We start from the raw sequence: 144,179 nt of genomic DNA, 5'->3' as shown, positions 1-144,179 counted from the left end.
CTTAAGGAATCAGGATATTTGGATTTTGTCCCAGGTTTCCAGAATCAATATAAAGGGATCAGTATTGATTCTCAGATTAATAAAGTAACAAATAAATAAAACTCTTTTAAAGTATTTTTAATAACTGATAGAAGAACAACTTAGTATAAAGATATATATTTTTCTATTTTTTAAGAATTGTTGCAACATCTGAAATAAACTGGTCAGACTTTTCATCTTAAAAAATACGTCCAAATCCAAAAAATAGATCAGTGTTTACCTTTACTTTTATTTAAAGTTAAAGGTCATAACACTTGAATTTCAGTGGTATTAGAGCCACTGAAAATATCCACATATTCTATCTATTCTATTCCAGGTATTCTATCTCAGAAATTAGAATACCAAAGACTTTATAGGCAACTTAATTATTTCATGATCAGAATAAGTTCATGTAGCTTATAGAAGAAACACAGGCTCCTGTTATTGAAAACTACTAGATTTGGCTGGTAAAATTATTAAGGAGTTGCTCCCTGTTAATTAAACTGTTAATGAAGACCATATCATATTATTAATATAAAGATCATATTATTAATATAAAGAATAAATTATTGAAATACAGTATCTTTTACATTACAAATATTATTGCTTCTTTTAATAACATATTAACATTAATAAAATACAAAAAAGGAACACAAGACTTGGAGTCTGACTGGTGTTTTTTCCAGCTTCTGAATTTCTGCACATTTTATAATTGTATCAAGGTCATCAGCTCTCAGATAATGTAGCTAAAATTGATTTCTGAATAGTCTCCTGCTGTGCTTAAAGTCATTTTTTGTCCTTACAAAAGACAAAAAACTCCAGGAAGAAGGTAAAAATTCTTGTTTTTCACAAGATATTTTCTTTTTATGTCCTATTGTTGCCGTTCATTTACTTGCAGATTTGTTTATCTGATGATCAACCCAGAAGAGAAGTTAACTATTCCTGAGTTTAATGTTCCTTTCTAGAAACCTTACATAAATATATCTGACAATGCCTTTTTGAATTAATGATTGTGTGTACTGAGCAAGAAAATTTTCACAACATTTTTAAGTCTTTATTTTTTTCATTTTATTGTGCTGTTTTTTTTTTTTTAAACTATCTATTAATGGTTTGATTTTTTCATAAGCCAAAAATTCATTGTGGCAAAAGGAGCTGATACCCAAATGAATCAGCATTCTGAATTTTATTTAGTCAGGAAGCCAAAAAGCAATGCATAAAGTAAGTAATTTTAAAAGAAATTTAATTATATTTTTAAAAATAGTAATTCAAAAGCTCATACAGACATTACCCTTCTTTTTTCCTCTTCCTTCTGCAAGAAATGCAAATTGACTTCAGTTCTTTCATTACATTTATTGTTGTAGCACCTTGCTACCAATAAACTTCCACCTACTTTCCTGCAGGGAGATGGAAACACTTGCAAAGTCAAAACACACAACAAGCCCAGTTTAAGGCAACATCTGGAAAATGTTCATTTCACAAGTTATTTCTGCTGCTAATTGAACAAGTTAACCTAAAAAACAGAAGCTTCCAGAATATTAGGAGTGGGCTAATGAGTCCTGGGGAACAACAACAACACCACAATTGTGACATGAAGTAAAAGATAATAAGGGATTGGCAAGAGAACTAAAGCTGCAAAAAGAAGGCATGAAAGAGTCTTTAAAGTTATACCAGGAAGCCATAGAAGAGAAGAAAGAACCAATCTGAATTTTGGAAGAAAATGAAAGAGAAGGCCAATGACTGCTTGAAGATAAAGGAGTATGAGAAATTGTTAGGAGTGAGGTTCAGGCAAACACATTTAGCAGGTGAATTTTATTTGTGCAATTAAAATTTCCCTGCCTCTGATTCTAAAGTTAAGGACAATGAGTGTAATAAAAACATTAATAGAAAGTATTCCTCAAAGCAGCTCTGACAAAGTTATGTCAAAACTATTAGTATCAGTTTTCAGAGGGGTATTTGGTTTGAAAAATGTCAACCCTATGCATATGATGCTAAAAGCTTCTGGGAACCAGTTGTGATTCTCATAACTGATGTAAAAAAAATGGAGTAACAAGGCAAAGAAATTTCAGTACAAACCTAAGATGAGACATCAGAAACAACAGAAGGGATCTGTTTTTTTTTTCATATCTCTATCCTCTATCTGTTTACTTGTATGAAACACCATTACATCAACAGAATCTCATTCTCCTAGGAAAATTTAAATGTTTATTGTCATAGTAATTTGGGGAAAGTAATAAAAAACAATCATCTAATTTAAATCTATGATAGAACAAGTCACTTTTTCTTTGTAATCAATATAGGAAATATTTTTAAACTTGGAGGTGAGCAAGTGCCCAAACAACACATCTGGATTAAGTTGGAATCATCATATACAAAATCTGTTAAATTTTAGACAGATAATAGAAACATGTCAGAGCATCTTATTGATTTTCTTTTTCACTAAAGAAAGTTATAGGTATTTTTTATCATTATTTTTTTATTAATTCAAGAAAATTTTGCTCTTCTACTTCTTTCTGCAAAGGTTTAGTTGTGTGTGAACTGCATTTATTTCACTTAAATTTTGATTTCATAGTTCTGAAAATAATGTATTAAAAACACCAGCATAATTCAACTCTTTTATGAGTTACATTTTATACATTTTATAAGCTGAATTTAGAAGATAACAAAAAAGCCTCTCCTGTGCTTTTCCACAGCAGACTTAAATAGACTGACATCTCAGGAGAAGAGCAGTCTGTCTCCATGACACCTTGAAATATCCAGTTACCATAGTATCCACAATTTTAAAAGGTTGGTCATTCCAAACCATTTAGTAGGTGCATGAAGGAACTAATCCAGAGTGTGTTTAAATGCCTCAGTGCCCTATTGTTCCACATAATAGCAAGTTTTACAAGATAACTAGGGCTTTGTTTAAATTGGTCTGTTACTGTTTCCATTGTAGCATTTTGCATGAAAAAAAAATATTTCTACAAGGTGGAAAAACAGGCAATAAGTTCTTCTTGAGGCTATTTATAAGGACAATTTTTAAAGCACATGAGCCCAGAAAACTAAAATTATTTTTCTTTGTTTTTCTGTTCAATTCAGCCAAAATATTTCAAAGGTTCTGTCTGAGTAATCTTTTACAGATAGCTCTAAGCAAACTGAGTGCATGTCTCAGACAATTAGGGGCTATATATATTTTCAAAGCTTTCTTTCCTATTTGGAGAGATTAATTTTCAAATCCAATAAGAAGTATTTACCTAACTCATTCACTAGATTAATATCTTGTAAAAGGACAAACCATTTGATGCAGAAGATTATGGGATATCCTTCAGAGAGGTGATTATAAGTAGAGAACTGGATGACTTCACAAAGTAGGATCCTGCAGACTTGCAGAAAAAGGGAAATTAATAGGAAGAAAGATTCAATAAAATATTCTGAATGGTTGAAAATGTTACTGGAAGTACTGAAGAAGTTGCTTAGCATCCATACTTTAGAAGCATGATGAAAGATTAAAGTCAGTGGAGAAAATGTACTGGTGGCATACTGGCTTAAAGAATATCTTTACAGTAAAAGCTATAAAAAGCTTGAATGTTTACATTATCAAAGAGAAAGTAAAATAAAGTCTCATATGTTTTAACTTAGTAACTTCATAGATATCTCAACAATGGCTAAAGAAATTTAAGAGATGCTAGTTGGAGGAAATTAAGCTGAGTTGGTAGAAACTAAACTGAGATAGATTCAAATTTTATGACAAGACACATATTTTTGATCATGCAGGCTGGTAATTGTTGCAACATTTGCCAAGGGAAATTTCAAATTCCTTACCTTTTGGCAGCTTCAAGTTAATGGGGATGTAATTTGTCAGTGTTGTATTTTGCCTGACGGAAGTACCTGGGCTCTGTTTCTATACCATCTGAGGAATGACATTGTAAAGGTGCTACTGGACTTTCAATTTCTTTTAAAAATTAAAGGCCTTGAGTTAGATTGTGAAGTCCTCTCTTATACATGGACATTATTACTGCCCTCGGTCTTACAAAAGCTTACACAATTTCTTTATTTTATACATTTTGTAATTAATTAATGCACTGAACATGTAGCAGAAATTAAGAGCTATTGAGAAAATATCCCAAGTAATGGTTATATTAACTGATCACCAATTTATTTTTTTTTAATTTTGTGATAGGAAAGTAAGGCTGGAGTTTTCAACCTAGTGATCTCTGGAAAGAGGAAAGAGCTGGGGCTGCACCGCAAGGTCAGTTGCAAATATTTGTTGAATTAAGCTGGTAAGAGTGAAATTAAGAGAGTTTAGATGAGTGCTCACCTCTAGGTACCGCAGAATATCAAAGATATCTGACCCCATCTCAGTTAACATGCACAGGAAAAGTGAATGCCAACATTTTTTCCTGATGTTGCCTTGCACAAAACCTGCAAGCCCTATTTTTATTTTTTTTAATTCTGCCAAAAATCTACCAAGTTAGGAAAAAACTTTGCTCCAAAAGTGAAAATTTCACTTAAGTGTTTAACTCCACTGTTTCAGTCTAATTTAACCTATGGATATATCAATAATTTGTGTTTAAAAGACATGAAAATATTCAATTCCACAACAGAGAGCAGGAAAGGGCCATTTTTTACCATGGACTGTTGGCTTAATCATGATAGAGATGGTCAAGGGCTTTCTCACTAGAGGCTGGGATGCAAAGCTCTGCAACTAGGTCTTCAACTTCTGCTTGGATAGACTGAAGGGCACATTAACAAAGACAATTTGTACTGTGAAGTGTAAGTATATAAGCTCATAGTATTTATACTATCCATGCATAAAAATTAGAGAACTAGTTATGTGGAAAGTTCAATTCCTATTTTAGGGCTCTTGGACTGTCTAACTTAAACTGTGATTATTGCATGCAGCACAGTCCTGATCAAGCACGTAAAAATGTATTGGTATGCCTCTTATACAGAAGAAATATGAAATGTGTGCTTTTTGCTGTAAACTATTCAAAACCTAATTCAAATATTACACAGGAAATAAAAGAGACTTTATCTTTTGCAATTGCTGGATATGAAAAGTAGAGATAAGTGACCACAAAATTATTTCAGTTGACCTCAAGTTGTCAAAATCATAAATACAATTGAAATAGAAAATCCTGCTCTGTAATCAAGGCACACATTCTGAATTTCAGAGTACCTGGCAGGTGAAACAAGTCTGCATCTGGCTTTTGGGACAAATGAAATAAACCTATGGGGAACAATAGCTCCTTAAGGGATGTTCTCTGAAACTGGAATTTCAGCAACACAGGAACTCTTAAACACACAAATTGACTCCTTACAAAAACTCATACTGAGCTGTTCTTACTGGCTAAGTCAAGTTGTCAGGTGTGTACTGCTGACCTGTGAGGATTTCCTCATACATTGGGAGTAGCTAGTTGTCTGTTCTGGGAAGCAAATATAACACACATGCATAGCAAGAGTCAGGAACTCCAGTCTGTTCTTTACATTACAAGCATCTAATATGTTCAAGTGCCTTGAAATTATAGCAATCTTAGAACCCCTTTTTCCTCATACTATGAAACACAAAAAACCCTGACCCTTGTTCCAGAAGCCTAAATGTAATAGATTCCAGTTATTTTGATGAGGGGTTTTCAAACCTCATAATTTCACAAACATCAGCAAGTTTGACTGATGGCTACCTGAAAAAGGAGTGAGTGACTAGTGGTATAAACTGGATGGCAATTAGAGAGGGCTGGCAGATGGCAGCTGAGCACAGGACTGGCAGTGAAAAACCGCAGAGCAGACAGCAGTGCTTACAGTGATGATAGATTGTCTGACTGGAAAAAAAGCTTCTATTCTCTTGTATTGTTTTCCTCAGTGTTTTAGTGGTCGACCCAGAAGTTGAAATTTAGCTTTACATCCATCTTTTGGAAATATAATCTAAATCGAACATTAAACATACAGTATCTTTATATATCCTTTTCTGTCATCATGAAGCAGCCCCTTTCTCCTATGACTGTGATTATTAACAGAAATATACAATATCTCAAGGAGTATAAGTCCACTGTGGTACTTCTAAAAATATTAAGCCAATTAAAATACATAAAAGAAAGTAGCACATAAACTTGCATATTTTCTAAAAGTGTAATTCATGAAAAATTACTTTTTTTTTCACCAACAGACCTCATTTCACTGCTTAATCCAGATAACCTTAAATCAGACCTGGACTCCATCCTCCCCAGTTCTTTGAAATGTAAATTTATCTCTAGGGTCACTTGTATAGACTGAAGAAAGACACTCCAAACCTTCTCATAGTTATGTCACCTTTGTCCAGTGGACTTTATTAGCATTACCATACTTTTTGGTGCTCCCATTTGAACAGAAAAATGCTATTTGCACTGTTAACCATCCTTCTATTTCTTTTAAAATAAATCAATTAATGGTCTCTTTAATCTTATGCATTCTTGTGTGATGACAGTCTCAAAATGACCTTTGCTGTTTCCAAAATCAAGTGCAAAATAGTAGCAGCTAGGATAGTTCAATGAATATTGGACTAAGAGTCTGACACTGACATCACATTTGATTTGCCTTTATCAGAATTCAGGGGCTCTCAGGAAGTCTTTAGCACTCCTCTCATAAAATATTTTTGCATTCCATATTCAGGTCCATTTTCACTCTCCAAAATCTTGCATGTTAAATCTCTTATCTTATTGTTGTTTTTTAGTTCTCCATTCTATTGAATAGCTAATTTACAAAATTTTTTAATATTCTTGTCAAACCTGTAGATAGTACAAGTCATGATTACTGTTTTAACTTAATATTCTCTCTCCTTCCTATAATGTATTATTTTCCCAGTGATGCTGTTAGGTTTTGTATCACTTTGATGCTAAAGATCCTTGAATTAGAATACAAATGTGTCATTTGTTTCTCTTTGACTTTCTTAAACACTTTGCCAGCTGGAAACAGATTTTCACTAATTATATTGCCCTAGTAGATGCTACTGCCATCAATATTGCAAACCTTTGCTGTCCATTCTGCTCATTTATGCCACTTTATCCAATGCTATATCTTTCCTAAAAAGACATACCCTTTCCAATAAAATAAAATAAAATAAAATGTGAAAACAAGAAAAAAAGAGTATTTTTAAATTTCTTATTGATAGCTACTGCATTAATGAATTTATAAATTATATTTATGGTTCATTAGATGCATTTATAATGCTTATAATTTAGCACATGGTTTGTGGCATGCTTATATTTTTAATTAAATTGAGCTAAATCAAATAAAATTTCTTTAAAGAGATAGCTTAGGAATTTGAAATCTCATTTCTGTTAAGAGTTTATGATTCATGTTCATGGTTCAAAATTTCCATCATATTGAACTGTGCAAAACTGTTTTAGATGAAAATAAGGAAGAAAATGTTCAAAGTTTCAAGAAAGAAAAAGTTGAAATTATTTCTATAGTACTCTCCAGACTGGAAATTAAAAGCAACCCTGAAATACCTTAGCAATGTATTTTGCTAGGCAAAAAGCCTCTATTCATAAAATTACTTATTATGAGCAAATGCTGATTCTCTGTTGTAGAATAACCGCAGAAGTACAAGCTCTCAATTACTTTGGTCTGAATTTTTATCAGTATCTTACATTTGAACAGCAAGCTACATAAGCAACACTCATTCCAGGCCTACTTGTATTCTTGCATCTAAGTGCATGCCAGAAGGTTTTGTATGCACACAAATTGATCTGGTATGTCTATAAAATCTGTAGGCATCTAGTATTTCCTGTAGATGTGGCCTTTCATCTTCATTTTCTGTCTGCTAAAAATCTTCCCTTTAAGGAAAGTCTTTAAAACATTCAAACAATTTATGACTGAATGAAAAAATATACTGAAGTCAATGTTTACTCGAAGACCACATCATGTCTTTGACAGATCTTATCCCTGAAAAATAAATAATTAGGTTGACAAATAATTTTCTTAGTGTAAAAACACAAAACATTGTACAGGTGGGGAATTTCTCTACCTCAGATTTCCCTTGGATCTTGTCCCAGAAAAAAAGACATTATACATCTTGCAGCCATATGCATAAAACGAAATGCTTCACCTTCACTAAAAACACAAAAGAACAGAATGACAAAGCACAACCCTAACATCATTATAACTTGTGTTACAGGACTGTATATCTTGTATATTGTATACATTTTTACTCTGAATTTTACTAAAAGTCTGCTCACGACCTTTACAAGAACACATGGATTAACTAGGAAGGAAATTTACCTTCAGGGCGATGAGTAGAGGTACCCAGTGCAGAAAGATCTACTTGTTGACTCTAGCAAGAAAGACACAACCTTCCTCAGCCCCAGTTTGGGTTGTTTTAAGCCCTTTTCTCTCCACACCAGCTTTTCTGTAGCTTTTTTTTCCCAGGTAATTTAAACTTAAACTATTAATTGTAACCTATTGTGGAATTTCATATAAATGTGCCAGTCTGATTCTTCAGCTCTGTGAAGGAGATAAAAACTGGTACATTTAATTTTCATTAGATGACATACTGAACTTTTAGGAGGCTTGTTGTCTTCCTATCCTTCATTTTTACACTTTAGTATTATTTTTTTCCACACTACTTCAAGTTTTCTCTTGGTGGACAATGTGACTGTGTTATTTTTAAGAATCTTTTTTCTACTTTTTAATCCCTTGCTGGGCAATGTTTGACTTTTGGGAAATAAAGAGGCACAGGAGCATCAAATCTTAATAAAAGTTACAGATTAACAGTACCAAAATAACAATATAATATTAACAAATTGATAAAGCACACAGAAGTTATACTCCTATTGTGTGTTCCTCTTCCTAGTGCAATTTTTTGCTCTTGTTTTCTTTTCCCAAGATACTGACACATAATGTTTCCCTCCATTCATTCTGCTGCATTCATTTCCAGTTCCTAAATTAAAGATGCAGCCGTGTGGTGTAACTTGCACCCAGAGGGTTTTATATGGCCATCTTCATTCCACTGAAGATTGGCAGGAGATGATAGGGAAGTCTGGGGAAATGCTGTAATTTTTGTTTGCCCTGCTACTGCTATGCTTTAAAAAGCCCGTATCTGAGCAGGGGCTGCTTGAACAGATAAACTTTGTGTTCATCTAGGCTCTTTGTGAGTTCCTATGTTTTGTCCTGAAATATGCCTCCCACCCAAAAGTACACTCCAACATTGCCCTACATTTCCGTATTGTGGAGAGACAAAACTTATGCTGACAGGTTATCTTTCATATGGAAAAATGTACAAATAGGTTTTCAAAATATTTAAATAGAGTGAGCTATTTTAGATATCCCTTCCTTTCTTATTTGTAAACCTGGAACCACAGTTCCTTTGAGCTTCTGTACCTTGTTTCAATTTCAAAAAAAAAAGGGTAACAAATTTTTATCCCTTTCGATAAGCTGTGAAATCTTCTGGAAGGTTGTTGGATTTATAGGTACTTTTTAAGAATAACCGATGAGAGAGATAGAGTGAATGTGATAAGAGAAGTCAGTTTGTCATGCCTAAGAGTCATAGAAGATAAGCTGGATGTTACTGCAGTCCTCTGGAAACAAGGTACCAAAGGGAGATTTCTTCTTGAAACTTCTTATATAAATTTGGGAAAGGATATTTAAATTATGTTAATAATAATAAACTAAACTTTTGCAGTTATTCTTCTTTTGGCCAATGTGAGAATATCTTATCACTCACCCCATCCCTACATACTTATAAAAAAATAACAGTCTTGCAATGCATGCGTTCAGTATAAATTTTATAGCACAGTGGAGAGCAGCAAGTTTTTATAAACAGAAAACTTATTTCTTGTGGAATAGCTAATGCTGTTTCCATCATCATTCTGCATTGAAAATGATCTCTCATTTAATTATTATTCCTTTTTCATACTGGCCACCTTCATGTAAGAGCAACACAACTTTCACTACAGGGAAATCACTGAATTTCCAGAGGAAACATGCTGGGTTGTTAACTCTATAAATATGCATAAATTTTCCATACAAATTTTGCTCAACTCATAAAAGAAAATGAGCAAACCAGTTGTTCCTGGCTTCCAGATTCAATACATGGCTATATATAAAATAAAAATCTTTGCTTCATTTAATGTGATCTCATATTTATTACAGTAAAATGAATCTGGATTTTAACAGAATTTATTTTCAAGCCAGTCAAATTCACTGTTAGTCTAATATCTTTGTAATTGTTCAGAAGTAAAAATGTAATTAGAGTATAATCAAACTTCACAGCTTTTAAAAGTGCCATTAGTTATAAACAATATAACATTGTTCATAAATTATTATAAATATAATAATTTAAGTGCCATTAAATATTAAAAATATGCTATGAATAGAAACAGAGAAAACACATAATTTTTTCATGTATATTTCCAGCAAAAAATTTCAAGATTATATCTGGCTTTATGCTTTTCATCAGTGATCATGGATTTGTATCACTGACACATCTCTACAAAAAAAGGAGTGAAGAAGCAATCAGAAGCATTCTTTTTTTAAAATCCTCTCTCACTATCTGACTTATGGTAGCTGACCACATACACATTTTCTGTCAGCATTTCATAATTTTGAAGCACAACACATCAAGCTTTAGCTGCAAAAATGTTTCATTCTTAAGACTAATAGTGTAACACAGCCAACAGAAACTGCATTGTCTGGTTTAGAAAGCTAAGATAACAAATGAAATAATAAAGATTACCTAAGCAACACCTGAAGTCTATAGCTATATTGAAAGTATAAATGACTAAAAAACCCAGACAAATTATATATATACATAATTATATATATTTACACATATGCACACCAGTGATTAAGAAAGAAGAAGCATCATATTGGAGGGAACTCAGAAAAGGGAGTCATTAGGGAGAGGCTTACTTGACTTGTTTCCAGCACAGTGGATTCTTAATGTCTGAATAATTATATACTGGCCTGCAAAATCCACTATGCACAAAAATGCACAAAAATACAGTGTCAGAAGATAGACTGACCATACAACTTGATAAGTCTATCTCTAGATTTTTTATTTCTATGAATATCACAGTCAACTGGAATTTCACTGGAAAATCTAAGAATAACTACAGATAATGAAACTATCAAATTGATGCCTCATATTCATATTTTCAGGTTCACTATGTAATATTAGAATAAAACCAAAAATTTTGTATCTCTTATTCAGATTCCTTCCCTTTAAGAGACAAATATTGCTCTTGCATAAGATATACAGGGGAAAACAGCAAGTTATTAAATCATTCTAGGTTTTCCACTAGAATTAGAGGCATTCCAAATAGAGTACAAGATTCTCATATACTGATATATCCCTGAGGAAATTTGCTGTTCCCTCAACACTCAACTCAGAAATACAGATAAGTATTGACATAGTATTAGGAAGGAGCAGATATTCTAAATTTTTCAGCCTGCTGTGAGTTTGTTGTGCACAAGTTTTGCGACAGCATCACAGGCTACTCTCTGGATTCAGTGGTGGGTCTGTTTATGCCAGTGCCATATATAGCACACTGGTGGCAACTTTTGAGCAAGCCATGGATCTACCTGCAGACTTCACTTGGCACCCTGAATAGACCACTGGGGTGGAAGGAGAAAGTTGGTGATATTATGCAGTGATCAGGAATGATCAGTCACTAGATGTTCTTGAGAAAATGAGAGGCTTAGAGAAGATAGCATGGTGTGTTCACAAAATTTCTGCAGCATATGAAGCAATGTAATAACCAACAAAGAGTAAGTGATTGGACACTCCAGCAGCTCTTAAAATGTGATACAACTATCACTTGTGGCTTATGAGTGATGATAAAATTTACAAGCTGAAATAAGAAGCTGTATGGATAAAAATTATAAAGATATTACCCAGCTGCTTGCAAGTTTCGACGAAGTAGCTATTACTGCTTTTGGAAAGGTAGAGGCCAAGTGAAGGAAAGAATAAATGCTCATTTTCTGTGTGTCTCAGTGACACTTTAGAACATGGATTATGTGTCGATTTCATTTTATCTCAATGCTTAATAACTCTATGTTAAGAGATCAAAGTTACTTTTGATAGGACAAGAGCAGGCATGAAATCTTCCGGCTTTGCGCATGGATTTATATTGAGAAAATAGAGTTACGGTCATGAGTTTGTATAAAACCTTTCCTGTTGAACATGACAACAAAATATTCTTGCTGTTGTGTTTTCTTGTCACATGCTTTTGTGGCATATATATTGTTATGCCTTCCAATATATAACCATATCCAAAGAATAAAAAGTAACATATTTTTTGCTACTTCTCATAAGCATTCCATTTCCATCCCAAACAGTGAACATTTGTTTCAAAAATATATTTGGATGTAATTTTCATTTTAATAGGATTATGTTTAAGGGTTTTCTAATATATGTTATTTTGCTCTTCGTTCAGTATTTTTCTCCATGGAGGGAATGTTTTGTTACTAGAAAATTGCAAGCAAAAGTATTGACATAAATTCAGAACAAGATCAGCCTTTTCATATCAATGTAAAATAAACACTTCCCAGAAGCCTAAAACCTAGAAAGTTCATTGGGCTTTATTCTCAGCATCAAATGAAAGTGAGTACATAAATATCTTTTAGTTTGAAAAACAGACTATAATGTTTAAAATTTTACCATTGTTTCACACTATGTACATCTACACTAAAGGACAAGACATGGTTCTGAACTACTCATAGCGTGTGAGGACACTTTCCACATGAGTGAACATCCAAAAATTCTCCATATCAAACTTTAGCTTCTCAGTTGTACTATTAATACCTGTAAAAGACGTACATTACAGCCCTTAAAGATGATCAAAACTCTTTAACCTTTGCAGGACAGATAAGTAAAAGCTGGGTCAAATCCTTAACATGCTTCAGGGGTTTGGAATGTCATATTCCAAACCAGAGAGAAACTGACTGTGACTGCTTCTACTTAATTGGGTAAATAGCACATTTTCAAGAGGTACTTTGCAACACTGTTTTCTAGCCTTTCTATTGTTTCTGCACTGAGGAAAAAGTGGTCCTTTATATTTTTATTCCATGTTCCAAACATATACATTGTGGAGGCACAGCTGGGGAAGGAGTCTGGTCTGAGAACACTTCTTTGAGGCATGTGAAGGAGAAATAAGTGGCAGTATTGACAAACTGAAGCAGTTTCATTTTGAAAAAAGAGTGGAAGATTCCCTATCACTTCATGTTTGCACTTCAAAATTTATTTCCTTCTTGAAAGTTATGATTTTCTTGTACTAAAGTTCTACAGTCTCTTCTTCAGATTTTATTTTCTTAAATTGTAGATTTTTTTGTGTTTTTTTAACAAATCACTGATAATAACAGATTGACTAAAAATACTTTCAGTTCAGAGGCATGGTGAGTAGGTAAATTCTGTATAATCTATTAGAGAGATCTCAAACATAAGAGAAATTGAATCCATCTGGCTCGCATAAGCAATAGGGAGTTACATAAGAATAAGGAGTTACAGACTATGAGAAGTTAAGAAGCATCAAGGAGCTGATACAAAGTAAACTAAGATAAACAGGAAACTTTCCAATCATCTAGTATGCCAGGTACTGGCAGAAAAAAAAAATTGGTATAAGGCCCCCTTATATGTATGGATACCTGCAGTGAGAGCAGAATAAAATAGATGGCAATGACTGAGGTGGGTTGCTGTTATACAGCTTTCTCACCTTTTTTTCCATGTCTCCATAGAGGCAATAATGGCAACAGCATCCAGGTCTGAAAATGAGAGCAGTGAGGTCACCATTTGGGTGCAGACAGCCTTGACCAGTGTCCATTGCATATAATAAGTATGTAAAATCTCTTAGGGAGAAATTTTGTGCCAGAAAGTCTTCCTAGGCCAGGTATTATAAGCAGAAAAAAACTAACAAAAAACAGGTCCTTCTACCTATCTTCCATTTTTTTGTTTATATTTCCAGACAGCGGCAGGATTGTCATGAGGTAACAAGAGAGGGAACTCTTTTATACCAAGAGACCCAATATCAATATCCAAATCACTGAAGTCTGTTGCTATCCTGAAGGAACACAAAGAGTTCCTTAGTGTTGTATTAACCTGCTGTGGGGGAAAAAAAAAAAAAAAAAAAAAAAAAAAAAAAAAAAAAAAAAAAAAAAGTGATGAAATCAAAAGCAATTGAACTACAAGTTACTGCTTCATAACTGCAAAGTCCCTGCTGACTATCTGCAATCTGTCAGCTTGTCCCACTCATCAACAAACAACATTTCAGTTTAATTGCCTTCATGCTTCTACCTTATGTACTGTCACGTTCCTTGCTCACTTAATACAGTTATAAGTTGAAATTCTAGCCATAGGTCTTATACTTTTGGAACTGCCTTGTAAAGAAATATATAAATTTATTCTGATATTGTTTATTATTCCCCTAAATTAATTTGTTTGCTTTTAGTACAGAAATACTGGTTTGATAAAACTTCTACATTCCCATTGCTATTTACAGGCTATAGTTTTGTTCTGAATTTTCAAGTCTCTGGGACTGAAGTTAGTCATATTTGCTCTATTTGAACTTCTCCTATGCTGCCTGTAATTTTATTTTACTCAGCTTAGTTGTGACAGCAATTACTCTAATTGACCTATGGTTAATTTGTTTTCCTTTTGTTTACCTTTGTGTGGTTCCAGCAACGTTTTGTATAGATTGCAGTAAAAGTAGGTATTTGATGTAGAATGAAATATTTATGACTCTACTTTACAATGCAGTGTGGAGAAATACAGGTGTGGCACTAGAGAAGAAGAGACACAGGATAGAAGGTAGAGAAGTGTAGGCACTGAGTGGGGCATAAGCTTGACACTGGAGACTCTACAGCTAAGAACACCTCAATAATTAAGCATAGAAATGCAGATCTGGAGCTAGTTTTAGGGCTAACAAAGGAATAACATCTCCCACACTTAAGAGGCATTGTATACATGAAATTTAGATGTAGTGTGGAGCTGCAGATCAATGAAGAATGAGTAAAGGTGTGAGAGCATGTTAGCAAATGTTTAAAAGTAATTACAAGTGGATCCTATAGGGAGCAGGATGAGAGTGGGCATAGAACCAGGAAAAGTGGAGGAAACTAAGCATGCAAACTGCATTGTTACTTTTCTTTTTCTTCAGTAATTAAATCTGCACTAATAATGATTAAACTCTTCAAACTTAATTTATACTAAAGACAAATTCTTGGCTTTACTTGTCTATAAGGTATGCTTCTACTTTGCCTGTAAACAAGATTTTGAGCATAATGCTGTCTTTCCTCAGGGTATTTTAAATGAGTCACCGATCCTAGGTCTTAATCACGTTATGCAGAAGTAAAGAAAACAGTTGTTCCAAATTACTTTCTTGTATGATTCCACAATCTGTTGTCTATTATAATCCAGTCTAGTTTTGGGTAGCTGCTTGTCAATGCAGGTTTTTCCTCCTGGATATACAGAGATGCTGTATATCCACAGGATGACAAAACACTCTGACAAGATTGGAGGAGGAATGAAAGAAACACCGAGGGAGATCAACAAGGAGGTTAGTCTATTTTTCTCAGGATTTCTGGAGAATTAGGACTTAGGGAATAGTGGTAACAAACACAATGTTGGGAGAATAGGAGAGGGTTTTGACAAATATACTCTATTGAGCAGGGGGGGACAGAGAAAAACAAAAAAAGGTTGTCTGAAAACAAAAGCTTTAGTGTTAAGCAGGGCAAAGCTTAGAGCCAGCCCGGAAGAATTCTGGGAAGATAAGCTATGTATGGAGTGGTGAACAATGTCTAAGATATGGTGTTCTACTGGTTTATCATATTTAATTACTTGAGTATCTCAACACACTTTAGCCTGGGCAAGTTAGCACTCTCACAAACAAGGCACTTCTCAGAGAAGAGCAAGGAACAAACACAGTTCCCGGAGGGTAGAATGGATGATTGCAACCTGCTTGGATGAAGGTGGGGATAGAAAAGAGGGGTTGAGGCATATGATAGAACTGCGACACAGTCCCTGGACAAAGAAGAAACTTAGACACTTTTTGTGTACTAGTCTAGATGCAGGTTGATGTGCCAGCTGAAACCATTGAGAGGGAAAAAAAATATTCTGTACTGCTTTGTATTCTTCAGAAGGGCAGGTGCTATAATGGGATGCCTGGAATAAAGAGTATTTAAAGGAGTACCTGGGAAGTCTTGTGGACAGCTGTGACTTAACAGAAAGTTAAATCTGACAAAGGTCAGAAAGTACTAATTTATATAGTACTTGCAGCAGATTGTTTGTTTCGTGATGCAAAACTTGTTTGTATGTCCAGAGCAAGTCAGTTACCACAGATGGCCTTTTTAAGAAAAAGAGATCGCATAATACAGGCACAATTAGATTTGCAGCTGTGTAACTTGGAACTGTGTGTACCAAACTCCTGTTTTTTATTCTTTCTGCAAATGATTTTCACAGAGCATAATATTCAAGTACTCTGAAAACCACAATGCAGTTTCAAAAGAATTATATGCTAGTTTAGTACCCTGTAACAGAGTGTAACAGCACTGTGAAAATCTGTCATGACTTTTTTATAGGAGCGATCACTTGTTACAACAGATGAAGTGTAGAGAAATACCTAAGCAACTAATACTGGTTGGGTTTGTTTTTTTTTCCAAAATGATAAATGTGAAAAAAAAAAAAAAAGTTAAAAGAAAGAGTGTTGAGTCTATACACAAAACCCCATAATTTGATTGGCCTTTATTTTTCTTTAGAAACTATATTGCTTAGGCAGTACCTATTTTATTTTTTCAAACACAGACCTTAGGTGGTCTCAAACATATAAGATTAATATTTATTTGTAAAATATTTTTAGCATATTATCTTGAGAGAATAAACAAAACAAAAAAGTCTTGACGGATAGCTTTGTATGTCATGCTATGTATGGCTATGTTGCTTTTATTTCTGTTCTGTCACTAATTATGACATCCCATGAACCCTTTTTTAAGTAACAGAATGAAAAGTAAAGCCTCATTCTGCAACAGGTGAGGAGACAAGGATTTCTGTTTTGAAGAGAAAATATAAGTTTTGGATTTCCAGGCAGGGATAAAATCTGTAGGCTTTCATCCACAGAAAATGCTGCTCACCTATCTTCTTTTGTCAACCAACCAAGATAAAAATTTCAGCCTATGAGAAAACATGAGAAGTATTTACTTAGTTCAATTTTGTTTGCATTTGATTTGAGTTTAAAATGCTTCAAGCATCAAAACAAAGAATGTATGGATTTTTTAATTTTCTCTCTGAAAAATAAAATTCTTATTGCACAATTAGAGATTTGAAAATATAAAATATAGTCATCAGCAAAAGCTGACACAAAATAATTCATGCCACAAAAATGCACCTTTTACACAAAAAAAAGTTCTGCGTAAAAATGTTGATTTAAAGTTACTGCTGAGATTCAATTTATTTCTAAATATAAAAAAAAAATTCCTAAACCTTCAGTCTCAATAATATCTACTTTTACTTTGCAAACTAGAAGATTATTTTTCATTTTCATATATTTTAAATAAAAATGCGCTGGTAACCTGTTACGACCTCAAGCAGTCGAAAAGCCCCGGCTAGCGCTGCCTTTGAGACCGTAGCTGCCACATGAACGGGCACTCCAGGGTTATGGCATTTGCCTCCCCGATAGTGCTGAGCGCTCCAGCATGGGTAATGCAGCTTTGGTGGCTTCACGCTGAGAGGAAGCGAAGGGACGAGATAAGGACACTGCTTGCGAGCCTGAGAACGTTTATTCCTCCATGCGTGGACGGAGCAAATCGCCCTCAGCGCAATGTAAGGCAAAATGGAGACGGGACAAAGGAATGCATTAGATTAAATAGGGGATGGGTGGATAGGGGTGGAAACCTGCCTCGCCCTATAGGGACAGACAACAGGGGAGTGACATGGATCATAACAACCTATGGGAATATAACAGAGGTGGGTACAGTGTTCTGGGACAAATAGCATTGCTAAGGTGGGGTGATTGATGCAGAACTTTCATGAAGACAACCCCTGACTGACAGAACCTTGTAAGGAGAAAGCTGTGTAAGGTGAGAAGATTGACATGTCTGAGTGACAAGAGCTCCCGTGGTAAACAACTTGGAGCAAACCATTGTGAGGGAAAATAGGGGTACAGAGAACAACCTAACTTACATTAATAAAATCCCTGACTAAACCAACCCAACCCACAACATAAAAATGCATTAAAATATTTATTCATTGATGGCCACAACCTAGTGAAAGCAGGTTTGTGTCATGTGTGCCAGTCTCACCATGCATAGCTTCAGAAACAGATTAAAAAACAGTTGAGTACACCAGAGAGCTCCACCACTTGTTTCATTTTCCCACACAACCAAGACAACAGCAGAATAAAAAGGCTGGATGAAACTCTCCTCCACAAAGCCAACCCTGTAAATGCCAAGCGTAGCAGACATGCATGAGGTCAGGAGTGGTGGAAAGCAGTGGGAGACACCGGCAGCCAGGGGGGATTTGACATAAGTGCTCAAGCACAAGGTCTGAAAGTCTAGCCATACATTTTCAGCGGCCTGCAGGTCTTTGCAGATTTGGGAATTTTAGCACTCAGACCATGGTGCTCTGCTTCTGGTTCCAGAATTATTTCTGCCTCCCTTAGAGTGGCAATGGTTTCCTAGAGGTTCATGACTCTGGAGTAAGGAATAGTCTTCCTGGGGCCCATGTCATCTTGAGTAATTTACAGCAAATCCAAGACCTCAGGTCAGGTTTAGAATCAAGAAATTACAAATGGTATTTTTGTGCTGATATAATTGTGATATTGTTTACCACAAAGTAAAAACATGTACTGTAAAATAGCTTCATACTTGATCCCTTGTTTTTATTCTTGCCTCTTAATTTTTATTACAACAAATATGCAATATTTCCTAATTTAAAGCAATTGTTCAATTTCTATTTGTGAAATTGACAATATAAATGTTGGTGAAGACATAATTCACAGAATTAATGCAAGACTTCCAGGGATTGAAATCAGGTATCTTTTTGTATTAGCAATCAAAATAGCTGTATTCATAATTTCACTGGTCTGAATTTTAGTACATTTGATGTCCAGATTGGCATATTAGAAATTTTATTTTGTTAAAAAAATGGCATAATTTACATTACAATAGTTTTAAGGAGCTCACTGTAGATCAATAGCATATGAAAAAAAAATAAAGTAAAAATGAAACACCATGAGTCCAAATATGCTCCTAGAATATAGATCTGAAACCTCAACTAAGGCAAATTAAAAGACCCCCATTCACACTGAAACAAACTTACAGATTATTTTGTGGAATATAAAAAAAATGCCAATAAAATCAAAAACTCTTTCACTGCTTAGGGAGGAAAAACACCCTGACACAGAGGTTTGTTACAGCGTATTTCCATTCTGAAAGGCTGGTTTCAAAATTTAGGCTGTTTGGTTTTGCATATCTGTACATTATACACATCATTCCTACAGGCTAAAGTGGATGCATTGTTTCAAAAAGCTGGCTTTCCCTCATATACACTTGATTCAACCATAATGCCAAAACATTTTCATCATTTTGTTTCCTTAGAAGAGCTTTCTGAAGTATTCTGGACATTTTATAAAAACGATCTGCCTAATGCTTGATATATATCAATATACACATGTGATAATCTATAAACTGCCAAGGATAAATTGCCTTTCCTAAATGGCAGTTATTAAGTTGAAATATTGCCCCATGTACTATTTAATCGTCATTGGCAGTAACTTTTTATGAGAAGTGGGAAGCTGAAAGGAAATTAATGTACAGTTCAATACAATTAAGGTCTCTATTTTGCTAAGCAGGCTTAAAGGAAATTAATATAATTTGAAAACATATGATGACAACAATTCAAATAATTTGGATCAATGATGTCCAGGAAAACAAAACAGAATATTCAGTCTTTGCATTCAAGCCCAGTGACAGTCTGGAGGATAAATAATAAGAATGCTATTGAAATAATAGGAACAACATCTCTAAAAATGAGAAGTCAGACATCTCAGGCATCAGTGTAGTTAATTATTCTTTTGTTCTTTAGGAACAAAAGAATACTCTGCTGTCAGATCATGCAATGCTTATTTGATGCACCTTTCTTATGGAAGCTGGAAATATAGATTCAAGTCTGACATTTGTAATCATGATCAATGAAAAAAAATGCAAAATAAAAAAGAAATTAAATAAGTATTGATTTATGACAAATGACACAACCATTTTTTCTATTTCATTTGGACTAAAATCTGTAAAATTGGATTCATAATTTTTAATATTTTATTACTACTATTTTTTTTCTGGTCACCATTTTTTGAAAGCTTTCTTAAACAAAAGTTTTTATCATATGAATTCTCAGTTTTTGATTGTTACTGATATGTTAATAAAATTTTATTTCAGATTTTTATGTATATTTTGGTAAAATTCAGAAAATGGAATTAATTCATTTATTATTCGAGGACATGTTTTACTTTCTTCTCCTTTTTTTTTCCCATCAGTTACTCTGCTAAAGTTTTTTGTAGAACTACCTGAGAAAATGTTAATTTTAAGTTTTCCTTGTTAGAGAATCCTGTGATTTGTGTATAACTTTTGTACTATCATTAAATTGTAAACCCCACAGACACATGTTTAAATTCTTAAACTAACTAAAAGGAGGTTGACTTTAATGGCAGTTGAGCAGCCCAATCCCCTAATCAGCTTTGGAAATCTAAATGCAAAAGTCATGCTGACAAAATAAATTAAGCAACAACCTACACATCCTTTTTATTCCCTAAACACAGAGAAAAGCTTGATAAAAGGAAAGATGAAAGTAAAGGTTGATTCTATACATGAAGTTTAGCAGAGCAGAGTCCATTCTAAGCAACCTGCTCCTGGGGGCTGAAGCATTTCCTTGGACCACCAAAGCAGCAAACGAGCTATCTGACCAAAATCACATAAAGTAACTGGGGTCAAACTGGGAACTTCCCTTTGTTTTCCTACATATTTACACCAAAAATGGAAATCAGATGCAGTCTGATAGTTTGGCTTTAAAAAATGTATATACATATAAAAACAAATATATATAAACTCTTTCAAAGTCTGTCGTCTGCCACATATGATCTCTGCTCCCACTATCAATCTGTCCTTTGCCTTCTTAGGCAGTTTGGGTGTCTAGTAAGCTTTCAAAGCTTCAGAGTTAAAAAGAATAGGAAGAGACATCAATGTGTCCTTATTTTCATCACAGGCCTGAGTCACTTAAATTTTACAGCATGTTGCCTAGAACTGTTAAGTCTGATAGTTCAGATTTGTCAGAAAGTTCTTAGATGTCATTTGTACCGCTGCCTATCATACTTATCATTCAAGTAAGAATCAGAGATTATTTCCGCCGTTAATGAGTGAAATATTTTAATCATATTAATTATCTATGACTTGCAATCTTGTCATCTAAGATGTCTGTAACTTAATCTTCTGATGCTATTGCATGTGATACAATCAAATATTAGCAGCAGCCAAGACATAGAGGAACAGTTTAAAACCATTTGCCTTCATGATTTTTGCTTTCCTATATTTTATATTTGGTATTCCTGTTTCATATAATCAGTGAGATATAAATGTTTCTGTGAAGAGCCATTCCATCATAATAGTTTGTCTATTCCAACATTGTTAGAACAACAACACTACAAAAAACGTTTGCTTGCAGAGTCTAGAAAGTTGCTCAGCCAACACCTTTTCCTTGTCATCAGGGCATCTAATGCAAGTCCTTTAATTCTGGAAAACTCTTCTGAGAAACATTTTGTATTGAATGTGTTTGTTTGTCTGAAACACAGTATAATCAAAATATAGTCAGCAGTGCTGAACTTCATTTTAAAGTAATATGTAATGAAATAAGAAATTATAAACTTGTGCAGGTCCATTCATTCAGTGGATTTACACATGGTCTCAGCAAAGCCGGTTTGTTAGTCTCATGCTATGTTCTGAATATCTGTTCATTTATTCATTTGATTATGAATATCACATCCTAAGGGAAGAAAAAAAAAAGCCAAAAGCAAAAACCAACAAACTCTTCAGAAAGTGGCACTGATTCTTCTCTAGAACTACTTCACTTCTCTTCCAATAACTCTTCTGTAGGAAAAAAAAGTAGATCACATATGGCATGTGTGTAAGTATTAGAAAGAGAAACGTAAATGTTCAAAATACAGGGGGGGTTTGTATAACATTCTGCTGAGTTGAATCCTTGTAATTGGTGATGAAGTCTAAATAGTTGACTCATCCATATCCATTGAGCTTCATGATACTGCAAAAGTAGCACTGAAACTACTCTGTATATATTATATAAACATGCAGAAGAGAAATAAGTCTTGATGTATAAAACAATGACTTGTCACCTAAATTATAGACCCTTTGCATGTATTAATGAAATGCACTCAAGAAACATAAAGGGCTCCTAATTTGTTTAACTTACCCTGAAATTTAAAGAAATAAAGAAGGAAAGATATATAAATGAGATACAGAAGAAATGTTTCAAAAAGGTTCAGATAATAATAGAGGTCACAGTATTGTTTGCTGGATGAGTGTCCTCTGCAATGAGCCTTTGCTAAGCAGATATTTTCATTTTTTATAAAATATATTAATCAAAATCTATTAATTATTGATTCTTCACCTTTTTCAGGAAAACAAAATCAAGCTTATTGTCTTCCTTAGAAATACTACATAGCTATTCCACCAGGAAAGTTCATCATTTTCCTAATGCCTTTTTTGTTGCTGTATTTTTTTTTTCATTAACACCCCATTATCACCTGCCTTTGTAGCATTATTTTATTCCTTTTCATATCTGTTTCTTAATAAGCCAGGCTGAGCTTTTGTATGTCACAGAAAGCTACCTATCAAGCAGCTGTCACTATGTCATGCTCAATCTGTTGTCCTTGACACGTAGTTATCCCGCCACAATCATTTTCTTTCAAAACCCTCTTCAGGACCACCTCATTCAGTTGCATAGCTCTCATTCCCAGCCTAACACCAATAAAACTATTTATGTTAGTGACAGGAAGGGATTTGAGGGTTAAATACTGGACTGTACATTTTATCTGTGCTGCTGAACACCAGCAATCATGAGATGCTGAGTGAAAGGACAGCTTCTCCCTATGTCAGGTATTGCACAGTATGAACACATATCTTCAGTAAGGCATCTTAGTTTCAATATCACAAATTGAAAGCATATGAAATAAAAAAAAAAACCAACCAATTATTTTTTCATAGCTATCAAATCTTTGGTCTCTGATTGGAAGATCGTGTGGTGTAAGACTCATGATAATTTCTCTTTCAGATGGTGTCTAATTTTTAAAAATTAGCAATACTTTAAAAAAAAAGTGTTGCTAACCTGAATCCCAAAGGGTAAATTTTTTTGCAAATCTGACATTTAGCAGTAGATTACAAACATATGGAAATCTGTTCTTCATGTTAATTCAAGTAAAGGACTTTGTTTTGTGTAGTGTTTCTTTTATAACACCCTCCCATAACATTTTTTTTTCTTGGAACTTTCTTTTTTTGAAAAAACTATTCTTGAAGAATTCGGTCAATAAAACAGTAAATCCATTTAGAGCCCTCCAATCTCATAGACTCTCTCAAACACAGCTGTAACTGTAGTTTAATAAAGATAAATTACCCCTCTTTCATCAGACTTCAGATTACTTATTGTGTGTGCATTAGGCAATGCATAGGACTACCTATTAACTCTGTGGCACCAGAACCTCTAACACAGGTTCAGTTGAATTAAACATAAAATTTGCTGATTTTAATAATATTTTTTGACTCAAATTCTATTTCTTTACTGGACATTACTTAACACACTATTATCCCAGACACTGAAAAATCATATACACAAATGCCTTGGTGTAAGCTCAAAAATACAATTTTATCAGATATCAAAACACAGCTACTCAAAAATATTTTATCAGCGAATTATCTATAAAATCAGAAAGTGTTAACAGAGGGTACAACATATATTTGAAGATAGATAGGTCAGTAGTTCCCATCAGTCAAAATAATTTATTTTCTTATCACAAGAGGGACAAGGACATGCTCACACACAAGATATTTGAGGGTCAGAACACAGAGATTTTATTTTTCTGGTCTCTTTTTTTTTGCACAGAGCAGTAGAAAGCCTAATGAAGAGTTTATCAGCATCTATGTGTATCTTGTGTACATTTATTGTACACATTAATGTAGGTTAATTATGCCTAGGTTAATTATACTTATGAAGATTTCATGAAGTTTTTCTACCCTTATTAATCTTCAAAATAGGAAAAAAGTTATGGAAACATTCAGAGTTGTTCATACTTCATCTGCAAAAAAGTTTTTTGTTAGATAAACATATGCTATATAATTCTCACCACAAAAATTTAATCAATAATGACAGTAATATTCAAATATGTCATATCAACATAAGCTGAAAACCAAGGAAAAAATTACTTGAAAGGAAAAATGACTGTGACCAAATCCTGCAAAAAATATTTTATAGAAAGATCAATATCAAACAGTCTACACTATTGGTCTTATTTATCCTGGTTACTTTGGGTGAGCAAACTACCCTTCTTGACAGGACTAACCAGAACTATAGGAAAAACCGGGAGCTTGACAGACTCCGAGGGGAACACTTACCCTCTTGGTAACTTCTTAATCCCACCTACATATGCCCAGGTATTGTCCTTTTTTACTGTCTACTAACCCATCCCTGAACAGGATATTCTTCAGAGAATCTGACTATATTTCCTGAGTACATAAATAGTGAAACGATTGCCAGAATCAAAGAATTAATTTACAATAAGTGACAAAGCCCCTGTTGCCCTCTAAACAGAATTTGATTTTAAAATGGTCCTCCAATCTCAGATACTGAACACTTCTGAAGGATACTGAGTTATTTTTTATAAAATGACATTGAAGAAAGTGCAGCAGCCATTACAGATGTGCTCAGCAATAGCACACAGGCAATCTTAGGTAACAGTGAGTTTTATAGAGAAGAGAGGCTGCCCACAAGAGTGCTATTATCTCCAGCTCTTATCTGAAAATGTCTCTTATGATTTTTAGCATACATTTGGAAAACTGCCAGAGAGCTTGTTTTAAAATGTCACCTAAAGTACAGATAGCTCCTCTATCAGTAGAGCACTAGAGAGTGCCACTTTGAGACTTGAACCCATGACATTGTGTCAGGCGCAAAAGTCATAACAAATGAACCAGAGAGAACTTGGCAGCCTACCTCATGACTTCGTATCTTAACACCAATTGCTATGACAAAATGCATTACTTCTTAAAAAGAAATGTCATTTGCACCCAAACCTGGAATTACAACATCTGGTCTTTATTCTGTTAAATAACCAGAGTTTAAGGCTGTGTCTTCTTTTATAAACACTTAGGTTAATACTTCAAAGCAGAAAAGGGATCTGTGAATGTTAAATACAATTCTTAACAGTGATCTTAACTTTTTACCTTCCCATTTATTTCTGATTGCTGCTATATGTAGTTTTAGAATAACAGTAATGTCCCTTTAAATAATGAATTGTTAATGCAAGAACTAATTCTTTTATGCTGAATGGCAAAAAAAAAAAAAAAAAAAAAAATTACCCTGTATAAAATGTTATTGTGTGTGAATTAATGGCAAAACTCATTAATTCAAAGATAAGAATTTGATAGATATATATTCCAGGATATATATTCAAAATATTGGATAATTATTAATTCAAAGCACATTTTATGTATAACACAGATTATATAATTTGCACCCCTCTTTTTAGCTTGTCCTAATGACTACTTAAATTTTTGTTTTATTCAGAAGGCCTAAATGAAGATGAGACCAATCTATTACTTAACAGTTGCATTACCATCATTAGCCAGTAAATGCTTCCATTTTCAGTAAGATTTTTCCATACATATTAGAAACCATCTTAAAACATGACCTTATCCTTTTGTGATTGCCATAAGTTTGTGTCCCTTTAATTCCTCCATCTATCAGTCTAAAAAGCTGAAAATAATCTGACTAAACATGTGATTATCTTTAGGCATAGTCCTAAAAGGGAAAACTTTCCCAGGATAGCTGTGCCGTCTCTTTTGTAAAAAACACACCTTCTGGCTGTCACTGCTATATTGCCAAACAGTACAGTAGTCAGAGATTTTGTTGAGGTCTGAGAGCTTTTGATCCAGTGATAGAGGATACTGGCAAGTCATTTGTCCATCACAATATTTTTAACTTTGTTCATTGCTCACTTGCTGAAATATCTATTTCACTGTGCTCATTTTCTTCAGTGATATAACTCTGCATTTGAGAGTATACAGAAGTTTCAGTTACAGAAATGGACACTGATTCCATATGACTCTGCAGAAACAGTCCTTTCTTTTCTGCCACGGATTTCCATAGGATAAATGGTACACAGGGATTAAAGTTATATAATTGGTTCCTTCTTTTAGGTACAAGATTTCTTTAAATACAAACACAAGCATTCTATCATGCCATCAAGCTTCTAAAATAACTGAGATTCCAAGTAGTTCTTTATCTTAGCCCCCGTCTTAGCTTATATTATGTACAACTGCCCATACAGCAAGGTACTTCTGTAGTATCTAACGTAGTGCGTGTTTAATACAGTGTTCTGCAATATATTCTGATTATCCAAATATTTTTTAGTTCTAATAAGAACATGGAAGTTTGTAAAAAGTTTGACAGTGGCACCTGCATCCTGACACATAAACAGTAATTCACAATGCTTGTGAAAGCATCCTCCTTTTAAATAGTGAAAAGTACATCAAGAAATTTTTCATTAAAATTCTGAAACCCCTCAAGCTAAAAAATATTTTGGGTAAACAAATTGTATGCCAGAATGAAGTATGTGTGCCACCATGCATCTTGTGGGGCAGTAGTTCTAGCATGCATTCCTTTTGAGCATACAGCAATTTTTCTTTTGAAAACACTTTTTGTTCTAAGTACAAAATTATATTTTTAAGCACTTAATTTAATTTTTCATTTATTTCTTCACCAGCACATATTCCTAATGGATAGCTTGGGAAACCATAGACCTCTCCAAAACAAAACAGGGATGGTTTAAGAGATGGTTTAAATTTCTCCATCATTCACCTCTCAAGGAATACATTTTTGCTCAACAAAGAATCTAAACCAAGTTGTGGCTTCAGTGTCTTCACTGCAGAAGGAAGATTTTATGACACGAATATAGTTAAAATAAGTCTGAAAATAGGAGATATACCTTAGGTAAATAGATTTTCAAAGGCAAGGCTTGGTAGATAGTGCCCAGTACAGCAATTTATGTTTTCTGGGATTTACCTTAGTTTTCATTCACAACTTTGAAACATATTCCATTAACCAGCTTTTCCTTAGGACCGTATTCAGGGCTGCTCACCTTGTGCTGTGTTACAAGTTATAAACATATCCTCAGGATTCAGCTGATAGAAGAAAAAACAAGGGTAAATTCCATTACTTTTACATTATAGCAGGTATAACAACATGACTGATTTATTTCACAGGAGTCACCATCAAGCATATTTCAAGTAGATGTAATGTCCTGACACTACTGATTCAAGGAATTTCTTAATTTTATTAGGTTACTATCAGACAAATATGAATAGCTGAATTTGGAGATTCTATTAATTCAAACTTAATCTGTAAGAACACATTCTGCAGTAATATTCATCATGTTTAGAGTGAAACTAAAATGAACTATTATTATCACTATAAACTTTAGAAATGAACAGATGATATCAGTGATTAATATTCTTTATTTTTTCTGTGACCTAATAAAATGAAAGGATATGTTTAATGTATTTGATGTCTTTCTGTTAAATTTCCTATAACCTTCACTGCTTTGTTGGAACCTCTGTTCTCTTGAAATGTGCTGCTCATACTCCTAGATGTGCTCAAGCCAGCTTTATTTTTGCTGTAAATTGATCACATCAGCATCACAATTGGAAATATTTGATAATAGTTACTGTAATCAAAATAAATAAGTCCATTTACAAGGTAGACTTTACAGAATCAAAGCTGCATATAATGGTCTAGAAGAATGTTCTTTCTAAACCTTCCTGATTGAATCCACAAAGAGAATTCACAGAAGGACAGAACTGGTGGAAATAAAATACCTGAAGAAAATACATTAATCATACATGTTTTTAATGGGTTTTGGTCCTTGTTACAATTAAAAATATAAAAGAAATCAAATTCTTAAAATAAGTATAAGTCTTTGCAGTGTTGTCACTAATTAACAAAGCAAAAAGGATGCTCAACACTGACATAAGTACTTGTAGTGCATTTTGATTAAAATTTGGTAATATCCCCAAGGGATAGGAAAGTAATGTGAGAGTAGATGAAAACTATAAAAACCACTAGTATTAAATCACTCTGATTAATACCAAGCTGAAGAAAAAGAAAAAAAATATGTAAAAGATCAACGCTCTCTACCTTTGCTTTTCTCATACTTGATGTTGATCAATTGCTCATTTCCAGTAAAATGGCTTTTTAGGTTACCATAATTCAAATTTAAATTATATCTCTTGCAGAAGAGAAAAAAAAAGAAAAGAAAGTAAAATGCATTAAATGTGATTCTAAGTGGGAAATTTTAGCATGCAACCCTGCTTGACAGACACTTGTGTGTATTGTGTATTACTTAATTTGTTTCAGCTTAATATACATTTCCATTCAGACTTCTTTTTTTTCAAACAAATGTGAACTACTTTCCAGCTTAATGTGACTATTTTCCTGTTGTCAGGATTTGAGCCTGTTTAATAAATTAAGATTTTCCTCCACCTTTGAGAAGGGAGAAAATAAATTTGAAACAAGGCTTCAGAAAACAGTAAGTGATGAACTAGTAAGTGACGTTTTCCTGTTTTCCTGCTTCATAGTGGATAAAACTGTTTAGCGGCGTTGTGCTGTTTCTCCCGGCTCCGGGCAGCTCCGGCGCCTTTCGGCCCCGCCTCCCTCCAGAACTCGGGCTTGCTGCTAATTCCTGCGTGCTGCTGCTGCTGCACACCAGTTGGGGTTTGACAGGTTTTGTCGCCCGCACAGGGGTCCAAAGCAAAGAGGGAAAGAATTGTCCAGATCACCCACAAAGGAAAGCAGGAAGGCTTTATTGTCACGGAGTGCTGCGGGGGTTGGGGGGGGGGGGTTGCAACCTGCGCTTCCCATGCCCACGTGGAGGAAGTGGCGCCAGGGCTGGGGAGATGCGGGGTTTTATCAGGGGTGGTGCGAGGGGAGCAGGAACGCCCCCCGGCCAATGGGGCAAGCGCCGTGGCAGTGATGCTGACTACAGTGACCAACGGGGGTGCGGCAGGGGCGGACACGGGGCCCCAGGGCGAACGGGGTTGTGAGATCGGGGTGACAGACGCTGAACTCCCGGGACGGGACAGGGGAGTGGTCACAGGAGTGGTGGGGGGACACTCCAATGGCAGGCAGCTCGGAGCGAGTAACCGCGGGGGGGGGAAACAGGAGGGGTGCATGGGGGTACACAGGACTTGGTTAGCTAACATAGATTAGAACCCCTAATCTAAACCCAAACCCAGGATACAACACAATTTGGCTATGAATTTAGAAGAGACCTTCTGCACTGCATTGCAAATAGATATGGAGGATAATATGGTACTCATTTTAGATTCAGTTTCTGGGAAAAAACCTCAAAAGAGACAAGAAAATAAGTATGGAAGATTGCATATAGTTTTTCTTCATTAAAACACTGTAAGAACAGGCAAATAATAATATGATGCCTCTCTGCTATCTCCCATGGCAACTATAGATTCAGGGAATTTTGCAAGTGCACATGAACAAATTGTTGTGAACAGGATTATTTTGAAGGTCAGTTTGTGATACTGTTTTTGGAAACGTTGTGAGAGAAAGGAAGATAGAGCAGTAGCCATGAGTAGAATTTTGCATTTTAGTTAATTTTAAATTGAATAAGTATATAGATGGATCACAGAGTAGGAATTATTAGTGAAGCTGATTAGCAAATGATCTATTTTCAAAAGCTGAGAAGCTTACTGTATGTGTTAAAGTCTTGCTTTAAAAAATGTTCTGAAGAAAGCTGAAGAAAGTATTTGTTATTTCTCTCTATTTCCTTATCATCTCTGTCATTTATTTTAATTTGAAAAAATGAAAGACATGTCAGGAGAGGGAGGCTGAAGAGCAAGAAGAATGAGAAAATTTTAAAAAAGGAGGACATTTGAAGAAAATAATGTCTTAACCTCTTTTAAATATAGATAACTTTGTACAATTTTAGGAATCTACAGAATGCATATTTTAAATTATTGAACAAAATTCTTGGGAGACCAGGATCCATATTTGACATTGATTCATATGAAAGGTAGTATAATTATATTGCTGCATGGAAAAATTTAGATGAATGTCATTAGGGCAAATACAGAGAAGCAGAAAAATCTTGAAGCTTTGTTTCTCTCCTCTGGACTCATTCAAGGACCTTCAGATCCTTCCTGACTCATGGAGCTCAGAACTGCATACACTGCTCCAGGGAAGGCCACACCAACACTGAACACAGCGGGATAATTGCCTCTTTTGACTGGTTGGTCATGTAGTGTTTGATGTGCCCCAGGCTGAGGTTTGCCCTCTGGGCTGCCAAGGCAATGCTGGCTCGCACTGCGCCTCCTGCTGGCCACCACCCCCACCCAGATCACTTTTCTCAGGACTGGTCTCCTTGTGCCTTGTGTTACTCCATTCTAGGTGCAGAATCCAACAAAGAATACAATTACTTCTTACATTTCTAAGAAGAAAATGTTGTATTTCACTTTGAGTTAAATTTCTGTGTTTAAATGTCTTAATGTAATTTCTGTTCTTTCCTGTCCATTTATATTAGTGTTCATTGGTGCAAATGTTTTTTTTTCAAGGGAAAAAAAAAAAAGAGGAACACTTTATCTCATAGAAATGTGTTTTCTAGTGATGGGTAAATTAAATACGAAAGTCAAGAAGGCCCTTTGAGATTATTTCCAGCCACTCCTCTCCCAGTTTATACTCATGTCTGGCATTATTCCATCCCAGGTTCAGAATCCAGCTTTTGTTGTTAAAGTTCATGCCATTGATGCACAAGAGCAGCTCAGCAATAACTAAAACATAGGCGTTATTAACACTGTGTTCATAACAAATCCAAACCATAGCAACCTCAAAGCTATACTTGTCCCTTGTGAGAACACCTCCCAGTTTGATATTGCCAACAAATTTGCATCCAGTTTGTTGATAGATATATCTGTCCTTAGAACTGGGCCCTGAGGAGCACTGCTGGTATCCAGTTGCATGCCAGATATAGGCCCATTCATCAAAACACTTTGAGCTCTGGCCTACAGCCAATTCTTCACCAAGCCTGCTGTGTATCTGCCTATCTGACAGTTGGACAGGTTTTCCAGAAGGATGATGTGAGGGAGAGCATCAGAGATTTGACTAAAATCCAGAAAAACTTCATTCACTGCCTTCTGCTCGTCCACTAGCCAAGTGACCTTATCACAGAAGGATATCAAATCAGTTAGACAGGAATTTCCCTTCATGAATTTGTGTTGACTGTGCCTGATGAATGCATTGCCCTTTAAATGCCTTTCAATAGCACCCAGTGTGACCTTCTCTGTATTTTTGTCCAGTTACTGGGGTTAGCCTAACAGATCTGTGGTTTCTGTGTTGCACTTCTTTATCACATAGCAGAAAATTCAGAACTCAGGAGAAAGGGGTATTTGATTTACCTTGCTCTTTTCAGACTACCTTTAGCAGAATTTAGACAGCAACAAGGACTGTTTTTCATTATTGAAACCAGGACTGACCCTTCCTCAGGAGATATGTGACTGCTGAAAATCTTTGCAGTTCTCAGTATTTCAGGCTTAGTTCCAGATTTTTCTTCTAGATTTTCACTGGATTTTGTAAGAATTCACCAGCAAGTACCATATTTTAGTGATTATACCTACACTGTCTTGGTTCAGGAAGTGGTCTAATATTTCACACTTTCTCAGATCTATGTTTGGCTTCCTTGACACGTAGGTAAGGGGCAGAGGATCTGGCTTCCACTTTTCACTGAATACCAGTCAAAACTCAGATTACCTAGAGGTAATTTTTCTTTTTTGTAAGTTGTAAGCAATTGTCTGTGAGCAAATGTATAGACTTGTATCATTGCCAGTAGGTTAGGTAAGATACAGACTAATGTCAGGCCAGGTTAGTTTATGCTGCAGGTAAGGGTAAGGCTGAGGTCTTCACTATGATTACAAAGGATTTTTTCACAATGACAACAATAAAAGCTCTGGGCAGGTGCTACTTATATGTATTTGAGCTCAAGCTTCTCTCACTTCTTATGTGATGTTTTGTGTTGTTTTATGATCTTATGGCTGTTTTCAAATATTGATGAAGATTTTATATAATTTTCTAACATATCTCCTTGCAAATATTTTAAAAATACCTAAAGTGAGATACAGAAAAACTGTTAATAAAGAGGACATATTCCATGAAGGTTTTGTTTGTGACAAAGGGCACAATTTTTCTCTGTTGTCTGTCTGTCTATCTATCTATCTATCTATCTATCTATTTCTCTATCTATCTATCATCTATCTACCTATCTATTAAATATCTACTTTAATATAAGTGCCTGTTTTTCTTGACTAACAAATTGACAGCAGGGTAACTATTCCAGATGTAGACAGACATCCATATACTATAGATATATCTCTATATTTTTTCTGTAAATAATTCAAATGAAATAACACAAGAGAAAGTAACATTGTAATATTATTCACTGTTTAAATATTATGCTGCTTTTTTACTCCATTCTCAGAATTTTTACCAACTTTGCCAGCAATTTGTCAAAGGGCAACAAGAAAACAGTTAAGTTTGTAGAAGAGATATATCGAAATACCAAAAATGTGGAACTATACTGTTAATTACCACAACCAATGTTTGTTTTTTTTTTTGTTTTTTTTTTTTTTTTAAGGTAGTAGGTTTTTGGGTTTGTGAGTTTTTGAAGTTGCTTTTCCAAATGCAGAGAATAATTGAACTAATCACAAATTTAAAAAGCTATTGTTTTTATTTATGGAATGTTGAAGGTTAAATTTATTCAATCAGTAGTATAAATTTTCAACAATTAAGAGAGTCCAGTATGAGAGAACTGATGTTCGATGTACTGATGTCTTCTGTGTTCTCACTGAGCTGTAACAACTTTGACCGTCACTGTCACGATCCGCTTGTGCGGGGTGTTGTGATGGTTCTTTTCACGGATCCCAAAAGTGCAAAAAGGCAAACAACAAGGGACTATCAGTTATTCACAACAAATGCACCTTTATTAAGGGCCAAAACAGTAAATGTGATAGTGGGGGATCAGAAAGGAGATAAAAGGATAGAGAGAGAGAGAAAGAAGAGGGAGATGGGAATAGCTACCAACACAGGTGAGATCCTCAGTGGTCTGGATGATGGGGATCCGTCTTGATGTGTTGGGGAAGTCTTTGAAGTTCTGGTCAACTCAGGGGTTCAGTTATAGTCCACAGAGGAAAAAAAGGGGGGAACATGCAGGACAATAAGAGGCTGTTGTAATTGCTGTGGGGAAACAGGTGAGACCACTGAAACCACCAAAGCAGGACGAACACAATAAAGAATAGGTCCATTGGAATCACTGAAGAAGAACAGATCATGTCATTAGTGGTTTCCCCACTCCCTGTGGTAGGGGTCTCAGTCTCAGTCCTTAGGAGGAGGGTTTTTGATTTCTGTCCGTCGGTCACAGTGGTAACAAGGCAGATGAGGGGTCTTCAGTGAGAGACCACTAGAGTCACCCCAAAAGTACATTTGGCTTAAAGGGTGGAGAGTGGGCGAATATGCAGCAGGCCGTTCCTTGCTGGGTCCATGCCAGGTCCTTGCCAACTCCTTGCCAGGTTCTTGCCAGGCCTTGTTTGGAACAGCTAACGTAATGGTACAGCAGTTACACCCGCACTGCCGCTCCCTCCAAGCCAGAACTGTAGTGGGGGACGGGGTTTCTCCTCGTGGCAATCGGTAGGCAAATGTGGGGGCTTCAGATGGCCTCTTACATTCACTCATTAGCTGCTTAAGCAAAACTGAATTCTTAAAAAAGTGGTTCCAAGGAGAGGAGTATTATTGCAAATCATATGAAAGGCTTATGACTGTTAGATTTAACATTGCTAGATATTGTACTGAAGACATGAAGGAATAAAAATTCCCCACTGAAAAATTTTGCAGTCCCTCTTGAGTATAAACAACCTAAACAAAAAAAGAAAAATGCTGAGCAACTAAAGCCAGAAAAAAATGATGAAGATATGGGTGTGTACCACTACCTCCACAAAACCCTCATTTGCCTTTGATGCCTCAGTTTTAGATTACAGAGTTTATTTACTCATAAGTTGATAAGAATTCTCTCTATTTACTTATGTAACTGATTATTTGCAGTTATTTACAGTAACCAGTAGTAATGATTTACAGACTTGGTTTACAGACTTTTTAAATTATGGAGTCACATTTGCAAAATGTGTTCTATTTTTATCAGTATTATTACATTAAATGCTGGCGTGAATAAGTAAGTTTCTGTTAGATGAGAAATCCAGTTTATAACCAACATTACTCCACTTGGGTCATGACCTCTAGTAAAGAACTACCAGCTCAGGATATGACTTCACAGAACAGCTCTAGGCACTGAAGAGATGCGTGGATTAAAGACCTGTACATCAAATGGACATGTCCAGAAATACTCTGTCTTTAGTAATTTGATCATTTAAACCAATGTTCCTGTGCTCAAAAGGGAAAGAGATACATTTCTTTAAAAAATGAAACTCATTGTATCATCTTTGTGCAAAGTGGAGATCCAAGTCGATTAATGACGACTGCAGCACTTTCTCACAATCAACAGCAAGTCTCTTGAATCATTAATGAGATGAGTTCAAAGTCCCAGAAACTAATAATTTGTGTACTTTCAGCACTAAGTGAACTCATCTTTCTTGTCTAGCTCTTCCAGTGTCAGAGAGATCCTGCATGTAATGCACCATATCTGTTGTAACTTCTGAATTAACAGTGTAATTGCACTTGGCATTCAAGTTCCACTCTGTGCCAGGCAGTGAAAAAAGTGAGAAAGGAGACAGCTTGTCTCCAGATAGGATTGTACTCTCCTCTTTAAATTTCTACAGTGTAGGTGTCAGTGTATGAGATGGATGTCTAGGCTTCCAAGAAATGCAGAAGAGAGGGAATCAAAAATAGTTAATGTAATCTGGGGAGTAATTTATGTCTCCAGAATTATGAAGGCAGGTATAGAGTCAGTTGCATGAACACATTATGAGATGTTCTATCATATTTAAGATTTCTCAGGGATTTTGAACTAAATGAGGTTGGACTAGATGATCTCCAGATGTCCCTTCCAACCCTAAAAATTCTGTGAATCTGTGGTACTATGTTACTGAAGCACAATGTTGAAAAACATGGTATTAGATCTACAGAAAACTTGTCCTCTTCTGAACTAGCAGCTGGAGGAAAAGTGGGACACAGAAGAGTAAATCTGTCTTTTCAGTGTAAAAGTAAAAATATAATCTAAACTGGTACTGTAATAGATAAGAAGATACCCAGAAGTAATCATTATTGATTATTTTTTCCCCCATGTTTTTGTCAGCATACTAAAGAAAAAATGGAGGGAAGATGTTGAAGAATTTGAAGAAAGTAATTTAATTTTCTTTAAAAAGTGCAGATGAGCTTGTTGCACAGTAAGACTTTTGAGCACAACTTGGGGAAAGAGGGTGGTCATTAGCTGAGTAAACTTGCAAATCTCGAAGAATTTGTGTAAATATATAAATCCTCAGGGTTTTTTATAGTCAGAGAGAAAGAAATGGTCTTCAAGTTTAATTTGAAATTTAGATTCTTCTGAGAAGGCTTCAATATCCCATCCTTCCATTTCAAATAATCAACAATTGATTCACTTCAGTAGTCTGATTAGAGCTACAGATACTATGAACCAGTAATCCAGGTCTTGGCTACAGATACTTAAAAAAAATGAATAATTTTTTTTTCTTTTGCTTTGGCATAATCCCTTGATTTAAAATATTTCTGTTCATTTCTTTCTTGAGGCATTATCCATAGGAACAAGTAATTTTGAGGGGTATCAAGTCATGCCAAGAACAATTAAGAAAGGATTTGATGCAAGTAAAACCAAAGAAATCCTAGATCTATGGCAAAGGAAGCTTTGACAAAAAGATCAAGAAAGAGAGGAAGGGTTTGAGGAATGTTACCTATTAGGCAGTAACACCAACTTAACCCTATATGTACTGCATGTATTAGCCATATATTCACAGAGGAGGGTAAAGTTAAGCCCATTTAGACTAATAATATTTTTCATTATACATATTTACTGATTTCAAAATACTAATAAAAGAAAAAATGGTACATTAAAGAGCTTTGTGGACAAGCAGCAAAAAAAAACCTCTTTGTAAAATATTGTTCTGATCTGTTGTACTGCTTCTCCCCCACAAAAGATCTCTAGTGACCTAACATGCTTCTTTCTTATACATCTTGTTTTGATTGAGATTTAAGACATATTTTTACCACATATTAAATTATTCAAATATGTAATTATTCTTGTTCATATAGAGCAATTTATTTCATGTCAGTTCACCAATTTTCTCTTGCTGTTATTTTGGTGGTTTTTATTCAACTGTCATCAAAAGATCAATCTGTTGGCAACACCATGGGCCAATGTAATCCATTTAAAAATAATATTCAATCTATAATACCAAAGAACAATCATACAACAATTGTATTTTGGGCTTAAAAGTTAATTTATGAATCTACAGTCATTCTATAACTTCAGGCAATAAATAGCTACTGTTAGGGCTTTGACACATAAAGTGTTTCAAATTGCATCCTCTATTTCATACCTTTAGGACACAGATTTGTCTAGGCCACATTTTAACAGCAATGCAAAAGTAGTGTTTCTTTAAAAGAAAACATTCAGGTCTATCAGGGACACATTGCTGAGATGAAGGGATACTGGGGGAAGTAGAATAAGACAGCTCTGAACTGTCCCTACATCTTCTCAGCTTGTGGATCCAAATTATGACTGTTCACAACTTGAAGATCTATTTTGTTTCCTGCAGCAGACAACCCAAAGGGACTGATCTGGCAGCCAGAACAAGAGATGTCTGATACTCAGGGACTGTGATGCACAACAATATTTCCCAGATCCATTACCTAGAGAGGAACCTGCATGTAAAGGGAATCAAAGCCTGGTTGTTCGAACCCATTGAATCCACTTTGCAGTTCAATTAACTTTAAAGGAAAAGATGAGGGTGTGTCTCAATAGGAGAAGTAAATCTTACAGTTCTGGTTTAACTTTGGACTCCATTTGGGCTAAAGCATAGAAATGTGGAAGGAAGAGCTGTATGCTCTGATGACTGATTGTAAGCTATTTTTAAACTTTTAAATTAAATTCTTATAGCCAAATTTTTAAAGGAAATTTAGATTATGAATAAAATTTTCATAGTTAAGGAAAAAATCCACAACAATTCAAGGCCAAACTGAAATAAGTAAAATGCAGCAGTCTAATTTTAATTTATACTAGGCAGTTTTATGCTACTCTACTACCATAGAGAGGTTTGGAAATACTTGCAGAAGTAATTTATGCTGACTTTAAAGCCCATTTTCACTGCCAGAACAATGATAACTGAGTCACTGAGCTTCTGAGAGTCACAGCAGCCAGCATTCATCAAAAAATTCTAAGAGTGCACTTACTCATTACAAGTGTCTAAAAATATTATTCATCCATGAACACTAAAAAAATTACAGTCAGCAAATCAAGAAGGAAAAGCTGTCACATTAGCCAGGCATCCAATTCCATCGGTCTGGAATTTTCAAATTGTAAAGCTAAAGCTTTACAATTTACTAACTTTACTGGGACCAGAAATAGACTTCTGCAGAGTGATCTTAAACTTCCCTTTAACAGAGAATACAGACAAATTGGAATTAACTTTGCACAATCTGTAAATGGCAAATTGTTTGGACAAAATTCCAATGATCATTTAAAAATGGCAAATGTTGGAGCAAATAAGATTCAGATTAGGTGAGCAATCAAATCTATGTTGGTATAAACTATGGTTATTCATTATAAATAGCTATTTCAGCTCTTCAAAAGAGTTATTTCAGAAGAAAACATAATTAAAATCATTATGACTAGCAGCAAAAGCTGACATATTTCTCTGATCCAAACTTTTGATATACATCTTGAAATACATTTGATATACATTTTGATATACAGCTTGAAAAATTAAAAAAGAGGTAAGTAATTATTTTGATGACAAAAATTCTTAAAAAAAAAAAAAAAGCCAAAATCCCAAAGTTAGAAGATTCCAAAATTTTATAAGCAGTGATGTCTTTTTTTCAGAGATATCCTTCTTGGATTTATCCCTTTCTCTCACCTAATTTACTCTCTATTCAAAAAGATCCAAAATGTTAGTTTCTAAAGATATTTCTAGTGCCAAAAATATATTAAGTCTCATATAATGCGGCTGGAGATTTGAAAAGTATTCAATTTCTAAATGTCATTTCAGCTATTTGTTGAAATTGGGAACACTTTGTAAAAAGCCATCCACATTTAAGAGGCAAAGATTCATCATGCAATGATTAAATCCCTGATAGTCATTAAAATTAAGGAGCCTGCTGAAGAGCAGCTTCAGATAAAGACTTGCAGAGAATAAAGTAAAGATTATCACAGACAGACAAACACATGGTACATGTGACATCAGTTCCAAAGAATTTACCCCTTTATTCTGTGAACTAATTCCAGACATAGTCAGCTAATGAGCAGTAGCTCATGACATAACTGAGACAGAGGTTTTTCTTCTTTGCTTGTCTTCACCTTCTTTAATATTAATGTCAATTCACAATGCTAGAAAACTTTCAGCTCACACACTGCAAGCTGAAATTTAGAATATAATCCCACAATTGGGATAATGTGACAGATCAGCTGGGATTTGCAGTTTGCATTTCTATAATTTCAAGTATCTTTAAATGTCTACATTAGGTTTAGTGTTAGCCTTTTGTCTTGGTGATGCTGGGGCATACCAGGTGGTTTCTAAAACTGTGGTAAACAATCTGGACTCATATGTGAAATACAGTAAGTTCTCTTGTGTTGTTTGATGGGTTTCTTTGCACTATCCTAGTTACTAGATAAAGCAAGAGCCTCTCCCTTCTGCTGATCTCTTTGGAAGAAATACTATACATGGGCTGTTTATTAAAGAACAGCAGAGTACACTTTCTAGAAGCACATATCTCAGAGTAACAGAAAACAATTTTTATATGCCTTTACAAATTCTGCATTCCTTCCTGACCATCTGCTTAACAGATAATAGAAACAGCTGACACATATTGAACAAAGTGTCATTCAGGTTTAAGGGAAAAGAGATTTCCTGGATTAATGACGGCATTAACTGGTTGATAAATCTTTCAGAACCTCCTTATATATATAAGATGATGAGGAGAAGGCTTCTTCCTGCCTTACTTTAGAGTGCTTTGCTGAAGAATTTCTTTAAAGTGAAATTGAGAAGATAGGGGTCAAAGATTACAGACTTCAAACATCAGTGGGTATGCAAGAACAGACTAAGAAAGAGGATATTTCTATGCTTTATTAAATCTCAAAATCAAAGTTTTGCATACCAAGATGTGCACCATTCATTTCTCAGTCATCTGCACATAAAACACCCATGAAAGTCAGGGAACTGGATTTTCGGTTCTTTAGTCTCTAAACTCAAATACACTGTGCACAGCTAATATTCCTCCTAGACAAAACATTGGAAGCAAAAATCAGTGTGCAAAAAGTGGTCTGTACCCAAAAACATTGAAAATATGATATATTTAATATGTGCTAGGTTTTATGACTGTGACCCTCAGAAGTTGCTTCAAGTCTGTAAGCCAGTAAAACTTTTTAATTTAAAGTAATCAGTTTTTTGCAAAGAAAATTGTAGCTGACCTGAAAAGCAGTGTCACCTTCACATGCAAACCACAAAACTGAAAATGCTATCTTTCTTAAACTATACTGGTGGTTATTGTCATCAGTGAGCATTCCACTGACTTTTTCCAAAATAAAATTTTTCATATATTTATTTTCTCAATTTCTTTCCTGCTCATTTTCACTACAACTAATCTAAAAGCATATCATGAAAATGCACTGATAAATGTAAATATACTGCTAAAATACCATTTTTATATTAATTTGGATATGCTTTAAGCTAATTCTAGTGAACTAAGTGGAAAAGGGGTAGTAGTGCAGTGCAGGGTGAAAGTGGGGGGAGTTGAAATACTCCTGAAAATAACTTCTTAGCCATAGAATAAAGCAGTACATAAAATGTTGTGACTCCTCTCTACTTGAGTGACTTCTGGCCAGTGGATAGAAGCAAGGCCTAATTTAGCATCAATTTGTATCACATGAAACAATAGGTAGAATCATAAGTAGTGTTTGGCATTCACTGGACAACATTAACAATCTCTCTAGCTGGGGAGAAATTCTGCTCAGAATCCTGCCTAAATATGTGATTTTATTATTTCCGTGCTGTGCCCTGTCCTAACCCTGCCTCCATGCTGAATTTGATCAACAGCTCAATAGAAATTTTGAACTATCATCAACCATTACCTGAAAGTTTAGTCATATTACTGAGTATATGCCACTGCGTTGTACCCACATTTATTCCTCAGCTATTTCTGTGGTTGTATTTTTAAGAACTGAAAATGCAAATATTTCCTCTAAATTCTCTTCAGAATAGTCATATATCATGTTCTGCGCTCTCTATGCAATGAGGGTCAAAATAAGTCTATTAGGCAACATTTTGGATGCAGTCTTATATTACTAGAAAAAAAATTCAAATTACCACTTGGGAGACATAGACAAATTCTTTTATCCAGTCCTTCTAGCTATCTTATGTTATATACAATTTCTCTAAAAAGTAAAAAGTTTATAAATTAAAGAAAAGGTTGAATTGTGAGAATGAAAAGAGCAAGAGAGAAACGTAGTGAGGCAGATGCAACACTGCATGGAAATACCTGAATTATGCACTGACAAGTCTTCCCATTTCCACCATGACTGAAATACCTCACATCAACTAATAAGGACTGAGGTGTGGTTAGATATTAGATTTCTAAAAGTAATATTATCTTTGGAAAATGACAAATTATGGTAAAGCTAAATTGATATTTTTGCATTTTTTGGATGATTTAGTCATTCCTACATTAAAATTTGTTCTCAAGTGTATCTATTGCTTTTTATCTTTTTCTGACAAGCATGACTTTTCTTGGGGTTTTAATCTACCTTTCTTCTAAAAATTCTACTCATGCCAAGCTACTTCAGGGCACCTAAAGCAATTCTGGTTTGCAGTCAATGTCTGGTAAGTAGAAAGGAATTATCTCAAGTGCAAGAGAAACTGTAACTAAAAATCTGCTGAACTATGTTTTAAAAGTACTTTTTGAAAATTGCAATATCAACCAGTTATTATAAGATATGAACAAACCCAGAAAAAAAATTATCGAAAATGTTTCATGTGAAAGTAAAAGAGTGATAGTAAGAATGGAAAAGGAAACTGAAGAAAGTAGATCTGTTTGAGGAGACCAAATATTTGAGAAGCCCAAATCATTCTTTACCATGAAAGAAAACTTAAATAAAAATTAAGATAAACCACTGTTTTCCAAGGAGGTGGTGTTCATTGCATAAAGCATTGGTTGCTACAATGCCATGGAAATAAACAGACCAACGCTTAATCTAGAACACGAGAACTGATCACCAGACAGTTGATTGCCTTGTCAGACAAAGATGCAAAAAATATGCAATATTTATCATCATTGAAGCTCCTTAAAATATTCTTAACTGAGCTTGACTGTCATCAGACATACTCCATACCCTAGATAAGATAGAGATATGAGAGGTTTAGCTGTCAAACTAAAGAGCATAGAAAATAAATTCACAATAAAAGGACTAGCAACAGGCAAGCTTTTCTTAGAGAAATTCATACATCAATTAGAAATATTTGATTAAAAATAAAAGAAGAATTTTGATGCCTCAGTGGGTCATATTTACCACTAGCAGAATAGTGTTTCTACTGTTTACTACAAAAAACATAATAAAAAAATCTCATAAATACAGAGTGCATTACCATTTATAGATTAAGTGATACATTCAAATAAGAATATGAAAAAAGATTGTTTTAGTCAAGCAGTTGTCACTTGCCAAAAGTACAAACAAAAGAGTGATTTAAAGAAAACCAAATGTGCACCCACTGACTAGGAGAAAGTATTCTTTGACAGAATTCCATAAAATGAAAAAAATAAAAAGAAAAAACAACTTCTAAACTTCATAAAGTTTCTCAGCCTAAAGAAGTGCTAAAGTTGAGCAGCACAATGTGGCTACAAGATTTCCCAAAGATACTTTAAACTGAGTAGGATCTAAGAATAATGTTAGAATGGACATATTGCAGTGAAGCCTCCTCATGCACATCCAGATATGCTTCTCAAAGCTCAGCATAGCACTTAAGTTAAATTTAAAATTTTACAAAGGAAGTGGACAGCTCTGCATTCAGAACTGAACTGAAAAGTAATTCTGTAAAGGAAAGTCTGGACTTAAGTGAAGATAACTGACTGTGTTATATTGATGCCATTTTAAGTCAGCAGGCTACTGAAAAGAAAGTGTTGTAAAAGAGTCTGAGAAGCAGAAACTGATTTTTAGAAGGGGAAACTGAAAAGGTGTGAGAACCCACAGATTCAAAATACGAAAGACTATGTAAATACAGTCAATCAGGAAATTAAAAGGAGTACTTTAAAGGCTTTATAAAAATGGGACAAGCCACTATTCTGTTATTTTAGTCCAGTCTAAAATCAGAATATCCTCAAAAACCCCCAAACATTGGTTTTAGCAATTCAGCCTTATTTTCAGAGGTTATTTCTCAAGTTCTCATGGAAGTTGATGCATACAGTGCTTAAACTTCTGCTCATAAAAAAATTGCACGTCATAGAGCACAGGAGACATAAAAATATAGGTGGAAAACCAGAACACCAATGCACATATCTATACCTCTGCTACCTCATCATCCTCACTGGCTTTTTCTGCTCAAATTAGGTTTCTTAATAAAGTCCAAAGTCATTCTTTTCCATTTTCCATCTCATCTATCACTGTCTGCTCTTTCATCAAATCTTGGGACTTTTTTTTCTGGTTTATGCTTAGGGCTTTCTTAGGGTTTTTGTTTGTTTGTTCCATTATTGGTGCAATTTGGTGGTTGTTTGGGTTTTTTTTTTTTGTTTGTTTTGTTTGTTTGTGTCTCGGTCTCTACTGCTTTAGAGGAAATTTGAAAGAACCTTTTCTTCATAACTGTATGATTTGCTCTGTTTTCTTAATCCTCTTCCCCATGCTGAAATATTATTTAGTTCAGTATGCAAAGCAGTTTTGAATAACATGGATTGCACTGATGTGGTAGGTTAACAAAGTCACTCAGTCCTTAACAAAATGGGGAGAAAATAAGGTGAAAAACTCTTGGGTAAGATGAAGACAGTTTAACAAATGCTGCATGTGGCTCTTAATAAATACAACAGGCTTTAATAAAGGCCATGTGCTAACGTAAAGGAAACAAAAAACCTTTATTTTTGCTGAATACCAGGAGGCAATGCCCAGTCACCTCCACGGAAGCAGGGCCTCAGCATGCTTAGTAGTTGCTTTGGAGGACAAACTTGTTAATATCAAATGTGCCCCTTGTTCCTTTCTCTTAGCTTTTTATTGCTGAGCACAATGTCATATGGTATGGAATATCCCTTTGGTCATTTTGGGTCAGCTGTGTTGGCTGTGTCCCCTCACAAACTCTTGGCCAGGCCCAGCTTACTGGCCTTTGGTGGTAGGATTAGAGAGAGAGCCTTGATGCTGTTTGAGCACTGCTCAGCTTTACCCAAAACATTGGTGTGTTATAAACATCCTTCTAACGATAAAGCACAGTGGTACAAAAGCCTCTATGGAAAAAGCTAAGTTCATCACAGCTAGAGCCAATATAAAAATCCAGTTCTTTGTTCACACAAACACTAAGGTTTCATAATAATCACCACCCCTTGAGACAACAATCAAGACAGAGCAGAAGGAAAATTATATCCATTGCTTACCCATGGATAAAGTCACTCATGCTACTTTTAGAAAGAAGTTTCGGGAGTGAAAATCAGCATGGTGATTTCTAAGATCAGTTAATTTCCTTTCAAAATGTGATTTTTTTTTTTTTTAAAAAACCCTCTTAAGCTTCATGCTGAAGTTTAAGAAACCCCATTGGCTGTGCATGTGGAGGCTTGCCATGCACTTAAGGTGCACACCCACCTTAGAGCGATGCTGGTTTTTTTGTGCTTTTTTTCCCCCTTGACTCACACTGAGCTATGCACCATTACACAAGATGGAACCTGGCTTTCCTGATCATAAAGGCAATTTCCAAGCTTGTATAAAAATATTTTTAATTTCTATTTTGTTTGTTCTTCTGCTCAGATTTCTCTGCACTTCTAAAATCTCCTTCTGGTTCACAGGGACACATCTATAACATCCCTGAGTGATATTTTCACATTTCCAAAAGAGTAGCTGCAGAACCTGTTCAGGCTTGTCGTTTGAGGCATTTAGTAAGGCATTCATGAAAAAGTTCATAGATTTTCGATATATTTCCAGACTTGACAAAGGTTATAAAATGTATTTATTTTCTCAACACTAATCTTTTGATTTAGAGGGTAAAAAGTTCACTCTTCTAATAGACTGTTAAAGAAAATGCCAACCAATCAAAAAACAAAAAGAAAGACTTAGGGTAAGCACATCTATAGTAATAGAAAAGGCCTCTTCCTAATATATTTGATTACATTTTAAGAACTAACTTAAGCTAATGCTCTACTAGCTTATATATAGAATCTATCTCTTTAAGTAGGGGCAAAACTGGGCATTCATATCCATTTCCTTGTTAAAGGAGCCTTTTAAAAGTCCAGTATCAATCACTTTAAAATAATTGCCTATTATAATTGCCTTCTAATTAAAGAATTTACCTGTTTCTTATGACTTATTTAAGCATATTTCTATCAAGTTTTTTTTGCCTTCTGCTGCCTTTCCACCAAGAGGTCTATCATGTACATTTATATCCACTGAGGGAATACAAATTATCACAATTCTATTCTCTGCTAGTAAAACTAATGACAGCACTAATTATACAAACTTAAGCTTGTGAAAAGCAATTTATGTTGACCTTATTCTTGAAAGAATAATAAAGAAATACAAAAAAGATTTGTTGCTAAGTGTTAAAAAAAGAAGAGAGGGAAATATTAGGCTTTAAAAAAAAATAGTAAGATAAACTAACCTTACTATGGATTATGGAAAAACAGGTATCAATCTGCTGCCAAGTTTTGAATCCTAATTTAAAATGAGGTGTTCTTTGCAAGTTCCTAGCCTTAGAAGGAAGTTGTGGTTGCAAGGATGCACATGACAAGATCGCTGTTCTCTCTCTGGAAAAAATATGTGCAGAGAGCTAACGACTTACTAAAGCGTGAATCATTGCTGGGCACAGGGAGAAAATCTTAAATAATGTAACAATTTCTTTTCATAATATTATGAATAGTTCTAAATCCAATGAAGAATAGTTTACTTGAAGCATTTCTGCTAGATCCTGCCTCTACCAGTTTGCTTTGATGAAACCTCTTTTTCAGACTAATGCAAACATTACCTTGCAGGCAGATACAATATTTTTTATTGTACTCAGAAGAAGAAACAAAGAAGCAGAATACTACTGGCAAAGAATTTGCCATCCCATAGAGACTGGTCTGAATTTAAGGTGCTGCTTTAAAGAAACAAAACTACTTGAAAGCATAAGTCCAGTTGAATTTTTATATTTTGGTAGAAGAGGATGTGGATCAGAAATAATGTATTGCACCACTTGTGTACAGTGTTCTGATTCATAATATCCCATGTGAGTAATGAATGTGGATGTTTCTTTTTCTTAAATTATCCATTATCTCTCCCTTTCCCCATTTTAAAAGCTGTTAATTGTTATGCTTTCATGGAGGCGCTTTGCACTATTGTTTCTAGTAATTGTCAATGCTGCGCTCTGAAATCTTATTATTTTTTTTAAAGAATATCAAGTAAATCTTTTTATTTAAAAATTGGGGAACCATTTTTTATAGAAAATAATGTCTTGCTACTTAAAATATACTTGAAAATAAGGCAGTCTTGGAAACTGTGGGCTCTGAATGCCCCAAAAATCAGCTTGAAATATGTGTCTAGAGAAAATAAGATATTACTTTCCAGTTTCTGCAGGTATATGCACTGGAGAGAAAACAAATAATAGTTTTGCCAAAACGCTTCCCAGCACCATTTTTAATCATAGGAACCCCCATTAAATTACAGTTAAGCATAAGAAAGAGAAAAGCAGTAGTTCAAAATACAGAAAGTTTTCTTGGCATTTAAAAAGTCTTTGCAATTACAATCTTGAGAATATTGGTTCATACTAATTGTTATAAATCAGACACCTGAAAGGATATTACCAAGATGATTTTTTAGCTACACTGTTTGCTTTTATTCAGAAATCAGTCTAATTGCATAAACAATGAAACTGCTATTAAATATATTATTAGATTTTTTTTTTGTAGAATAATATGGAACACATTAATAAGATGTGGTGTAGCCTGACTGTAGATGTAGCATAGTGTTCTAAAAGCTAGCTTTCTTTCGTTTTAACAAAACTGTTGGGATAACTAATGTGGTTTTTTTATCAATTTTCATTTGCTTCAGAAAATATTGTGCTTCTGCACAGTTGTAGATTAGTGAGTGAGATGGAGAGGGCAGTTTGATTTTTCTTGTGTCCTTGAGAGTTCTTTTATTCTGTGCTAACAGCTCCTCAGAGTTTTCCAACAAATTAAGGCATGATAAGTTTTACATTGTCATCTTGACAGTTGAATGTATTTAGGGTTTATTGCTTTGCAATATATTTCATACCAATCATATTTCATAAACAAACAAACAACATTACAAAGAGTGACAATTTAGTTTACTTACATGTATCCAAAATTTTCAGAATACAGACACATACAATAAAAAAGTTTAATGGTCTCTCTGCTAGCTTTCTTTAACCACTGCTACACCACTAGGGTCATAATTTCATTTGTACTCCTGAATAAGTAAAATAGTAGGTGTCTAAAGGGATTTGGATCCTCATTTTCAGATGATCTGGGCAGTGTGGCTGGGCTGGAGTGTACCTCAATTCTGGTCTATGTTCCTGACTTCTTTTGTTAAAAATAAAAGAATTGAACCTATGCAATGGGATCAAGGAGATTTTAAATAATTTATACTTTTCACTGCTGAGCAGTTCCTCCTGTGGATAAAATAGAGCTGGAACTAACTCTTCAGACTAAAGGTTAAGACCTTGGACTGGAATTGGAGACCGTAAAATCTTTTCAGCTCTAGGCTTTAAATAATAATTCAGACTAACTTTCTGATCACCTTCTTGCATTTAGATATAAATCCATACCAAAGGTCTTTGGATCTGTCCGAAACAAATGGGAATGAAAAACAAAGCTTCTGCTTAGATTTGTTACCAAACTCTTTCTTCAGTGCCTGTCTGTTATTTCTGTCTTTTAGTCCTGTAGTTTTTCAGGTGTGTTTGCTGAAAGAATGGAAAAATGATGGCTCCTATGCAACGCTGTATGATTTAGAGGGAGAGAGTTATGGGTGGTGGTGATCCTGATCCTTTGCTGCATACTATCCCATGTGATGGAGTGGGAGTTTCTATTCAAGGTACGAAACAGCAAAAGTATGAAATGATGGCCAAGCATCAGCTTTGTAAATGGCGATGAAGGTACATGCATACTTCAAAAATTTCTTTAAAATGTACCAAAAGGCTATTCTGGAAGCTTTCTGACAGCAATGTCTGTTTTCAAATCTGCTTCTCATTCCTTCTGGTCCTATGTATTCACACTTGTCTATGCTTGGAAAAGCCTGTAATTGTTAGTGTTTTCATCATCTGGTCCAAAAGATCAAGGGATTGATTTTTTTTTTTTCAAAATAATTTATTTATTTAATGGTTTCATTTTTTCCCCATTTTTTTCTCCCAGATAAAGTCATTGCCTTAACTAAAGGAGAAAAAAACAAAATACCAAACCAAAATAAAAACCACACAAAAAAAAACAAACAATAAAAAACAACACACAAAAAACTCCACAAAAACCCAAAAACCCCCAACAACAGCAAAAGAAAACAAACAAAAACCAAATAGCTCCCCCCACAATTGATTCAATTTACTCAAAATAAAATGTGTTTTTATAAACTTTACTGAATTATTGTTATTGATGCTAATGAATGAAAAATTCTGAAACATTTAAGAAGAAAATTTGCTTTGGCCTAATTTTTTTTTCATTATGTTTTACATCTGCTATGCAATCAACAAAGGTGGCACTGCCTATCATAAGTAATGGAGGACATCAATAAAAAGTAGTTATTAAAACTATCGCCTGCAGTCTCTAACGATAATTTTAATAGCTATGAAAAAATGAGTCATATTAAAAAATACTACCTGCAGAGCAAAGACAACATGATCCAAACTAAAAATAAAAATAATAAACATCTAATTCTGATGTCAAAAATTATTACATACAACTATTCTCAAAAAATGTAAGAAAAAAAGCTGGTTTGCATAAGTTATTAAAACAGATTTATCATTCATGGTATAAGATTTACAGTTTTCATTACTTTATTAAGGTCTTATTTGGAATTTTTTTATCTTTTTATATTATCTATATTTCACACACCACAGCAACCTTTTCCATAGATTCATAATGTAGGTCAGAGAAGGAGCAAAATACTATCTTACTTTTGAAACTTACACAACAGGAATAGCAAACATATATTTATATATTTTTTCCAATGCTCTGAAACAATATACAGCTGTGGCCACTAAATATATTCTTGATCACATACTATCTGTAACTGTATAGCCTGTGATTTCAGTGAAAATTCAAAATGCTGAGAAATACATCTGCTTGGTTATGGCAGTAAAAAGAAATTATATTTAAAAAATGTATTACTTTAAAATGAAATTCTGGGAAGAAAGAGACAAAGATTTGACTTTCTAATTCTGAATTTTCCTATTTCATGAAATACACATGTAACAGGAAAATAATGTTTGTAAACATTTGTCTGAAGAAAATGTGTCCATCTGATATTATGGTATTTTCAAATTTTCCAAAAATTATTTTTGAAAAAGAACAAGCAGCGAGATAAGCAAAAATAAGTCCTGGCAAATAACATTTTTAATATGGAAACAAACATTGTTTTAGAACTCTGTCAAAATATTAAGATGACCTTTCTGAATTTTTTTATTGGTTTAGAAATTTTCCTATCTTGGAGAAGAAAAACTGCTCTCTCAATTTTATAAGACTCATTCAAAACAGAGCAAATTATAAAATGAAAAGTTTCATAAAGAATAATCACTGCAAGAAGTTCTAATGCAATCCACAGAGATTATGATGCTGTTGCATGAGTTTGATCAATCTTCAGCAATCCAAGTAAGTAAAATGGCAATTTACAAAGACAAGGATAGATCAAATGAGTAATTGTAATTATTATGAGTAGATTTTTATAGAATTTTCTCATTCAATTATGCATTATTTTTAATAAAAATATAACCGCTTACCAAAAAGCAATGTCCAGCATTAGAACTGAAGCTACTGGAGTAAGTAGATCAAATATATGTACTAATAGCTTCTCCTTTTTTATTAGATTTACACTTGTCTGTGTCCCTGAAAGGACCATCTGAAATGTGCACTATGAGGTGCATGTATTTTATCAGCCAACACAACGTCAAATGAATAAACTTGGACTGTAATAGCTGTGATGATTGCAACATCACCATCTGCACTATTTTTTTTTTTTCTGGAAACCTTCTTTATAAGAGTAGCAACTGTGTAACCTTATCTATTGATCTTCTAATTAAGGAATGCATTAGCAAGTGCTAAAATTATTAAGGACTTAAATCCCAGGGATTTCAACTGTACTTTAACATATTCCTAAGTGCTTTAAAGAAGAGAAACAACAAGAAGAATATATTTTATAAAAAATATGTGTGTACTAGACCTGAACAACCAGGTCTAGCATCCCTCCAAATATTTTAAATACCAATGTAAATACCAATAAAATCTAAGTGAGAGGAAAGCTACACAAGCATTTCAACCACTGGATGAAAAAAATACAGAGAAAAAGTAAGCAAAACCTTTAATTCAATGCTAAGAGTCCAAATTTTAGGACACTGTGTTTTACTCATTTTGGTGTTCATGTACCAGGTTTTGGTTCTGTTTTCAAAGAATACATTCCCTGGCATTTCTTGGATTATAGAAGACATGATCTATGACTGAAGATAGTTACAGAATGCCTGCTAAAATGCTATAAGGTTCTTAAGTGTAAAATATTCATGGAAGTGTAGGAGGTATCACTTTATATATAAAGTGTTGTTAAATTTAAAAAAAAATTAGCACAGAAACTTGTCAAACAGATCAAATGTCCATCTCTTTCCGATTTTGTAGTGAATATTCCTCAAGGATTCTAGAAGAATGCACTTACTAGAAAAATATGGGTTACTACTCTACAAGAAAAGACTTCAATGAAAGTTTATGTTCTTTACGTTTTACAACAGATAGTTTTATTTTGTCCGTGTTATATTTTATAAATTTTATCCTTAAAGATCAAATTTGGCAATGATTTTCAAAGTTAATTTTGTATGTGATAAATCAAGAGGGTTTCGGTGGGTTGGCTAGTTGGTTGGTTGATTGGTTGGTTGGGATTGTTTGGTTTTTTGTTTACTTGAGTACTTCGATTATCTCAAAATATCAATCCAAAGATACCTGCCTTCTATCCTTAACTAACAGTTCTTATCCAAATATACATCCAAATTACTTTCCCTGTTCTTCATAACCAGTCTTTGTCTCTTCACTTTTTAGGGGATGCAGGTTACATATATTCCCCCTCAAATGTTGATTTCAGTGTCAACATTTCCATCAGACTCCATCTAGCAGATCCATCACATCATGCTTTCATAGTGCAGAAATTTAGTTTTGTGATGTCATGGAGGAAGACAGTCAGTCCAGTATAGACTGAAGAAAGCCCCTTAAACTTTCTAATTGTGGAAACTTCCATGAGGCTAAAGTTGGATAATTTTCCCAACATTGATGAAACAAGAGGAATGTTGGGAAGGGAAAGGGGAAAGCAGGCCAGACGTAACAGTCCTTGAAGTAAAATCTCAAACCACCTAAACCACAACATGAAGCAACCTGGCAACCTTACCCACCTATTCTCCCTGAATGGTATCTTTAGAATGATTCTGTACTATCCATTTATTTGATTATTTAATAATACCTTCAGGACTACTTTCAGAACATTAAAATTTTTACTGTTTTGCACCACTGACATGAGTAGAAAAAAGTTCCTAGCTGAAATGCCATCCAAGTCTTCCTGCTGTCAATGAAGGGGTGATTTAGAATGACAAATGTGGGTTCACATTTTAATTAATTTTTTCTAAGACTCATCATTCTACATCCATTGTCAGCTATTATTATGTGATTCCACTTAATTTCTGTCCTGTTAAATTTTGTTTGCAATACTTAGACAACTGTAGATTTGGTGTGTGTGAGTCTCTCATGTTTGCCAAAACCACATAAATAAGTCACAGTCTGCTGATCCCTAGAGAGAAAATTTGAGATGGTTTACTTCAGTGTTAAAAGAAGATTCTCTCTTTGGTATATAGATAGTCAATTTGTAATTCCCAATGATGTTTTTTCAATAATAGTTAGCTATATAGCTTCTATTTGCCTTACGAAAATACAAAAGACATATCTGAGTTAACAATATTCCAAGGAAAAACAAAAAATTCTTCTACATTTCCAAAGGGTATCCTACTACAACAATTTCACTTTTGCTCAATAACTACTCATTTACTCCTATGTAACATTAGGATGAAGATGTGAAAAACTGAACCTGTCTCTAGATCTGATTTTTTTTCCTGCAAAACTTGGCCAGCACTTATATTAGTAAAAGCATAGTTAAAATTGTCTGATTTGGAAACAAGTAGTGATTATTATTCTATTGTTGAGTCAGTAGCAGTTCAATTTTAAGGCAAAGATTGCATTTGAACCATAAAATCAGTAGTACATATCAGCCCTGTATTCTCTTGACAATCTTCAATATTTTGGCCACCTTCTGAATTACCAAATACTTTCAACAAGTTTGATCACACACAGTCCATTAAGGACTCAAAAGAAGAACATGAACAATTGATCATGAAATTTGCAATATAAGAATGTATGCACTAATATAATGATAATGGGTTGATTGAGGATATATGCGATGATATAATATTACCCTGTTAAGAATTTCTGCCCTAATAAAAATCCCTGCTACTGTATAAGCACTTAGTCTTTATCAAAAACAGATAAGTAAGGGAATTAAAATGAATTATCTGAACATGTATTTGTCAGTGCTTTCTGAAAATGCATTGCAGCCTCCATCAGCTGTGTCTGCCAAACTCAATAAGCAAAACAATGTGGTATGGTCAATTTGTGCATGAGACAGATGTTTTGTGGACTATTTATTATGCCTGCAGGGAGCTGAGTGACCACAGCTTCCAATCAGCAGTAGATGTAATATAACATCCGGACATTGCTTTCCTCTGCAACAAGATTTAGCACGTTGCAAAAAATACTAGCAAGATTGCTAGGTTTTCTCTGAATTGTTCCAAAAATGTCTGTTGGAATTGAATGTAAGTAGAAAAAATGTCACTGGAAAAACAAGAATGAAGTACTGCATTGCTCTTTCATTTTAAGTTAATCTGTCAAACAGTAAGCTGTTTTCATCTTGTGGCAATCTAATTCAATGGAAAAAAAGGGATTATGGGACACAAATTCCTAAATATATATTTACTTTTTCTTAGTAACCATACAGTTCTTGTTTCTTCTTTGAAAATCACTCCATACTACATCTCATGTGTACAGACCCCATTCTACAGAATTCTTCAAAATTGATGATATAAACAAGAAGAAAGTCTCACGGATCTCAAAGATGAATGCAGAAGAAAAAGATAATTGCTAACAGAGGAACTTAGATTTAATATTTAGCTTATGAACCAGAAATTTCTTTCAGAAGTGCAGGATTGTTCTGTCTCACTGCTGCCAAATTTTGTTTCTTCACAGTTTTCATTTTATTTTCATTTCAAATAGTCTATTTTGATAGACTTGCTTACCTAGTCTGTTTAGATAGTATGTTCCCATTTTCAAAATAGAAACACTGAATCTAAAAATAATGAAAAATACTTATTTTTTCCCTCAGAGATGTCTTACTTTGTGAACAATGATGGGACTGCCTGCTTGCGGTGGTTGTCTGGACCTTCTTGAGTGCTGCTCTGGCCTCCCATGTCAGGGCTCTCGGGGAACCTAAACCTTCATCCCCCTCCCTTTCCGTTAACAGGTCAAAAAAGGGGGATAGATCCCTTGTGGTGAGCCCCAGCCAAGGCTTGATCCAGTTTAAGGATCCGCACAGCCTCTCGAGGTCATTTAATGTCTTTGGGTTGTTATCTATTTGTATCTGCTGAGGCCTAACTGTCCTGTTGTTAATTTCTAGGCCCAGATACTTCCAGGGTGGCAGCAACTGTACCTTTTCTTTTTGTAGCTCAAATCCTGCCACTGACAAAGCCTTAATAGTGTCCTCTAATGCTTCTTGTAGGACCTCGCTGTCAGGGGCACAGACCAACACATCATCCATGTAATGATAGAAAATACAGGATGTCCACTTGGCACACACTGGGGACAGAACCCTGGCGACATACCACTGGCATATAGTTGGTGAACATTTGAGACCCTGTGGTAGTACTGTCCAGTGGTAGCATTTCATTGGGGCTTCTCTGTTGATGGAGGGCACAGAGAAGGCAAAGCGAGGAGCGTCGTCTGGGTGAAGAGGGATTTGAAAGAAACAATCCTTTATGTCAATCACAGCCAAATTATAATTTTGGGGTAGCATAGATGGAGATGGCATACCCGGTTGGAGAGAGCTCATGTCCTCTATAACATCATTGATTCTTCTCAAGTCATGGAGGAGTCGCCACCTGTCCTTTCCTGGTTTTTTAATTACAAACACTGGAGAGTTCCAGGGGCTGTTTGTCTCTACAATGTGACCTTTTGCCAATTCCTCCTCTGCAAGCTTTGTGAGCGTCTGCAATTTCTGCTTACTCAGCAGCCACTGCTCCACCCAAATTGACCTGTCTGTGAGCTACTTCAGTTTCTCTGTGGGGCGCTCTTCAGTGGCCGCAGCTAAAAATTCTGGGGGGCCAGAAATTCCAATTTGGCTCCCCACTGGGGCATGGCATCTCTCCCCCACAAGGTAAATTTACTGTCAATTAGAAATGGACATACTGAGGCCAACAGCCTGTTCGGACCCTTAATTTGAACTATGTTTTTGGATTGTCTTGCAGTTTGAGACCCACCTAGTCCTAAGACTGGCGCTGCCACGCTTTGCAATTCCCATTGTGATGGCCACTTGTGCGGTGGAATGACTGTCACGTCTGCTCCTGTGTCCATCATCCCCTGAAGATGTATTGCATGCCTCTCGCACTTAAGTCCTCACCATATGAGGGGTTTTTCCTCTCCCAACTTCCCAGCGTAAAAGACTGAGAGTTCCAGATCATTACACAGAGCATGAGGGATAGGAATTGCCTGTGCAATAACTTGGCCCTTTGGTAGGAAGATGGGGGTGGACACAGCGTGCTGCGAGATAGAAGAGCCTCGGATTAAGTGTGGAAATCACAGGAGGAATGTCTACCTCCAGTGGTGTGTGTTTCGTGTCCCCAACAACGAGGTACCTAAGTTTAGGAGATCTTCTCTCCGTCGGGTTTCACAGTGGCAGATGTGTGATAGAAGCTCTGCATCTGCTATAAAAAAACGCCAGACCTGAGAACGAAAATGGACAGGGTTAGTGAGTCAAAGCCAATAAGGCTCCCTTTTGTCTATTGTGGGGAGACAGCTGCTCACTGATGGCTCCTTTCGCAGCGCCATGCCCTGCCTCATTTTTGTCTGCACGTGAGACAAGTCCGCACTCTGCTTTTAGTTTTTTTGAAAGGTGGGGTTCCCCTCCCCGCCCTTTCCCACTGCCCCTGGTGGTGCACTCCCTAAAAATGGACATTGAGCTAGAAAATGTCCTTTGCATTTGCAGTGGAAGCACTGGCACTTAGATGGAAACTGCCTTGGAATGGAGTTCTTTGAAGGCACAGCGGCTGAGGCAACCACTTTGTCTCCGGGCTTCTTCAGGATCTCCTCCATCATCAGCTGTGGTTTCTGTGTGCACTCCTCTATGATCTGATCGAGGGTCGGCAGTGGTGAAACTGGCAACACTAAGATGATGCTTTTGCACACTTCATTTGCATTCATGGATGCTACTTCTAGGACGAGTTTGTCCTGGAGTTCTGATCCCTCCACATGCCTCTCCACTGCCGCCCTGACACAGTCCATGAAATCTATGAAAGGCTCAGCAACAGATTGTTTAATTGCTGTGTAGGGTAACATCGGCTCCTTGGTGGGCATGGCCAGGAACGTGTGCTCCGCTGCACCCCTGGACATGACCAACACCGCTGTTGGAATTCCCCTAGCCTGCAGCTGACCTTCACCCCACTCTCCTTCACCAATAAGATGGTTTAAAGTAATTGATTCTTCTGCAAAATCGAGGCTATATGGTCCCTCTAAATATTCTGGAAGCAGATCTGCCACTAATGTTTTCCACTTTCTTTCCCACAATTTGTGTTCAGATGGGAGAAGCAAGCAGCTGAACAGACGTTTAAGGTCTGCCGGCACCATTGTCTTTGATGTTAGAGTTGCTTTTAAAATGCCTTTTAAAAATGGGCTTTTCGGGCTGAAATCTCTGAATGTTTTGCAGATCTCTTTTATGGATTCGTAGGCAAGGGGTCCCCATTTAGGGTTCTCCCTGCCCCTGGTGTAGAAGACTGGAGTCAAAAGTGGCTGCTCAATTTCATAAACCTGTTCCCACTCCCTCCTGCCCCACCCCCCGCATCCCCGGGGACTGTGGGAACATGGAGGCAGGGCATGGGGGACAGGACAGGGGCTGTCCCATTCCTGAGACAGAGGGGAGGAGACAACAGAGCTCTCCCTGATCAGAGAGGGCAGGGCTGATGACATGGCCGGGAGAACATGCAAAGGACTGGGGGGAGCGCCCACACGAGGAGGAACGGGGGAGGCGGAGCAACCCGATCTCTTGGAGGGGTGGCACCCACACCCACAGGGAAGCAGGAGGGGTTTGGATCAACAGTGGGAAAGGGAACAAAGGGAACAAAGGGACTATGGGAAGAAGAAGCGCCTGCGTTCACCTGCCCTCCATTTTGTGGAGACAAAGGCGCCGCAGTTTCCTGCAACGCGGTCAGTGGGGCTTCTTCAGGGAAACAAAAAGAACCGCATGAGGTTGTGCCAAAACCAGGATTTTCAACTGGGAAAAAGGGATTGGAATGAGGGCTTGGGGTCGGAACCTCAGCGGCGTGGCCAGTGCCGCTAAGGCAGGGATGCTGGGCAGACTCGGGGGAGCCAGGAACACGGTCTGCATTCTGGAAGCCGTCTTGCACCTTTAAATGGTGGAGTTCTCCCCACTGCCCACTCAATTTAGGGGAAGAAGGGGGAGGACAGGAGGGTAGGGAAAGGGGTTCAGGATTAGCTGGGGTTTCGTCCGGTGGCTGCGCCTCCCCTCCCCAGTTCGCATCCCGCGTGCTTTCCATTCTAACAACTTCCCAAATTAGCAAATACTGCTTAATAAATCTATCTTTGATGGAGGAATCCCTCCGTTAATTTTGCACCCACACACTTCCAAAATTGATTTTTTCTAACATCCTCTGCTGAGACACCTGGGAAAACAAAGAACAATCACCGAACAAAATTTTTAACTGAACTTTTGGGGACACCACCACCCTTTTCCTTCAGGATTTGCTTTACTTGGATATAAAATTCTCTCTGGTGGGTAGTTAACACGGCCCCCATGCTGCCGGCCCACATGGTCCCACCCTCAGCTGCAGAAAAAATAGAAAAAAAAAGAAAAAAGGGTGAAAGCCACCAGCAGCTGCCACTCACACCGTGCACTGTGTGTCCCCTAACCCTTGGGATCGTGGCCAGCCCACAACTAATGAAGGTGGCTTTCAGCCACATCCATCCCAGCCACTGAATATTCACCAAACTGGTGTCTTTGGAAACAAAACTGCAGCCAAGGTCTTCGCTCTTGGAAGCGGCTCCTCTTCATCGTTCGCGATTGTAAGAAGTTATGCTTCCCTCCCTCACTACGACAGCAGGACAAAAATCTGCGTGCTCTCCTCAAGGGTGATGAGAGTTTTCACTGACTTACTTTGTGGAGCCAATGCTCCAGCTTTCAGTCTGGCATGAGGCACTCTCCCGCGCTGAGACAGCGGCTCGACTCTCAACTCGGCGGTGGCGCAGCTCCGCGTGGCTCCAGAGCGCCTCGTGGTGAGTTCCACCTGTGCTGGCTATGTCGCTGGTCGCCCCACGGCGTTGGGCGCCACTGTTGGTTGCCACTTGTGGCTTTTGTTTGCTGCGGCCTCAGGCAGCTAGGAAGCCCGGCTAGCTCTGCCTTTTGTGAGACCGCCGGTGCCGCGTGCATGGACGCTCCAGGGCTGAGGCGTTTGCCTCCCTGCTATTGCGGAGCGCTCCGGCGTGGGTACTCCGCTTAGTAGCTTCATGCTGAGAGGAAGCAAAGGGACGAGAGAGGCACACTTTGCCTGCAGGACTGAGAGCTTTTATTTCCCGTGTGGTCGCAGCGATGGGCAGCATGACCGTCTCAAGCGCGGTGCAAGGCAAAACGGCAAATGGACAATTAAAGCATTGGGTTAAATACGGGGCGTGCGGACAGGGGTGGAAAACCCCCTCACCCAATAGGGACAGACAACAGGGGAATGGCATGTATGACTGCAACCTATGGGAACATAACAGAGGTGGGTACAGTGTTCTGGGACAAATAGCATTGCAAATGTGGGGTGACTGATACAGAACTTTCAAGAAGGATCAGGGAGTGGCTACAAGATTGAAAGCTCCTGTGGTAAGTAACTTGGAGCAAACCATTGTGAGGGGAAAATAGGGGTACAGAGAACCAACCTAACTAACATTTATTAAAATTCCTAACTGAACCAAGCCAACATACAAGACTACTTCTTGTGGATGATATGCCTAAAACTGTTTTGACTGTAATCTCAGTATTTTTAAATAATCTAGGAGGAAAAAAAAAATGGAATGTAATAACCCCTATGCTTCCTGGCATGCAAGTAATAAAGGTTTATCACTGTTTGGGGCATAATTGGTTATTAAGGTTCCAAGACACTATGTCCTTCAAATGGCTTAGTTCCTTATCAACTTTAACTCCTTTCAATGTAGTTTTGGTTTTCATGGGTTTTTCCCCCATGTATTAGCTTTCAAGGAAGAAGCACTTCAGTGAACAATATGGCAATTTCAATATGTTTGTCTGAAGATGTGATGCTTGGGTATACCATTTCTACACCTTTTGCAACTGATGCATCATTCCTGTCTTTACTTGGTGTGCCCCTGACACCAAGTCTGTTTGTCCTTTCTCTCCCAATACCTTTATTACAAGCATGAGGTGAAACAGGCAGAAAGAGCTTTCCCAAGTAGATGACTTTGTAAAAAAATTGGTAAAAAAAAATCTAGATTTTAATTGGCTTATTATCTGTTACTTTAGGTTTTTAGAAAGCATATGACATGTTTCTGTCCATCTATGGAACCAGACTGATTGATTTTATAAACTGAGAATATCTCTATTAATTTAGGAGAATATCTTCATATTCAGGATGAAATTCAGGATGAAATAAATCAGAGAAAGTGTATCTGGAAGATTCATACTTCTCATGTTTGACAAGTTTGGTGATACATGACACACATCTGCAGATATTTATGCAGTTGGCTTCAAAATATCTAAAGCCTGAAGCTTTAGAAACCCATTTTTCTCAAAAGAACCACTTCTCCAAATGAGGGCTGACAGTACAGAACAGGAGTCATGACTGGCAGCAATCAGAAAGGACAATTCTTACAGTAGAAGAAAAATTTAATTCGCCATTTTGTCATCCAGAGTGTTACTGGAACTACTGAGTGATGTTTATATAATCCTTATATATATAATATATATTTTAAATAAAGCCATGTTGCTGTGTTTTGAATAGTGTCTTGAGTATAAGATAAATATAATAATTTTCAGTGAAGTCTGAAATGCCTGTGCAATAGATGTTCAAATAGCAAACTATTCCTCTACTTCAGATGTGCAATCTGCAACTGGCTGGACACCAAAATTCCTTTTAGAGAGGTTCCTTCTAACCTTCTAACTTTTTAAGCCAAGCTTCAATAGCTTGCAATTTTTTAGAACTTAAATAACCGGGCTTATAATGAAAATACTTATGCTCTTGTGGCTATAGATCTGCCAGCCACTACTGTAATAATCAGGAGATAATTACTTTTAGCTTTCCACTCAATGAATTAGCACAAATGAAATTTTTCATTAAAAGATGAGATTTGCTGTAAGAAAGTTCATTTCAGGACATGTCCACAATGATAAACTGTCGCTTGTTCTGTGATTTCTCAATACAATTTTTCGGTGTGTTTTTTTTTTTTTTTTTAATTCAGGAGGACTAGCATGACTGAAGATATTCAGAATGAAAGGACAGGTAGCTAGCTGAGTGCAGTTGTCCATAAAACCTCACCCATCAGCACAGAGCTTATGGGTCAGTATGATGTGCTGAAGTGAGCTGTGGTTGGATGAATCAGCTCCTGTGGAGAGTAGCCTGTAGATGTTCTCAAGAAGTTCTAAGAGCTGCTTGATATTTAGATGAAAAAAAAAAATCAAAAAATGCTGTTTGTCTGACAGCATGAAAATCATCCAACCTACCTTATTTTGTAGGAATACTGATTTCTAGTCTTTTTTTTTTTATTTATTAGGAATGAAAACAACTAACCCATTGCCACCAGCAAAACAGTGATTATGAAGATCACATTATGAATTCTAACTTTTAAAATATTTCACTATTATTAAGTAGTCATTATTAAAAATGGTAAATCAATCAGTGCTCAAGGCTTTTTTTTCTGGATGTTAATTTGACCCACAGGATAAATTTAAACTGTGTCAGGTGATGATTTCTTTCATCATGAGAGGAGTTAATCCTTTACCTAGAAAAACATTCTTTATAATAAAAATTCCACAGAGTCATTAGATAATTATTTATTCTTTTTTTTGCTTCCTACTGTTGCTTTATAACTTAATTTGCCCTCCTGAAAGCTTCCAGGACTACTGGGGTAAGGGAAAAAGGAAGCAATGGACAAATTAAATATATTTGTATCTATTGTCTTCTGTTTTCTTATGTACTGATACTAGGTGACATGCAGCAGCCCAGAGCTAATTTAAAAAATAGTTACAGTACATACAGATAAAATCATCTCACACTTTCACTAGTTTAGGAATGCAAATCTATATTTAGTTTTATTAGTAAAATTAGAACAATTTCAGCTGAGCTCCTCTCTGTGAATTTAAAATATTACATAATTTAAAACATATATATTTTAAATTAAAATTATTAAAAAGAACGGCTGCTCCTATTATGCTCAAATTTTATTTTTCTTCCTTTCTTCAAGCAAAATAAAAAAAAAGGCTTCATTTTCTTGTCAAATCCCATCCATTCCTCTTTCATATAATGCTTCTTAAAATAAGATATGGCCATTGTGACTGCAAAAAGACAAATGATTTCAGGAATCAAATTAAATCAAGTTGGGATTCCTAGGAGAAGGACTCTAGAATTGGTGGTAACAACTGGAAAACTGACTAATTTGTCAATAGCTGAGAATGAATGTTACTTTGTCATTTAGTTCACTAATTAATCATCTCTTCAGTCACACTGTAATGCAGCTTGGGGTCCCAGGTGTCCATCCAGCCCCTCAGGCAGCTGCTGTCATAGGTGTCCCGGATAGCGCTGGGCTGATAGGCTCAGCTGGTCTGGGTCCCTCAGGCTAGCTCCCAGCTGCAGGTGACTTAGCGAGCAACTCTGAAGTGATTTCAGCTCTGGTGAATTCAGCTCATAAGTGATTTCGCTCTGTGCTCGCATGTGCCTTGGCAGGGATAGGAAGAGGAGAAGTCTGAATGGAGTTCCGCAGCGGTGTCTTCTATTGGCAGCTCCTGCGAAGGTTTCCAGTGACAGCTCTTCTGCTGAACTGGGCAGAGATGGGGGTTGATATAGGGTACAGGGGTGTTGGAAATTGTCCAATGGCCAGGGTTGAGGAGAATACGACCTATGGCCTTACAGAGAGATAATAAGGGTCTGAGGGTGGAAGAGGGGCTACTTGGGTCCAGTCATCGTGACTTGGCATTTATTATCTTAGGTGAGTGACCACCAGGGAGGCCTTGCAGGGTCTCTGACTGCTACAACACTGCTCTCAGCCTTGATTTCAATTTCCCTCTTTTCATTTTGTTTCTACAATGTGCTCTCCTGCAAGGTGTCAGATGGATTTTTCAAAAGGATATAATTCTTTCATTAATTTACACAGTCCCCTTATGACAAATTCTTTCTATTGTATTCCCCACTTTCCTCCTCCCTTGCTCTGCTCTGCTAAACCTCCAGCCTATAAAGTTATGGTTATATGAGAAAAGTTCTCTTATCTAGACATTCAAATTGTAAAAGAATGATATTTCAGATTTCATCCAATCACAGATATTTCAACCATTGTTAAAAAAAAAAAAAGATAAAAATATTTGGTACTTAAAAATGATAGAAATTTCACTCTTTTCCCTTTTGATTTTATTGATGACTAAATTAACTTCTATTTTTAAATATGTCATATGAAGTCTGGAAAAAATACCCTACTTTCTCAAAATGGATAAAGTAAATTTATTATTATTTACACTCTCTAGTATAAGGAGAAATATATAAATATAGACACATATATCTGCAGCAAGAAATTTTCAAGAAGGGCAAAGAAATTTCTTCCTAAGAGAATTTTTTTTTTCATTTTTGGGCAGTACTCTTCCTGTAATATGAGACTGGCACAGCCATCTTTCTTTGGTAATAGAGGAATAAGACCAATATATATATTTCAAATGAGTGAATGACCTGCCACAGGACCTGCTATTTGTTCCTGCTAAGTGGATATTTCATCCTATTTAATTTAACTGGAAGGTTAACTTGTAAACTAGTTTTGCCCAGACACAGAAAGACACTGGGAAATAACATGATATATTTCCCTTTTCTGTTACTTTTGAGATGTCTTGAGAAGAATGAGTAATTTCAGATTATATTATTTCAAGGTATCTTCATGAACTACTAAAAGGTTTTTTCATCTTTGCTCCACTTGCACCCTACGGCCCAAGAGAACCTTTTGTGCTAGACTAGACCACGGGCAGCTATTGATGTTTCCTTGTCCAGTTAGTCAGAGAAAGTAAAGAATAAAAATTGCCCACATCCTTTGCTTGCTCTGAATTTTTCCTGATGTTTCACTGAAGTTGGTCCCTGATATTTTAATTCAGACAATAAAATTTACAGATGTTCTCCTTATACATATGGAAGTGATTCCTGAGGCTTATGGACTAAAACCAGAATGTAATTTGATTTTCATAAAATGGTAAGTGTATTGACGTGCTGATTAAGAAGCTCAGATTTTGCTATGGAAGTTAATTGGGATTTAAATATTCTAAAGCACCTGAAAATTGAAAAGGGAATGGCAAGATTTTTCTGTCTTTTGCCAGACTACAGAGAGATTCATGGTGCCTAATATTTAAGAAAAGGAGCACAATGCATAAAGTAAGCTATAATTAATAATATTAGGATGTAGAATATCTCTGTGCACCTTTGCTTAACTCTGATGCAGCCTAAAGATGGTTATAATGATAAAGCATCATTAAGCTAATTGAATTTCCAATTAAATAATTTATTAAAATTTAAGGGCTTTTGGCAAGCACAGTACTATACTTGTTGTAAGATTATATTTATATTTGGTCAAGGCATTTCACACTTTTTACCTCTTTAACTTCAAATATGCAACACCTGTGGGGATTTACGATAGTTTTGTGACTTCTGTTGGAGTTGACACCTGCCAAACTTAGTTTATTCATTTGTTTAACATACGGGCCCAGTGCGATGAACACATATTAGAAGTATAAGTAGATTCTCAGATATAAACTGTTTAGAAACTGTTTGTGTGTAAAATCAATCTTGAGGACATTTGATTTGCAGTTTGACTCAGGATGTGTATGCATAGCTGCCTTTCTCCTTTTGCACTAATGTGAACTATAGTGTTTCAACTGATACTGGTGTGAAAAGGATCAAACACCTACTGAAACTTAAATTATCAGGCTGTCATATGAGATTTCATCTTTCTCCGTGCTAAACCAACATATTAAAAGCTGAAAGTGGAATTAGAAATAAAACAACAAATGACTCTTAGTCTACAACATTTGACCATTGTCACTAACTCAGTTCTTTTACAAATAAATTAATACCAGATCAAGTGTTGCTATCAAACATTCAGAATCTCAGTGGAAAAAACTATTTCTCAAAGGTTAATAAAGAATGCTGGCAATTGTTATCCAGCAGTGGCTAAAAATGAAACCAATATGAACAAATAACACACAGAGTATGTTATTGCATTTTCATAATGCAGTTTAATTTTGCAGTTCTTCAACAATAAAAGTAAGTGATTCAAGTTTAATAAAAAAATGGAGTCAAAGTGAATGAAATATCTTACTTTTACAGCCATGGGAACAATTTGTAATGCAGCACATCCAAGTGCAATAATAAGTTATGCGAGCAAGACTGACAGGAAAGAAATAATTTCACAGTGTTAAGACTGGCAAAAAAATAGAAGTAAATTAAACTTATTTGTGGAATAACATCAGCCTGTACTGAAAATATTATATTAATATTATAATTTTTTTCCCATTCTCTCATAAGTGCATGTTTGGTTTGCATGGCATAGGTTTGGTAGCAGGTGTGCTGGAGAAGTGGCTCTGTGAGAAGAGACCAAGAGTTTCCCTGTGTCTGAAAATGATTTTTTCAGCTGGCTGCAAACAGGACCTGCTGCTGCCCAAAACTGAGCCCCTCAGCAACACTGGTGGTGCCACTGTGATAACATATTTAAGAAAGGGTAAAAAATGCTGTGCAGCAGATGTGAAAGTGAGAGGAGTGAGGAAAATGTGAAAGAAGGTAAAGTTTTAAACATATAAAGGGTAATTTAGGATATATTAGAATACTGAAAAGCAGATTCTCAAATCAGAAAATGAACTTAAGTTTCCACTGATCTAGTTTTAGCCTTCAAAATTTTTAGGAAACTACTATCACAAAATGCTATGTATTTCACTGAAAAATATCCACTCACCTTTTCTCTTTACTGTAGCTCTGGGTGGTTATTTAAAGATAAATTCTGAATTTAAGTTTAAAACAAAAATGCAACACTAACTCCTTGATTCGTTGTGTACCCCATGGTGAGGTATCAGCTCTTCAGACAGTGCAATCGGTGCAATTATGTAGATTTGCTCTGCCACAACTAATTTAATTCCAAATTCTTTGTGGAATTTGAAACATTTTACAACTAACGTGTCCAGAGATTCCTACGCACCTACACAGTTCCTGGAAGCCACAACCTTCATCAAGCAAGGGTAAAACAGGTAAGTACTCTGCGCAGAAAATCAGTGGCAGAAGAAGAATTACATTCCCAAATACAGAAAATGGATCATATATGTACATTTATCTGTCTAAATAAAAAAGGAAAAGAAAAAAGTTTAGAAGGACAGTGGGGAAAACTTGGGCACTGGATGCTAGGTCATCCAAATCATTTACATTTTTGTTCCAAGGGTCTTTTTTATATCACCTCAATGATGTGTTTTTGTAAAAAGATTCAAGCATGATCCTTGTCCTGGTAGCACCTTGTAAGAACTTCTTCCAAGAGGCAATGTAGTGATGTAGCACCATAATGGGCTGTTCCAAGGGTTTTCTAGCACTATTTCAGCAGGTTTTGTCACTGTTTTCATCTTGAATGATGCCACATCATCAAACTAGTTCTATAAAGCACTAGTCTGGCATATGCTTGCAGACATTTTAAAGTGAGAAAGAATACAAAGAATTATTGTTTGTCCCTTAGGTCCACAGGACTTAGAGATAAAAACAATGTTGTGCGACATACCAGCTCACACCAGCCATAAACAGGGTGAGTCAGTATGTGTGAGCTAGTTTTTTGTATTTACTTGTTTGGCCACTTCGAAACAGCCTTGTGTTCATTTCACATGCACTCAATATGTGTGTGAGTGCATTAGAGGTTGACAGATAAGCATTTTTTGAATATATTCTAGGCATGCATTTAAATAGCCAGAACCTCTACTGATCTACTCCCCCAAGCTCTGCTCTCCCAGACCCTGTAGGAATGGACAGTAATGCAGGAAGCAGAGAGAGAGAGCACGGTTGGGTTTTTTCCCTGGTTGGCAGCATTAGTGACAGAGGCAGAGTGAGCCAGACTGGTGTTGTGTGGATAGCTAATAGGATCAAAAGCATCTAGTATTTAAGTGAAGGAATTCATTTTTTTTTTACCTGCCCTGAAGCTACTGCAGAATTAAACTTTGCTGGTTCATGAACTGAGGACAATAAAAAGGAATTTTATCTACTTTACAAAGGCACAGTTAATCAACCTTGCTAAGTCTAAAAGACAATATAAAACTACTTGTAAGTACAGGAGCTAGTTTTCAGCCAAGTATCTAATGCTATCTAAAATATCAGTTCTTCATGTTGACACTATTAATGAAAGCATGGTAAATTACTTGTTTCATCTGTTGGACATATAAATAACAAGAAGCTTGGCTTGTGAAGGGCAGGCCCAACGTGCCATCAGTAATATACAAAGGTACTTTGATGGAGTACTCCAATGAAGTGCTCTGCTTACCTGCAGATATCATTGCAGGGATGCAACCTTGTCCCATTCTCTAGAGTTTAGTGCTCTTCTTTATCTATACCATAGCTTCTACTCAGAACATGGGCTGTTGGTTTATATGACAAAGGCCATACATTTCTATCCCAATTTTTCTGCTACAGTGGAAGTACAATTGAGTAAGATGGAATAAACATCTCTATAGAATACAGAAATATGTGAACTCTTGTCTAATCTTGTCTAATAATTTTCTCTTCCAGAAGTAACTTCAAGCTACGTATTTAGAAGTGAAATATTTATTATTTGGGTGTTAACTTATTTAAACCTGAAAATCAGTAGAAATTAAGCACACAGACACACAGACACACACACACACACAGACACACACACATATATATTTATATATAAAAGAAATTGAATAAGCTGTCACATTTTAATGCTCCCTAGTTTAGCCTTTCCATATCCTGAGTTTGTAGGGTCAGAGATTATCTTTTTTTTTTAAATTAACTTATTCTCCTAAGAGACATTTGAACTTCTCATAACATCTCTGCATTAAAGTATTGACTCATTTTACAGTCACATGAAAAGTCATTGCTTCATAATTTGTTGTCTTTTCAATCTGCTGAAATTTCTGTATTTCAAAAATTACAAAAACATAGATTTGAATTTTTATACCATTTACAATTGAAAAATATTTTTATTTTCTCTAAAGTATTGTATCATCATTTCTTCTTTACATTCTAAAAGTATTAATTCCTAACATGCTACTATACTTACATTTGGTGGATGTATTTAAATAATTTTATAAAATAGGAAATTTACTGCATCATATCAGATTTTCTCAAGATCCTTCAATATTTTGACATACCAGAATAAAACAGTGATAAAAAGTATCTATTAATAATTTCTTTCCCTTTCTTATTATTTTAAACACACATTCTTGCTGCTCTGTTGCCTTCTGATTTAGACAATCCTGAACAGTGCAAACTCAGCAGCTAAGGTATATACAGCTTACCTACTGCAGCATTTACCCAAATGAAAATAAATTGTTGACATTCTATATGAAAGCATATACCTGACACTCTGTAAGAGGGGAAAAAAATCTAAATTGCAGCCTTGAGAAAATAATACAGATTCTGTTCTGTGGAATCACTCTTCATAGATATCTGGATGTACAAAACCCAATGGCCTTTAATGACACTGAAAGAGATTTGAAAAATACCAGGATCTAGCCATGCAAGATAAAATAACAACAACAACAACAACTATTATTATTATTATTATTATTATTATTATTATTATTATTATTATTATTATTATTATTATTTTAGGCTGTGTCTGAAACACTTTATCAGTTTCAAGATTCATCACCCTTTTCAACTAAGAGCAGCATCAAATACCTCTAAGAGGAAAAAGTATGCACTGTTGTAATTATTTTCATAATTGTGGAATTATAGAATATGTGGAATTGGAAGGAATACAACAGGATCACTGAGTCCAACTCCTGGCCCTAACAAGATAGTTTCAAGAAACACACCATAATTGATTGTGCTCTTTTCCTTCTCTTTCCACTTCTCACAATATTCCAAGTTCATATTTTAGTAGCATATAAAATCTGAAAAAAAAAATTGAATAGCCTTAATTCTTAAGAACTATCTTTCATGTTGTGAATATATATAGCCTGTATTCTCTATTTTATAATCTGGAATAATATTACTTTTCAACAGGAGTGCACTGAAAGTACTGTGTTTCAAACTCACATATATATAGATATATAGATATATGTTTTTATCAGTTTATACATTTACTACACAGTAATGAGATATGAAGATCTTGCATGCATCTAGTTTTCTTTTTACAGGAATGACATATTTTGTGGCACTGCACAAAAAAAGTGCCTTGCATTTTTTGTAGATGCCTTCGTAGCCCTAGGGTTCTGATCATTTTAAATATCATGGACACTTCATAATTCCACCCCTGCTCCAAAAAGACATACATCAATGGAAAAAAATCTGTCAGATGCAGTACTGTGTCAATAAACAATTTATCCTTCTTAGATGCCAAACTAACTAAATATAAAAATCAGAATATTCTGACAAACCTTTCAGAAAAGGAAAAATATAATAACACATATTGCACATCACTTTTTCTGCCATATGAGATATGTACCTTTCCCTGACTGTCCTAGTTTCTACTTTAAGACCTTTATATATTCACATATTCCCAGAAAGCCCTACCTGAATCTAATTTCAAACTGGTCCACCCAAATTAAAACAACAAGATTTTGGAACCAACTCAGCTTCTGTGTATACCTCTTCACCTTGGTTTTGTGCTGTTCATCTCTAATATTACCCTATTTATTTTTTTTCTGCTGCTACAACAGCTTGATCTCTCACAGAATTTTAATTTTTATGTTTTAAAAAGCTAGAAGAGACTGGTCTAGAATTAGTTGGGGTTTTGTTGTTGTTATTTGTTTTTTATCCTTGTTCTGTTTTTTTTTTTTTTTTTTTGTTGTTGTTTGGTTTTTTTGTTGTTGTTGTTGTTTTTTGTTGTTGTTATTGCTTTAGTTTTAACATGTGTGAACATTAAAGGTAAAGTTTCTACTTCAGTAGAAACATTTCTACTATAGTTATTAAGGTTAAATATATGATACCTGATTTTGGTATATGATGGGAGCTTTGGAATGGTGAGTGGTAGATGCAACCCCCTTTCCTCACCCTTGACAGGTTCAATCTTTGCAAAGTCAAGTCTATCCCTCACAATAATTTCAGTATTTTACTCAATTGACAATACATCCAACACATTTTATTGTTTGTTAACATTATAAATTATATGTAAAATATAGCTCAAATAATTATTTAAATCTATTTTTCTGACTAGTATATTTCAGTCCCTTTTGTGCTCCAGCTGCAAATTACAATATTTAGAAATTCTTCAGAAGCTTTTTCTCTTGTGCCCCTGTGCACTAAGAGATGGTTGGGGCTCAGTTTAGTCAGTTACTGCCTTTGCTATCTCTGATATTGTGCATTAGAGTATCTTGGTAAAATATTTTCTTTACTTGGAGACATGACTAACTCTGATAGAATGGTGTCATATCTTTGTCTCGTAATGTAAATTAGTATTCACTGATTTCAGAAGATACATTTGCCAGTCGACAGATGGGTCAAACATCCTGTCTGCTTAGAACAGCTAGCCAGGGTGCTTGTTTCTTTTCACAATAAAGATATAAACCTTCCTACAGTTCAGTTACTGTATTTCCTCAGTGCCATGAATATGCATTTTTCATAGTACTTTTGTTATACTGTCCAAGTTTTTATTTATTGAGATGCTTATTTTTATGTCTTAAGGGAAAGAAAAGAAAAAAACAACCAACAATCATACAGTCAGACACAAGTGATAACTTCCCTACATGAATTAATTATATTTTTGTGTGTATTTACATTATTGAAAATAATGGACTATTCCTGACATAGACACAAATATGAAAGAAACAAAAGCTGAAGATAAATGTAAGAGTCTGTTCCATGATGGAATTTTTTGAAGACATATTTAATGTGATATATCTTTGAATCTAGGTATAGCCAATGTGTTCTCCTCAACATTAAGAAAAGTTGTTTCTAAGCAACAAAGGGATATTTGGGAACTCACTTTGACTTTATTCAGTGCATATCTGTAGCAGTGTTATGTCTTATCTGAATCACTCTCCAGGTGAAAATCTGTTAGTGAAAATAAGAAATTTCTGAAAAATCATTTTCAGAAAACCACTTCCCCAAATACGGAGAAGTGCAAATATTTGTTGCTCTATTGATCCATGCGGTCAGACTTTGCATTTTCTTATGTTGCAATATTTTAGCAATAAAAGTCACGAATTCAAGGTAGCTGCAGTGGATTTGTGTTAATAATATTCCTGTGACTATTGAAAATATCCCAAACATAAACTTAGAATTTTTTTAGGATGTGGTCAGAATTGATTCAATTGGAGAAACCTTTCTTTGGCATTGCTCCTGCTGCTCTGCTGATTTTCCTTTCCTGTAGACAGCATGTGTGGAAACAGCATATTTGATAAGGATTTAGTCTGAAGCACTGGGCACATTTCAGCTGCTCAGTCCTGCAATCATTCAACTCCAGTGGGTACATAAGCATATGAAGAGCAAGGCCAAACCTGCTGCAAACAGATGATGTTATGGGCGGAAGAACAATGCAAGAGAGCAACAAGTGATAGAAACAGAAGTAAGAGCCTTGAGGGAAAAAGATACAGGCAGCAAAGGAGAGGTTACAGGGAGAAACTGAACTATCAGCTACATGGCTGGATAACAGTAGCATAAAAAGAGGGAAAGAACAATTCATAACTGATAGGAGTACTGGGAGGATAAAATACATCAATAAACCTCTTTTTTTAAAGTCATTTTCTCTGCAAAATAGCCCAGAGTACAGAGGAAAGAACTTCTGAGATATATGGCCTCAAGAGACAAGAATTAAATGGTGACTTGGGAGCCATGAATGGGAGCAATATATGGGACTCCCTGACATATGATAGGTTGACTGGGAATAAATTTATTTGAGCATAGTTTTAAACTCTTCTCTAGGCTTACCAGGTTCATAAACAGACTTGTTTACTGAAATTCAATGGAGCATGTTAAAGTCAGACCAAAAAACACAGTCTGTTTCAGCACAGGGGAAGCCAGATTGGGCTGGTGTCACTCATCACTGCCTCTCAAGGTTATCAGGAAAGATGTAAGGACAGCGTATAGGGAGCCTCAGGACCATTCTGACCGATCTGAAGGTGTCACCGTCTCCCTAATCTCTCATAGCAAAGTCTGTGACAGCTCCTCCATGACTGCCTGTGCACCATGGAGTGGGTCTGTCAATAAAATAGTTGACAAAAACATTGTGTCTATGAATTGCTTAAAAGTATAACCTATTAAGATTTTTGTGGAACCCAACACTCTCAGCTACTAGAAGGATGACAAAGAATCAAAATTTTAGTGCAGGCACTCACAGATAAAAGTGGTTTTAGAATTTTAGCTAATAAATAGTGAGAATTCTTTCAGTTTTACATTTGTAAATTCAAAAGTTAAATAATATATGTGTGGCTCTCAAATGAGTGTTGATTTTCTATACAGTGCTTTCATTTTTTGTAGCTGTTTGCTTCACCCATGCTAACATATATACATACATCCACTCATGTAGGTCTACTGTCATCCACCAACAAAAATTTCCCATACTTACATTTCCATCAGTCTCCCTTCAGTAAGCTTTGGAAAAGTGACCCTGACTCTGACCAAATTAAACTTAGTGCCAAAATTCTCACCCTGATTTCCTGTGCCTAGATAGCTCTATGAAGCCCTGGTAAGAAATCGCATCTGTGCCTGTACATGGCGCGCCAATGACTTCCTTCAGTCCTGGAGACAACTCCAAGTGCACAATTACCTTGCAAAATTATGTTTTTTCCAACCTTAATGTTTCTCAGTCTGCCCTCAGGCTTGCGATCTTGCTTTGGACTTGTCTCTCCTGTCCCCAGCTTCCTGTGTCTAAAGAACATAATAGTCTCCTTCAGACAGAATACTCAGAAAAAGAAAAACAAGTAAGAAATGGAAAGGGACAAAAGATGGACAGGGATTTTTTAGTCGCTTTTATAGTTTCTCCCAATTTCTTACTCCCTTGAGAACTACACAACCACATCAAAGTGGCTTATTCTAAGAGAAGGATTATTTATTCATTTTAAGTTCGTTAAAATATTCTTTGTGTTTCCATCTCTCCTATTCTTAATTTCAACTAGTTTTTAAAAGCATGATGTGCTGTAATTTATCACTGTAAGATTTTGTATATGGAGTCATATTTTCCACTTTTTAAGCTGATTCTGAGTACATGAAGATGGAAAAGGTGGTTTGGAATAGCAAATATATGCTGATCAAAGGCAAATCTTGCCAGACAAACCTGGTCAAACTATTTATGATGAAATGACTCTGGAAAAGAGACGAGCAATGAATGTTGCTTATTTCTCCTATAATAGGTATTTCTTCATGATCTTCCACAGCATCCCTGTATCCCAGTTAGGACATTAAGATCTTAGATATGTGGACTACTAGGTGGGTGAAAATCTGGGTGAGTTTTCAGACACATAGTATGGTGGCAAATGGTTTTTCTATTGTCATTAGAAGGGTTTCTCAGGGGTCAATGCAGGCAACATTCAATATCTTTTCTTCTGCTTAATTACTTTAACCTAGAAAAGGAGATGGGGTGCAGCCTAATAAAACCTGGGGATAATTCCAGACTGGGAAGTACACAAGGGCCATTAAGAAGGACTTCAGCTATAGAAAGGAATAGTGTCAGCAGAAAACTGCAGCCTATATTTTGAGAGACATGCATATTCTCCTCTCAGAAGTATTGACAAGTTCAGCTGAAATATGAAATGTACTTTTGGGACTACAGGGCAGTAAGTTTTTTGATAAATGGAACCAAATTCATCTGGTCGCTGTTGACCTGCTTGAAATGGAAGGCTGAACCAGGGACCTACTGAGGCCTCTTTTGACTGGAATAGTTCTCCAATTCTAAGGTCCACAGTTCATTTGTATGACCTTGGCACTGTTGTAAAGCATTAGGAAATATGTAATTCTCATTTTGTATATTTCGTGAGCTTGAGGTGTGCAAGATTGCTAAAACTGTTCCCTGAAATTATCTATCTGCCTCTTCTCTAATTATCTCTTGGTAAAAGGCATTCTATTCCCCAAAACCAGTGCTTTTTTTGGTGAAGTTCTTATTTGACTGCAGGACTATTCTGTGTGACTTTTCTTCGGCTTGTAGCCATAATGGTATTAATTGCATGGACTGGTTGAAAAGACTTCAATAACAAAACAGATTCATGTTTTGTCTTACATTATGTTACTACCTTCAAGTACTCAGTCATGCTAACATCTGATTTTTAACACTGAAACCATTCATATTTTTAGCTCTGTTGAAAAATGTGTTGATGACTAACTGTTCTTAGTTCAGCAATTCTGTTTCTTAATCTGTTAAAAACTAATCAGAGCTTCATTCCACAGATTTGTTAGAAAATTCTCTCTGTGACTGAGGTTTTCAAATACCTGAGAGACCAGGTGCGATATGTGATGTTTTTAAACTCCAGTTCCTCCTGAAATTATATGAATTGATGTTCTTTGAAGTATGAGTTGTGTACACATTTTTAGTATGAATGTAGAATGTTGTTTTTTCCTAAGATTTTGGCATGATAATTTGGTAGATGCTAAAGTCTTCTTTAGTAAAACATTTTCAAGTGAGAGTACTTCAAGGAAGTGAGCATAATAGTCTAGAAGTAAAAAAAAAAAAACTCTTTTACCACCACTTTCCCCCTAACCCCACCATCATTGTAAATTTTTTTATTTGACCTTTTTTGTAGTTTCCACAGGCTTTTGATGCATGTACTCATTTCTGACAAGTATAAGTAATGTTTGGCCCTTCCCTTTTAGAAGTTTTTTTATTCTGCTGGTGAGCTACTTGTATTGGCTGTTTAGTTATAAATTCTATTTCCCATAACTTCTTGCATAACTTCTTGTATACATTCCTGTATTTTAAAGCAAGACCTAGTATTGAGAGAATCTGTAAACTCATATGACATAGTTGAAAACAGAGATTCGACCATCTAGTGATAATGATTGTTTTCTGCCAGTACAGGTTCTTATGTCTCCTTACAACAGAATGTCTGTCCACATGTTTGAAATGGATTTCTATTTAAACTTGGGGCCTAGTCACATTGTTTGAAACATTTTAGCATTGCTGAGCTATAATATGCATTAGAAAGACTTTCACAATATTAAGAACAAAGCAGGGGAAAGAGCGTGGGGGGCTTTTTTGTAGTTGAGTTCTATTTAAGGGAAATATAACAAGAAATCAATGTTAATCTAACATTTATGAGATTTCTTAGAAGTTGTCCCTGTAACTCCAGTTCCCTGGTTGCTTTCGTGTCTTTCTTCCTTTTTTCTTTCCTTAATTTATTTCGTATTTTGATTCAAAATGCTCTGAAAGCATGTATTTATTAACAGAGCAGTTTTTGACTCATGATTTCAGAGGGACAGTCTGGCTCCAAGCTCATTTGAAAAGACATCTAATGGTAGCCCTAATGGTTCTAGCCTTTGACCATAACCTCATGTGAAGCTTCAATTATCCATTTTTTTCCCATAAAAATCATTCCACTACTTCCTTCCCATTCATCTTGTCCAGGTTTTGTCTATTATTTTTCTTTTACATTACATAGGTGATTCAGAAATAGAAAAAATGAAATCTAAAAAGGCAAGGTCCTGATGCTGCCAAATTGTTTTACATAGGTTTCAGTACAGTCTGTGAGCATTTTGTCATTGATGACACTGGGAGAAGAATTGGTCTCTACATTCTCATTGTAATTCAGTGGCTCAGTTGAAGAGTGCATGGTGTCACTAATAAGCTCCCTTCAGAGAACAGTAATGGGAAGCTGGTTTCTTGGCACCAGCTGTGTACCTTACTGTGCCCTGCTTCTGTTGAAAATGAAAATGACATATGAAGTCTACTGATCAGAACATATTATGGCAACATGCAGGAAGGAGCAAATTTCATCTTCCACAACAGAAAGGAAGATACGCTGAAAAGGCTAAATGTTCCAAAGGACAAGCATCTTGGGTGTACTCTGGGTAAAGGATAGGTGTCCTGGGAACACTTTGTATTAAACAGAGTTGAATGTCTGACAGCAAAGCAGGAGCAGTCAGATGAGCAAAACTGCCTGAAACATTAAAGAAAAAAAGCTAATTGCATGTTTAACTGTATCAACGATAAACCTGGGATTGCTGAGACTTCTTTATTGTTGTTTAGGTTTTTTAGGTTTTGTTTTCCTTTGCAGTGGTTGTTTGGTTTTATTTTTTTTTTTTGTTTTTTGTGGTTTTTTTTTTTTTGTTTGTTTTTTTTTTTTTTTTTTTTTTTTTTTTTTTTTTTTTTGTTTTGTTTTGGTTTTTATTTTTTTGTAATTGACTCATAGGTAGAGCTGGTCCTGAAAGGCCAATCTTATTCATCTCAATCTTCATCTTTCACAAGATGAAATCTCAGAGGCAGTCATAGCTATAAGCTCTCTCTTCAGTGCCTCTGTAGTCTGCCTTTTGAAGGTTAAGTGAGCACGAAAATGTTACCTTTTGTTTTACTTTTTTTATTTTTTTTCTGTTTATCACAAGATTTCATCTTCCCTTTTGAAGCTTATGGTGTCTATTTCTTGTGTGTTACCTCTAGTCCTCTTTTCTTGCTCTATTTCATTTTTAGTTTTCCTCTGCTCTTCAAGTTTTGTCTGTGCAATTCCTTGGAGTTTCATGCTGGAGATACGTGACTTGTCTGCAAGCTTTCAAGAGTCACAAATGAAACAAGCTTAGGAACTCCTTCTCTCTTGATACCAAGTGCAAAAAATTTGCCTAAATGCTGTAGTTTTGCCCATCAGTTACTGAAGCCTGAGAGAAATACATGGAGTAATAAAATTATGGGACATAATTGATTCTTGTCCTCTAGAGCAGAGCTTAAAAGCAAATAAAATCCATAACTTTCAAAAGCCTCTGTGGAATGTTTCAAAATGTGCTGTACTGGAGTAACAATGTCTCTTTATTTTTGTACACTTCAGTCTTGTTACAAGTGAGATTTTCACTCTTACACCATCAGAAGAACCAATTTTCTAATAATAACAATCAATATCGTCATGGATTCAATTGCACCTGGGTTACTACCTTGTCCAGTGTTCTCAGCCAAACAGGATCTACCATGCAAGAAAAATACTAGAGTTTGAAGGAAAAAATCTGTAGACTTGGAAATCCCTGACCTTGATTCAGCATTGCTTTCAACCCCAATGTAGAGCAAGGGAGAACCATGGTCTCTGAAGTGTCTCCATTTCAACTAAAAAAAGATGAAATCACCTGAGCTCTTTCAAAAGCTATGGTTTACTTGGGGTCATGTTGTCATCAGTTCAGATTTTCCTTCTTTCTGCCACTTATCCCATCTATTTTCAGCAAACGTTAGAAGTACCTTCCCATGAAAGGCCTTTTGTGAATCAGATCTTAGAAAACTGGTGTAACTTATCGTCACCTATTTTCCATCTTCATTTTTAAGATGGCCTCTGTTTCTTCCTGCAGTAAAAGATACAGGAGAAATCACAGTACCTTGATAGTGTGAGATTGTCAGCCAATTTTTGCCCCCACACTCCTTACTTCCAGAGAAAGTACTGCCTTGGCACAATTCTATAGTATTCTCCTGTGTAGAAGAACTTAGAATCACAGAATATTATTCTTCAATTTTCCTTATTCTTCTCCCCTCTTTTCCATTTTTTTTTTGTTTGTCCATTCTTTTTTTTTTTTTTTTTGGTTTTGTCTATTTTTAGGAGGTTTTTTTTCCCCCTCTAGTTCTTGAATCATTATTACAATATACCCTACAGTCATTTTTTATAGTGTGTAAAAAAACCTGATAACAAAAAATGCAATACTTCAGTGTCAAAAGTGTATAGTATGAACTGAATTGCCTTGCTACATTGGATTATGGAAGCCAAGAACTGCTTGGATTTAAGAGAGAACCCAGGCAGCCTCTACTCCTGTGTTAGTCCATCAGCGTAGTAGGAGTATTTCTAATCATTAGACAGAGAGATGGCTGCACAGTATGTTATGTTATTATAATTAGATCTGACTTTGTATACATATATGTTGCAGATAAACTTACCTGTATTAAAAAAAAAAAAAAAAAAAGAGCATTTACAGGTCTGTTGTTTTCAGTTATAGCACTTTTTAAAAATTTTTCTTCTTATTTTACAGGAGTCCATGTAAGGAAGAATGATATTTAACCTGATTAAAAGAAAACTCTAATTTCTTTCTGCACTCTCACTTTAAGTTTGATCAGTGAGAAGCGCTTGTCATCCTTCCTCAGAAATCAGTAATAAAAAAAGCTGGTCAAGTATGCAACTAAGTCTATTTAGTATTTGTCTGGTTTAGCCTTTTCCCAATTTGCTTATTCTTATACACCTTTGAGGACCAATAAGAAATATCATAGGCCCTTATCAGAACAAATTAGTGAATAACTTTTTATATCATTACATATTAGTACAGACTTTCTGCAGGGAATTATCAGACAGGAAGTCTGTTGCATATAATAGATGAAATGGAATAACCTGCACCACGTATTTTCCTCCCCATACTGTATTACAACTTCATGATAAAGCCACTGACAGTTTATTTGAAATCTTATTTGCAGATATTTTCTCTGTTTTCCACTCACTGATGTATTTTGATTTTAATTTTTTTTTGTCTTAACTGAAGAACCCATGGCTATGAGAAATATATACTTTTAGAACTGGGCATAATATTTTGTGATATATGCTGTTTTCCTTTGTAGCTTTAAGAAACCAGAGCTGATACTTGTAACTGATAATTCTTGACAGCAAAAAAAAATCTTTACCGCTATGGAAAGGGCCTGTAGATTGCTAATAATAACTTCCACTAAGCACAATTAGTCTTGTTTTCAAAATTCCTGGGGAGTTTCTAGACTTCACAAGCCTTCTGGAATCCTCAGTTACCTCTATGGTCATTTATGTATGGCAGTGCAAGTTGTCTCCTCAGGTTGCATCCACTGAGCATCAACCCGTGTTTCAGATTTTGTCAGAAGCAAATTTTCTGATTTTTTCATCAGTGTCTTTTCCAAGTTCTGTCTTCAAATGGCTGGCTTGCAAAAATCTGAAGTTTTTTCCTTTTGCAAACTCCATTTTCTTCTATATCTTTTCTCTAATGTTTTCAGATAGAAGGTAATGATCATGATTTGGGAGTGGCATAAAAGTGGGACCTGCAGAAAAAAATTATTCTCCATGTGAGAATTATGAAGAATGTAATTCAGTGGACTGTCAACATCTGGTCTCTTCATAGCATTTCAAAACTGAAAAGAGCTGACTCCAAATGTTTTTAACTTCTAACATTAATCAAATGTTCACAAAACTTTCTAATTAATTAGAGACATTTGTATTCAGTTTTCTGAGTGACCTTTCAAACACTGAGTTCTGCAAAAATTAAGACAGTCTATTTTTCTGTGTTCTATGAAAAATGGAGACCATTTCTGTAAATGAAGAATAAGAACATTTAACCATTGTGAATAAGTGAATGTATATGTATATGTATACAAACACACATACAGATTCATATTTACATATATATGTATATAATTCCAATTGTGTATTCTTCTTCCTAGCTCTCTGCTTGACATCCTAATTTAGAAATCAATAAACCCATTGTAGGGAACAAAAATCCATTATTTTGGTTAGAGCATCACTGTCCATACCACTGTTATCCAAATGTGTATTTATAAAATTTGTCTCTCTTTTTTGAAATTAACGGGACATCAACAGGCTTGACAGAAGTATTTCAAAGTAGATCTGCTGTAGATATGGATTAAAATAAAAACAAAACCCAAAAATATCTTGTGGGTCCTTTCCAACTCAGCATATTCTGTGATTCTCTATAAACAATTTGGAGGTTCTCTACTACCACTACTACTACTACTATTACTACTACTACTACTACTACTACTACTACTACTACTTCTGATAATTTGGTCCATTCCGCTATGGAAAACTTTAAGAGTTTTTATCCATGTCTAATGAGTGCAGTAATGGTGATGACAGAATGACAGAACCACAGAATAGTTAAGATTTTAAGATTAAAAGTGACTTCTGCCAAGGGCGTGTCAAATAAAGCAAGTTACACAGGAACACATGCAGGTGGGTTTTTAGTATCTCCAGCGGGGAAGAGTCCATGACCTCCCTGAGCTGCCTGTTCCAGTGCTCTTCCACCCTCAAGGAAAAGACGTTGCTCCTCATGTTTAGGTGAAATTGGTTGTGTTTTAGTTTATGGCCATTGCTCCTTATCCTGTCACTGGGCACCATCCTCTTGACACTTGCCTTCGAGATATTCCTAAGCATTGAGATCCCCTCTCAGTCTTCTCCTGGCTGAACAGGCACAGCTCCCACAGTCTCTCCTCATGAGAGAGATGTTCCAGATCCCTCATCATCTTTGTCACACTCACTGGGCCCTCTCCAGTAACTCCTTTTCTTTCTTGTACTGAGAAGATCAGAACTAGACACAGGACACCAGATGTAGCCTCAGTAGGGCCGAGTAGAGGGCAAGGATCACCTTCCATGAGCTGTTGGCAACACTTCCCTATTTATGCCAGGATTCCATTTGCCCTCCTAGCCACAAGGGCACACTGTTTGGTCATGGTCAACCTGTCATTCTCTGAGAGACCCAGGTGCTTCTCCACAGAGCTGCTCTCTAGAAGGTCAGCCCCCAGTCTATGTTAGTACTTGGGGTTATTCCTCCCCACGTGCAGGACCCTGCCCTTGTTGACCCTCATTGTGTTTCTCTCTGCCTAACTCCCAAGGCTATCAAGGTTCTGCTGAATGGCAGCAAAGCCTTCAGGTGTATCAGCCACTCCCCCCATTTTTATCATCAGCAAACTTTCTGAGGGTGCATTATATCCCTTCACCCAGGTCATTGATAAACAGGTTGAGTAAGACTGGACCCAGTACTGATCCCTGGGGAATGGCACTGACTACAGGCTTCCATCTGGATTCTGCTCTGCTGATCACAAACCTCTGGGTTTTGCCATTCAGACAGTTCTTGATTCACCTCACTGTCCTTTCATCTAACTCACATTTCCTAAGCTTACCTGAGAGAATTTTATGAGTGACAGTGTCAAAAGCCTTGCCGAAGTCAAGGTAGACAACATCCACTGCTCTCCCCTCTTCAGCCATCCATCATAGACAGCTCTCAGTTTGGCCAAGCATGATTGATGCTGATCTTCCATTTAAAATCTCCCTAATTTAGATTTTTATCTGTGTAGAGAACAAATTTCTTAACTTTGTCATGTATGTAGAAGATAAGGCGTGTTCTTGGAGACGTCTTCCAGGCTGTAACACTCTGGTGTATCTACAGCAACCTGAAAGTGTAGTTTATGAGCATTAGCAACATCCTCTATTCAATCTCTCTTGAGATCTTTGAGGAAGAACTTAATGGCCCTGGTTAAAGTATCCATCTACCCCATGTTCCTGGCAGGTGAGCTTGAAAAATGTGCTACAGAAAAGATAACAGGAACACTTTAAATTGACGTACTCTTCTAATCAATTTTTCTGTTGCCTATCAATATAGAGACTTTAGATTATTAAATGTTTATATACAATTACATTATTAGAACCATACAGCATGGGTGTGAGAAGCTTTGTAATTAAATGCATACACTATATCTTTGGTGAGCTTTATCACTGTGCTTTCAAGTATCCATTACTTCATTTCCCATGGTAGGAGTGGTTCATGTTTTTTCTCTTTTAATTCATAAAGCTGTTTTCTATAAATATTTTTATAATCTGTGCAGAAGAATTGAGAACTGGAATCTTTTAATTGTTACAAGACTTTGCACAGCAGGCCAGAATAGAGAATTTAAGCTTCAAAATCCACAAGGGATTTGGAATTGCACTGAATGTTTCAGTTTTGTTCTGTGGGATGTGATGACACAAAAGTTTATATATAAAATCTCATTTTATGTATCAATTTCAGCTCTTTAATCCTTGTTGTTAGTTCATTTCTGTAGCTCTCTTCAAGAAATTAATCATCTCTATAAGTTCAGACTGGGAACTAAAATATCCAAAGAGCTTTCTACAGTCCACTGTACCCCACAGCGTTTACAGTTAATGAAGCTAATACTGGTGATAAGAATGTTTATCTTAACAATATTTATATGCTTTTAATGAGAGATTTTATATTATATTTTCACTGGTTTTAATGCTCTAATAGTTTTCTATTTTCTTGCTGTTAAAATAAATTTGATCTCTTCTTCTGCCTCAGTAATGTTATTCAGGTTATCATTTTTATTTGTAATTAATTTGTTTTAGGCTATTAATTTTACTTGCAGTCAAGTTGCTCTAACTGTAGAAAAAAATCTTATATTTATTTCACACATCTAAAAAAGATCATTTTTCTTGGAAGAACTTAATTCCTTTTATTTGTGTGGCTTGTTCTTTTTTCAAATAAATGGACAATAACTTCCTGTCCTTCTGCATTTTCAATAAAATGGATTGGTTTCACTCTCAAATGACAATGTAAATGTATTGTAGAAATGTTGACTTGTATGGATCTTTTTCAGTTTAACAGAGCAAGCAATCTAATTTTATTTGCAAAAGTTTTTCAAACTAAATGAATCCATTTTCATGTTCTAGATTCCATAGACCTCAATATGTTCTTAATGACAAACTAATGTATGATAATAAAGTGGTAGATATCTGATAGTAAAGCAATATTAGTGAGACCAAGCCTTTTTCTCCTGACATCAACCCCAGGTTGATGTAGGTAACCAGTGCTCAGAGGGCTGCTGCTGGTTGTAGTTGCTGTAATTAATTCTTTATTCTTATGCTCTCTAGGTAAATAACATTTTAAGAAACTTCGGTGTATCCTGGTACTGAAAATTTAGTTAACCAAACGCTGGAGTTGGGAATGTGGTATGTTTTGTTTTGTTTTATAAATATGATTTAGGTCTCCTTACAGAAAAGTATTGTCCTCTGGGGGATGATTTCTCACTTATTCTGATAAAACAAGATGTGTAACTGACAAAGGAAAAAAAAACAATCTTTTGGGCTCAATGAAGAAATTCTGCTGGTACTAATGGATTAAAAAACCCAGCTTGTCAAAAAAATAATTTTATAAAATTCTTAGTACACAGCAAATTATAAGCTTAAGTCTTTTGGAACTCAAAATGTAGGTGTGCTAGCATTAACATAACACAGAAATGTGTTCATAAAAAAGGATTCTTTGATAACTTGGTATATATTTTATCAGGGACTTCAAACTGGAAGTAAATGTAGCAAACTGTCATTATTCACTCACTAAAAAAATTATCTTGTGAGATAAATTTCTTATAAAAACAAACAAAAAAAAAACAACAAGGAAGGATTCACATATTCCCTCTGAGGGATCTCATGATACAAAATAATGGAAGCATACAGAAATAACTGTACAAAGTTTAACTTGTAAAAATTACTGTCATTAGCTCTCTAAAGCAATATCTATGAGGCTCTACATCAAAATTTTTTTTAGACGGCTTCATTGCCTTAATAGACAATAAGACTGTAGGGAACTGAGAAAATACTTCCGCATTAACCAATATAAGAATTGGCACCTGGAATTTTCCACTTCTATACAACAGTTCAAGATCACAAAATTTAGTTTGACTAGATAAAGGAAAATAACTTTTTTTTTTCTGTATTTGTAACTATTCACAGCGCTAAAAGTGAAAAAAAAAATCTGCACAGTAGTTCCCAATTCAACTGTTAGAAGACAGATCACAGCATAAGAATAATCCTGATTTATAAGATTCTTCAAATACTATTCTTAAAAATTACTTATCACGTTATGCAGATCAAGTCCAGCAAATAAGTTGATCAGAGAAGGCCCAAAACACATCTATTAAGCATTGTTTAGAAAGTAAAGAAGTGTTGAGATGTGATTTTAAAACTTAAATTTGTCTCCAGTTTTTGAAAATACTGCCTGATATGGGGAAGGCTGGCAAAGAGGTTGCCTTTATTAAAATTGCCACTTGTGTCTTTTTAAAATGTTTAAATGCATTTTTTAAAAAGTGAACTTGTCTTATGCAACACAGTCAAAAATTAAACTTGTGACAGATCGCAAAGAAAATTGAGGAAGTGGAATCCTTATAGACCTAAAATTTAAATTAAGGTCTGCTGGAGGACTAATGAAGGACTATGCTTTGCTCTATTTTTATCACAATAGCCTAATGTTAAACATCTGAGCAAAATAGACACATTTCAACAATATATGAATGTTTACATCCTCCCTTCCTTCCAAAATAATGTATATCCCTGTTGAGATACCTGTTTAATATACACAGCAGAAAATCTACAGACTGTATATAATATGTGAGGTTTCTCATGCTTTTATTTCTGTTAGCCTTCTACTACCTTGTATGGAAGGGATATTTACATAAATGGCATTCAACACCAAATCAGGTTGGGTAAGGCAATATCAGTGAAAGAAGCAGAAATGAAACATGCTAATTATATCAAAGTTAAGAATCATTGGTATTTGGAGGTTGCTTGGAACTTTTTGTAAATATCTCCTATAGCCACAGTGTATAAGAATACCGATATCAGTATGGACATTCTTTTCACATTGATTTTCAAAATACATGTCAAGTAATTTGCACTGTGTACTGTACAAATGTCAGTCAGAGGAAGAAATATGGCCACAAGGGAGAACTGTTAAAATATAGCATAGTATCAAAATACAACTTTGGTGGAAAAAAGTTCAGCAACAGAAGTTAGGATTTTAAAAAAGATCAAGGTAATCATAATTTAAAAAGGTAAATTTGGCCCCTTATCCTCCTTACCTCAGCTCATACTAGCCCCTTAAATTCTTTGAAGTACAGATTTAGTGACAATATTGAACTAACAACCACAAGCACTTTCCTATGTTCTATCTCCTCCCTTATGCTTTTCTATCAATGGAAAGAATGTTGATGTAAAACCACCAAATTAATTTTCCTATGTTGTCAATTAGAGGGGAAAAGACAGTTCTGAAGAATTTGACCTTACAAAATATAAATATATGGTTGCAGTAGGCAAACAAGATCAAGGTTGCAGCGTTGCGTTCTCGTGAGTATCCCTGCTTGTCACACGGGAGACTGGGGGTGATGGAGTCTTCACTGACCTACTTTGTGAAGCCTACGCTCCAGTTTTCAGTCCAGCGTGAGGCACTGTTCCGTGCAGAAACCACGGCTCCGCTCGGCTCGCCAGCAGCACTCACTGCTTGGGTCTGTGGCACCTGCTGCTCTCCGTGCAGCTTTGGGGTGCCTCCCGGTGAAACTCCACCTGCATCAGCTACTTGCAGCTGTGGCCCCACATTGGGCGCCACTTTCGGCATTGCATTCATTTTCCTGGTCCCAGGCGGCTTGGGGAGCCTGACTAGGCTCAGCGTATCACCCAGGAGTCCGGGGCTGCCGCTGGTTCGGAGGCTCTAGCGCTGAGCCTCTGCATGGGCTGCCGTGTTGTATAACCGATGCTGGGATGAGGTAAAGAGGCAAAGGAAGGCACACCCTATCCTGCGGTTGGCTGGAGAAGGTTTATTGCCGCATAGTGCTGCGGTGGAGAGCAGTGACCACTCAGAGCGCCCGGGTGGACAAGATGGCAGCAGAATAAAGGGGCGCATGGAGTTTTATAGGGGGCAGGCAGACATGGGCGGAAGCCCCCTCACCCAAGGGGGACAGGCAACAGGGGAGTGACATAGACCGTGGCAACCAAAGGGAACACAACAGGGGTTGATACAGGGTTCCGGAACAAATAGGGATGCAGGGATGGGGTAACAGACACAGAACTCTCAGGAATGGACAGGGGGGTGGCGACAAGACTGGCATGGGGCTGCTCCTATGGTAAGTGACCTGGAGCGAACCATCATGGGGGGAACATGGGGGTACACAGAACCAACTAACTAACATTATTAAAACCCCTAACTAAAACCCAGCCCGAGATGCAACACAAGGTCTTTAGAGGTGTAGATTCAAATGCATTTCAATCTAAGATGCAGACAATTTTCTTTGTGGTTTGTAGATAGATATGAAGGTTTATTTTATAAAAAAAATATAACCCTTGGTCAAGAATAAATTAAAAGTAGAGAAATATAAATTTATAGTGAAAAACAACCAAAAAATATTTTTAATTTGTTTTTAATTTTCAACCCATGCCATGTTACTTTCTAGATAAAATTTTCAATTTTCTGGATCTGCACGTTAATGAATTTCTGTTTCAAAGGCAACTAGGAATAACATAACACATAGTTCTCTCTGATTAATGTAGTTCCAGACACCACCGCAGTGCCAGGGTCAACAAACAAAGCAGCAGTTTCCAGTCATGTAGTCATTGCATTTCTTAAGTGTATAAATGAGTGATGTCAAACAGACATGATACACATACATATCACAGACATGGTACACTTGCACTAACATACACAAATACGTAGTACATAAAAAAGAATATGCAAATATTTTAAAATATTCTTTATGTCTTTCCTAGATGCAATATCAGCTATTCATAAATATTCATATATTTTAGTGTTCACATACAATTATATAAATAAAAAGCACACACAAATATCAATATGTATATTTGTATACATAAATATAATTTGCCTGTACTGACAGGACAATTCTGCTATCTGTATTTTTTTCACTTTTACAAATTTGGAATGGTAATCATGAATGGAAAGTTATCTATCACTGTACAAGAGCATTTTAATTTAATGAAGAGTAATATAATTTGTTCTTCTGCATTTCTTTTGATATAATAAAATTTCTGAAGTTTTAGTGATAGAAGGAGGTAAATAGGGTTTTGACAGGTATTCAATTTATGGTCATTGCTCACCAAGATCATTGTTTAACTCCATTTTTTTGTCCTACAATTTTGTGCCAGTCTTGTAAGGAGAACGGAATAATAATCTGTGGATTCCAATCTGAACTAGCATTCCAATACATATTTGTGTTTAAATGTAACAAACATTTGTAGTTTGGAGCAGACTGCATATGAAACTGTTGGACTATATGATGACTGAAGCCTTGGACAGAACATTTATCAGCAGAGTCTGACTACCCAGACTGTTTCCATCTGTCCATAATATGACATCATAATGGGAATTCTGAACAGAAAAGGCAGCCCAGGGTCATTGCTAGAGGAGCTCTGAAGCCATCTGCCCAAGGGCAGGTGGAAATTGAAGTCATCTGCAGCTGAGGTTGCACAGAAGGATGATATTCAGCCCTGCTGTTGTGGAATCACCTGGAGCTTTTTATCCTCTGAAATGGCTCTCATAAGGCTGAGTACAAATGCTGTAGCTCCACAGACACCTTGCTGTTTGCAGTGAGATTGTAAACTGGAGATTTATGAATATCTAAAAGGTTCATAAGAACAGCTTTCTTTGAAGAACAGGAAATCTCATCCTCTTTTGAAAAACTATATAGAAATACACTTCCTCCTCTCTTTATAGTTATTTAAAACTTACATAGCAGATATTTATATATTTTTTTTGATATTAAATCAATGTACTATTTTGGTGGAAATCTTTCATGTTTGTTTACAAGGCAAGTCAAAGTTTATATATAATTTATACACATATATGTATTTTTTACATATATATAATCAAAAAGTTGCCTATGTTCTGTATTACATGAATTATTTTCGGGTAATATTTTCCAAAGTAAGCCACAGTAGAAACGTCATCCCTTGTATCAGAACCAGTTTTAAATTCTTATCTCAGTCTAATGCTAGTTGAAATCCATTAATTTAAGTTGATTTACTTTAGTGTAAGATTGGAAAAAATATGAGCTAGAAAGAAAGAATTAGGTCAACACTTTTTAATCAGAATTTTAATATTCACACAGTCAGAGTGGTATGTAGGTTAACTTCATAACAGCTCCATAAAGTGAATTGATGTACAGTACTGTATCATGCCAAGATAGCATTGCAATCTATAATTTAAAACTTTTCCTTTGAAATCAGTTAAATACAGATTAAGAAAATAGATGGAGTCTCATCATCTATCAAGTAGATAAAACTATACATCAGTGAATGCGCATAGGCATTCTTCTTTGTCATCTCCTGTGCTGTGTATGAGTAATACAATCTTGATTAGCTGAGAAACTTGTGCAGACTTTTACAAGTTCATATATTTCATATATTCCATGGTTTAACATAAATTGCTACTTAATTACACTGAATCTATGCCGTAAGAACCGTCACTGCTGATTTCTTCACAGAACAATGAATTGGTACTATAATTCTTAAATGTTTTAAAATCATATTTCTCCAATTTGCAGAAAGAAAACAAAGTACCAAATGCACTAGTTTTGGTAATGATGTTGAATAGGTGTTTGCAATATATTTTCAAAGCACATGGCTACTGCTAATATATTTTAATGGTTTTCTTTATGTTCTGGAAAATAGAAGTTGTTCCAGACATCAGAACATATCAAAATCTGTTTTTCTTTTTTGTCTTTTAAATCAGAAATATAGAAACACTCTGATCCAGTTTTGTTCAATGATAGAACAATTCCCATGCAGAATCCATGTGTGTGAGATTAAGTACTGACAGATTATCTGTTCTTTTATGGTGATATGATTTCCTGGAGCTGTGACAGCAAATAGACTCTTAGGAGCATTGTCTTGGATGGTATACTTTTCTTGTTTATGTCCCCTGTTCACGCCTATAATCTCAGGTACCCCAAAGAAGTCACTACATATCCAAAACGACCATTCAGATTCAGTATACATATTTTCAAAGTGCTCCTTGCTACTCCTTTCACCTAATTGCTCTCTCACCCTGAAGAAAAAAATCTTGCCTTGAATTCTGTGGCTTTTCTGACTCCTCTCATATTTCAATGCTATATAACTATCATCTCCATCTCTGTTCCCAGTGAGTTTAGTACAGTATCTCTCAATTTCATCAGCCAGTAGCAGTAAGCATGTATGTTAAATTAAATTCATGAGCCAGAAGGGGAAAGGAGTCTGCTTATCTGACTACCATTTTCTTTTAAGTGGTGGAATAAAGCATTCCAAATCAAGAAAAATAACTTTCTGTGGCTTACCAGAAAATGCTGGCTCTGTCCTTGTGGTAAATTTGTGAGGTACAAAGTTTATGAGGTCTGTAACTAATTATTTTATCAACCTGCTTTTTCCAATGTGAGAAGTCTTCTAAGAGACTAAATATCCATTTTGACTCTTTTGCAGGTTTAGTGGTAGACTTGGCAATGCTGTCTTAATGGTTGGACCTGATAATCTCAGAGGTCTTTTCCATCCTACATTATTCTATGATTTTCTAACTTCCGTATCATTTTATTGGGTAGTTGCTGCAGGGGTACAAAGAAGAACCACTGTCATTGACACCTATTATAACTAACATGTACCAGTTTATATTTTTCCTTTCAGATTGGAAAAATACTAATATATTAGGTACTAATTGCAAGATTTTGATACTGCAGGGTGCTCTTCATGGGTGGCCTCTCTAGAAGGAGGTCAGGAGCTGCCTGCAAAATGGATCCACCACAGGATACAGCCAATCTCACCAAGAAAGCTGGTGGCACCTCTCTTAGCATATTTAAAAATTCTTAATGAGGAAGGAAGGAAGTTCGGAAGGAAGTTCAGAAGGAAGTTTGGAAGTTTGGAAGTTCGGAAGGAAGGAAGTTGCGGAAGGAAGGAAGGAAGTTGCAGAAGGAAGGAAGTTGCGGAAGGAAGTTCAGAAGGAAGGAAGTTGCGGAAGGAAGGAAGTTGCGGAAGGAAGTTCAGAAGGAAGGAAGTTGCGGAAGGAAGGAAGTTGCGGAAGGAAGTTGCGGAAGGAAGGAAGTTGCGGAAGTTGCGGAAGGAAGTTGTGGAAGTTGCAGAAGGAAGGAAGTTGCGGAAGGAAGTTGCGGAAGGAAGTTGCGGAAGTTGCGGAAGGAAGTTGCGGAAGTTGCGGAAGGAAGGAAGTTCGGAAGGAAGTTGCGGAAGTTGCGGAAGTTGCGGAAGGAAGTTGCGGAAGGAAGTTGCGGAAGTTGCGGAAGTTGCGGAAGTTGCGGAAGTTGCGGAAGTTGCGGAAGTTGCGGAAGGAAGGAAGGAAGGAAGGAAGGAAGGAAGGAAGGAAGTTGCAGAAGGAAGGAAGTTGTGGAAGGAAGTTGCGGAAGTTGCGGAAGTTGCGGAAGGAAGTTGCGGAAGGAAGTTGCGGAAGGAAGGAAGGAAGGAAGTTTGGAAGGAAGTTTGGAAGTTTGGAAGGAAGTTTGGAAGGAAGTTTGGAAGGAAGTTTGGAAGGAAGTTTGGAAGTTTGGAAGGAAGTTTGGAAGGAAGTTTGGAAGGAAGGAAGGAAGTTTGGAAGGAAGGAAGGAAGTTTGGAAGGAAGGAAGGAAGTTTGGAAGGAAGGAAGGAAGTTTGGAAGGAAGGAAGGAAGGAAGTTTGGAAGGAAGTTTGGAAGGAAGGAAGTTTGGAAGGAAGGAAGGAAGTTTGGAAGGAAGTTTGGAAGGAAGGAAGTTTGGAAGGAAGGAAGTTTGGAAGTTTGGAAGTTTGGAAGGAAGTTTGGAAGTTTGGAAGTTTGGAAGTTTGGAAGGAAGGAAGGAAGGAAGGAAGGAAGGAAGGAAGGAAGGAAGGAAGGAAGGAAGGAGAAAAATGGTGAGAAACATCAGAAGGAACAGAGGTGCCAGAGGAGGAAGGCTCCATGGCATGCACCTGAGGTGGCTGCTGTCCCTAGAGGAGTCATACTGGAGCACAGGAAAAGGGTGATAAGGAAAGGCAGCAGAGGGAAACCACTGAGCGTGAGAGACCAAGTGCAACCTGTGGCAATAATAGTGGGGAAAGAGGCGCATCTGAAATTGAGCCTGGCAAGGGAAAGGAAAGTGCCTAAATGTTTTGAGGTTTTTTTGTTTGGTTGGTTTGGTTTTTTTGTTTTGGTTTTATTTGTTGTTGTTTTTGGTTTGGTTGGGTGGTTCTTTTTTTTTTGGGGGGGGGGTTTGAATCAATAATTTAATAGTTATTTTAAGTAACAAATTAAATTTTCCAAGTTCAGATTACTTTGCCCAAAACAACAGCTACCAAGTGATCTCTCTGTCTTTGTTTTGCCCCTTTCTCTCTCGTGTTCCTCTGGTTCTCTCCCTCATTCCACTGCAGGTGGAGAAGTGAGCAGCTGTGTGGGTGCCTGGCAGTTGGCTGGGGCCAACCCACCACAGTAAGATCACCAAGTGGTTACCAAGACCCTTGTAAGTGAGTATCCCATCAGTCTTACCAAATTAAGGATTTCTGCATGTTATGCACCATTTTGGTAATTTCTGGATGTTCTAGGATAAATGTAACACCATACCTATACTTACATATTTTTTAATCTCAATGCATCTTTCACTGTAGAATGACCAATTAAAGTTCCATGATACTAACTCGAGGAGAAGGGGTTAAAACACAGACTGACTTGAAATATGAGAATAAAATGGAAGAGAATTCAAGTTGGTGAAAGAAATAAAATGCTGCAGTCAATATTGCCATCAAATCATCAAAGGCATCTGAAAAGACAAACAGCACCAGGTGAGAAATACTTCTCTAATGAAACCCAAATGTCAGAAACATATGACATTTCATCACATTCTTTCAAAAAATCTGCTAGAAAGACCTGCAGCACCAATCACCATCTGTTAAAACACTGATGACATCAACATTTGATAATGATTTTTCAATATATTCTTCTGAAAAGCAGCATGACCATTTTTGTACTTTAAAGACAGTTAAATACTGTGCTGTTCCTTAATGTCCTTGATAGCTTTATAGAGTAAAATTTGTTCTTCTATTCTCCCTTCTTTTAAAAACTGGCTTAACAAACATAAACTTCCACATTACTGTGCTGAGTCAAAGACCATTTTTTTGATGTAGAGAATATACATTGTCCTTTAAATTCTTGTGTAAAAGAACACAAATACTAATATAAAAAGAAAAAAAAATCAGTAGTGCCTACATCCTTGAAGTTGATGTATTTGGTCAAAGAAATAGAGCTGCAGTCCTATTTGCATTATAGCTTTTAAAATTAAATCGAAAGCATAGCCTATATTATATAAAAAAAGAAAGGACTCTTATTCCCGGGATAGATTAATTGCTTTTCCAATGCCAGTTGCTGCTTGATTGAATAAAGATATTTAATGAAGTTACTGTGTTAATTACAATAGAAACTTTTAAGAGTTGTTAGTTAATTTGCACATTTGTCAGTCTCTATAGAATTGATATATTTTATAATCTTCAGGTTTCATTTTGATTTGTTTTGTTTGTTTTCAGTTGCGCTTCAATTAGACCCTTTTCTCCAAAATTTTTAGGAAAAAACTCAGAAAGTATTATATATTATTCATGTCTTTTGAACACCAGAAAGAAATTTCAATAGTTTCAAATTCTTTCCTATGGTTCTGTTTTTTTAGGCTCCACTTTTCTGTACATAAAATAGTCTTAATCATGCCACATTTACCTCTTAGATAGTTTACATTCATCCTGCTGTCATTTGAAGAGGATCAATTGTTGATTTATGTTTTTCCTTTCCATTCTACACCATAATACTTTCTACTCTTGTGATTATGGCTGTAAGAAAGTCAATCTTCAGCTTCACAGTTTCACAAGTGAGTAGAAGATTTTAGGGATTTTTTTTTAAGGCTGACAGGGAAGTAAATTTGTTGCTAAAGTTTCTTCTGCTCTACTACATGAATAGCAAGAAATTCAGGCTTCTTGACTTATGTGCATTCCTTCCTATGAAGAAATCCTACACTTAGACCTTTGTGTAAAACATTTTGAGCCAAATGCTCAGATGCACTTTGCCTAGCTAGCATTCCCTGTGTGTCTATGCACAAATGCCTGGCTCTAATTATAGATGAACTATGTCCTTTCCCATGGGAGCCAAATACAGTTCTATGCAAATAAAAATACACAATAATTCAGTGATTAATTTGAGAGGAAAAAATTCTGTTGTTCTGGAAGCACTTGATTGCAGAATTGCTACAATCTTTCCTTTGGTTTAAAGTCACTGTGGTACACTATATTCTCATCTCTCTGTTTGTGTTATTCCAGATCATACATCCCACAAAGAAGATAAACTAGATGAGTCTTACAACATTTTTATATATTTGACACTTCTATTTAAGCATAATACTTTCTGTAAGAGAAAAAAATAATGACACATGTTCTGATCAATAACATTGAATTCATTACACTTATTTAGTACAAATAAGCGGTATAAGGGGTATAGGTCATGGAATGCAGTTAAATATATTTCATATACATTAGTTGTTTCAAGAGCAAGATACACAATATATTTTCATGAACTCAAGGATAACTACAGGGTTATTTAATGGCCTTGCATAATATACTACAATTAAAGATTAACATAATGAAAATAACTGACAGGAAGAATTTAAATCATCTGGAACATGCTGTGGAATTAATTCTTAATATTGTAATATGATATTTAATAAAGACTGATCAAATCCAACCGTTTAAAATAAAATAACCAATATAATTATTTTGTTCACGCAATAGTATCTTACTAAGAATTCCATGAAAAGTGTTGAATTCTTCTCAGTTTCACCATTTCTGTCCTAAAATGTATTCATTTAAAGGCAAGAAGACATCATAGCTGTTCCAAGCTCAGACTGGATGTCTATATTCAACACATGCTATGGAACACCAGCATGAGTGATACACTGGCATATGCCTCAAGATCCTCTACTCAGAGAGCCCTAATAAACCAGGATGAGCACTATGCATACGGTAGCTTCTTGTGCAGCTTCATTCTTTAGGTGTAAAACCTTAGCTTGGCTTGTGGGCACAGGGAGAGGAAAACACCACACATGGTTTCTAAATGCAGTTCTATAATTTAACTGAGATGTACTGATTTGGAATGCTGAATTTTCATGTCATGTAACCTCAAAGCTTTGTGATGTGATTAATGCATCTTGACTTAATGTATGAGGGAAAGAAAAAAAATCTATGATGAATTGAAAAACTTTCTTTTGAAATTTATTTCTCATTAGATAGCTTGGATCTTAAATATTTAGAAGACATTTTAATATGTTCTCAGATGGCATGAAATAGCCCAATTCTACAGCAGAGGTCTCAGGTTAGAAGATTATTAGGACATTAAGACATTATACTTCTTTCTTCCACAGCAGGAGTATGATTATGCTCAAGGGAGTAATTGGCTGAGGTGGATAAAGCAGACCAATTTGATTTCTTCAGACAGCCTCCATTCTTCACATTGGCAGCCAAGTGCCCTCTCAGGGCACAAGAAGGAAACCTTTGCAAACTCCCTTCTGGATTCCTGACAAGTGCCTCCTCTGTTTACTAAAGAAAACCCACGACTATTTTCTCTGCTGTCCTGTCCATGTATTTATGTTATAGATTATACTGTGCTGATTGCAAATGTATGTGCCTTTTCAGCAGCTAGCCAGACAAACCTTGTCTTCTCATCCATAAATTTTACATTTTAAATATAAACGGAAAATAAACCTTTCCCCTTCAAGAAAAAAAACAGGGGTTATATTTTGCCTGCAGTTTACAATGCTTTTCTCCAATAAAATGTTGGGAAACCTGCAACTGAGACAAGTAATCTACAATTACATGTATATTATGAAAATATATTTTGTATATATATGTAACATATTTAAGCACAAAGACTTCTATTCATGGTCACAATAAAGACATTATCCTGGTGTCCTTGTCATTTTAATTACTGGTAGATCCCAATGAAACTTGTTTATCTTAATACTGTTTTTTATACTTTCCTTCTCAATTTTAGCCATCAAATCACAAGATATATACAACCACTAACATATATATAGCTCATCATTACATTCACATTTTTAATACAAAAACTATTTTAAAATGTAACATTTACTGCAAACTCTGTGCTATGCACCACACCCACTAACATGCCAATCATTACATTTTTTGCTTATTCATACACTTTTTTTATACTATTCCCCTTGGGAGAAGCTGCTGAGTGTAGACAGGCTTTGCTGCATGACATGTGTATCAATTCATAGAAGCTCCAGAAGAGAGGAAGGAAGTGAATCTCAATGTTAAATGTGAGATGATGACAGTTGTTTTCATAGGTGAATTCAGAGGAGGAAAAAGGAAAAGAAAGCCTCCTCTCCTTTTGTACATATGAAAAGGAAAACAAACAAGTGATCTTTAAAATATCTAGAAAATTCCAAATCTTTTAGTACTCCAGAAGTGAATGCCAATACCCTGAATCAAACTATGGAATGAATGCAAGCCAGTGAAGAAAAAAAAAGTACACATCTTTTTCTTTTCTTTAACTTGAAACATTTTATACTCATTTCTCATCATTTTGCAGAGACATGAGCAGGATCACCCAATTTAAAATATCTTCCTGTTACACTATGGTTTACTTTTCTGAATTATCTTAGTGATGAGTCATGTATATTAATAAATAATATATTCATGCTTGAGTTCAATACACAACATAATTATTATTATTGTTTTTGTGAAATATCAACTTCAGCATGTGTAAAAGTATCCCACTCATATTTGTGTGGTGCCTCAGGAGCAGGAAGTTTTCTTACTGGTCTACTGATTTGCCAGTTATTTAACCAGGCATATGAAATATCTGAATGTGCTTAACACATGTTTCCAAAGAGCTGAGGATTGTCAAAATATCAGCACTATTTCTTTATACTTTCATGGCAAAGAAGTAGCACTGAAGGGGATTACTTGAATTTGAATAGACTTTAACAAACCCTGAGCAAATGTTTGAGCATAGATGTTAGTGCCCTCTCAATGGAGATAATGACCTTTCAGGCTGCAGTTCAGTATTCTTACAGTGCCCAGCATCACAAAAAGTATTTCCAAGATGTTGAAAGGGTGATGCTGGGTATGACGTTGAGAGCTAGTGATAAGATCTGCATGACCAAAGTTTCCTCCAGAGACTGAAATATACTATATATATTCCTTGGCAGCAGCATGGTAACAATTAACAATCACTAGAACAGCAAATAGAGGTTTCACAAGCCAGTTTTCTATGTTCTGGATCCTTCTTCTCCCAACAACAAGCAGCAGTGCTTGGAGTTGCAAACCCTTCAATTTTTTTGATCTCATAGACTCAGACTGGCATCATGTGGTCCAATCCTCCCACCTAAACAGAGTCACCTCCAGACAACTGACCAGGACCAAGTCTAGATGTCTTTTGAATACCTTCAAGGACTATGCCTCCATAACCTCTCTGCAACTTGGGCATGCTTGGTAACCCTCACCCTGCTTCAAAGGGGCAAACCATGATGATCTCAATAACTGGCTGAACCACAGGCCTTTTTTTTTCAAATGCTCAAGCTCAATTATGCATCAAAGAGGTGATCAAAATACAGAAGAGAATTGCTGAAAATTAATCTTTTGTAAATGTAAAATATAATTTTTTAAAAGTCTTTTAAGTAGGTAATGCCTTATAGGTGGATATATTTTATTTTCCTTTGTTCCCCCATTTTCACTCTTATAAATTTTCCAGGCTGAAAGTCTAAAATTAATATCTATCTATTTCATTAAGCTAAGCATTGTTGTAGGAGTAGCAACATCTCTCCAGCTCTTCATCCCATGAATCTCTAGATCATGACTTCCCCTAATTAGAATATAGGGAAGGTTGTTTCTTGTGAAGGTCTTTTACAATTGTCTAGGTAATTGATGTATTAAGCTATTTTCTTCTAACATTACATGAGGCTAAACAATCTGAGCAAAACTGCAGTTCAGAAGATCTGGGACATATTTTTTTTATAATCAGCACTTTCTCCTGGCTCAGAGCTCACTGTAGAGCTACAAATTAGCTTTATGTTTGGACAAGTACCTCTTAAAATGTAGGCTAACAATCCTTGCAGACAAACAGACAGAGGAACATTGTTTGGTGGATACAATATGTAAAAGATTAACAAAATTCAATGTACAAAATACTTTGTTCATTTTTTCCCCTAAAGCCAGGCTTAGAAAATTTAATTTATTTCTTCTGATTAGCTGTACTTGGAAAGGAACTATAAAGAACACTCTAAGGGAAAGGATAGAAAAAGGTATAATCTGGAAATGATTCTTGGTTGAAGAAGAAGAGTTATAATAATATTTCCTTTAGCCCTTTTCATCCTCAGTTATACAGAGCAAGGAACATCTAGTGTATCATGAGAAGGAAACATATTCAGACCATGAAAATAAACAACTGAAGCTTTAGTGAGTCCACTCATATGAGAACAGATAGTTTGCATTAGGGATGAACAAAAGGCTATTAAAACAGAAAGAAATCCTGTTTATTGCTATGGGAGCTTGGTATAGAAATACTGTCAATGAGCAGGAAGGAAGACTGAACTTACAAACTTTACAAATAGTGATCCAGATCGTGGTGATAATACTGACTGCCACTGAAAAAATATATGCAACACATTGGCACAGCAAGGGAAAGAAATACGTATTGCTGTCACTTATGTTGTACCTGTTGTGTGGATAAATACAGCAAAGAACTTCTGTTTCGCAAGGCTGCAAGTCTAGCATCTTTACTTAGCACTAAATTTCAAAGGAAAAAATAGCATTTTATTACTTCACTTTTCCCTGTGGTAGAAAATGTTGAAGAGTTACACAGGGTTTCAACTGCTTAGTTTCTATTGACTTTAATGACAAAAACATAGCTAAAACCCTATGCATCTATAAAAATCCCAATTTTATCTCCTTAGTATACTGACAAGAACCAAGTTATTACTGTCAGTTCAGTACAGCCAATGTAACTGTTAGAAAGCAAACTGAATTGCACTTTGCTTTGCATATTGTCAACAAAATTGTCAGCCAGATTTTGATTCCAGAGATTTTACTGCTAGCAATGATTAGTGTTGTGCACAGTTAAATGGCCAGGCAGCTTAGTTTGTTCTGGATGAGGCCTCAAAAGTTCAAAAGGTTCTCGGAACCTTTTACAGATCCCATGTTTCAGCAAAACTGAGCTGGCATTCTTGAGAGCACTGTGCTCCCAGATACATTACAAGTTCACAAGCACTTCATGATACAAGTCATTTGAAAAACACTGTGAAAATTACTTTTATCAGAGTCATTTTGACTCTGCTGTCAGTGTTAATTTCAACAAAGATTTGACAAGGCTCACAAGCATGGGCTACATATTAAAACATGTATATGTAATACTTATTAATGAAAAATTAATGTCATATGAATTGTAAGCATTTTCCTTAGAAAAGCCATAGAAAGATTCCTCAGAAGCAGAAAGAACATACTCAATTCATGGGAAGGGTGGGGATGCCAATACAAAAGGACCTAATAACATCTTTCTGTAAGCCTTCCCTACTAAAAAGAAGTAGCAATTCTGTGGGATAACGTAAGGGTTATAAAGAACATCCTCCAAGTCCTCATCAGAATTTATTTTTTTTTTTTTTTTACTTTGTAAAAAGTCTTTTACCTCTATCTCATCCTTCTAATCCATAAAGGTGGTTTTCTGGAGTTCAGTACTAAAGCAGTAACTGAATTTCTTCTGCCAACAATGGTCTGTGGAAATAGCGCTAGGATGACAGCTCTTTTGTTGGTGCCTTACATGTTGCAGAAAACAAACAAACAAACAAAAATCAAAAAACCAAACCAAAACAAAAAAACACTTTGAGGGAGTTTGTCTGAATGTGTTAAATATTAAAGCATTTACACATTTACCCTTCATAAAGGTGTGAAGAGAAAAACTAGTATTGACCCAATTTTACCAACACAGATTTCAGTCCAGATCAAAAATGAAGAACATTAAATTACATAGGCAGTTAGTTTCTCTGTCTCATTTTGAAATTTGTACTTCTTGCTTTTTTTCATTGCTACTAGATAGTGCAACAGAATGTCTAGAACAGGAAGACTACTATAAAAAATCAACCTTAATGATCAGAATGCACTTTAAACATGTCTGCCATGAGACTTGTGATGCCTAACAAGGAAATAAAGGGCTGACCACACAGCTACAGCATCTAAAAGAAATTAGAATTGTCACCTTAACATTTGTTCTTGATTTTATGATGTTATATGTGTGTGTTTGTGTGGAGTAAGGGAAGAGAAATTGTTTAAAAGAAGTTACACACACACACACACACACACACACACAAAAAAAAAACAAAAAAAAAACCAAACAAAGAACAAAAAAATCCAACCCAATTATTTTTTCTTTCTAAGATCTTATAACTTTGAAAGAGAAAATATGACAAAAAAGAGATTGATAGGGAAAGAGAAAGGAAAGAGCTATCTGCTCAAAAACATTGATATGCACTGTTACATGCACATCCTGACAGTTATTTGCTTTTATTTTAATTAGATATTTTTTTGTAAAGTATTCTGTCATCAGAAGAGATGCAATTCATATGTGTTGTCAGAAAGCAAGAGGGAAGCCAAGAAAGAAAGGCCAGGGCAAACATAGTGCAGTAAGAGATAATTCTGATGTGGAAGGCAGGATCAGGTGCCTTTATGAAGATGGCAACAAGATAAGGGGAGAACGGCACATTCCCAGGTCTAATAGTGGAGTCAGCAGGGTGACTTGGATGAAATAACACAGAGAAGTGCCCCACTAACTGTTTCTTTGCACAGGCTTTTTTTTTTTTTCTGGAATTCATTGAAACTCCCTAACTTTAAAGGCTTTTTTATGCCTAAAATGGATCCACTCTGAGACAGAATTTCCCTAGATTTTTGGCGTTTTTTTAGGGTGTGCAGCAGTGGAGATATGAAATCAGGAATCAGGGAAGATTTTACCCTGTGGATGTGACCAAAAGAAAGCATATGTCCTCATTTTGCCTACAGCTCTTGTAAACAGGTTTCAGAAGGGTCCCTGGAATAACAACCAGGATGTACAGTGGACTGCAATGAGTCTTGTAAATGAGCAGATTCTGAGGAAATTTCTTTCTGTTTTTCCATGGGCTCCAAAATGCATTTCAGCCTCTTATTTTCTTTGCTCAAGTGACATCACTCATCCCTCAGAAACAATGTTGGTCTTATATTTATTCCTTAGCTACTAGGAATTCACATAATGGCTGTCTTTTTTTACTAATTATGCCAGTTTTCAACAAAGAAATCTGGCCTTTTGTTTCTTTCTCCTGTGAAAGTAAATAAATTTGAAAATAAATTCGTAAATAAATTCATAAATAGAACTTGGAAAATGTTGTTCAAAGATGGACTTGAAGTTAACAGAAAATGGAGTTCTTGAAAATCAGATCTATAACATAACATAGTTTATCAAAATCTATTTCTTGAGCTAGAGTCGATTTAATGAGCATGCATTTCAGCAGTCATTATATGTTGGAAAAAGTTTCCAGTAATTAAAGATAATTGGCAATGGAAATAAAATGAACAGATGATAATGGTTCTGCAGAAGACTTAAGCAGCTTGCTCTTTCAGCATGTATTGGGTAAGACAACAGAGGCAAAGGTTTCTAAGAGGCAATCCAAACTGGTCAACTGTTTCTTGGTTGTTATTCACCTAAATTTTTATACTCTGTCTCTGCCTACATTTTTAAAGTTGTTGTTTTTTCCTTTTTATAGTGGAGCAGGGGAAGAGCAGGAAGACTCTTTATAACATCAGAGTAAAAACATTTTTTATCATGGCTGTGCATACTAGCTTCACTGTCATTAAAGTCTTTTCATTATATAACCTTGCATTTTAATTAATTTAAACCTTGGCTTTTAAAAGTTTGTTGTAGAATGAAAACAGAATTCCAAAAGGACTGCAATCACAGTGTTTACAGTATTTGTTTTGAAGCTAAGATAGTCACTCACCCTTAAATTTCTCTCTTGATACAGCCTATAAAAAATGATGCATTTCAATCTCAGAAACTGCATCTGGACATGGTTATCTATTCCATTCTGCTGTCAATCAAAATTTCTCTAAAGAAATCCCAGATTTATACTTGCATACAGCAAAAGTACTGAATGACCTGATCTTTTTAAACACCATAGTATGACCAACCTAAATATCAAAGTGTCTGCCTAATTTGAGTGGAAATTTCTAAAATAGTAATCCAGGAATATTGCTTTGTTCTTGAGTAGGAAAGCTTTGAATTACTTATGCAGGTCATTAAAAAAGTGACAAGAGAATTTTGCAATTGCAAAGCATCATGTGTCTGAATATTCTATCTATAATACCAAAAAAATTAATTTAGAAATTCTAGAGAGAGGTTTTAATTTTTTAATTGAAAGTCTTCTCTTATTTGCATCAATTTGTAAAGCCAGGAATTTTAGTAAACTTGAGACCCCTGCACAAAACTCATAAATGGAAAACATATTTTCTATTCTTAATTATATCATAGTCTTAAAGTCCATCCTCATGAGATACAAAAGAGGTAACAAATGAACAACGAAACTCAGTTTCTGAAATGGATAAAGCTTCTCAAGCACAGCAGGAATTCCATATCTAGATTAAAGTACTTGTTAGAGCTAAAGTTAGACATAGAACTAAATTGCTTTCACTTGGTCAGTTGCAGACACATTAATGAGACGGGAATTTTCATATTTTAGAGAAGAGAAAAACAAATATATGGGTGATTTCCTGTTTTAATTATAACAACTATCTTAGTTTGCTTGAAGGCATTGCCTTTGAAATAAACCATTGAGTTGAGTTAAGATGAAGTTATGAAAAGTGAGGTATAGATACCGTGATTTTGGTCTCATGAATTAATTTTACCTATTGATAAACTCACTACCTATATGGTAAACAGTAATGATTCTCAAGAAGGATTTAGTTTATGTGAAGTTGAATGTTGAATTATATGCAACAGATTTTCTCATTGGCCTAACTGAACTTTAATAAGTAGTAAAAAGTATAGAAGTTCTGTTTTCTCTTTCAAGGGAATGCAGATACATAGTCAAAAACCATGCGTCAAATGATTGAATGTGGCAATATAGGAATATTCTGTTTAATAGATATCTATGTATACAAGCAATAAGTATTAGATATATGACTGCACATAAAGTCTTATGTGTACACAAATATTTGGGTTTAGTTGGTAATTTCAGGTAAAATATTGCAGTTTTCTCTGGAGCTATTTTATGTATGAGTTCCAAATTAATTCATTGTATGTGTTACTTTTCTTAAAGACACAATTTGTGGCTTGAACAGAAAAGAAAAAAAAAAGATGAAAAAAGTAAAAGGACCAATGGGACCAATACTTTGTGCACTGTAGCTTTGAAGAACTCTCTGAGCTAGGTTTTCATCAGAATGTAATTTTTTCAGGGTCAATAAACACAGGCAAGCATTAATACTGCAACTGGGCATTGCAAAGCCCTTCACAAGGTACAGGTGGTAGAGTTTGTGTCAATTTGTAATGGCAGATCAGAACACAATCTTCCAAATTTCTTTTACTGTCACAGTAGGCAAATGAAGAGTAGAAACAAAGCTCGAAGTTTATACAGCAGAAAGAATGTTGGATGATATTTTGTTAAGTAGGTAATGCTATATTCCATGAAATATGCATGCTATATGGGGATGAATGATTTTACTGTTCAGTATTCTACAGTCAGGTTTTATTACAGATTTTTATTTTTTTATAATATATGTAGCTTGCTACAGTTTTATATGATAATTCAGCTTGGAAGGGACACCAGCATCACTACTCCTGCTTCAAAGCAAGATCAGCTATAGCATCAAGTGAGGTGATTCTGGGGTTGAAACCACTTTGCCCAATGTGAAAAACACCAAGGATGGAGACTCCACAGCTTCCCTGGGCTTCCTGCGACTCTACATTACTGTTCATTGGTGAAAAAGTTTCTCCTGATACCAAATCTGAAACTCTCTTCTTACAATTTAGGAGTTTTTCCATTTGTCTTCCAGCAATGTAGCTCTGTGAAGAGACTGGCTCCTTCTCCTCATAGATACTGGGAAGGGTGCTGTAAGGGTGGCATTTAAAGCCACATTTCTGGACAAGCCCCAGTTCTTCAGTTTCTCCTCCCATGATTAATGTTTCACACCCTATCCATCTTGGAGGCATTCCACTGATCTCTCTGCATGGTAATAAAGTATTCTGTGAATTGCTTATTTTTAGTAATAGAAAGAAAAAAAATTAATTGATGTACATGTAAAAGTCCCATGCATCGCCTTTGGGGGAAAATCCACCCAACTGAAGTTTTACAAAGGCTTATACCAAGGATATAAAATGTGATATTTACAGATATGTTAGTTCTTGTCTGTATTCCAAGAAAAATAGAATCAACCAATACTGGCTTCAGAAGTGGTATGACATTAATTTTCACTTATTCTGCCTTTTTGTCTTGCTAGAGACATTTTGTTTACTTGAATAGACATACCATGGTGAGTTTCTTTTGAGCAATGGATCTATTTGATTTACTGAATCCCATTAAACGGTAATCAGATTATGTCAGACAGAAGGTCATAGAAAAAAAAGAAAAGCCTTTCATCCTTGTTTTCTGTTTTCTCCTAAAAGTATTATGACTAAGTATTGGCTAAGAAGACAATTAAGTTGGGTTTTGGTGATGTTGTTTTTTTTTTTTTTTTTTGTGTGTGTTTTGTTGTGTTTGGTTGGTTTTGGTAGCTTTTTTGGGTTTTGTTGTTTTGTTTTGTTTTGTTTTTCACTGTATCTGACAATCTATTTAGGAGAGATAAAATGTACCTGACCTATCTACCCAATCTCTTTAACTTCACCAGCTTTATGATTTTGGCTGTTGCTTTTTCTACCAGGCCTTCATGCTAATATAATTTTTTGAATGCTAGTAAGAGTTTTACATTAGCTTATGCCACAAGTAATTTCCTTCTGAGTCTTATTTCTCAAAATTCAATCTTCTCACGGGACTCATTTTTTCTCTTTGTAAGATTGTCCCTATTGTACTAAACTTCTGACTGGACTTGCTTGATTAGGGCATTTCCAATCTTTTTTACTGGACACTCAGTATAGTGTCAATATACATGACAATAACATATTTTCTACTTCATAGTAATCTCTATATAGGAAAAAGTATATTTAATGGTATGACATAAATAATATTTCAATCTCTAATGCCAATTTTCCATTCTGTTCAGTCTTTAGCAATACCAATATGAACTATATTTTATTTACCTGCCACCTAATTTATTTATCTCACTACTTCATAATTAACACATTAAGAATGTACTTTTATTTCAAGACAGATGACTTTGTACCTTGTATATACGTTAATAAATAATTACAGAAGTTTGACCCTGACATTCAGAAGAAGGCTCAGATATCAGAGGAAGTGATGGTTTTCTTGTATTTAAAGAGTTCAACTAATCAATGAACACAGAAATGCACTTCCAACATAAAGTCCTTTAATATAAGAGTCATCTTACGTGTCTTTCTGCATTGTCTGTAAAGCAACCTGAGGAAAAGAAAACTGCACAGGACTTAAGATCCTTTTTCTCCTTAAAATCAGTGAAAATCATTTCATCAAATTCAGTGCAAGCAGTGAAAAGAAGACTGTTTCTGCATACCCAAGTGGTATTCTAGGGAGGCCTTGAGAATTACTGGAAGAGTTCCAAACTACTCAAAACGCTTTAGGCAAACATTGTAGTTCTGACTGCAGAGAAGCTCTATTTTTCTTTCAGATTTCAAAGACAAGTGCTCTCTGAAATCAGAGACACCACTCTGCTCACAGATGATTGATAGAATTAAATGGCAAAATAGAAATTGCTCCTTATCACTTTAGAAAATAATTCCATAAAAATCCAAATTTGAAGGGGATGCTCACATGGAAAGACTTATTTAAATAAGTAAAATTAACTGGATCTGTTCCATATTTTAGAATGAAAGGATTGACATGAATAAGGAAAAGGTATGTTTCTGTAAATTATTCTCATTTATAAATGAACAGTTCAATTAATCCCAAAAGATTATGACTGAATTCTCATTTATATTAAGTCCTCTTTAAACCTCTTCACAAGTGAACTTTGAAATGCACATAAATGTAATTGATGCCAGAAAACTTAAGAGTGGCCTTACTGTAGCCCTTAATTTGGAATATTTCAGATGTGTTAAAACTTAACTTAAAAAATACCAGAATATTTTCATATTTAAAGTGTCCTTTTATAAGAGTATAGTTCAAAGGCAGATTTAATTTTTTTAAAACCTAAATGTCAAGTGATTAGTTTGCAATATCCACTAATCTCTTCTGGTAATTTCTCTCAACATTTATAAGGATTTTTACTATGCTGCATAAAGCCTAATGTTCCTTATGTACATTTACAACATTCAATGCAATTGCTCTGAAGGAGTTGCTATGACTTTATTATAAACAAAACAACTCCCTTGGCTCTTTGATAGAATGACTCTAAATTTAGAAAGTAACATTTTGAATTTCAAATATTAGAACAAGTTTGTAACATGCTTAAGGATGCTTATGAAATTCTTATAGCCTTGCAGTATCTCTCCATCAGATAGTACTTCACTGAAGTATTCACTTAGCAACCATTTAAGAACAAGTCTGAGATGCTGTGAAACAATTTATTCCAAATTCAGCACCAAACTGGATGGGACAGTCGTGAAATAGATATTCATTCCCATGACTGGACAAACATGATGAACCCCAAACTCTCAGGACAAACATGATGAACCCTTTCTTTGGACTCTGGATCTCCTCAGTGCAGCCTTTAGTGTGGCAGCTTTACAGATGTTGTGCATTAACACCCTGACACTTTGCCATGAGGAACGTGATAAATGGCTGGATATGTGGCACTCCTTTCATGGAAAGGATTGCTGTCTTTCTTCCCATCTGTGTAATACCGCAATGGTTAGAACATGTGCCCAAGAAAATAGAAATGGGTTCATTTTGTCACTTCACTTCCCATTCCAATGAAAGAAGTCTGACCACCAAGTTATACACTAGATCACATATGAGTCCTATTTGGATTTGGACTTGAGCTTGGATGCTGTCCAGATATGAATACAGGAACCACAGGACAAGAGTAAGAAGGAAAAATCCTGCCCTAGTAGAGGCAGAAGATGGACTATACAGACTCAAGAACTGTGTCTGTATTAGTAGTCTGGCCTATGCTAAGTTTATTGGAAGAAATTTCATTATTAGAACTTCCAAGCAGAAAAAATAATTTTCTTCTTAGAGTAATTTTGTACCCCTCATCCAATCTAAATTTTGCTTTGTAGTGTCCATATCCTTTTGGAACTTGTTCTCAGTCTTTGCATTTTTCATTAAGTGTACAACCAGTTTTAATTCTTTAAAACACTTTTTGAAAAGACCAAGGGCATACAATGGTGTTTATTCTTTTTCACAAGAATGTAAATATTTGAACATGAGAAAATGGAGAGTAACTCTATTGACATCAAAAGATGTTTGATCAAAATGAAAGATTTTAGAACTTCAGCTGATATAAGAAGTCTAGACCAGTAGATACTGCAGTAAATGCAGATACTAGGTACTCATCCAATTTCCAATAATATCAGAAGCTGATCAACATGCTCCATATTCCCCTTGGCTGCCATACAAAGAAGCATGATCTGATCACTGCATTTTTAGACCCAATCTCTTCATATAGGAAAGCATAAGATGGCATCATATATATGTCTCAAAATGGTCACATGCTGGGATCACTTCTCACAGGTACTCTTGTAAACATCCCTGATATTACATGACTCAATGAGAAGTGAACTTTGTTAAAGTAGTAGTAATTCAATTTCACATGAAAGTGAATGCACTATTTTCATTCACTACTGCATGCCTTAAGATTTTAGCAATTAATTCCCTTTTCCAGAAAGTAAGAATCTTTATTATTGCCAATCAACATGTACTTCATAGGTACCCAGTTTTGTGTCCCAATGCATCATAGTGATAAAATATTTCAATTAAATTTTTTAAGAGTTGTAAATAAGTAGAGCTCCCTTGATAAAAAGAAATGCATAGATTTTGTTCTGTTCATCAGACTTCAGACTCTTTCATTTACTGTCACTCAAAAACAGAACTGGGAATTCAATTTTTCTACCACAGAGCCTATGGTTCACTTTGACAACCTGCACCAGATAATGACAGAAAAACCTGTAAATCTGATTCTGAGACTGTGATTTTAAGCAACTGTTAGGACTCTAAGACTTCAGAGTTTAGTAAATTGATGGCCAGGTTTCTCTGGGGGACCATGAAGAGGAGCAGAGTAGAACAGTAATTTTTAGCACAAGGTATCCTGTTCTACAAAAAGATAAGACGTTTTGGTAAATGGCTAAGCAAAAAATTCCTAAAGAACTAAATTTCAAAGACAGCATTGATTAATTGTAATCAAGGACAGGCAATGAAATATAAGTGCAAGAAAATTCCTTCAATGTTCGGGTGCGAGCATGAAAAAGCCAAAGCTGAGATGAACTGAACCAAGGTGTTTTCATTAGTGTCTGGTGATAAAACAAAAGGCAACAGCTACAAGTTAGTGTTTGAGATCTGCAAACTGATTTTAGAAAAACTTCCTAATTATAAAACTAGGGCAGCAGAGAAACAGATTGTCCATAGAGGTCTTTTCAAGATTCAACTAAACAATCAAAGAAATGATTGACCCAATCTAATATAGTCCTAATCTAAGCAGGAGTGTGCCTAGATGACAGTTAAATGTCCTTCCAGCAAATATTTGTATGATTCTGAATATGTGTGTGCATAGAAACCTATTTGAAGACTTTCAGAATCAAAATTAGTCACAGTACCTTGAGCAGAACGAGATGGTGTACAATATCGTTTTGCCCTTTGCTATGTGCAAGGTCATCTTCCTTTTTGCTGATTTCTCTCTCTTACATTCTTTCACTGTTTCTTCTTTTTTTCGTCATGTCTAGTTCATCTACTTGCTCTTACCTTTCACACTTTTCGAAGCTCTGAGTATCCCTATCTATTTGTTCTCTGACTCTAATGAGTTGCTCTTTGACATTTCCACTCCATCAGTGATAGTAGCCTAAACTATTCACTTGACAGTTTCTGCCACAGGAGTCTTAGCACTTTTACAAATAGAGCGCACTCCTTGAATTAGTGCATAAAGCCATTAACCTCTCGTCTTTCAATTGCCATCTTGAGACCCACAGGATTTGGAAATGGCCAGCTGATAATGGCAAGAAAAAAGGTCAGTGGGGACTACTGATACCTATTTTTAGTGTTTACAATGATGTTGAATGATCAGGTTAAAAAATACCATCATAGATAACCTTTGTTAAAATTATTATAATCTTATGGATCCTGTCCTCACCTTCTGTCTCACTACAGACTTGCTGTAGTCTTCTTATCTTTCATGCTCTGCATTCTAGGGGCACATTTTTAATGGTCTTCATGGAATAGCATAGAATATCCTGAGCTGAAAAGGACCCAGAAGGATCATCCAAGTACGACTCCTAACACACTACTTCACAAAAAAGCTCCATATCCTTTTAAATCTCAGCTGATGAGTAGAATAAGCCTCAGTGTCACTATCAGTGATTTAAAAGTGTTGGGTTTAAAGAGTGTTTAAATTAAGAAATTAAGAATCATTCCAGTAACTGTGGACATAATTTAAAAGTAATTATTATGGTTAACAAAGAAGTTTAAATATCTAGATGCTTTTTATGGAGAGCAATCCATTGTTATTCAGAAAAAAAAAACCTTCTTTGGTTACAATGTATTCTGAAGGACCCACAGGTTTCCATATACGTAAAAGGGAAAGAAGATAAAACACACTATAAACCAGATTAAATAGTAATGTAAAGTCCAAATCTGCATAAGTACAGTAAGCCTGGACAAAATATGCACAACATATTGAACTAGTTTTTTGTGGGTGAGCTCATTACCACTCTTAGATGACAGGAAGAGAAGAAAGGACCTGCACACTTGTCAGTAAGGATGTAAGTTGGATTGTGGCTTGGCTAGCTGCTCTGAACAGCAGGAGTTCAAAGGAACAATACCTCAGCAGATCAGAGAAAGACTTGTGGCTTGGAGGTCACAGACCTTCCTGGATTTCTCTTTGCTCTAGTGGAGGTGTTAATCACTTCATTCTTCCATGTAAATCAGGCTGTTCCTCTTAGACCACATGTTCAGCTACACACAGTGTTTGTGCCTTCTGAACTCCTGCTACCTGCTGATGTGTCTGCATAAAGAAAAGTTGGGTGCAAAGTCCTTTTTGCCTCCTTTGAGGAAAGCCATGTTTCTTTTGAATAAAAGAGTTTATTTCCCATAAAATATCTATAGTCCATGCTATGGAAATTTGAGACTCCCCTGGCTTAAGAATACAGTGATTGTTCATGAAAAACATATACTGGTAATGTTGAGAAACCCTTTGGTTTTATTCCTTGCTAAAGTTGTACAGATTATGGGAACATAGAGAAAAATTCAGGCAAAATATGTTTTTACCTACATACAGCCTAGTCTGGTAATTTGCTAAAAAGTGCCAGTAATATGTGGCTTTGTGAGGTTTATAGTAGCAGAAGAGAAATTTCTCAAAGTTCAGTATTATAAATACGTATCATTTCATGTAATGGGTCTTCCTCCTCAAACTCTCACTACACATTTTGAAAGCATTATATAGAACCCATAGCTCTAAGAGAAAAAAATCCCAACAACAAAACCAACCAACCAACTAAAAAACAAAACAAAGTAAAACAAAACAAAAAAAATTAAAAAAACAAACACAAAACCCCTTTCAAAAAAAACCACAAGAGTATAATTTACAGAGTAAAAACTAATTAAGACAATAAACTTCCAAAGCCATGAAAGATTTTCTTTTGATCATTCTAAAATTATGGGAAGAATCTACTAGCTACAGTTTCAATCACCTAATGTCCTCAAGACCCATATTAACATGCTGAATGTTATTAGGACAGATGTCTGTAGCTGTATAAATTCTCTGTGATGAAAAAGTATCTGAATAAGCAGGAAATTAGTCCTGAAATATTGCGAAATCCTGCACTGTTAATATACCCTGAGGAGGATGTTACAGCTGAGGTTTAGATCGACTTATATAAAACTCCTTATCTTGAAGCTAATGAAGAGATACTGACAGTTTTGCTGCAGTGTGAAGTGTTCTAATGACTACAGATTAGTCATTTTCTAAAGCAGCATTCCCCAGTGGTTCTCTACCCCAAAAATCATAACCCAAAACAAGCAATCGAATGTCTTTAATAATAGAAAAAAACAAAAAACCAAAAAAAACAGAACAAAAAAACAACAACAACAACAAGGAAAAACCAAAACAAACCCTCCAGCCCCTCACATCTTTATGTCAGGAAAGCTGGAAGCATTTATAGTTACATTCTACACAATAAAAAAACCCAGAGATGACAGTGGATCTAGTGAAGCAGTCAGTTAATTGTTACGGTGAGGGTTTTAATTTTCTTTTCTATGTAAATCACAATTGAGGAAAGCATCTGCCACCTCTGATATTTCCTGTACAGTAAATTTAAATGGATTAATCACCCTCCTTTTTCTGAAGTTTCTGAGTAATGACAGGCACTTGCCAGTGGTCTGTGGAATTTCTGGCTCATTGGTTTTTAGCTGCCTTGGGGGAATTGGTGACGCTATGAAAAGATTTAAAGAGAAATTAAAAAATAAATTACACTCAAACATTTCCCCCCCTCCCCCCCCATTTCTACACCCTATCATCAGAAACTGATTAAAATATTTTCTAGGACACCAAGTGGGTTTGCTAGCAGACTATCAGGACAAGATTGTTCTTGATCTCAGCCAAATCAGGAGTCTAATGTTGACTTTGTACAGGAACATTTTTACCAATCCAACAGAATTCCTTAATGCAGTGGTTGGTATAAAATGTCACAGTCAATAGTCATTTTTTCAAACAACTTGTGTGATTTTTGTATTCTATCCACTCCCGTTCTTGAATCCATGGAAATTTTGCAGAGTCCATGTGAACAGCTGATGGTCAGCTGTCTTGCATTGTCACAGAGTGCCTTTCACTTTATTTAAAATTCCTTTTAATCCCCTTAAAAAAGTTAGACTGGGGTATTCAAAAGATGGAACGGGGTTGGTAAGCCAGCTTTCAGAGTCTACCCAGTGCTCATTTTACAGATAAACAATGTCTGTATTTGCCATGTGGTCTTGCACAACTTTAACTGTGAGAGACAATACAAAAAAAATATCCCTTTTAAGGAACAGGCTGCACTGCTTAGGGGAAACTCCTGATCCAGAGAGAAAATAAGAAACTGGGAACTAGAAAACATGGTATGATTTACTTGTAAGAAAATCTTTGCTTATCTTTGTGATCCATGTATTCCTACATTTTGTATATTTTCTTTTTTTTAAATTGTCTTTCGCATTTCACTGCCTTAAAATTAATTTCAGATGTAATTTGCAATTGTCCATTTATAATTGTATTTTGAAAAAGCAAAACAAACCAAATGAATAAACAAACAAACAAACAACAACAACAACAACAACAACAAAAAACCACATGTAAATCCTCTGTTCTGTCAAGAGTAATTTTCTAGTATTTCCACGTGGTTCTTAAAGGGAATTTTTTTCTGTGCCTGACCTAAAATTATTCATAGTGAAGGTCTATAAACCATTAAAAAACAAATGCTGCCAAAACTCATCAACCTTGCAGAACTCAAATGATGAGAGGATAAATAGTTATTTTGGTGAGATTAGTTTTATGTTTAATTAGTTATTTGTATGAAAGAGAGAAAAAATCTATAATTTGAGATCTCAAATCTATGGCTGAAATATCTTCTACTTTCATTTTCTAACAGAATCATTTATTTAAGTAGCCTGTGAAATAGCACGAGGTGAAAGTATATAGCTGCTTTGGCTATACAAATTAATTTATTTTAAAGGTATTAATGCCTATGTAGATATGATAAAGAAGATCTTCTACTTTGGGGTCTCAAGGTACCTCATGTATATTTGCTAATTATCAACCACAATAAATATACAAGTTAAATAAAGAGCATGAAGCAATTTTTTCATGGACAAAGCTACACCAGATAGGAAGACGATAGCTATTTCTTAATATAAAACTTTTTTTTTTTTAATTAAGAGGAAAAGCACTTGTCAATGAATTTAAAATGGGCATGAGCATGTGTACAAAGTTCTTAGACATGTTGCCACAAAGAGCGTGATAACAACAGTTTCAGATTCCTATCAATGTCCCAAGCAAAAATATCCTTGTTTTGCAGGAACATAATTTTGTCCACATCATCCTGTCTTAGCCATGTTGAAATGCATCAGGGATTCTTCCCAGGAAGGACATCCAACTGCTGCATTTTGCTATGCCAGTGACAACAAGGATATGCAGCTTCTTATTAAAGCTGGAAGGAGAGTTATAAATATATATATATATGGCTGTTTGAACACAGGGTTTATAATGCACAATATGGATTGAAGAGTATAAATTACTTTGATTTTTCTGCTGGGTTTGTCAGTACATGAATAAAACAAAAGAGCAACTGTCTCCATGCCAGCAGTGTATTATTTAATCCAGATAACATGAAGACCGAACAATCAGACTATGGTGATGTTTATAAACTATAACAAAACCTTATTTTTTTATTTCTTCAGAAATCTTTTTCAAAAAAAAAAAAAAAAAGTTGAAAAAATATAATCTTTACTGTCAGTGTTACATTTGGTCTAACCAACCCTTTCCTTTCAGTGGTGGACAAGCACTGTTATTTTCTTTTCAGAAAGTATTTTGAGGTGGGATATAAATGAGAAGATATACTGGAATCAAAGGAATGTTTTCGTATGTAATTAATGCAGTAATTGAATTTGGGCTATCCTTTACTTCGGTTTCGAGTATGATTGTTTGTCTGTCTTCCAGCTTGGGTGTCTGTCTGGACAGGTGTATGACATACACCTATGTAAACCATCAATAAGACAAAAAATACTTGCTCATAATATGAGTCTGAATTATCTGGATTCAGGCAGAAACAGAATTTAATCCTGGTTTTGTCAGCCACACCCCAGGAGTTCATGACTGCCACACGACATACCAATGAACCTGCCATGTGAGTAGGGATAGGTCTGAGCTCTCAGCAGCCCATTCCACCTCTTTCCCCCACCAGGTCTGTGCAAGAAAAAGGATCTCTCCACACCTGAGGTACAGTGAGCATCAACATACAAATAGCTGCTCATCTTTCACGGGAATAGCTGGTGGTGGTAAAGGAGACCTTGAGCCAGGTGTCCTGGGTTGTGCTCTCTCTTATACATAATATAAATATGTTTATTCTGCTGTGTATATTACCTGTGATAATTCTATGTTAGAAATAACTAAGTATATGGAAGTTATTTGTGAATTTTTTACCAAGAAAGCTGGAGAGAGAAGATGGAAGTATACAGCCATATAACCCAGTCTGATTTTATTGGGACAGAGAGAGCAATGGAAAACAAGATAAGATTCCACTGACGTAGGATAAGGATTTGGGAAAGTTGCAAGTAATTTTTTAAGACAATTTAACCTAAATTTTCTCTTGTGAAGTGGATTGCAAAATAATAAAACACAGAAAAATGTAAAAGGTGTAAGGATGAAAACTTAAGGAATTGAAAAGAGAGGAAACCAAGGATAAAAAATCTATGACTAATCTCCTGATTATGTATTTCCTTTCACAGCACAGCTGTAGAAATCTAAAAGCTTTAAGGCTTCATATCAAGCTAGGTTTCATTTTGCTCCTGTTTTTCAGGCTATGAGGGGAAGAAGCTGCTGTCCAGGCTTGGCTCAGACCCTCAGCATGGTCTGGCTGACAGGGTAATAGAATCTGTGGGGCAATAGGACACATGACAGCTCCAACTCGCCCACTGTCCTAAACGGCTGACAGATGGTGCCCACTGTTTCTGCCTGTCTTTGGTGGTCACCAGATGAGGCACCTTGTCACCAGATGACACAAGGAAAAATGACGCACCACAGCTTTGGTCACGATGAAGAGACTAATTTATTTTTTCTGACTCCAATCTTTTATAGTTCTCAAAAGATGCCAGTGGATTGGAGGGTGAACGTGCCACCTCTCCAACGACACTGGACAAACTACCTGTACATCAAATTTCTCCGCCTCTATGAAAGAATGCAAAACAATAGGTTGTTTACAGAAAGTTGTGTGGGAAAGTTCTCTACAAGAATGTAAACTCAGAAGGCTTTAGAAAACTCTTGATAACCAGGGCGACAGCACCTAGCATCTTTTATGTCTCTCTTTGTTTCTCTTCTTTGTCTCAGAAAGAAGCATCCAGAAGAGGAGCTCCTGAGCAAAAGATATGTATTGCTTTTGCAAAGAGCATGGTACTTCTTCTTCTCTATTTCTAAGATTCTCATGCGTCTATTATGTTCAGGAACCATCTAACCCTTACTCTCCGGGCTTTTTGGTGTTTGAGTGTCTTTCATTCTCTTGCTCTGCATTTAACACAATGTTATGTCTGATTCTGATGCTCTTAATCCTTCTGTTATAGAAATAAATAATTGCATCTGGCTCTCAGCTGCCATGGGATGGAGGTTGGCTGGCTCGCTGTCCACTTGTGGCCGCAGGGCAGACACGCGAGTGGCCGCCCCCGAGTCTCTGCCAAGACTGTTGCGGGTGGCGGTGATTGCTGCAGCGTGGGTAGCACAGCAGAGGCACAGAGCACAAGGAAACTGAGGCAGAGGAATAAGGGAGGGACACTTGTCTGAATCTTTAAAGATTTCATCTCAAAGTGGGGCAGAGCAAGTGACAAATCTGAACCTGACTACTTTTATAGGGTAGAGGGAACACGGGGAGGACACAACCTTTGACCAGTAGGAGGGCATTAGGGGAGGGGTGCAGGGTAAGGGGTCCCCAATAGAAGCCAACACGGGGAGGGAGCAAACCTTACAATCCAGTTCTGCTTCGAGGAAGGGATGAAAGACAGGGAACACTCCAGAACCAAAGGGCTGTGCTATCTTTGACAGACAGGGGTAAGACAAGGGAACAAGGGAGGTATACAGGTGGATTGACATGTGGATTGACACACATTTTGGTGGGGAAAACTGTGGTAAACAACTCAGGACTGAACCATTAGGGAAGCCAAATGGGTACGTAGACTGAACCACTACAAACTTATAACAAGGAATATTAAAACATACTACAGAAGAACAAACTGTAAAATAACAGACTACTACAAATAATAACAATTACAACAATTTGTCTCCAAGCAACTACTCTTTTAAAAGTAAAATATGTGTTAATTTCAAAGAGTTTCTTACCATACAAATACTGCACCTGTTTTTAGCTAAGAGCAGGATCACAAATGCTGTGATTCAGGGAGCAGAGACTCAGGAAGTTAATAAAATGTGTTGATTGCTTTATGAAGAAGTTGCAAGCTTATGAATCCTTAACACTGTGCAATTAATGACTACCAGTGAAAACACACCCTCCTCAGGACATCAGCAAATCCATGAATTTCAATAAAGTTACAACTAAACCAATTAACAAGTGAACACAAAATCAATTATTGTGAAACAAGCTAGAACAAAACAAAGACAAATGCTAGTTTTAAAGCAAGAATGGAAGAAACCCCAACATATTAGCATTTCAAACATAAGTATTAACAGGCTACACATATTAAAACATATTAGAATGATAAATCTTATACAAAGATTTATACATGCATAAAAAGAACCACATCTTAAAATGCAGCATTTAAAACAAAACCCACAAACAATTTTACCCCTATACATTTGAAGATGACTTCTCTTTGATCTTCTTAGGTACTAAAAAAGACCTCAAATTTGTGGCCTAAATCAAAGAAATACTAATTAGACAAAGAAAAAAAAATGGTTCTTTATCTTGTAAGTCTTTTTATTTTAGCTTTACATAACAGCAGCAGCCTAACTTGCCAACAGAGGAAGTCAGTCATGAGAACATATGATGTGCTGCAGAGATCATAATTCTTCCCTAAAGGATAGCACACAGAAGCTTGCTGGCTTTTTAATTTTTATAATGAGGGGTCTTAGAGCAATGTCCCATGTACACAGCCTCTGTACATCTGACTGTACGATGTCACTAGCTCAAAATAAATACGGCCTTGCTCTTGAGAATGATATCAGAGGACTCTTTGTTCATGATCATTGCTTATGGTGAAGCTGCTAAGACTGCACGGAAAGGAACCTCAAATTCCTGCTGCTTAGGAAGTTAATGGGGAGAGTCAGAGACTCATGGCTTTGTAACAGATTGTTCCTGTTGATTACATTTCTAAGGCTAGATGGCAGCATTGTCAATTCCCATGATTTTTTATCATAAGTTTCCTAATATTTGGTATTATCCTTGAAATATCAGCTATCAGAATACCAAGTCTCCCTGAAAAACTCAGTGTTTCTTTAAAACTATGTTTTCAATTGTCTGATAGTCAGAAACATGTCTAGAACTCAAAAAAGAGGGATGATAAAACTGCAGGGGGAAGTGGAGTCTAAGGATCATTTTATGCAGCTGACTTCTGATAGTGTAATTTAAATCACTAAATAAATCACCTGCAACATTGAAAAAAAAAAAAAAAAAGATAGTGATCAAAAAAGAATCCTTCAGCTCTCCTGTCAGAAAGAAGGGCAAAGCCCAGTGCAGGTGGAGAAAAACATTTCCCTCTTTTGTTCTCAGGATTAATGGTTATTTTTGGGCTGTCAGCTAAGGACAGTCATCTTATACTTCCAAAGAGCTTTATCAACTTATCTGTTCTTATCCTTTTTCCACTTTGCCCTATTGTCATTTTATATAAGGTACTCAAGTCAGAGATCATCTATTTTTATATTGCTGCCAAATGCCAAATACAACTCCATTGTGAAATAAATAAATAATTACAGTATTAATAATGTCAAGTATTCATTAAAAACACTATCACAACAACCTTCCAGGAGTAAATTCTTTTATGCTTGTAATCAGTTATGAAATATTCATTTGTTGTTGATGCTGTATACTGCAGTTAATTTGGCAGTAATTATGTGAAGAAAGTTACTAAAAATGCACAGTGCTTAAATACTTATGCTGGTACCAAGCTCACAATTGAATTATGAGATATCCCCTACTTAATATATTTTAACTTTCAGTTAAATATCTCATTTAGATCGCATTACTTGTATTTTTCAATTTATTTAAATTAAAACCTTTCTAATACATTAAATTTCTTCACTTACTTCAAATACATGAAACTCATTACATGGTAAAATAATTCATGGTATAATTTATTGATATAAACTCTAAGCAGGATTCTTCAGTCTTGCTTAGATTTACTGTAGAAAAAAAATCTGCCCGATCTTATAGTGGAATTTTAATTATTCTATATTTTCTTTGGATGTGTTTGGGAGTATTTTCAAACACTGGACTTTTGCTACCTTTTCATATTCAATCTTCAATTGCAGATTGTGTGTTTCCTCTTTGGCACAGCAACTCTAGGATTTTGTTTTTCAGTCTTGAGCTTGTAGACACCTAAGAACATTTGCAAGCAAAGTGTGGATTCTAGAAGTCTAATTAAACTTATTAGGATTCTAATTAAACTTATTGTGTACTAATTTTCCTAAATTCCTGTCTCAGAGGGCCATAGGTTAACCATTCAAGCACTGATTTTTAGAAGTATTAATGACAATGACTTTTATTTATAAAAAAAAAATAAATTAAATCGGCTATTCTATGCAATTTGATGCAAACACTTGCTACAACTGGTGTTCTTAACAATTATACAGTGTAAGTTCTCTATATTGAATATGCAAAGCCAAGGGATTTGAAAATTTCAAGGAATTTATGTCCCTCTGTAGCCTGTGCAGGACACCACACCAGAGGAGATGGACGTCTGAGGGAGGCTTCCTGGTAGGACCTGTGGACCACAGAGAGAGGAGCCCAGAGCATGAGGTGTGTGGGAAGGACTTATGATCCTGTCAAGGGGATGCACTGGAGCACCCTCCCCTTCAAGGACTGAAGCCTGTGGAAGCGACACACTGGAGCAGGTTGTGAAGAACTGTAGCCCAGTGGGAAGGACTCACACTGGAGAATTTCATGGAGGACTGTCTCCTCTGGGAAGAATCCCATGGTGGAGAAAGGGAAAGAAGGAGAAAGTAGCAGCAGAAAAAACTACATGATGAACTGACTGTATTCCCAGCTCCCAGCACTACTGGGGGTGGAGAGAAAACCAAGTTAAGGAAGGAGGAAGACATGGAAGGAAGGTGATATTAAGATTTGGGGTTATTTCTCATTATCCCTGCTTTTAATTAAATTAATTTCCTCAAGCTGGATCATTATGGTGATTGGCAAGTGATCTTTCCCTGTCCTTAACTCAATGAGCCTTTTGCTGTCTTTTCTTCCCCCTGTCCAGCTGAGTAGGGAAGTAACAGAGTGGCTTGGTGGGCACCTGGCATCCACCCTGCAATTTTAATAATCCCAGTACAACCACTATGACTTTATAAAAATTTCCACCAAATCTCCACCAAGCTATCAGCCTTATCTATATGACATAAGTTTGTCTGGTTCTCTAGAAGGGCATTTGTTTAGTGCGTGTCATTCAGCATCAAAACTGAACAGGCTACTCTTTGAGGATGAACAAAATGAATCAGAGATTTTATGCTTCCCAACACAACAGGACAACCTACAGGAGAGACAAATACTTCTCTTTCTTGGAGGTGGAATGTAATGAGGGCAGTGTTGTTAAATTAAGATAGTCCACTGCACTGCCTGTGATTTTGATCACTCTTGAGATATTGTGCAATAATAGGCTTATAAGAGATGAAAGGAAGAAAAGGGTATGGAGCTTGAATATCAGCAGTAAATGCCTAATAGCCAGAACATTAAAAGGTTTCGGCTTTTTATTTTAAACATTAAACCAGTGGACTAATTAAGCAGCACATAGAGATTGCTCAAGGGTTTCAGATACACTGCATGTCTCACTTAGGCACCATAGGACAAAACAATTCAGCATATAATACAGGGAGCAGCTTAGCATTGGAAGAAGAGAAAAATTTTGAAACCTAACTCCTATGGATCCTTCATATGCTGGTTTCTTTGTGCCAGTGGCAACTCGCCTGAGTAAAAAGGATGTAAGAACCATGGGATTTGGTCTCATTTCCTCTGTAGTTGTCATTTTGCAATCTAGTGTGAGTCATCACAATCTCTCTTAATAACTATTGTACTTCATGTACCCACAGGAAAGACATATTAAGACTTTTATTTTTAACTATATTCTTAGGTCACAGTAAGCCAGTGATTTAATTCCATGCTCCTTTCTCCCTCTCCCCTAATTTCTATTGAGCTCAATTTCTATTTTCTATCTATATTTTAAAATGCCAGGTTGCTTGCTTGAAGCTGAAGTGGCGTGTTTGGACAATGGAATCTGCCTGCTTTTCTTCCTCTAAATTTCATTAAAAGGAGGAAGAAAGTAGATGCTGCAATTGATAAAAATCATATTCTCTTTGCTTGGAACACACAGGAGATTGCCACATTTTATTTGATGTTGAATCATGACCTATAAATGGTCACAAATGAGGGAAAATAAACAAAGAAGTTATTGATCTTAGAAGACTTAGAAATTTTGAGGGTGGTCTACTGCCTGAAAATAAATTTGATACCTCTTTATAGTCACAGAGACTAAAACCCATTTACTATTTGTTTAAAAAACATGTGATATTTATAGTTTTGGCTATCAATTTCTATGGTCACAACACTGAGCTGATTAAAAAAAACATAGATAAGCTTAAACCATAGCTTTAGGTATGAAACACTGCCTGAAAAAATGCATCACCTTCTGTGGGTATCTAGGTTATCAAACGAGAAAAATTTAACATGCACCTAAACAAAACTTTCTCCTAAAAAAGTAAAAAAAAAAAACTTATTCAGTTGTTACTAAAACACATTCTTATTTCTTCCTTTCTTTTCTGACAAATCTTTCCTACTTATATTGACTGTTTGGGTGACATCTCTGAAAGGCAAGTTTTTGACTGTAATTTTACTTATGCTGAAGAGGTTATACTGATCCTCATTTTGGAGCTTCTTATTCCTAAATTGGCACATCTGTTGGGGTGATTCCTTTAGGAGGAAGTTTTCCTCTGTGAAAGGAAGGGTTGTTCCCTTGTAAGAAGATTCATAATTTTTCCCAAACAAACCATATCCCTCTAATAATTTTGAGACTGGAAGTGAATTTGAAATCTCTTGAAATTTTACTCAGATGACAAGTCTGTTTCAAGATCAGAGAAAGGTTCACTTTAAATATCAATATAATTTATATTTTCAGATCACTTGTTATAGAGATTCTATTTTCCTAATCACATGTCTACCTGTTTCTCTTCTAGTTGGATTCAAATCTCTGAATGCACATATTTCTGCAAAAGAAATTAGGCATATATGAAAAAAGAAGGAAATAGCCCAGTTGCTTTTAGAAAATTGTGTCAGTATGACTTTGAACTTTCATCACATTTTCCAAAAGGCTAAGAAGATGCCCACATTTCAGTGATCTGCATAATATCACTTCTCACTTTAGCAGCTCCTAATAGTTCCTCTGCACACAGCAGCTCAAATTTCCTGATGGCTTGACGACGTGTTTTTGGCCATTATTGCAAGGGTTTGATTCACTCAAGACCCTAATAAGCACTGAGGCTTTACAATGAAGAATGACATTACCAAGCAAGTGGAAGAAGAGCTGCAGGCAATTTTGTTCACTCTTACATTACTCAAAAAAACTCCAGGAGCCTGGAGCAGATCTAATTTGTGATTTCCAAACTATATGTAAATTTACCAAGCAAAAGAGAACAAACCACACAGGACATAGAAAGAATGATTGAACCAGGAAAAAAGTTGCCTAATATATTTCCAGGCTGTGGAGAGATAACTATAGGGAAGCAAGCTGGTTCTATTTTTTCTATAAACATGTCTCATGTCAGAAAGAAAGAGAACATTCAATGGAGTCCATGGGGTGTTTTGCGTCTCCATTAGACAAGTGATAACCATATGGTGTTATCTGGAAATGAAAAGCCCTGAAAGCATGCTTGCTTAATTTTTAAACCATGGCTTTACACTGAAATAAATGTTATTAGCTAAAATAATGTTAAACATGGATGTTTTGAGTTTTTTTCTTTCGTATGAATTTAACTGCAAAAAAAATACTTTCTATACAAATGGGTTGTAGGGAATAGTGTTTGCCTGTTTGTTTTTTTTTTTTTTTTTTTCTTCACTGGCAGTGTAAGTATAGAAAGAAGGATTTTCCTTACTTGTAATAAGTTTCTTTATCATTAGTAAAAATTCTGCCTTGGGTCTTTCAAAATAATTCTGGCAAAGCAGCGATGATCAGAATAGGGAACAGCTTGCTCTTATTTTGTGTGCTTTACTAGTTCCACATTGCAATGGAGAATATTAGAGATTGCTTCATTGTTCAAATGGAATGAGCATTACTGAAATGAAGTGTGACGTGAGTCCTTCCCTTAGGCAGGTGCAGCCTAAAGAAAGAATGCAGCTCTGTGCAGCACTGAGAATTTTTTGCAAAGTCCCTCAAGATACCTGAATTCCTTTCATGCCCTTAACCCTGCATCAGTATAAGGCTAGGGATTTCTGAAAGTTTTTGAGGAGTGTTAAGTGGGAGTCAAATATTAACAATAACTGGGCAATGATATTTAGGGAGAACTTTTACTATCTCAAGATGGTACCTCATTTCTGAACATCTTTATAGAGAGCAAGAAGGAACGTCTTCCCACCCACAAAAAGGAAAAACTAAATTCCATCAATGGAAACTTGGAGTGCTCCTCATTGTTCTAATGCAATATGCAACTTTGTGCTCCGGCTGTCTCTCAGTGAGATTTGTGTAATGCATTTAGCCTGTCCTTCTGAGGTTTCACTGAAAATCCCAAAAGTGCTAGCATCCATGGAAAGTGAAATCAAAGTAGTTTATATGTTACGGTGGAGGAAGAGTCAGAAAATATTTTCTGAGCTCATGAAATGACACTAAACTTGATTTTTGTTTTTGGTAATTGCTTTTTCTTCATAGTAATGCAAAGGTAATCTGGGCATGAGGGTTGTTAGAAGTTTACCACCTCTTGATCATCTTTAGAGCATGTTATTTTTATTATACTGATACTTAGAAAACATTTTATGTCTAAACCCTTGGTACTGAGAATTCAAAATTTTCCATTTTGGCAAGTATTTTGCAAATCTTATTTCATTTCACCAAAGCTGAGAAGGAAAATGGTGTTTCTCAATTTCAATTGCTTTTCTTTTCTTGAAAAATACCAATTTATGCAGAGCATTGTTATACAAAGCACTTTTTTTACAAAAAGAAATATGTAATGCCATTTAAAAGTTTTTGATAATACAGCTGAGAATAGAAGTAATGTTGAGTGTGAAAAAAAATCACCAAAAGCTCAAATTTTAAAAGTGAAAAATGGAAATGCATAATAATAATAATAATTTTAAAATGTAGTTTTTCTTAAAGTACCCATGTTTTTTAATCTTTTGGTTTTTATTCCAGTGAAGCTTATTAAAGATTCATTTGATTTAAATAGGACTACAGATGTTTCATGCAATACAACTGCTTATTTTTTAAATTATCTGATGGAAATATATTAGTAATATTTTATGACGGACCTGTTCAAGCCAGGAAGGGAAACAATTGGTTCCCCACCTCCATCTTATTTCTCCCAATGTCATGATTCCATCTAGAGGACAGGTTAACATAAAGTATATGTTATGCTGAACATAACAATTCCTCAATTCCCTCTGCTTAATTTATGTGGCATGGTCACTGACTTCTGAGTTTCTGTTTGTAGCCAAGGAAATCAGCAAAGTTGTAATAGTTCACATGGCTGAGAGCAACCCAGTGCACTGAAGCAAGAGTTGGGGTCCATGTCTTAAGGAACATCCACCATGTGCACCACCCTTCAGCTGGTGCTTTGAAATCCATTTGGAGTTACAAACACTCAGTCTGTGCCAACTTAATGCAGCTCTGTGGGCTAAAAGCAAGGAACTACATTATGCAGGAAACTGCAGTAGAAGAACAAAAGACATCTGGAAATGTGAAAGGCTTAGTGGCCACAAACCTATCTGTCTTTGCAGAAGGCTATTTTGAGGCCTTTCTAGGAATTGTGTTGCACTGAGGTATTTTATCAATATTTCTCATATGGAGGTATAATTTATGCAAACACCTTGTCCAGGCACAGCAGTCTGAGCCAATCCATTTTCCAGGTGAATGTGCATAGGGACCCAAACAGAGAAGAAACAAAAGTCTGATATTCCTCCCTGTTCTTTGCTAACATTCTTGTTCACAAAGTAGTGAAGCATACCTCCAAATCAGTACCCATTGAAATGGGTACACAAAACAGACATAGAGCGTTTTGGAAATCTAGATTCTAAAAAATCCTGGTTGAATGTTCAGAAGTGACAATGACTGCAACTGTTGTTTATGGCTTTTAGAAAAAACATGTCCTGAAATTTAAACATGTCATATTGCTGAATCTAGTGTTAAATGTGAATTTAATTTCTCAAATTTCTAGACATCAGCAAATATGCACCTGTTATGCCCAGAAGCAAAGAGCTCAGCATAGAAGCATACTGCTGTGATTCACAGCTACCCCTATTTACTTCTGTTTTCTTTGTTAAAAACACATTAAGGAAATTTAAATCAAGCTGTATGAAACTGGAAATAGAAACTTTAATCCTTCATCATAGGTTTCTGAAATTGACTCAAAGGTAGAATGCAGGTTTAAAATGACAAAAAGTGATAGCTTAATCTTTGAGTCATTCTGCCATGTGCAGTAAACCTGAGATTACCCTCTGCAGAACTGAAGTCTTGAGTTCTTTTCCAGGAGAAAGCATCTTGCTCCTCACTTGCTTCAAGATTAATAATATCATTCCAACGAGATTAGAGCCATTAGTCTTCCTGACCTGACCCAAGTGGTACAAATGGGATTTTAAAGACAGTGTCTACTGAAAGATCCAGCAGAATGATGAGGTACATAGAATAGCTACCACGAGGAATCAGCAGTGATAGACTGTCAGTGCTATAAAGAAGATACCCTATTAAGTTTAGTTATTATCTCAGAGGAAGATTATAGGCATAAATCCTGACCTTTAATTAAATAGACAGCACAAAGACAGAAAGATAAACAAACTTCTGCAAAAAGTAACAACTTTTACTGACTTGGTAGATAGTCTGTGAAGTGGAAAAGGGACAGTGACCAATGGGAGATTTTACAGATTGCTTTTTCTCTCATTTGTTGATGAGGCAAAACGTGGTGATGACCACTGTTTGATAGAACAAAAGTTCTGCTTTATTGACTAAACAGTAATGTAAATCTGGATTTCCACAATTAGGAAAGAAAGAAAGGAAAAAGGAGATAGGCGAGGCGAGGCGAGGCGAGGCGAGGCGAAGCGAGGCGAGGCGAGGCGAGGCGAGGCGAGGCGAGGCGAGGCGAGGCGAGGCGAGGCGAGGAGAGGAGAGGAGAGGAGAGGAGAGGAGAGAGGAGAGGAGAGGAGAGGAGAGGAGAGGAGAGGAGAGGAGAGAGGAGAGGAGAGGAGAGGAGAGGAGAGGAGAGGAGAGGAGAGGAGAGAGGAGAGGAGAGGAGAGGAGAGGAGAGGAGAGGAGAGGAGAGGAGAGGAGAGGAGAGGAGAGGAGAGGAGAGGATTGTTTACAGTGGATCAGCATGTGTTTTGAAGATGTGTTTGTTTTTACGCTCTAGAGAACTGGTTTACTTGATGTTGAATACTAATGGACAGTAGATAAGCTTTGGCTTCACTTGTCCTGAATGTTACTTCCCTTGTGTTACAATATGGTAGGATACCAATATCCATCTTATTTGTACCTCACATTTTCTAAATACTGAAAAAGATACACAATGAAAAAATGTTTGTGACTTCTGAAGGTGATATGAAGAAAAAATATACACCGGTGTGCTTGGAATAAGTTTCTTTCTCAAACTTTCTTTATCAAGAGACACTCAAAAAAGTATTATGTACTTGTTCAGAGTGCACTGTACCTTACTTTATGATTAATCCTAGGATAATATTCTGTTTGAAGACTAAGCCCATGTATGCATGAGCATACAGCACAAGCAAATCTGTCAATTATTTGTAAATAATATTACTCAATTACTTAGGTTTTATAATCAGTTATTGAGAAAAGACAAAACTGTTTTATTTAATAACACCTAAAATCATGACAGATTCAGCTTTTTTTTCTCTTAATTTCATCTTCTCCAAGAAGAGAAACTAGAATTTACACAATCTCGAATTCTTAATTTCAATCTATTTTAAGAATTTCTCCAGTCCTCCATTATAAAAGTAGCAGTGTATAAAAGAGCCCCATGACTAAGAACTTTGAAGATGACACAACTACAAAAAAACCTAATGAAGTCTTACAATGAAGGCTTATATACACAACAGGAAAATACACAGTTGTTATTATTATAGTTGACAAGTAATGAATGGTCTCAGCTAATTTAAAAGATGTTCCACAAAAGTCAGAAAACAGATAACCAGCCAAGAGCATATTATGTATGTTAATGGAAGGTCCTATTTCTCTTAACAAATTTATTCTGTTTAAAATTTTATATTTATGTGGAAAGTCTAAGGCAATTCACTGAAACTTATTTTAGGTATTAAAATTTAAAAAGTTTCCCCAGACATTGTGAGGAAAGCATACATTTACCAACTTACTCATAGTGTACATGACATAGCTGATTTTTCTTTTCCAACAAACCAAGGAACTGCTACTTAAAGCAACCTGGACATTTCTGCCTCATCTACTAAAACTTAGAAAAATGGTTGTTTCTTGCATTTTTGGGTTCAGCTGTAACAACACAGGGTGCAGTGAATGGCATATCTTGCCCCATGTGTAGAATTATTTTACTATAAAAAATAGTGGTGAGTCCTGTAGCTACAGCTGCAGTACTCAACATTTTCATCAACTGAAGACTAATTTTTGATTCCAGATCATTACTGAGACGGTAGCTTGGTCACATAATTCAACTGTCTATTACTGTAACCTAGTGGTTTTCGTGTGAATTAAAAAATATGTACGGGGTATGAAACAAAATAACAGCAAAAATATGTGATATAACAGAATTGGTAAGGTTGGAGAAGATCTCTAAGATCACTGACTTCAGCTATTAACCCAGCACTGCCATGCTCACCACTAAATCACTCTGTAGGTAATATCCACATGTTTCTTTAATGCTTCCCTGGATAGCCTATTCCAGTGCCTGACCACCCTTTCAGTGAAGAAATTTTTCCTATGTCTAATATAAGCCTCCCATGGTAAAGCTATTTAATCTTTTTTACTATATAATAATTTAATAGAATGTGCACCTCTGGAAGCTTAACTCCAGCTTATGAACTGGTCATCTAAATCATCCATTGTAACAAGACCCTGGTCATTTATTTCATGTACTTTCCAGTGAATAGCAGTTTTCTTCAAAAAATTGCAACATACTGAAAGCCTTTCGGTATCAGAATTAGAAGCTTGGAATAGCTGAAACACCCTTAAGTATTAAGGTATTTGAATATCTAGGTAGATTAGCAAAATCTGTCTGAATTGTGCACTGTTTCACTTTACTATATATCAAATATACATATGCAAACTTTTTTATGCATGTTCTTATTCACATGATGGCAAATGATATTGACAGACAATTTTCCATGGTTAAAAGAGATTGTTAATAACTGTTTTAAGAAACAACAATGTTTTAAGTCAGGTTGCACAGAAATCCAGATTTTGAAAACAATTACATTTAGTACATATGGATCCCTCTAAACATTCAATTAATTTTAAACAAGTCACTTCTGAAAAAATCCTAAAAATTAAAGGCGGTTACTAAGATAGAAATGAGGTATCTGAAACATAAGCATTTACCCATGCAAACCTTTATTCATGTAATTAATCACATTGGTCTTCATCAAGATACTTGCATGAGTAAATCTTTGCAAGATCAAGCTGCTATCTTGCTGACTATCTTTAAAATCAAGGGCATTCAAGAAATGACGGACACAGAACAATTATTTCAGAGTATTAAACATTAAATCAATGATCAAATATTAAATGGAGGATTACAGAAAATGACTAAGATGCATTGCTCTTAATTGTGTCAGTTATGGACCCAATTGCTAGTTTCATTTGCAAAGGGGGAAATCATTTACAAGGTTAATTGCAGTGTCACTTCACAGCTTCCAGTTCTTTTTCATGTTGTGCAAAGCAAGTGTGAGCAGATGGACAAGAATAACATCTGGCAGAGAGAAGTGGGATCAATGCTGCTGACAGTCTTGACTGATTTCCTTTGGTGATGCACATAAAATAGTTGGTGACAGAAAGTACATTCAGAAGTAAAGTTCCAAGCCTAAAGTGAATCTTTGCTGATGTTATTAAGGGGGAAACTACCTTCTGTAGCCCTCCTTGACAAAGTCTGGAAGAACTTAAGTGTCTTGCAAAAAATGTGGTGATAATTGGTTTTTGTACAAAACATGGACTTAAAATGAGCGACGTTCTCATGCAATTTTGTTCACACACTTTTACTTTGATCTGTAAAACTATTAAGGTTCTAATTTAAGCTACATTTGTGAAAAGGTGTGCATGTGAACCAACTGTAAGGTTCTTCCTTCTCATCTACATGTAATTGTGTTAAAATATTGAAGATCCCAGGAACCAGAGATCTGCAAACTTGTAGGACACACAGTATTATACTCCAAGTTCTTACGATTATTTAGCATTCCTTTAAGACTCTTTTAATGTGTTTGTAAAATAGGTGATGTCATAACAAAACCACTGTCCAATATCTTGAAGGAGTTGTAGCAATGACAAATTTTTTTTGTTTGTTTGGTTTTTTTTTTTTTGTTTTTGTTTTTGGTTTTTTTTTGTTGTTTTGGTTTGTTTTTTTGTTGTTGTTGTTTTGGTTTTTTTTTTTTTTTTTTTTTTAATTTTTATTTTTATTTTATTCCAAAGAGAGATATTGCACAGGTTAGGTTCCAAGATAGATCCTTGAGGATTTATCTTGGCAGGCAGGATATGAAATATTAGCCATTTTTTCTTAGATTCAGCCAGTTTTCACCCATCCACTGGACTAGTCATGTAGAGCGTAGCACCTCAAGTTGGTTGGAAGGATATTCTTGCTTCTTTTTTCAGAACTTGACATAAGAATATATTTTTTTTAATACTTTGTTTCTAATCTTGACTTACTCATTTGGATAAGAGGGTTCCTGGTTGCATTTTGGAAACTGGCATAAAAACACAATTGCTTTGCATAACTCCATCTTTGTATGTCATGTAAAGAAAATTGCTTTTCAGATTGGTTTTCAAAGTCACCAATCACTGTATATATATTTATATGTATAATACTTCATATGAATGCATTTATTTTTACAACAAAAACATGAAACTCAGCAAATAATTATAAATCTTCTTTGGTCAAATTTCTATTGCACAAATTGCTATTTGATTCCCTGCTCATCAGATAAAACTAATACTATTAAATGTCTTTTACACTTCTGTCTTTACATTCTGGGGTCACAAGAAGTTTATGGGCAGCTAAAGTTCCCTTCTTTCTGTCCACCTGTTCTGATTTCTGTCTAGATTTCTTTTGATGGCCCTTAAAACTCGATGTTACTACCAGATTAAAATATCTCATTATGAACACTGCTGTGCCTTTCTGGTAACAAAGGACCTACATCTGTTCTTTTACTTTTTTTTTTAGTATTTTGTAGTTTTTATTCTCTTTTTCTGTCTTTTCTCAAGGTAGGGAATGATTGCCCAGTTATCAATCACAATGCAGAGTGCACTGTATGCACATGACACATGGAAGAGGAAGTTCAGGGTTGAGCTCACACCTGGTGTTGAATTCCTTCTAACAGTACAAATAAAGTTGTCTCTGTCTTGTCAAAATAAGGAACATTGTGCACAACACATGTAATTAATTATCACCAGCATTATAATCACTGTTATTAAACCCGGTACAAAAGAGTGTCTTCTTGTTATGTTACTTCAACATATATCCTTCTCCCTTTAAGGGATACCAAGGAAGGGGTTTTGATGTATTCAGCAATGTAAAGAAGCTGTTACTATTCCTTTCCTCTGACATTGTCATATTTTTTTCTCTCTTTTTTTTTAAATAAACTCATCAATTCCAGTTTGTTGCAGACAAATCTGTATGTACAATATAGATTATTTTCCTACATTTTCACATCCATTACAAGTGCTGTGTGAATACTAATAATACAAAAAGAAAAAATAAAGACCAACAAAATTTGCAGCAGAAATGTGATCAGGTTTATTTTTAGAACTTGAAGCAAAGAAGAATGGGTGTATACAGGAACGTAAGCTTGACAAGTTCAAGGAATGGAGTAGATGCTTCCATATTTGCTGAAGAGTGACTGAGAATTTCAATAGTTGGAAGTTTCTTCTTCTGTGTTTCCACAACTAACAATATCTGTTGGAATGTTTCACTGTAGTATCAGTTACTATAATAATACTAATTTTTGGTGTCACAGTAGCTGATAGAAATTTCTAGTTTCTCTTCCATTTCTCTCCCTCACTTTTTCCTTATACTGCTCTAATATTCTTAGGGCAGCAACTTTTTTTTTTTTTTTTCCCCATGATGGAAACTGCAGCACAGTGTTGGAGTAGATTTTCTCAAGACCATGATAACTTTCCTCCTGGAACATGCAAGATGTCTCCTGCAGAGACATCCTTCCTTCACAGGGGAAGACAGAATGTGCAGGAGTCAGAAAATAACATGACTCCCAGCCTTCTTGTCTCCCTGTAATTGCTGTGGAGAGGTCATGCTCTTGAGAAGGGGCTTCAAAAACATGTGGTCATGAAATTCTCTGGATTAAATTGAAAAAATACAGATAAAACTGCAATGATAACATTCTTTGCATCATCGACAGACACTTCTTGAACCGGCCAATTAGAGACCTCAAGGTCTAAGAGAGTCTTTGATTACATCTTGAGAAGTGTTGAAAGCATTATTCCAGATAAAAATGACAAATGGAAGTGCAATAAGGCAGTGATATTACTAACCCTTACAACAGGGGAAAAAACCTCAACAAAATACAATGTAGTAAACACCTATTATTAAAATGGGAACAAGCAAAATGAGGAACGAGGAAATCAAAAGTCATGGTCAAATGAGAAAAGACATGTATGGCACGTGAGAATGATCATTGTTTCCATGGAGAATCTTTGGTATAAACCACAAATTAAGCAAGAATATAAAATAATTAAATAAAAACTAATGGGATCAAATGGAAGTATAAGAAAATGATTACAATCACAAACATCTCTCAAAAAAAAAAAAAAAGCTGTGTCTTAATGGAGAAAACTGAAAATAAATAAATTTGAAAAGTTAAAAGTAGAAGTATAATAGCATGCATGAAAAAAGATTTTTATAGGCAGGTTCCTCATCCCAACATACTTTAAAATACCACAGAAGCGTAAGTTGAAAGTATAAAGCAGTAGGTTGTGAAGCTTGTAAATTATGATACTATAAAAGGAATTAGACTTTGCAAAACTAATTAACATTTTTCATTGGTTTACACAGAAGTATTTTGGGAGGTTGTCACACTGATGGTTTCTCCTTGTGCTTACAATGATGAACTGTGTAAAACTGAAATGTTGGTAGAAATGGCTTTGCAACAAATTGCTAAACTTTAAAGCAAGAAATTGCCAAGTATTTTCAAGGAATTCCAATTTAAAATTAAAAACAGCTCTCTATAGATCATAATATGCTGTTTATCTTGGATTTAACATCAAGGGAAAAGACATTAGTTTTTAAAAATAAATCACTTTTACAAAGATTGCCATACTCAACACAACAGATGAGTGAGGTCCCCAAAGATGGAAAGCTGGAAAGATTGAAATTATGACCACAAAATTACTGAGAGTCATAAAAGTATCAAAAATGACCATAAAACACTATAGGCAGTTGTCAAGGGCATAAAGATCCAGGTGGTCTCCTAAATTCTGCCACTGAAGGGAAGAGAATAATAGAGAACTAATAGAACAAGTTAATAATTGTTTGCAGATCTGGTGCTGCCTGTGTGCTAATACACTTAGTATGGGGAACAAAAACAGTGAGTTAGAGATCTGAATTGAGTTTGCAGAGCTATTATCTTCTTGGGGTCATGGAGGCATGGTATATGGCTCTCAGGAGTGGCATATTGCAAGGGAGAGATACAGGGTCTATAGGAAGTACAGGAAGGGAAGACAAGAAGTGAGGGTTGTCACTCCTGGATGTCAGGAGAGAAAACTTGGTATCTTCAAAGATCTGATTGGAAGATACCCATGGGATAAGGCCCTGGAGGGAAGGGGAGCCCAAGAAAGCTGGTTAATATTCAAATAACACCTCCTGCAAGCTCAAGAGAGCTCCATCCCAAAGAATACAGTATCAGTTAAAAATGCTAGGAAGCCTGCATGAATGAACAAGGAACTCCCCAGACAAACTCAAGCACAAAAAGAAAGCCTGTAGAGTATGGAAGCAAGAACAGGTAACCTGGGAGGAATATAGAAGTATCCAGGGATGAAGTTATGAAAACTAAAGTTCAAATAGAATTGAATATTGGCAGGCATATCAAAGACTAGAAGAAAGGCTTCTAAGTACATGAGAAACAAAAGGAGAAATAGGGAAAATATGGGACCATTGCTGAAGACAGGGGACCTGGCTGCACAGAAAGTAGAAATGGAGGAAGTACTGTAATGTCTTCTTTGCTTCAGTCTTTGTCACTGTTAAGCAAGAAATGACATGAATCCACAAGCAGGCTGGTTCACACAACAGCAGCCTTTAATACGAAAATTCTCTTCTTTTATAACTAGGTTCAACACCTTCTACTTGATTAGCTAATTAACAAAAATATTTTTCTCACAAACCATCCTTGAGAAGAACAGAAAAACACAGTAGGAAAACACCACCTGCAAGTTGTTTATACTAACAAGTTATCATCATTTCTCTACAACTCCCTAAAAAGTCTCTCAAGTCCATTGGGAGAAAATTAATTCCATTTTCTCACTCTCTGACCAGTCTGTCACATCCACAAGTCTTTACTAGCAGGAGTGGTGTTCAGGAACACTAAGTTTCAGAGGTCAGGGGGAAAGGCTGAAGGAAAAACAATCCTCATGGAAGATAAATAAGTTAGTGAACACTTAAGCAAACCAGGCCCACAATAGTCCATGAACCCTGATGGGATGCACTACAGGTGCTGAAAAACCAGGCAGATTTCACTGTGGGGAGAAAAGGGACAACACACTCAATAATCATTAATTAATCATGGTGACTGGGAGAAGTTCCTGAAGAGTGGAGGAACTCTAGTGTCACTTCCTTATGGAAGAATGAAGACCCAGGGAACTACATATTTGTAAGGCTCATCGTAGTTCCTGGAAAAGTGATGGAACAGCTAATCCTGGAAGCCATTATTTAGGTACACAAGCAGCAAGAAAATCATCAGGAGAACTCGGCATTGCTCCATCAAACAGAAGTCATGCTCAACTAATTGGATAGCATTCTGCAAGGAAATGACTGGCCTGGTATGTAAGAAGAGAGCAGTGGACATTGTCCACCAGCACTCCAGTAAGGCCTTTCGTGCCCCCATAAGGTCCACAGAGTGAAGCTGTGGATGTACAGTCTGGATGAGCAAACAGAGACATGGATTGAAAAGTGGCTGAAAGGACAGGCTCAGAGGGGGCTGATCAGCAGCACAAAGTCTGGTTGGAGGCGACTGACTAACACTGTACCCCAAGGGTCAATACTGGATCCAGTCCTGCTTAACATCTTCATTAGTGGCCTGGGCAGAATGTCACCTCAAAAATTTGCCACAAAAATAGGATTAGTAGCTGATATGCCAGAGGGCCATGCTGCCATCCAGAGGGACCTCAACAGGCTAGAGAAATAAGTCAACAGGAACCTCATTAAGTTCAATAGGGAGTAGAGCAAAGTTGTGCCCCCAGGAAATAACAACCACATGTACCAATACTTGCTGGGAGCTACCCATCTGGAAAGCAGCTTGGCAGAGTAGGGTCTCAGGGTCCTGTTAGATGCCAGGTTGAACATGGGTCAGCAATGTGCTCTGTGCTACATTAGAAATGTTGTGAGCAAGTCAAGGGAGGTGATCCTTTCCCTCTACTCAATGCTGTTGAGGCCACACCTGCAATGCTGTGTCCAGCTCTGGGCTTAGTACAAGAGAGTCATGGATTTACTGGATAAAGTAAATGCAATGCAGGATCACAGAAGACTGAAGCATCTTATCTGAGGAAAAGCTGAGAGAGATGGGATTGGTCAGTCTGGAGAAGAAAAGGCTCAGAGAAACATTGTCAAAGTATATAAACACCTGAAGGCAGGGTATAAAAGAACAGAGTCAGACTCTTTTCAGGGGTGCACAGTGACAGGGACCAGAAGCAGTGGACACAGATTGAAACACAGGAGGTTCCAGCTGAACATCAGTAAACACTTTTTTACTGGATGACTGAGCACTGGTACAGGTTGCCCTTGGAAATTCCAGATTTTTTATCATTAGAGACTCTGGAACCTAAGGAGGACTCCAGAGTCTTCTCCCTAGCTCTAAACAGACCTGCTTGAGCAGGGAGGTTGGACAAGATGAGCTTGAGAGGTCTCTTCCAGGCTCAACCATTCCGTGATTCTGTGACAAGGTTCTGTACTAGGACAGATAAAGAAATTCAGAAGTGGTCAGTTAAGGGATGAACTGTCATACAAAGTTTATAACAATAGTGAAATATTTGGACTTGATCTAAAAGAGATAGGAAATTCTTGCAGAAAGATCTCAGAGATACCATGTGGCTGAATGACATGATGACGAAAAAAATATTTATTCCTGTTCACCATGAAGGACAAGAAAATTAGTTATGTGGAATTTTGATCTAGCCCTACACAAACACTGTGTTCTTCTGACAGTTTGCTAGGATCAGAATATACAATTGGAATGTATATAGGCTCTTCAGATAGTGCTCACAGACTCCTTTTAGCCACATTAGTGGAACAAATCAGGTAGGAAAATGCCTTCAGCCATTCACACAAAGCCCAGTCTCTTCAAGCAGGCCAAAAGTCCTGAAAAATTGAACATTAATTTTTTGAATGGCAGTGCCTTTGGGTGAAAGGTCCAGTGACTGCATGATTGCCTTGCTTATGAACCTGTTTTCTACAGGTTGTTTCTGAATTCAAAGCAAACATAAGAAGAAATCTCTCTTCATAAGTTACCACCTACATGGCACTAGACAATGTATCCAGGGCTAACATGCTTTGTGAGCAATTGCACTAAATCTGATTAATTACTCAGATAATAAACCTCATTTTTTTGTGACCTAAACAGTTGAGTCCTCCTCTCTCCCACTTAAGTTTTGATAAACAGAATGTTATTTTCTGTGGATGTTTTCACTTCACTTTGTGTATCAAGTGATTCCAGCTTTTGGAGTGAAATCTGCTCTAGAAAAACATAATTTTGGAAGAGATTTTGTAGAAGATGAATGTGTGCTTCATTAATTTTGGGGCAACTGCCCAGAATCTCTTCAGTGTAGAAAAATATTAGAAAATAGGCTAGAGGATTTTAAGCACTGTATGAATGGGAGATTGACGCCTTTGCTTCTATATGTATACCAGCCTTTTGACATGTACCATCCTAACATAGATTGATGAAGATTTTTTTTGCTTTTATTTTTATTCTTATGGTATCAGCTTAAAAAACACACCAAACAATCAAACAAACAAACAAACAAACAAAAATATATCTCACTTTCACAAAGTTAAATTACAAGTGCTGGTGTTGCCTGGTTATTTTGAATTCCACTTCACAGGAGCCGTGTCATCCTTCCCATGGTTACCTGTCATGACTGGATTCTTTCAGCAAATACAAGAGTAGTTAAAGATTCATTGTTGCAGGTAGCATTGTGCTGGACAAGAGAACAGAGAATGATTACATTGCTTGTCAATAGGATGTGTTCTAGAAAAATAAAAAATACAACTTTTCGTTAGAGTCCATTTTAGATAGCATTACTCCACTACTGAATGAAGCAGCCAGTAACACAGACCCAAGACTCTCATTAGTGAAATGAAAGTTTAAAATGAGGTGTGGACTTGTCTATTGTTCATAAATTGTGCTCACTTATCCAATTCAGAAGGGGTGCTTTATACTCTGACATATCCAACTAAAAGTAATTTGCCTGTGGGAAGCTACAAACATTTCTTGTAAAGTTCTGGCAGCACAACAATTATGGTACAGGTAATACAGTATTCTGGAGCCTTCTCAGGAAAAGAATTTTCACTCAGTGTCAAATGGACACTTGTCAAGCCAAGATGAATGTGCATACTTAAAAGAAAGTCATCCATCTAGCTTGATAACTTCTGTAGGCTGAACAAATTCAATATGCTTCAGATATGATAGTTCAAGTAAATGTGTGAAGCACCATATGGAAGAAGTGAACACCTGCTGCAAGGTGTCACCTAGCAATATTGCATATGTCTGATGGAAGATTGCTGACATAATTCACAGAAGGGACAGAGTTTGTTTCCTACAGATAAAGAAATGATGGTAGTGTGACTCACAGGGGACTTGCAAAAAAGAGCAGATCCAAAATCTGTCACTTTTAGTAATGTACCTCAACAACTGCAGTTGCCATTTTTTGCAAGGTACTTTTTTAAACTGTTGTCAGCTGTGTGGTCTTCTTTTGTCCTTTGGCTTTAGGGGGATGAAAGACATACTTTTCCTGTGGCATATGGTCAGGTGCTTTAGAAATTACATTGAAGTCTTTATTTTTCTTTTTTTCTTGCTTATACAGTATCACTACATTCACATTAATATGATGAAAAAGTGTTATGATAGAAAATGTGGAATGATGCCCTATTTTATGAAACATTTAGCAAAGGTTCTGTGTTCCTGAAAAGTAACAGAAATGCAAAAAGCTATCTGCACAATATGATAACATTATCTAAAATGAAAGTGCTATCACATAGGAATTAATCATATAGAAGGCATAGAGGTCTCTGGAAAGAAGAAGTAGAGGAAGAAGCAACACTGTTCACTCAGTATACCTTATTCTGAGAAAATGGCCAACGCAAAAAGCAAGTGGATAATTACTATTCCTGTATTGTAATAGTGAAGAAGAAATCACATATTTGTTAAAATAAGTAGGGGAAAAAAAAAGTCTTCTAGCAGGTTTTTTTTTTAGGAAAAAACATGAAAAACATTTACGCATAGGGCAAAGCACAGTCCAACATTTAGAATAGCATCTGAGCATTGTTTCCATGTGATAGTTTAAGGGGAGGATTTTCCTTTCTTTCAGTTAAGCTTCTCAAGCTTGGTAAGAATTTGTATGAGAGCAAGTAAAGAAAAAAGCATAAACTGCAGGAAGATGACAAAGGCAAATGGTGCTCTCACTATTCATTCCAGGTTTTGTTCTTTATTTAGTTAGATTTATGTAATGAAAATAAAAATTGTACATAAAGCTCTAGGCTCTCCTGCTTAACCTTTCAATGATATTCTACATCTAGCAGGCTTAAAAAACCCCAAACATTCAGCATGAACAAATCAGCTCAGGTTAGTCAGCCAGTGAATGACATAAACCCCAGTATTTTCACTAACAGTTGTCTCCTAAAAAGTAGCACACCTCTCTCTGAAAAATCCTTATACACAAATGGCTTTGGCCCTGTACCTGGATTGTTCCTGAATGAAATCAAGCCAGATAGAACCAGGAGTACTTACACAGCATATCCTGCTGTCAGCATGTATCCTGGTAGGTGACAGAGAAGCTCTTAGATAATCAGGTCTCTGATTTAGGACTAGAGAGACAATGACTAGCAAGTATGAATATTCAGCATAGATCCCCCTAGACAAGCACCCTGCTTGGTCTTTTGTCTTCTATGCATGACTAACTTTAATCTGTAGTGATAAATTATGCATTGTAGAAACCTAATGTTTAAAAGGCCCTGGACAGCAGGGGCCAGATCTAAAAGCGAAGCTGACGTAACTCTGCAGCAATTAAATATCAGTGATACAAAACTGACTCTTTTAGTTTCCAGTGTGATCATCATCAGCTGGTAACAGAATACCAACAACCTAACCTATTAAAAACTGAATAAACCACCAACCACTAAAAAGCTGTTTATGAGGAAGGAGCTAGATCTCGCCGTGCTCTTTCCTGACTATTTCTATGTTGACCATGTTTACCTACTATAACACACAATTATTTTCTTTAATTTCTTTTCTTCTTATTGAAAAACTCTAGTTTAATTAATTTTCATACCTTTTCATGCATGATTGCAAGTGTATTTCTATATATGCAGATGTGTCTGTCAGAAGATATTACTGTGAGGTAAATACACATGACTGCTTAATTCCAGGGAAATAACCTATGCATCATCTGTCAAGGCTAAGTGCACACAGGTTATTATGAACCCTGCAGCTACATTAATTTAGTAAAGTTTTCATAGATGTGTGTCTACATTAACAAGGAAGCTATTTCTTTCCCCTTTGTCTTGCTTTTGTTTTGCAATTTCATCCCTTCTGTGTCTACATAATAAAGAAGGTCCATTTATACAAAGAATGAAAGGCTGCAATGAGTCACCAAAATAAAGTAATTTTATAAAGAAAAGGTTGTTCTGTAATAATTTGTTTCAGAGTTGAAAATAATTGGAAGCAATGCTCTGAAGACTTTCCATAAATGTGGCATTCTGGGTAAAGGAATTATTGTTATTTTGGAAATTAATCTAATTTTTGCCTGCACATTGTCATTTATATGAATAGGACTTGTCAGCTTGATTTGTTACAATGCCTGAATTGCTTGCTTAATCCCCAAAATATAAATAAAACATTTAATTGCTTTAACTGGGAATGTTAACCTTTTCAGTACTGCTCTCTGTGTGTGCATTTCAGAAGAAAGTTTTATTACTGGCTTTACATTTTTCAATATGTGATCTCAATAAAATTATTAAAAGAATATGAAAAAGATACATTAAAAGAATGGCACACCAAAGAATCCTAGAGTGTGAAGAACAATAGTGCATAGAAATTGAGTCCCTTTCACACCAGGGATGTACGTCTCACCCATGAGACGTACAAAGAACATGTGATTTTTGGAAGTCATCTCCATTAGCTGCAGCGGCCAGTTGCAGAGGTCAAACTTAAAGATGTGGTAGATAAGCAGATAATTCTAGTCAAAGGGTCTGAGAGTTTTGCATTAAGCTCTGTCCCTGAAGCTGAAGTACAAAGAGGAATAATTCAGATTAACAGTGCTTTCAATTTGAATGTCATCCAGACAGAAGCACTACAGACTGAGAAAAAATAAGTATTTCATGCAGCTTTTTGCCAGTACATGAGAAGCATCCAGCATGGTAGCCCTGTCCTTTGAAATAGAAAAACAGGAGCAATCTTCAGAGACTATTCTGCCTTCACGCTCAAACAATTCTGAGAGCAGATAAATAAAAGATGGGGTGGAGCAACCATATTTTACACTGATATTCGCAGTTGTTCAGCATCAGTAGAGATACTTTATTAGTACACTGACAGCTGTTGCAGGAGAACCAGTAAATGAGAAGCAAAAAACTCAGGAGCGTTATCTGTTGAACTACAGCTTAAGAAAAAAACCACAGGTTGTCTAAATACATCAGAGAAAAACACTACAGTGTGAGCACTCAAGTTTAACTTCTCTGAGAAGTAAGGATATACAGCCAGTGTGTTAGGGATCTCTGAAATTTTGCCTTCCAATGTAATATTGAGCAAAACCTATGATCTTATTTGAATAATTTATCTTTAAAGAATTGTCATGTATAATCCAGACATACAGCGGCATACAAAGAAGGTTAGTACAATTACCCAGCTACTTTCACACTGCGAAAGAGTGACCAGATATTAAGTAAGTTTCTTTTTCTTTTCTTTTTCCTTTTGGATATACCGCTATATCTATAGATATTAGTTCAGAACACAGAAAATCAGTGTAAATTATGTCTTAAGTAGTCTCATTTGCACTATACATGATAGAACAGGGATTACTTTGTTGCAGCAATCGGTAGCAAAACTAGAGTCTCTGATTTACTTTATTTCTCATTGCTTTTCTGCTGCTGAATGGCATAAACTGTAATTTAGAATAATTTTTATGCAAGAATTCTCTGCTAAAGTCATGTGAAAAAAAATTATAGGTGAATACTGTATGCTAATGTTTTTTTGCTGCCTGGTAGTAACATTTCAGGAAAGACTGAATTTAAGAATATATAGCTGTAATGCTAGTATATGGCAGTGCAACTTAATCTTATCAAGATTTTTTTTGTTAGAGAATATGTTTAATCTGTCTATATGCAGACTTGGTTTTCAGAGAAGACTCATATCCCTGTACTTTAGTAATTTTGCCTCTTTCCTGAATTACTTCCAAAACCAGAAACCTGATTCTGCTGGAGTTAGACTGTTGGAAACATTCTGCGATCAGCAACATTGTAGTATTTTTAGGCTGGCAAATTACGTTTTCATATATCTAGTGCAAATTACTTTCTTAAGTTCAAAATGTTTTGTTTGAAGGTTGTAACTCTGAAAACAGAACATAAAAGAGCAAGGAAAATACAATATAATTATTCTTATACTGGCTTAATTAATTTTATAATTTTATAACATGCCTATGACATGGACCATAATGATGTTGAATTATTAGCTAGCCAGATCAATGAACTATTAGTGATATGAAGAAATAGCCCAGACGTCTTCAAAAGATGGCTATTAAAATTCTTATCTGTATCTTTAGGAGCTAGAAAAGCCTTGAAAACTTCATGGAACACAGTCAATTTTATTTGTTTTTAGGAGTAGCATTTGTTACGATTGTGAGCTTAAGGGAAGGTTAAGTAAAGTCAACAGACATCCTTAAAAGCAGGAAATATTAAGGCCACTCTTAATATTGGCATTTTCTACTCCAAAAACCAGTAAAAGAGTAAAGTTGTTAATATAACTGTTCTCAATATACAATGACTGGTACCTGCATGTACCTTATTGTCAGGAAGATGAAGTGGAGTGACCTGGAGCAAGGCTCAAAGGACAGCAAAAAAATGTAGCTCCTGGTTTTCCTCTTTCTAATCTTGAGATTCTCGTACTTGGAGTGTTAGTAGTACCCTCAATGTTCTGCTTCATTCCTTCCCCTTCTTGTAGAACAAGTCTGCAGGCAGGTAAGGTTGGGTGGCACCAGCCAGGGTTGAGCTTTTTGAGGGAAGACAAGCTAGAGCCAAGGATGACCACAGGACAAACAGGGCTGATGCTGCCTCCAAAACCAGCAACACCCTCTGGCACATGAACAGGAGTAGCAGGGCAGGGCTTCTGGCAATAACAGAACCCACTATCAGCCCAGTGACCAGCAGGCAGGAAAGCAGCAGCCTGGGTCACTGTTGATCCCCACTTGCCCACATCTTAGCTCTGCTGAGTCTGTGGGCTCAGGCCTGAGGTACTGTGGGGCTTCTGTACAGGGGGAACAGGGGTGGAGGTACCAGGAGAGGTGGTCAGAAAAAGTAAGGACCAATGGTGCTCTGAGGGCTCTAAGTTCCTATGTCTGAGCTGATTGTTATATCAGGAAAATCACCTTTTTGGTAGGAAAAAAAAATTAATGTTTCATTGCTCTGATGTTTCCTTCTGCACGCACACTGGCAGATGTGGAAGAAAAGCCTGGAAGAAGTTTGAAGTAAGGAGACTGGCTACATGCAAATTGTTCTATCACGAATTTACTGACCTGTTGAGCCCTGTGAACAAAGATTTCATCCTTCATTTAAGCAAACATGTTGGCTTTTCCTTCAGTGTATGTCTATGCCTTCTCTTCACTATGGGACTGCCTAAAGTAAAATTTGTTAATAATGGTTGAAATATGGAATAACTTCCCAAAGCTGGCAAAATCCCAGTCTGCTAGTAAAGTAATTAGGAGAATTGCTTTAATCCTCTTCTACACTGAGTACATACAACAGTTTAGATTTTACTTCATTGTTTTAGCAATTTCTTTATTAAATAAAATCTATTAGCAGCTAAATCTGTCATATAGAGACATCTTGAGAGATCTCATTCTATTAGAAGTTTTTTAAAGAGAAAGAATCAGATATGAACTTCAGGCAGTGCCTCATAATAAAAGTATTTTTTCTATCTGGTTATGATTCAGGGCTGCTGCTGCCCTGATCCTCTTCACGAGGAGGTCTCCTCACCTGAATTATTCTCTAGCAACACTGGATATAGTTGCAAAGGATCACAGTATCATGCTTCATTAAGTCCGTTTAAATCATTAGTATAGAGGGAAAATGCAGAGTTAAAGGCTGAAGATCATGCATGTTGTTAAGTGAGAAGAGTAAGAGGGGGATGATGCATACATGGCAGTAAGGATCTCACATATTTTCCCTGGTTATTAAAGATTCATGGCTGTCATTATTAACCTGCTGCGTTAATATGTGAAAGTCATTTCACCTCCTCACGAGTCTTTCATTTTCTTGGCTTTACTTTATGTTTGTCTTACTTGGCAAAATTGTAAACAGCATGGGAAACACCTCTTAGTCCTTGTCCACAAGTAGACTTTGCCCAGGTATAACTACTTCAGGGAGGAGTGAAATTAGCATACATAATTGTTTTTGTACAGGATTAAGATAGCTTTGTCTAAGCATTTTTACGCCCATTTAATGTTACAATGCCATGTTGCTCATTTGGTTTATATTGTTCAGTTTAAACAACAAAACTTTTGCATATGTGCTAAGTTTTTCAACATTTTCTATGGTATTTAATGCACTGGGGACCTCTTCAATGCAGCTGTAAGGCAATAAAGAATAATTATTATTAGGAAGGGAATTATTAAAGGGAATTGCTAAGCACTTTGTATTTGTAATACTGCATAAAAAGCATAAAAACCCATAGTGCCTACCACAAATAGCAACTTATCCTCTTGCCACAAAGAGTATTAGTATAAACCAAACACATCTATAGTATCACTTTTACAGAGCTATTTTAATGCATGGTTCCTCTGCTATAGAATTGTAATGGAGACTTACATGAAAGAAGAAAAAAATAATTCCTCCTAGAAGTTTATGAGAGTTGACTGTTCCATTGGAGCCATTATAGTTTATCATATATTTAAGGACTTCTAAAACATGAATTATTGATAGGCTCCAAGGAGCAATGTTTCTTTATCATTTATAAATATTTATTTGCTGAGTTTCAGAATGGGTATTATTGAACTCATATAGACCTTAATGGCTCCAAGTGGTCTATAATGTGATAGAATATGACATTTTAAAAATCCCATCTCTTATTTGATCTAGTGGAAACATAATTAAATGCTATTAAAATCCAGAAAATGGGGAAACTTTGGTTATGATGAAACAGGTGTACTTGCAACCTGCCTTGTTTTCAACAGTCTCAGATTTACCTGCTTAACAATATTTTTAGGTATTTCCACCATCAATACATTCACTTATACTTCCCTAGCTTGCACATATTTCCAAATGCTTTTGTGACCTTTCTGAACATGTTGCCACGTGGTTATTATGTTCCCACATGAACACACTCCTTCCTTTTATTGTTGTTGTGTTTGATGTTGTGTTTATGTTACAGTAGGTATCTGTAACATCAAAGGTAAGCAAAATGTAAGCAAAAAGGTAGTTAAAGTAGCAAAAGTGACTTAAAATTTGAGGGTGACTATTTTTACATGCAGTCTGTATATTGCACTAGGTCAGGAGTGTCTCTATTGTTTCTTTTTCTTTTTGTTTAGGAACTGATTTCTTATGCTCTATCTCTACACTACTGAATACTGAGTTAAATTACTTTTTTAAAATGCAACTAACTATCTCCATTCTAGAAACTCATCTCCTTTCCAGTTCATCCCAACCTATCCTAAGAAGACTTTTTTCTCTCTATGAAGTAATGTTAATAAACTGAAACTTCTGAATAATCTTCTGAAATGTAGAATTTATTATGCTTATTATTTTAACTCCACAAGCTGTACATCACAGTTCTTCCTACAGGAAGCAAGACTCAGTGTGAAGGTTTCATATATTTTATGCTTTGTATGGTTATAATATAAAATAAATATTAGGTACACTATCTGCTAGAGCCATGTAAGTGAAAAGAGGGTCTGGGATGTGTGACATTTATGTGGTGACAAATAGAAAAGTGTAATTGATTTATTTAGGAGATCAAACATTTTGAGGTACTTTGAAGCTGGGCACCATTTCCTTAATACAAAGACAACATGGTATTTATAGCAACAATAAAAGATGTCTCTTGTAGTCTGAAAATGTGTTTTTATTCTTTTTCAGATTCAGGGTAAAAGCATAGCTCATTATCATAGAATCCAAGAAAGTTTATTAAATATCACACCTGCCATGCAGGCTGTTTGAATTATAAAATAGTTCTATTCAGATGGCTTTTCAGTAATATATATAATAATTTATAAAGCAGGAGAATTTTCATTGAGGATAAAATGAAATGGAATAATTGGCATGTACAAGATATAAATCTCAGGTTAAAAGAGCTGGAGCAATAAGGTAGTTTGATAAACGTTTACACTTTAGGGAGACAAATACTTTAAAAACATAAGGACCACATTCTGCCATCTTATTCAGTGATAGTATGCAGCAGTAGTATGTAATTCCACTACTTTTTGATTTTCTTTGGACTTCTTACTCAGGCTTGCATCATACAGTATGAGCAGATGCGCCATAATTAGCATTTAACATCATCTTCTTCAAGAAAAACATTCAGACTAGAGATTATGCTTCCTATCCTGTGCTGTTATTTTGTATTTTGATTAATTGTGCATTCATGATCTAAAGAAGACCAGATGCTTCATATTCCTTATTATTCCAAAATACAAAGTAGGTATCACTGGAAATATAAGCAAGAAACACGTGTAGTATTCACATTATTGGCATTCTGAAGTGTGAGAAACTCAGGAATAAAAATTTCTGAGTGTGAGTTTATGCAGTGTGTGAGAGCAACAAACCTATTCCCAACCCCTCTTCTATGGAAAATATCTCTTCTTCTAAAGGAGTGAAAAAGGTGTCCTGGAAGGCTCTTTTCAAGCAGTTAAACGCGTGAGACATCTGAAATTAAATTCTTTCAGGATCTAATATGGAAAAGATTCTTGAAGAATGTTGTTTGAAGTAAAGGCTTCATTTCTGAGTCATCAGGGTGTTGGGTATGAACACAGCAGCTTTCATCTGATTTGATTGGAAATATAGCTACTGGCATAGTTTGCCCATTTCTGTGACTTTGCACTTTAGCAGGTTATACAGGGAAGAAGCAATTATGATATTATAGAAGAGATCCAGGGGAAGAGACAGGAGAAAAGACATTTGAGATTTGTTTGTTTACTTGTTTAAATAGGACTGCAAAGGACATCACATGTATTAGAGAAGTGAATAGTAAAAATAACAAATAAAATTAATAATAAATTTCTCAAAGCCACCAGCAGCAAAAGAATCAAGAATATATTTTTGAGGGTGAAGTAGTGCATTCTGAGTTCATGTCCTTGGTTTTAATTTCATGGAACATAATGAAATGCACAAGTATTGTAAAAATAAATAGCTTGCCTGTGGCAAAAAAAAAAAAAAAAAAAAAAAAAAAAAAAAAAGGAGGCACTACCAACAGAGACTTAATTGTAAAAGAAAGATGAAGTTAAATAAACTATTACTTCTTGCATTCATTGTCCATAGCCTTGGAGATCAAATAAAAAATAAAAAACAGAGGAACACAATGTAATGGGAAAGAAGTTGAATATTTTCAGTTTCAAAAATACATAATAATAAGGATATTTACTTGCCAAGGTTTTGTATTTTCTAAGGCAGGATCTTCATTGTCTAGGTTCCTAGTGGTGTATTCCTGTAGATACGGGCAGAGTCTCCAACTGTTCAGAAAGTGTAAATAAACAGATCTTTTCTATAGTTCAGGGGTGATGCAGAAAAACTGGTATATTTTGCTGGTTTGCATTAGTTTCACACTATAAATATCTGTATTCTTTAGATGCTTAAAGGATCCCTTAAACTGAGCTTGCAGCTGCATTGAAGAAGTAATGCATATCAGCCAAAAATTAGCTGGGGAATAAGTCTTAATAAATTTTAGGCAGGTAGTTAACATCTCTGCCCAAAAGGAATTAACCATGTAAAATGAGAGGGGAAAATTCTTTATTCTAGGTTTTGTCAACTTTCCAGAATTTCTATTTTGGAAAGAAAGCAAGTAACTAGCTAAATGTGTGTGCAAAAGTCCCTAATTCTATCATAGCTGCGTGTAGTTGGGAACTCCTTTAAACTGTTTTATCAGTTTGTCTCTATTTGCTGAGGAAATAATGACAGATGTTCAGTAAGTCAATTATCTGTAAAACATCATCTAACCAATAAAAAAAAAAATCACAGTATTCTGGTTATGATCAAGTCTTTCATAGATGATCAAAGAAATATCATAGCTTTCATGCTGAACTTGATTTATCAGTTTCAGTGTTTTCAGGACAAAACTGGATCTTTGAAAACATACAAACAGATATGAAGCTCAATAAATTTTTTAAATGTAATGATTTTTTACTTCTGTTAATTTAATATTTTCAGAGTTTAATGATGGGAGTTATTTAATCAAATGCTATCTACCAGTTTTAACTATCTTCTTTCCTACTTGTTTTTAAATGACTGGTACATAATACATTCTACAGGGAAGGAAAATCGTTGCAAATTGGAAGCTGGTAGAATTTTTGGCCATTTATGGGCTAAATTTTTCATTTCTTTGAAAGCTTTTTTTTCTACAGATAGATAGGGAGAATAAATTGGGCTTCTCAGACTGACAGTTTCCATATTTATTTATTTCAGCTGGAATTTTATAATGTCTCTGAAGAGCCTTCATCACTG

Source organism: Vidua chalybeata, chromosome 1 (genome assembly GCF_026979565.1).
Source record: "Vidua chalybeata isolate OUT-0048 chromosome 1, bVidCha1 merged haplotype, whole genome shotgun sequence".
Taxonomy (NCBI): domain Eukaryota; kingdom Metazoa; phylum Chordata; class Aves; order Passeriformes; family Viduidae; genus Vidua; species Vidua chalybeata.
Note: the sequence above shows the minus strand (reverse complement) of the source record.